We start from the raw sequence: 144,179 nt of genomic DNA, 5'->3' as shown, positions 1-144,179 counted from the left end.
CATTGGCTATTCCTTTCAGAACACTCGAACTGACGTAGACAGCGGACTACCTCCAGATGGAAATAAGTCCACTAAGCGCATGACAGGTAAAAGTATATATTGTATACATTCACTTAACTATCAGGTTTATTTGAATTATAAATCTTTACTAACGTTTTTGTTTTCTCGTCATTTTTTTCTAGTTCATGCTGTTATATTATATCATTGTAATGTTAAGGTGTTGCTTTTACATATTTTCATGAAATATTCATAGATTATTATATTACAATTTTGATATCGTACCCTTTATCAGCCCAAGACTGCGATATGGCGATTGGAAAGGGGTGTCATATCAAAATTGTCATATTATAAATTATCTTTCCAACAATTTAAAACTGTTTTATAACGTACATAGCTCTATTGCACAATCAAATTCATAATGAGAATTCATACCGATCATTGATATAGGCCAATTCAATGTTGAATTAGTGAGAAGTGTTTTCTTTTTATATATGTTACAGTATACAAATACAGAATACATTTTATGCAAAGTTTATTGTCTATGTTGTTGACTGAAGCAAGCCATTGCTTTTATCTGTACACGAAATAGTTCCTAACTGTGGTATAAAATTGCTAAACATGAATGGCGATACTTCGTATTCGGGAATGTGGACAATACTTGTTTTGACCTAATCCTACCTTCAAGATAAAAGTCTCCAGTCAAATCATAATTAACTGACAAATTCTGATTTCTGTGATCTTTAACTATCAATACGTTTATCCAATTGATTTATACGAGCTATTTTGAAATTGAAATCGAATCAAAGTGGCAACACTAAAATCCTGAGTGGAGACTCCGCATGATGTGATATCAGCTATCTCATCCGCCCGGGCTGATATAAAATTATGACGTCATAAATTGATATCAGCCAGGGCGCTGATATGAAGGCGCAGATAGCGCTAGTATCACAAGGGCAAAGTGTGCTCATTACCAAAGAAAAAAAGTGTTATAATAATAAAGAATATATTATTATTTTAGATGCAGAGCAAATTACAGCAGTTGTTCAGGAAAACAATATGGAAGCGTTCATGTCGTTAGAAGACACTTTCGTCAAAGCATATCCACATTATGAATGGTCATGGAGACTGTTGCATATAGTCGCTGTATATGGAACGGCAGAAATGATAGTCTGTATGATGAGATGGAAAAGGATCGACTGGGATAGACAACATACTATTCATGAAGAACTGTGTAAACTGGCTTTGAAATCCCTAAACGTCAAAGAAGCGACAGCGTTACATTTAGCAACTTGTGTAAACAGAACAGAGATAGTACGATGGTTAGTATAACTGGCTGGAGAAGATAACATTCGGTCATGTTTACAAGGATTGCAACTAAGCAATGCCATGGAACGTGTCTTCATGCTGGAACTAGCTGATCGACTCAGACAAAAACATGCTTGTCTAAAGCCAACCATCGTTTTAGGTCATCAAAACGAAAATTACGGTACTCAATCACGAGTGTTCATTGTATACTCGGTATCTGTCGTACAGACTGAAGACTATGACTTCAGTGGACTCGGGCTCGTGAAGCTCCGGAACCCGTATGCTTTTAAAAAAACGAAAACATTTTCATCCGTTGGTGAAACGGACCTTTCACCTGAAGATGCACAGAGAGTGAGAGAAGCGATTCAAACCCATCGTGATCGTCTCTGGCTAAGACATAGTAAGTTGAACATAATTACGGGAAGATACGTGAAAACAAAAAGAAATGGATCGGATATAGATGAAGCATGTGTTCTCCTGTATTGCAGCACCAAGGGCGTCATCCCGCTAGGGGAAGAGGAATTTCCAAGGACAATTTGCACACGACATGGTGATCGTATCAATGTAGTTGTCCGCGAAGGGTTCTTTAGGTTCGGTGGCTATTTAACTGAATCAAGCACACGTCGCCATTCTACTCTCAAAATGGGTTGTGAAGTTGGACGATTAACACCCCAGTATGATGCCCGTAGCATTTGTATTCCTAATAGTTGTGGGACCCTTGGTCCATTCGTGCGATACAACAACAATCTTGGATTTCTATCCTGCTCACATGTCTTCTTTGATATGCCCACCCATTCATACGCTATGAATTTTACGGCAGGATTTTCTCAGGTTGAAGTAGTTCAGCCATCGACTGATTCTACGGCTTCTGTCAATAACACTGCTTGTGGATTTGTTGAGAGGGCCGTTTTCGCTCCAGACCACTCCATTAGTATTGATGCCGCGATTGTGACGCTAACTGATCCATCCAGAGTACCTTCTGCTGGCCACTTCTCAAATGATCACCACAGTAGTTATAAAACCGCAGGTATGTTTCTATTTCATTGTTGATTTTGCACGTTGCAATATTTAATTGAGATTGTTCGATCGGTACTGAAAACAATAACAGTTATAAATGCGGACCATCATAATATTCATATGCGAGGCTCGTGACATACTGTCAATATACCACTGACTGTAATTATATACTTTTAAATTCTTTTCACTATATTTAAAATAGGTCTGTTTGTAAACGTCGAGTCCAGCAATGTTTTATAAAGCAATGATTTCGACACATTAAAATGGTCCTGTTAGCTAACTTAATGGTGTTATTCGTTTTAGATGTTGTCGATTGAACATACATGTACATATAACTGTATGGATATGGGTATACAATTAAACCACAATACATATATCTTAATCATTTACCAACAGGGTTTGACGAGCTTCCCGAATACAACAACGCATTTATGCTGGGTGATATAAACGCATTAAAGTCCAAACCAACTGTGATCAAATTTGGAAGCAAAACTGACGTGACAAGAGGAGCATTGAATGTAGTCGGTACTGACATTCGGCCCTTTGCAAAAGAACTAGGTTTTGGTGGCAGTTCTGATAAAGTATTGATGAAAAATCAGTATTTAGTTACAGGCATCTATCCTAGTATGGACTTTTTTTCGATGGAGGCGATTCTGGTTCTGCAGTGTTTTGCCAAGACGACAATGGAGAATTGGTATGTGTCGGAATGGCAATCGGACATTGTGTTTTGAATGACTATCCATATAAAGCTGGAATTGTGACACCAATAGATGCTATACTTCAAGCATTGGGTCCCAATATTACTCTCGCTACATTTCCATAAGTTACTTATATTTGTAGTACGTTTTCATAAAAAGTATATGTTTGAATTTATTTTATTTGTGAATTTTTCTTACGTGAAAACTTTAAGAACTTGTCCGTTTGGCTGATAAAGTAAATTTTAAAGCATAAATGAAAATGTCTATTTAACTGCAAATTTGAACTAGTTGATAAGTTATTTTGCTTTTGGTATTTGTGGTATTTGCGCCATCAGTACTTTAATCTAAATAGGGCATAGTCCAATCAGGACGCAATTAATTATTTCAAATAGTTTTGTATATAAAATAAGAAGCTCAAAATTTTCAACGATGGTAATGGTGTAAAGTAAGTTATTTTTGTAACTGAAAATTAGAAAACTAATAATTACTCTGCTCCTGTTTTTGATAGAGCAAAAATTCCATTCGTCGGCGGTAGAGCATCTTTAAAATGTGTACTGAAAAAATAGAGAGTATATGTAGCGATTTTGATTTACTCTCGGAAGATGGATGTGTGGAAACTGAACAAGTAGTCTATTTTTTATAAAATTGCATCATTATCCATATAAGACAATCGTCCGTCCGTCCGTCCGTCTGTCAACAATCAACTTCTTCTCTATAACCGCAGGTCGGATTTCAACAATATTTGACTGGTGGCATCCTTATGGGCTACTAGCTGAAAATTGTACAAATGATGGGGCTGACCCCCTTGGGGTCTGAGGGGCGTGGTCAAAAGGGGTCCATTTGGCTATTTCCATATAAACGACTTCTTCTCTGAAACTAAGCATGGGATAACACCCATAATGCAATGGTAGCATACTTATAGGGTGGGGATTCAAAATTGTACAAATGATGGGGCTGACCTCCGTGGGCCTAAGGGGCGGGGTTAAAAGGGGTCAATTTGGCTATTTTCATATAAACGACTTCTTCTCTGAAACTTAGCATAGGAGAACACTCATTATGCAATGGTAGCATCCTTATAGGGTGAGGATTCAAAATTGTACAAATGATGGATCTGACCCCTCGGGGCCTTAGATGTGGGGCCAGAAAGGTTAATTAGGCTACTATTTTCATATAAATTACTTTATCTCTGAACCTATGTATTGGATAGCATATTTGTATGGTATCTATAGCATCATTATATGGTTGTGATTCAAAATTAAACAAATTTCGGAGTCATTTTTGCTATTTTTTTTCTAATTGTAAGAGTCTTTGTGATGATTACTAAAATTGTATCTGCATTTATCCATGATGACTTATGTCTTGATTTCATTATATAACATTTGATGGCATTGATTTTATAAGATTTTTGTGTCGAACCATCTTAACATATATTGATTGCAGTTTTTCCTGTTGATAGTAACAGGATTTTACATAGATTAGACATGTTTCTACAACAATATATCGCATTTATATTATATAGAAATTGCAATGTTACCGTAATTATTATTTTTTTCGAACGTAGAAATGACTCATTTGGAATACTGAAATTATCGACGAATTGCTTCTTAATCAGATGAACATTTAAAATTCACAAACGTTTGAAGAAATATAAATACGACAGATTTTAATATGTACAATTGGAAACCTAACTCATACAAATACTGAAAACTGCTTCAGGACCTAATAAGTTCATTATATCATTTTGAGCAATATTTATGATTTTTTTGTACTTAGACTGGAAGAATTCCTACCATTTTGCGTATTGTATATATTCTGAGTATATAAACTGTTTCAATATTGAAATTAGCGATCAATCGTTTCTTTATTAGTTGAACATTTGAAATTCACAAATGTTTGGAGAAATATAAAAAGACAGAGATGAATACATAGTTCATTAATCTATGTTTTTTATTATCTTTTTTATCTTTGTTTTTGTTTTTTTAGTTATATTTTACATCTAGACTGGAAAGAATTCCTAGCGATTTCCTCATTACAAATGGGTTTATTATGTTGGATTCATCAGAGTTATGTCCCTTTAATGATACGTAATTATCGTGTAATGATTTGTCTGTTTGCTATTTGACAAATTTGTATTACGACTTGTGTTAAATATATTGTGTTATATCAAATTACAATACGTGTGAGATGATGTGTTTAAAGGGACAATTCAGTCTAAGAGAAACATACATATATCGGAAACAAACTAGTTCTAATAGACATGAGATTAAATGGTTTTACTGTGATATGCCGGAAAAATGTGTTAAATGTTTAAAATCTCTCGCTGTCCGCCATTACACATTGTGGTTGGACAACATAATTGTTTCGTTATAAGCAAAGTTAGTTATATACAAAGAAAATTACAATGTTATAATGATGTATTCGTGTACACATGTTCGTGATAAACGTACTTTACTGTAGTGTATACGATATCAGATAAATTGTCTGGTCTAAAAACAATCATTCATCAACTCCTCAGTGGTTATGTATTCATTGGTTTAACGGACGTGGCATTGGCTCAGGTATTGGTACAGCGTGCACATTATACCTTCTTAATTGTATTGCTATACCATTTGGAATGTCAACGGTATCAACTAAAATCCTTAGCAATGACGTGGAATTAATCAATAAAATACTATATGATTCATAACAAATGTAGAACAATACATTTATGCCATATTTTGCTTCGTAGTCATATAACAGAGTGACTGAATAGTCCTTTTGAGCTTTTTATAATATATTAAGATATTTGTATGTATGCATTCTCGATACTCCAGAGGTTCCGATCACATACGATCTCTACACCCCTGACTGTCTCTTAGTAAAACTGGAAGCAACAAAACAGAACAGGTAATTTAGTCGTTTGATGTGATGTATATTAAAAGAGGCGTATACCGGTACACCGTGGTTGACAGTGTGGCTTTGAAGTGGTCTTCAAACTCTTCAATTTGCAGCCCTGTGATTGTTTAGATTTGTCCCCCTTGACTGCCTTCAATTTTACTATGATATGGTAAGTGATCGGAACTCCTGGTGTATCGATGATGTTATGAATTAAGATAAGAATAATGTAAAATGTGACTTAATGCCTTTTATTCTAAACGTAGATGATGTTAAACTTGTGTTTTTTTACACTTGATAGAGGTATCACTGTTAATGAAAGTTTTGTGAAATGATTTATTCATACATTATTTTTCATTTAAGAAATTTTAAAACATGTTTTTATGAAAATTATTTCCAGCCTTACGTAACAGTTTTGTTCCGTTCTTTTAAACGCTAGAATAAGATTTTGAAGATTTTCAGCTGACAGTGTTATTCGTTTTTAATTAGATAAAATAGTAAATTGTAAATTGAAACCATGTATATACTGAATCAATTGGTAAATAATTCGAAATTTACAAATGTTTGAAAAGGTCTATGATGGCTAGCAATGGGTGAGCTTTTCAGAAACGAATTAATAAATTGTACTAAATTTTCAAATAGTCATTAGCAATATCTTAATTGGAAAGAGTTACGTTTAAGGTACATTCCATTTATTTTATTTTTAAAACGTCACTGTATACGTAGTCGGATCTCGAAACTCGAAATAGAGAGTTTTACTTAAATAATTCAAGCAGTCTGAGATTTCGAACAATTTAAATTATTATTTGATACATAACCGATATTATACTTCGAAACAAAAAAAGTGATATGGGTTCGATTTAATGAGGTTTTAAATGTAGATAAAATGACAAATGACTAAGGGCTAATCAATAGCAATAGTTTTATTTATATTGATATTTAGTTACATAACTGTTTTCTAAATTAAGAAGATCAAAGCCAATTAAAAAAACTTTCTCTGAGTATGTTTTATAAGATCATAAATCGTTGCGTAATAAAATTTGAAATAAATCCAAAATAGTAATTGTAATAGTAGTCGTAATTGCCGTAATTAACGCCCATGGCGCTTAAATAATTGTAACAAAGGGAGGGCGCTTATTAGTAACCAAAATGTAAGTTGTAGACGATGCATTATTATGTCGTGTAAAAGACTACCGGGTGGTTGACAACAAAATGTCAAGATAGCAGTATACATTACCTAAAATGCCCCAAAACTTGGTAGTTTTTCACGACTCCAGTATACCATTCATGGTGTGTGGGAATCCATCCGTCGTCATCTAATGCATTACCCATATTGCCCTTCCTGTCGTCACCGAGGGTCTCGGTTATACCATTCATGGAGGTGAACCATCCGTCGTCATCCCAATGATGCTTACCATGTTGCCCTTCCTGTCGTTACCTACTATACATCTTAACTTTACTCTGGTCTCGGGTATACCATTTTCATGGAGTTGAACCCTCCGTCGTCATCCAAGATGCTTACCATGTTGCCCTTCCTGTCGTCAACTCGGGCCATCGGGGTTATACCATTCATGGATGGGAGGTGAACCCTTCCGTCGTCATCCAAGATGGTTACCACGTGTTCGTTGCCCTTACTGTCGTGTAGGGGGCCTGCGGCAGAAAACAAAACATCGAAATGGTATTGTGCGAAGAGAAGAAAATATAATGTATTTGTGAATGGCAATATATATATTGAGAGTCAATTGCTTATTTCGAAACGTCAATCAATATGGTGTCGACTTTCCCTTCCAATTGATAAGTCGAAAAACTAGATATTTCTGATTTCTATGGTGATTGATTTAGGCTTTGTCGCACTGTCCGCATGGGCGACATGACGACAATACAAACAATGAGCCATGTTGGCAAACACACTGTCGCATGGTACATTATCGCAATGTCGCATGGCACATTTGCGCACAAATTGATGAAAATGCATTAACCTCTGGCTGATATTACCGGGTGTTGTCACAGTGAGAGTATACTTACCTAAATGCACTTGTAGTTTTTCACACGACTCAAGTATACCATTCATGGAGGTGAAACCATCCGTTCTTCATACAAGGATGCTTACCATGTTGCCTTTCCTGTCGTCAAATGGATCTAGGAAAACTGAAACATATAGTTAATTAATATAATTAAATTATAATAAATATCAAATGGATTGAGAGACACCCGGTTAGCTGTCTTCAGCTTGCTGTTCAAGTGTAAAATGATCAATAAATTTCAATTTACAGCGATTTATAAGTGACCTGCTTATTTTTTTAGCAAAACTTTTAAACGGTAAATAGTTCGGATCCCTTTGATTTCTCCTGCACAGCTCGGCCGACGATCAGTTTTTGCAAAAACGTTTTTTGATTGGTGGCTGACCAATGAAGGGGAGGACATTTCATCTCAGGAGACCACCCTGTATAGATAGCAATTATATTTGTATAAAGATAAACTAGATGCATCATAAAACAAGGACTAGTCATTAGATCCCCCGCCGCCAATGGAGAGCTAAATTCCAATTTAATGCATTAATTTTATATGATAATCAGAGTATAGGGAAAGTATTTTTCAAAACCCCAACTTTGCAATTGAAGCCAATATATACAAACATTTTATAGCTTTTTTTAGCAAAGTGAAACCCTTTGAACCCTCCAAGCTTTAAAATGTTCTTTGAAAAAAATACCAGAATTGATTTTAGCTTTAAAGGGGAGACTATAGTTACTGAGCAAAGCTAACGTGCGATTTTTGATTTATTTAAACAAACGATGTTACATAAATTAAGTGAATGACAATAGTTTTTGTCGCCCCAATCCGGAGAGCTTATTAATGCTATATTTTATACTGTCATATAGACAAATTTGTTATAATTAGAATATGTACAAAATTAATTTCATAACCGTGAAACCAGTTTTAGATTCGTTTTTGAAAAATACCAGATGTCGCCAGAGGAGCACTGTAATTTTTATTTTGCTATTTATAAAATTGAGAAGAAGTCATAGATAATGAACTGCTCCATATGTTACGGTACATTGAGACACTAGATAATCTTGCTATTGGACGTTTTATGGTTTAACCAGTTTGCTTCCGGAAATCGATTCTTTCACATGGGAAAGCATCTGCCTATGTTTCCATGGTTACCAGGTTTCAAAAAAGTACAAAAAGTTTGACAACCTTATAATCGCAAAAGGCACTACAGACCTATGTTGCATGAGTTTTCCAGTTATGCTGCGGAAACGAATAACCTGGTACAAAAATGATATTTTCAGCAATGTTTCCGATGGTTACGGAAAAAAGTGCAAAAAAATGAAAAACCTAAAAATAGCAAAAGGCACTACTAGACCATAAGAACAATGTGTCTTTGAAGTTTTCTGGAAATATCTCTGGGTTTTAGAGTTGTGCTCGGAAAAACGATTCTTACACAAAAAATCTGCCATTTTCAGCAATAGTTTCCATGGTTACAGGAAAAAGTGCAAAAAGTGACAACCTTAAAATAGCAAAAGGGCACTACTTGACCAAAAGACCAATGTGCCTATGGAGTTTCGTGGATATATCTCTTCTGGTTTTAAAGTTATTGCTCCGGAAACGAACCTGGTACAAAAAAATATGATATTTTCAGCAATGTTTCCATGGTTACGGAAAAAAAATGCAAAAAATGAAAACCTAAAAATAGCAGAAGGCACTACTAGACCATAAGACCAATGAGTGTATGAAGTTTCATGGAAATATCTCTACTGGTTTTAGAGTTATGCTCCGGAAACCATTCGTACGGACGGGACGGACGGAAACCCATTTGTATATACCCCGCCAACTTCGTTGGGCGGGGTATAAAAAACACTTAATTCTAAATTCACAAAAATTATATTACAAAAAGTTACAGTGACAATATACTAAAGAATTATAACTAAAAATCATAACGAAATGTTTCTTATGTTTTTATCTTAAACCATGATGAATGAGTAAGAGAATGAAAGCAAATGAGTGTGGAATATATTCTGAAAATATACAATAAAGATTATGATTATTTATAAGAAAAAAGAAGGCTAACAAAAAGTATGGAAAGATGGATATAGATTGATTGACCAATATAAATCAGAAATTTGAAATGGGGGTGTGAAAGTGAGTAAAAGTGTATGTATAGGAGTATATGTAATTATATGTTTATATATATTGTAAAGATGAAATGATAATTGGGAAAAGGAAAAAAAAAATTAAAGCATTATCTATTAAAGGGAGGTAATGTTATAAAGGAATGGATTGTCTCCCTAGACTAATGTTATAGAGTGGGAACAGATTGTCTCCCTTTTATGTATTACACAAACTACATGTACTATATAATCTCTGGTAATTTCTGAAAATAATCCTCAACCAGGATATTAAATCACCAAATATAATAAGTACAAGAGGCCCAGAGGGCCTTTAACTCAGTAAATCAATCGGGAACCTTCATCACTTTCCGTAAACGAGAAAAATATTCTTTTTTTATTTGTATTCTTTAGAGAATGCCCGAGGAGTTCCGATTGCTCAGTAAATATGACCAAAGTTAGCCTTTTTAGCCCCAGCTACTCCAGACTAGTTTAAATCTGATTAAGATACAGATCCTTATTATCACTATGCACGTTTGATCAGAGGATCTGACAACATCCCATTAGGGGTCACGTTCTGGTGACCTTTTGAAAAATATTTGCTGCTGCCAGAATTGTTTTGGGACGAAACAGTTTAAAAAAAAACAGTCAGAATTATTTAATGTACATAGTCATCTCGCCCAAAGAGCACAACAAAGCTAAGTGTATATTTATACTGGGACGAAATGGCGTTTTCAATTGATGTAGCTAGGAGTAGAAAATGCTTTTGATTTGATGTACAGGTGGTATAAAGGTCATGCGAACATGACCTCTTATGGGATGTTGTCAGATCCTCTTTTGAACGGAGTGGTTTTAAGTATTTTAATCAGATAAGTCTATTTACCATGTCCACAGGGACCTGGCACGAAATGTTTTAACCAACAGTATACATATATATATTTATTACAGTAATATTTTATCAAAACCTACAGCTTTGCCTATGTCTAGGAACTTAGAATATCGATAATATCAGTATGCGTAAAAAAACATCGCCCATACGACTTTGTGTTCTGGTATTAACATATAGTAAGGGAACACCAGTATCACATAAGGTTGATATAGATATAAAGTAATCGTTTAAAACATTAGCTTTTCGTTCATTATCTACCATAATAGTATTATTAACATGATATCTTAATGGGGATATTAGAAACTCTATCACAACCCTTTATTAAATTACGCAGAAGTTTCCAGAAATCTTTTTGGTTGTTTTTGGCAAAATTGTCTAATAGTCCATTTTACATTAGCGAAAAATAATTCCCTGGTTCTGCGTTTTAAAATTATTGCTTTTTTCAAATTTATCTAAATTTAGCAATGGATAGCTACGTTTAAGTTTTTTTATGTAACCTATTTCTCACTCTTATTTCATGTCGTAATTCATAGGTAAACACGGCTTATCATTAGGTCTTATAATAATATTTTTAGTGGGAATACAAACATGGGCATAGTCCGAGTATTTTTTTTTTTTCAGAAAATAAATTTACTCATATCATTACATGATTGAGCGCCTCTAAATAACAACCATAGGGACCTGGCATATTTTGTATAATATCGGTAATTAGCATTTTTATACCATGGTCACCAGATCGAACGTAAACAATTATTAGTACATTCAAGGACGTATATCTCACTTATAAATCCTTGGTACATTTCATTCATAGTGGCATCGATATCATGATCAGAAATATATCGTGATCTACATACATCGATAACACCGGCAAGCTCTATTTCGCACGCATCGCTGACCAGCACGCATACGGGATCTAGTGACAAAGCGCGCGTTTGACCTACACGTGCAGGTTAGTGTATGACATTGGAAAAGGAATATGGACGTATACTATCACTAAGTATATGTGACGGGTTTCTGAGAGTCAAATGTTCAAGTCTTCAACTATTATTACATGCCGGATTTTCATCAAGTGCGGTTTCAGTGGAGTTTTCAAATTGTTCCCAAAGAGGATTTATACTATCATTGGGTCTGTGACTGTGTAAAGGAGGTATGAAGAATATTCTACCCATACGACTTCACCTGATGGAAATTCTAAGTCAAGACAACGTTTGGCATAAATATAATAAGATATATAGACGACAACACCTCCACCATAGGAATGTACACGGTCTGTATACTAAATGAGATTCGGTGATGCATACTACGTGGAATTCACCTGCAATGTTTTGGAGGTGAGTTATTTTATTTCTTAAGCTGCGAATATTTATGTGGAATATAGTCAATATATCAGTGTTTGTGCCTTGACCAGGTTTTACATGTATATCCATACAAATTAATAGTAAAATATGTAGGACTAGAATAAAGTTTGTATTACTGAAATAACCGTGTATAACCTGAAATAGAAGAGTGTAAAATGAGATCTTGAATGGACAATTAAGGTTTAAGACCCTGTTTAATATATCATGTCTAAGCTGTAGTTGAAGAAAACCTAAATAATGTCAAATTTTCCAAACAATTTATATGTGTATGCCTTTATAAAGTCGAATCCGGTCAAACCAGCGTTCCTACTACATGCTATAAACACTAGTAAACATAATGACATGGTTGTTTGGTGACAGAAATATGTACTGAACCCTGTGGACATGCAAAACTGAAAATTTACATTTTTTGCATAATTTGCCAAAATTTACAAACAACACATCAGCCTATACAGAGTCAACAGTATTATATCTAGTAAAGTTAGTACGGATGCATTGACACTTTTTAGTAACCATCCTCGATACTCCAGGGGTTCCGATCACTTACTATCTCTACTCGTATAGAGATCGTAAGTGATCGGAACCCCTGGAATATCGAGGATGTTTTAGTAACTAAGGTACATGTATATGTATGTTATGCAAATACACCTAAGAAGTGAATACAGTGATATACAATGTATAGGCATACAAAAACATCACTAGTTTAAACAGGGTCTTAAACCTTAAAATATTGAGAAGTTCATGGTTTTCATAAAAAATAAATGTAATTGTAATTTTGTGCGATAACTCAAATGATTGTGATGTGTGCACATGTAGAAATTGCATGTAGAAACTGAGATATGTTCATGAGTATGTTCAATGTTCGGTGGCTCACATATTATATCAAACAAAGAGAAAAACAATACAAAAACGTACATGTGGTTTTAGGTTTTTTTGAGAGGAGAGATAAATACCGTTGCCGTTGGTTATAAAATTCTTGCCAGGTCCCTGTGATTTATGCCAGTATTACTTCACATACGGGAATGTAAGACTTTGTTAATAAGTCTTTAAATCTAAACAATACTGTATTGTATATCATATTATATATCATATAAATGAAATGTTCAGAACGGACTTGCCTTTTGCCTTTATAAAGTGTTGCAATTCGGAAGCTCAAAATTGTGTTGTCAGTTCGCCGGACTTCTCATGAACAATGGATTAGGCGGGAATATTCCGACCAACGGTCAGATCGAGTCTTTGAAGTCATGTGACTAGGCACGGTCGCTTATGATGAGCATAATATCTATATCGATACGTGAACGCATTAAAAATACATATTACACATAGCCGTGAAGAAATACGAAACGTTATTTGTAATTCTACGAGTTATCCCTGAATTTAATTTTGATCTTATGCATTATACTGATTATATTCGCTCACATCAGTTAATTTATTGTTACACCATTTCCAATTATAATGTATACCTTGCCGGTTTTAGCTACAGAACAGACGTGTACATGATCCGCTAAACCTGCCTATAAGTATTAGGCGTTTTAATTTTTTTTTTCGCAAATATATATATATTAGAAATATGCCGCTATGACGTAGCGTAGCGTAGCCAAATCTCTCCTTTTTCATGGCATTTTTGATAGTAAATAGTCACTAATAAATTAGCAATAATGCCTATATTATATCAATAGATCAAATAATTTGAGTATTTTAAAAAAATAGCAAGACTTGGCTTTTACATATTGTATTTTAGTGTTTTCTGCTCATAATTTTTACCTAAATACTTATCAACAAGATAATTAACAGGACAAATGTGTTGTTGTTGCATAATTACAATGTAGGCTACAAACTACTCTAGCTACTCTATTTTATTTATTGGTTGTCTCCCTCTGACTGTATCCAAACAAAAATTATTGCCAATTATATACTAATGCTTATACTATATTTACCCTCTTTACTGGTTGTCCAAACCCTTTGATTGTATTCAAATAATATTTGTTGCTGTTAACAATCTATAATACTATCAATATTCTAGCTGTAATGGACTAATTTTATTTATAATTGTATCCCTGATGTTTCCCCCTTTGATGTATCCAAACTGCTGTTTGTATATATATATTATCTTATTGATGTAAACCACAATATGTAGATCTATTTTTAACCAAATTTAGATTACTTAATTAATTACCTTTGTGAAGTCGCAACTAAATAACAACTTGTCTATGTTACATAAATACTCTTCTTTCAGAGTAATTCTTATATTAATTGAACTGCTACCTACTAAGTTAGCAGTAATATTCTATTAAAATGTATATTAATCTCTACTTTTGGTATGAATGTGTGTGTGGAAAAGTGCTTATTTGTTGTTTACCCTATACATGTTAATAATTTCAAATTATTGCTATGCAAATCAAAAATGTTTTTGTTTGCCCATCAGAGTATTTTTCTTATTGGAGCTATCTGGTGACATCACATCCTAATCCAGGGCCAATAGACTACACTTTTCTACTAAGCCCAAAACGGTTCATCCAATAGAAATGTTATATGTTATACATTATAAAATACATTTTTCTTTTTATTTTCTTATTTGTCAACTTTATTTAATACTTCGTCTTCTGTGTGTGATGTTGCATCCCAAATCCTGGTCAACCCCCTGAGAGACATTACCTATCTACTAACTTGTCAGTTATTCCTTCTAATGCCATATATAGATCATTTAAAAACAATCAGATATTATTGAAACTGAATTTTCGGAATATGATAAATAGTCTGCTTAACTGAAACACACTTTAAACAATGATAACACTATAACTGATGATAGCTTGGCACTAAATTCACACCCAGTTATGTTCAGACGAAGATAGAGAAAAAGATTATGGAGGTTTTGGTAGATAAATCTTCAATACATTTTACCAGAGAAAACTTAATATCTACCCCAGAACGAACAAATATGGATTTAGACTAAAACAATGTAATACAAATCCTTTAATGTGTTTTCCTTAAGTTTTACCATTAGTGCATCATGTTAAACTCTGTTAAAAACTTTTATTGTGTTGCGTCAATTCGAAAGAATAACTGACAGATAAACTTTAGACAATAAATTTTGATACATTTCTCCCTCAGAAAATTGATAACAAACATTATGTTCATCATTCTGGTAAACTATAATCATGTAAACATTTTTTGGAAATGAAACACCACGGGTCCATGATTACACCTAACTTTACCAATTCAACTATGATTACCTAAGGACCAAGTTTACTTTTATCCAAAGTAAATGCATCTTTAATACCATACATTGCTAAACCGGCGAGAATTGATATTCAAATTTACAAACAATCCTAAAATTGATATACGAGTAGTAATTCATGAATACTACCAATTTCCATAATATTTTCTTATTCAGGTTTTACATAATATGAAATACTTAACTTAAAAAGTGCAAAATCTGTCATTGAAAACCAAGTTCTGTCAATCCAAATTCTTTTTTGCCGCCAATTGGGAAGTCATTACCAACGACGTTACTATAATTAAATTCTAAATAATTGATCTACAGACCCGAAAATTGATGTTTGTTACATAATGAAAACTTCACCATTGGTGACCAATGACCACTAATCAATTTCCAATGGAGCATTTTTAGGGGGGGTGGAGTTCAAACGTTCCATACATATGTAGGATATGTTATATTTTTTCTTTAGTTTCTACTTGATACATTAATCTTCAGCTTTTTAATCAATCAATCAGGGTCATGATAAATCACTAGACACCAGTAGATTAGCAAAAGGTTAACAAAATATTGAACTAGAAAAAACAACTGTACCTATAAAATCAAAAAAAAAAACCAAACTTTGATTTCAAAATTATGATTACTAAATATTAATGTATTACAGTTATATTAAACTACCTCAAAACCAATTATCTATTATTTTTATTACACCCTAGGTACCTACCTCCAACTTTAGTGACCATCTGTACTATTCTTTTAAATCATTGTTTTTCAAAACTCACTGACTGAAAAACTTCTAAAAATGCACATTTGAAAGAAAAAAAAGGGTCCTCAAATGCACATTTTTTGTACTTAACAATTTTAGAAAAATTTTCGCTTTTCCGCGCGGCGCGTTTCCTAAAACGTTCAAGCACGTAATGTTTAATAATGAAAATTCAATACACACGAACTAGACTAAAAATGTCCATCAAGGATTATACTATTTAAAAAATGCTTCTTAAAAGATTAATTTGTTTATATTTCATTACTTTGAGTTACACAACAATGTGCCGATGGTGTGAATCCGGTATGTTCAGATCGAGCAGGGTTGCATAATGATATGACGAACTCACTATTATCATTTCTAAAGGTAACTTTAAATCGAAAAATTACCGTGTTAAGAACGCTTTAAAATCAGCAAAATACATTGTAAAACTCATCTCAGCCATTCCAAATCGTAATATTTTTTTTTCACGGGGAGACCACCGGGCCCCCCAAACAACAAAATCTCGCGCCTCCTGAGCTCGCAGATTCATCAAAATACATCATAAAACTCCTCTCAGCTATCTAAATCTTAATTTTTGTCCCCGGGGGAGAACCCAGGGGGACCCCCAAAACAACAAAATCTCAGGCCTTCAGTACTCACAAATTCATCAAATACATCATAAAAACTCACCTCAGCCATTCTAAATCTTAATTTTTCCCGCGGGGGAGACCCCCGAACCCCCCAAACACCAAAAATCCCCGCGCCTTCTGCCCTCTCAATTCAAACCCCCCCCAAATTCGTCGTAAAGACTCATCTTGTGCCGTTCTAAATTGTAATTTTTTTCCCGGGGAGGACCCCCGAACCCCAAACACCAAAATTCATGCGCCTTCGGCGCTCGCAAAATCTCTCAAATTCGTACCGTAAAATTCCGTATCTATCTCAAACGTGAACGTCTTTATCATAATATTTCCCAGGGAATACCCTTTATTTGCGTATATTCATTAATTTCCTGTTAGCGACATCACTGTTTTTTATAGAAATGTACAAGGATTTATATGTAATGATATATGAAAAAAAGTATATCAAGTTACTTCCTGTGGGTGCGGGCGCCCGAGGGGGGGGGGGGCTTGTTACGAAATATTGAGGACCTTTGTCCCCCCCCTCCCCCCCCCCCCATTACGTGTTCATTTTGCCTTACGGTTGAAACATTTTGAAAATTATTGATGATTTTGGTTCCTGACCAATAGGAAAACGATAAAAGGTATGTTCCGCATTGTTGGATGTTTTGCGTTACTAATAGTACAATAAACACATTCACAGAGCCCCAGATCGCACACTTGTTGGTAGAACGCCTTCTTAGCAGACAGGATCGCTCACTTGGGAGGTTATCTTCTGAATCACAGGCAAAAGTAAGTGTATTGTGTAGATTCAGATCACTGTTTGATCACTCTATCCTTTGCCGCACCAACTTGCTCCTAATACAGATATACAGAAAACGATTTAAAAGTAAGGAATGGTAATTTTAAAATGTAAAAAAAAAAAAAATAAGTCGGACTAATAAACGATAAACTGACATATATTTAGTTTACAATACCGTCATAAAGCCAGGTAAAGTTAAGAACTAGGTAATGCATGGGTTTTGAAGTTTAACCAATAAATGACCTTGACTTTCAGCCCTAATAAAAGTGTTTTAGTGAAGATCTGCATGAAAAATCAGCCGAAGAGAACTCCTCTGCAAAAAATATTATTGGATGAAATCTGTGAAAAGAACTGTTAGTGAGTTATAAGCATTTTTTAAATTTTAAAATTGACAAAATCAATAGCGGCCATTTTGTTTTTTTGATGAAGATGAAAAATCATATCAAACGTTAGAGAACATTAGAGGGGTCTTTTCTATAGCAATTACAGACTATATTAGTCATTCAGTTCGACAATATATAAAAGTGTTAAAAACATTTTGGCGGGAATTTAGCAAAGATCAAAGGATTGTTTTTTCAAAATGGCATACAGCATTAACCGGAAGTGCTACCGACAAATAAAAGACCACCAAATTCATCAGAATGACATTCTGCATCGATATGTAAAAAGAAAATTTCGCAAAATCAAAAAAAAAATAAAATTTCGCGAAACTTTGACCCTTTCATAGCGAAATCTTTTTTGTTTGACCTTACCTAAAATTGCTGTAATTGAATAAAAAGTTAGTATTTTAATACGATCTACATAAAACATCAAAAATATTTGCAATGTATCTTAAACGGTTTTTGAGTTTATGGCTGTTTTAAACTTATTTAGGTATGAAAAAACATCAATGGCGGCCATCTTGGATTTTTGACCTATTAAAATGTTATGTTGCAAATAAATTTCAACTGTCAAAGCCATATCTATAACAATAATTAAATAATTGGCATAACTCTTAAACCATCCATTGAAGATCTTTTGGACTTCAGTTTCAAAAATTGTAGCGGCCACAATGTTTTCATAATAATAAACTAATCATTGTGCAATATGGCGTGCTAAAACTATATAAGTCTTATTCACCTCGTGCAAAGTTCCGTGTGACTTGTAGGTTCCAACACATGTTAATGTCAACTTATATTAATTGTAAACCAATAAAAACTACCAACTAATCTCGGCGGATCCCATAAAACCAGTGAATTGCATGGGAAGCGCTGTTATGTATCGCTAGAAGTCGATATTTCCAACTAATGTACCAATTCAAGCAAACCATTCCAAATTCGGTCTGAGCAACTTATGAACACTTTGAAAATCGCCTGACAATTGTGTTACAGCATTCTTTCTATGTTACAAACACTTAAGTGGTCTTAAAATCTACAATGACGACGCCGCTTCGCAAACTAGACTGAACTGGGATCCCCCGGGACACCTTTCTGAACGATTCCCGAGTGAATACTTCTTTCGAGATCATGCACATTCAATTTTTTTACCATTTCAGCCTTAGCTCACCTTTTTTGACTACCTGAAACCGACGTCGCCCCAATCATCTTAAAATTGGGCTCTCGAATTTCCCGTATTAATAAAGTATTTATAACAGAAAACAATATTTTAATTCAAACCAATTCTATTTATCTGATTCTTTGACGGATATTAAGGAACCAAAGAGAACGCAATACATGTTAACACTCGCTAGTGATAACGATTCCAAATACTTCGAAAATGGATAAACTACAGATTACATCGACCTATGTGAATGAATGTCTATGCATTCCGCTTTATGTTTTAAGATAAACTTGTCCGGGCCGGTCTCACATACAAAATGTAGAAGTCTGTGAAATATGAACTTAAATCGTTACGTAAGACTTATAGTGGTGGTTATTCTGTATGAGAAAATTAAAGATTTGAATATAATGTTAACAATTCCCATGATAGCCGTCGGTGCACACCATTTCTGAAAGTTACCATATGTAAGATCCTAGTGTCACAGCGCAGAAAATGTTGATGAAAATTTCAGGAATTCTATAGCATTTTTAGAACTTGATTCAGTATTATTTATAACAACATTATTTAAACCCGAAAATATTGCTCAGGATTTTTTAATAACATGTTTAAAAATTCTCAAGTTCATATGTCATAAGTTTATGTTTATTTGATATGGTTCCGGGAATTAATTAGAATGAAATTTGCTAAAAAGGACCTCTTTCATCCTTTGGGACTATCATCATAAGAACATTCTTTATGATTTTAATGATAGAAGCGGCCAGATTTTTAATACCATTATTTGCCAGATGATTGAACATAATATCTATTCAGAGAACATTATAAGGGGTCTTTCTTACTATATTATACAATATGTACAAATTGTATGAATAATGACTAGTTCTTTGGTCATGTTTCGGAAATTATGCATAAATCATATTTGATAACGAGCCAAAGGTGTATTGTCTGATATTCAAATTTTACCTACCAATTTGTACCGGTCAGGAGTCTTAGATTTATGGTCATACCCAAAATTCCTGGAGATAAGAAAACAGTCTGAATACAGTCTTACCATTTGAATGATCTGATTATGCCCCAAAAGAAATCATGTCGACTTTGAAAATTCCAGGAGTCTACCAACTACGCATATAGCAATGCGCTCTTTTGACTAATACCAGACACTTTTTTATTTCATTACCAATTGGACCTAAGTGGCACGCAACATTCTGTAATTTCGAGACAAGAGTATCAGTTCCGATTATTTTAGTAAACGTCATTAAACAAAAATGTTATTGGTCTGTATCTTAAACGGTTTTTTCATACCACTGCTTTTAAAACTTTGGTTGTGATTTTATGCCATGGACTGTATTCACATTTTTGAAAATAAATAAAAATTATCTGTGCAAAGGTCAATTTAATCCAATGGCTAGTGCCATGGAATACTTCCTGAATACACCTGCGCTCTACAAATTTGTATTCAGCAATCAATAACTAATATGTGGTAACCAATTGTTATAATACCAAATACCTTCATTCAATAAATATATATGCAGTCTTCCTACATGAATTTCGGGATAACAGCTGCAATATGAAAACTGTAATGTAAAAAAAAACATTCACAAAAACTTTAGTTCTGATTTGCACAAAATTGAACAGACCTCACTATGAAATTCCGGAAAATTGCAGACCAATACAATTTTCTTTTCACTCACATGCTTGGTGAAAAGTCCCTAATTATTACTGAATGGTTTCTAAGTTGCCAGAAGTGATAGAAGGGAAGTGTATTATTGCAATAAATAACATTCGTGACATACCTGTCCGCTGGTTCCATATTGATATGGTCAAGTGGAAATAAATAATCTATTACCCCTATCTCTGGAAACTTTGCTCAATTTATAAACGTCCGTGGACTTGATTGTCTTATTCAGTAAAGGACATGTACACACTGGATGGCAATCTAAATCTTTATGTTTCTAACCGGTTTGAATGCATACAACCTAAGGTATTGGCACTTACCGTTATATTAATAAATAGTGTCACACCGTGTGTCACAATGTGTAACATATTAGGTCTAGTGGACCAAAGACAACGCATCTCCCATTGTACAATTATCTAAGCAATCTGGTATAGATGTCGAACCCCAGTAATATTTTATACATTTGTAAAGCGGCGAGACACATTGTAAACAATAATGCAAAAATCCCTTACTAAAACTTTTGGCCAATTGTACAAATTTGAACAAATTGATTACATGGACCATGTAGGTCCCAGACACTACCTAGTTCTAAAGTGATATTTTAAATTGTAATTATATTTACCTATAGATTAATACGAAACGATCTTTGCATGGCCGAGTGAAAAGACAAAAATAAACGGTTGCCGGTACTAGCATCCTTTTTAACAATTTTTGAGTCCATGGTGACTTTGACAACCTTTACATGGTTAACGTCCCTGTAATAATAAAACACCGGATTTTAAAACAATATTTGCTTCCATAAAATGGTTGTTTTCCAAACAACTAAAATGACTACATAAAAGTAAAAAAGGTCCACATGTGAGATAAACATACTTTTTCATTTACATGTAAAAGTGAATAATTCCTGAAGTTTCGATGAAGTGGTGTGGCAATTGACAAAAATGGACAAATGGTCTGGATTCTCAATGCTTCAGCACATATTTTCAGTGATTGAAATGTCCACAATACATCAATACCTGTAAAGTTCCATGTTTCAAATTTTCAAATTAAATTACATACATATTAAAAATGTTGAATTCATGTTCATGTGTAAATTTGAGTTGAAACAATGTATTTCCCTACTATCACTGTTTAGTTATGTGAAAATCTTTCTGACCATTTTCCCCTAGTAAGATTTATTAGTGTCCTAAATGTTGATTAAATGAGAAACGATCTTATGGTTGTGTGAACTATGGAACACCTATCTTTGACAAACAATATTAGAAAAATTTTTATTGCAAATTTTGCAACGTCTATCACAAGGAATTGTGAGAAGCATACATACATAAGTGTAAAATATATGTTTCTGTTATACTACAAAAAAGGATTTGACACTGTCTCTTTATTACACTACTCAAACATCACGCGAACTTCAAAACTGAAATAAAAATTTTTTGTTCTGAAAAGATATTTCATGCCATGGTAAATTGATAGCTCAACATATATTGTTCAGTTATAACGTTTTCCTTACCTATGGTTAAAATGTCATTATGTAGTTGTCTCCTGGTGTTACCTTTGGTACTACAAAATTGAGTGTTGGCGATATTTCCATGGTAGGGTGGAAATTTAATCAAATTGTCTTGCCCCTAAACATACTATCTGGCCATCGGTGGTAATACCATTTGTGGAAGAAGTTCTGAGGATATTTTTTATATATTGGCCTATACAAAAATGGCCATGTAAAAGGTACTGTTAAACCCCATGTTTTGATAATGAGTGTCAGTTGACCCTGGTCTTACGGTGGAACCAGCATCTATCTGTAATTATTTCTATTCTAATTGTGTCATGGTGTCAAATAAACCATTTGAAATCTTGGATGATGCTACTTCGATATATCTATGAGCCTGCCAAATGTCAGAAAATGTTTGGGGTTCTGATCCCCCTAAACACTTTGATTTTCAACTTGGTTTGTGAAAATGTCGCCTTATTCATTATTTTATCACTAATAAAAGGTCATTCGAAAATGGTATTTAGCATGAGAAGGAGGTACACCCAACCTCATAAAAAACGTTGTAGAAAAAGGTCCATGTACTAATTTTCCTTGATGATGGTAAATGTGTACAACCATCAGAACCCAATGTAATGGCTTGGACACCAAATATTTCCATGAATTGAGATGTATAAATTAATATAATTTTAACTCAACCCCTGTCTACATGGACAGAAAAAAAGCTATCAAATTACAAAGGTGAAGTGGTCAAACAATAAGGAAAATACTAATGTCTATGAAAAAACCTTTATTTTCACTATGTGTGAGAAAAGGTCCAATGGTAAGTGATCGTCAAACAACCCCTACTACAAAAATGAGAAAAGGTCCATGGTGAGTGGTCAAACAATCCCTACTACAAAAATGAGAAAATTTCCATGGTAAGTGGTCAAATAATCCCTACTACAAAAATGAGAAAATTTCCATGGTGAATGGTCAAACAACCCCTACTACAAAAATGAATAAAAGGTCCATGGTGAGTGGTCAAATAATCCCCTATTACAAAAATGAGAAAAATTTCCATGGTGAATGGTCAATAACAATCCCTACTACAAAAATGAGAAAAGGTCCATGGTAGGTGGTCATACAATCCCTTCTACAAAAATGAGAAAAGGTCCATGGTAAATGGTCAAACAACCCCTACTACAAAAATGAGAAAAGGTCCATGGTGAGTGGTCAAATAATCCCTACTACAAAAAAATGAGAAAATTTCCATGGTGAATGGTCAAACAACCCCTACTACAAAAATGAGAAAAGGTCCATGGTAGGTGGTCATACAATCCCTACCCACAAAACAAGAAAAAAGAAGTTCTAAACAGCCGGTATATTGAAGTTTAAGATGGGACTTATAATATAACACCTACCCACATGTTACCTTATAATGTTTGTGCAGGACTATTTTTGCTATTGGTGATGGAATGATTCTCCACACAAACAATATTTTAATGACTGATCTAGCCTTTGATTTGGAAGATTGCTAAATCTGTTGAATGCAGAGTTTCTCATTTAAAAGGCTGGTTGCTTGGCAAAACCGGTAGTTGAGGTTAATAGAATCTTAAATACCTTCCTGTTTCACATTTCAGGAAACACATATAATCCACACATTCCAATAAAGATTTCTAATGGCAGTAACCTAAAATTTGTGATGGCTGGGATATTATACGACCGATGAAAAATTTCTCCTCCATAGGCTAAAGTAATTCCATCTCACACTAAACTTGAATCAGGGTTTTTTCAATTATTATGCATACTTCCAACACCAATAATTTCCCCCTGTCCTTAATTGGAGAGAACGTTTTTAGCAAGTTAACATAACTTGTAGCCCCAATCCTGTTGTAAAATCTTTTGAGCAGAACATACGTTTAATCAAAATCAACATAAAATGACGTCTCAATTTCACTGACCTTGACGTGAATTAAATGCAGACTGAAAATATGAAAACCTTATGTTTCTTTGTTAGATTTATTTTCCGAATTTATTTATGTCTTAATTTTCATTACTTTTAAGAGAATTTAGTTCCTTTAAGTGTCCCCTTCTTTTTTCCAATTTTTAGCTCACCTGGTCCGAAGGACCAAGGTGAGCTTATGCCATACCGTGGCGTCCGGCGTCCGTCGTCCGTCGTCCGTCGTCCGTCGACGTCCGTCCGTCCGTCGTCCGTTCCGTCCGTCCGTCCGTCAACAATCGACTTCTCTCTCCATAACCGCTGGTCGGATTTTCAACAAAATTTTGGCTAGTAGCATCCTTATGGGCTACTAACTGAAAATTGTACAAATGATGGGGCTGACCCCCCAGGGGCCTGAGGGGCGGGGCCAAAAGGGGTCAATTTGGCTATTTCCATATAAAAACGACTTCTTCTCTGAAACCAAGCATGGGATAGCACCCATAATGCAATGGTAGCATCCTTATAGGGTGGGGATTCAAAATTGTACAAATGATGGGGCTGACCCCCCCGGGGGCCTGAGGGGCGGGGTCAAATGGGGTCCATTTGGCTATTTCCATATAAACGACTTCTTCTCTCTGAAACCAAAGCATGGGATAGCACCAATAATGCAATGGTAGCATACCTTATAGGGTGGGGATTCAAAATTGTACAAATGATGGGGCTGACCCCACGGGGGCCTGAGGGGCGGGGTCCAAATGGGGTCCATTTGGCTATTTCCATATAAACGACTTCTTCTCTGAAACCAAGCATGGGATAGCACCCATAATGCAATGGTAGCATCCTTATAGGGTGGGGATTCAAAATTGTACCAATGATGGGGGCTGACCCCCCGGGGCCTGAGGGGCGTGGTCAAATGGGGTCAATTTGGGCTATTTCCATATAAACGACTTCTTCTCTGAAACTAAGCATGAGATAGCACTCATAATGCAATGGTAGTATCGTTATAAGGGTAGGGATTAAAAAATTGTACAAATGATGTGGCTGACCCCCGCCGGGGCCTGAGGGGCCGGGTCAAAAGGGGTCAATTTGGCTATTTCCATATAAACGACTTCTTCTCTGAAACTAAGCATGAGATAGCACACATAATGCAATGGTAGTATCTTTATAGGATGGGGATTCAAAATTGTACAAATGATATGGCTGACCCCCGGGGGCCTGAGGGGCGGGTCAAAAAGGGGCCAATTTGGCTATTTCCATATAAACACGACTTCTTCTCTGAAACTAAGCAGTGGAATAGCACTCCATAATGCAAATGTAATGATCTTATAGGCGGAATGTTGGGATTCAAAATCTTGGTACAAATGATGTGGCTTGACCCCCGGGGGGGCCTAGAGGGGCCGTGGTCAAAAGGGTTCAATTTTTGGCATAGTGTCCCCATATGAAACTGACATCTTCACCTTGAAACCAAGCATTGGGAATAGCACCCATAATAGTCAATTGGTAGCAACCTTATAGGATGGTGATTTCCAAAATTAGGACAAATTGATGGGGCCCTGCACCCGCAGGGGGTTGAGCGCTGATGGCGGGGACACAAGGTTGCCCAATTTGGGCTATATCCATATATACTACTTCTTGCTCTGTAAACCAATCAAGGTAGATTGCACCCATAATGCAAATGTGAATCAATCTATAAAGGGTGGGGAAAAAAATCAAAATTGTGGAAATGATGGGGCTGGACCCCCAGGGGGCCTGAGGGGCGGGGTCGAAAGTGGCCAATTTGGCTATTTCCATATAAACGACTTCTTCTCTGAAACTAAGCACGGTATAGCAGCCATTATACAATGGTAGTATCCTTATAGTGTGGGAATTCAAAATTGTGCACATGATAGGGCTGAACCCCCGGGGGCCTGAGGGGCGGGGTCAAAAGTGGTCAATTTTCCATATAAATGAACTTTTTCCTCTGCAACTTAACATGGGATTACGCTCATAATGCAATGGTTTACATCCTTATAGGGTTTGGATTCAAAATTTTGCAAATGATGGGGCTGACCCCCCCGGGGCCTGAAGGGTGGGGTCCAAAAGGGGTCAATTTAGCTATTTCCATATATTTTCTTCTCTGCAACTAAGAATGGAAGAGCACTTATAATGCAATGGTAGCATCCTTATAGGGTTGGGATTTGAAATTGTACAAATGATAGGGCTGACCCCCGGGGCCTTAGACGGCAATAGATGCGAGGGTCAAAAGGTCAATAAGCGCCATCCAGGTGAGCGATACAGGCCCTCTGGGCCTCTTGTTTTTAAGCGCCATGAGCATTTATTGGGTTAAATATGATATTTACCAGTGGCATTGTTGTGTGAAGGGGCAGCAATTCTACAGTCAAATTTATCATTCCGTCACTCCTCTCTCACTAAGACAAAGAGGATCTGACAACATCCAATACGGGCCGAGTCATGTTCTGGTGACCTTTCAAATTGACCAACCAAATTGCTGCTTCAAGAGTCTTTGAAGTGAATTTCAATCCATGGAATGTTGTCAGATCCTCTTTCAACCGAACTGAAAAGACGGATCACATAAGAATAATAGAGTAATATTCTGAACAGAAATACACGTTTTAATGATACAGTGCTTTGGAGTACATACATTCTCGATACTTCAGGGGTTCCAATCAATTACAAGCTCTACACCCTTGGACTATCTTATAGTAAAACTGAAGGCAGCTCAGTGGAAAAAATCTGAACCAATCACGGGCCAGAAAATATTTCCTTTGAAAACTGCAGATACAACGACGCCCAACTTCAAAGCCACACAGTCAACCACAGTGCACTGTTATACGGCTCTTTTGATGTACATTTTACATCAAAGGACTAAATTACCTGTTTTGTTCTGTTTCCTCAGGTTTACTGTGAGACAGTCCAGGGGTGTAGAGATTGTAAGTGATCAGAACCCCTGGAGTATCGAGAATGTAGAATATGTTGTAATCAAATCACATATGTTAAAAGAATAGGTCTTAAAATGTTTTTCGAAAGAGTGTAAATACTATACTAATATTGGGTGTTTTAAATCTTTTTAAATATATATATATGGAACTATAAATTATTCGTATTTGTGTAAATTATTTGTAGTTCCGCCCTATTTATTAAATCACCCATCCAAATGGTTGTTATATCAAAAATTCAAAACAATTTAACGTAAATAATTTTCAATTATAGTTTTAAGATATTCTTACCTGTATGCCAATTGCTGTTTGCACAAATTGCAGTTAGTTTTTTTCCATCCTCTGATAGTTGATAAAATTTCCAAATAGCTGACTTCTTATTATCCGCCATGATTACAAAAATTAAGTGCATGTATACAGTGGACCCGGGATAATCCGGACGCCGATAGACCAGAAACTCATAATCCGGACGGAGATGTCGGGGAACTGATTTCCGTAACATTATTTATACTCACTAGTCCGGAAATACGTATTCCGAATCCGGAACTTCATTTTTGGAACGGAATGCGATTTTCGTTAATAAATTCCCGCAATAATCCGGACAATTGGTTGTCGCCACGTGCCGAGAAAATGCAAGGCCAGCTACAGTCAGGTGTAAAATACACACTGAGTGTGTTGTCATAATGTCGGCTGCCAGGTCATAGTCACAGGCGTTTTTAATTACCTGAACACCTTTCACATGGGTACATGAAGTCATGTAACAGTTCATTGGTTTTCTATAGGAGATCAAACTTCGGTGTTGTAATTGAGAAAGGCAATATATTTATAGCCACAGGCTTGTAAACATGCAGTTTGAGCTTGGGTACGGGTATGTATGCTGTAGACACCTTACTTATATCGCATGCAGAATATATCGCTATGAGTATCGTATATAATAAAGTGAGGTAAAACTCACAAAATTAATAAGAATTTTAAATGTAGGTGAATCTATTCAAATTCATCGTCTGTTGTATAAGATATAAAGGCTACGGCACATGCCATGTACACAAGTGTGACAATACATATTGTGCACGAAGCTAGACTGAACGGGCGCGTGGTTGTTACACACGTCTGTAAGTCGTTTTATAAAAAATACCTATAAAACATATACACGTATATTACATAAAAGCCTTTCATTGATTAGAAGGTCAAGGGGAGTACGTGACAATTTAATTGACTAAGAACAAGGAATTCGGCATTCCGGAAAACTCGTAATCCGGACGGTTTAGGCTGGGAACGAAGGTGTCTGGATTATTGAGGGTCCACTCTTCACCTTGGTCACGAGAAAGTGTTGACAAGACAGTTTATGCAACAATGTTACTGCTCATACAGCAGATATGTGATTTGTATACTACTAAGTGTCAATATACGTAATGTATAAAGTAAGTCAAGGCTACAGAGTACAGTAAAACCAATTGTTGTGCTTTTATTGCTACTACTTGTGCTTTGTGTATCGGGTGCACAATTTTCAACCCGGGTCGTTACAGCCATGTTGTACAGTAGATTTTTATTGACACTGCTTTAAGAAAATAAAAATAATGTTAATTTTAGAGGGAAAACTTGGGGTCAAAGGTACAGTATCGTTTATGTATTTTTAAAAAATTAGAAAAAGAAAAAAAATCTTGTTATGTTCATACAGTATGTTCATTGTCTTCCCTTCAAGTGGCCTCTCCTTTTGGGAAATACAGCCATTTGCTTTTATATACAGTGAACCCTGCCTTACCGACAACCTCTGTGTAGAGACCACCTGTTTATTAAAACCACTCTGTTAGGGCCCCAACAAAAATAACAAAATTTTACCTGTGTATAAAGACCACCTGGCTATAGAAACCTTTATAGACAGGTTTAAACTAGTCAATAAAATAATTTTAAAAAATGATTTAGGAGAAATTAAACTTATTTAAATTATTTATGTCGCTATTTTTTTAATGTCATTAGGGTATGAAAAAAGAAATTGTTTTGCAAACTTTATGAATTTGTGCCAATCTGATTAAAATACAGATCCTTATTATTACTACGTTTGATAAGAGGATCTGAGAAAATCCCATTAGGGGTCATCTCCAGGTGACCTTTGGAAATGGCCAATCAAATTGCTACTTGCAAAATTTTGACAGTGAATTTCAGGGACGAAATAGTTTGAAAGAACTGTCAAAATTATTTTGGTTTACGTAGTCATCTCGCCCAAAGAGCACAATAAAGCTAATTGTTTATGTATACTGGGACGAAATTTCGTTTTCAATGGATGTGCAAGTGTAGAAAATGTATCCGATATGAAGACCACGTGGTATAAAGGTCATCTGGACGTGACCTCCTATGGGATATTGTCAGATCCTTTATATAACGGAGTGGTTACAAGGATCTGTATTTTAATCAGATTGGAATTTGTGCCAAACTATGTGAATCCATGCCAATCAGAAAGCCAGATTTAGTATAAAAGAAAAAAGGAATTATGATATGCAATATTGAAAAGTAAACTAGCTACATGTATTTCACAGTTGCTTGAGGATGGGCCAGCAGTGATTTTTCTCCTTATTTAACTGGGGTCGGTAAATGATCCCATTCCCAATGCCAAACCCCCCTACTTTTTTCCCCAATTACAATGAGAAATTCCCAAATCAAATCTCTGAAAAACAACCAAAAGCCGAAAAGCTCTCCCCTCATTGTTTAATCCTCTGAAACTGTTGTTATGGTCGTCACCGCTTTTGATAAAATGAAACAGTTTACTGTTTTACAATATCTAATCACTTATAACACCATGTTCAGTAATGGGTAACTTTTTCCCGAAACTGCTCTTTTTGCAATTAAAAATTCCCAAATTGTAACAAAAACTTTTTTTCCCAAAATACCCGAAAAATCAATGGCCAGTGTTTGCAACAACTGAGAATCTAATGGTATGGGTAATTTTTCCGTCTAAAATCAGATAAGAAATGACCTGGTTCAACGTCCCCAGATATAATTATTTTTCACTATAACAAACAACAATATGTCCTGTTTACTTGGTGTTTATTTACCAGCCATGTCAAAACCGACTCTGGTAGATTTTCAGGTCAATATCCTGTGTTTATTTTTCTTTGGGGTCGTGACCCTCAGTCACAGCCGGAATATATAATGTGTATTTTATTTATAGTTTTTGGTTTTAAATGATATCATTTGCGGCTAGACACGCCCGTGAGTTCACCTGCACTGATCCTCATTGGAAATGTAAGGCTTGGTTGAGATTCGTTTAAATGTAAAAATATACCTTGAGGTAATAGTCAATTTTTAAAAAAATTTTAGTGACGTTAAATAATCAGATAGTATTTTAGTATACATACAGCACTTTACATGTACATGTGATGAATGAGGTGTGTCAGATATTTACGGTAATTTATATAGTTTAACAGCTGCTCGTGAGTTATAGATTAATGTATTTTGTAATATCCCCAAAGTTTTAAATCTAGAATGTTAGTTTGATATGTCTGGAATATCCCCAGAGTTGTATTGGTGAATGTTTGGAGATGTCTGGAAGAGTTTCAAATATTGTCTGATCAATTTTTTTTTCACTCGTATTAATAAAAATTTTGATGAAAAGATTTCTAGATTACATAATATCCTAAGATTTTCATAAATGTTCATATAAATTTTTAATTGACAAAAATAATTTAATAAATATCTTAAAAATGTGTACATGTATTTGTGTGCATCAATACTTTCACATATGTGTACACTATCATAAACCAAAATTGCTTTTAACCTATCTTCCCAAAAGTTGTTTGTTACATGTAGCTTAATGTATAAACAACAAAACATCAGCGTAAATAGTAAACATTTAAATTGATATAAATGATAGGAATATAATAGTTTTACTGAAGCGAAGCGAAGTAAACATGAAAATTATAAAGATAACTCAGCAATTAGAAAAAAAAATCTACAATTCTGATAATCATGTTTGATTAAAATACGTTATTTAAATTAATTATTACAGTATATTATTCTCCCTCTGTTTTATACAGGATCTGACAACATCCCATTAGGGGTTACATTCTGATGACCTTTAGGGGTCACGTTCTGGTGACCTTTAGGGGTCACGTTCTGGTGACCTTTAGGGGTCACATTCTGATGACCTTTATACTCCCTGTACTTTATATGTTAATTAGTTCTAATTAATTTACTTGACATCATTTGCTGTTCGGTTGAAATGACTAAAAATGATAAAAAAGAATTTTTTAAAAAAGATTTCGACAGCTTAGTGTAGCTCCTGCAAACTTTTTTGTACCGACAAGACATTTGAAGGCTGTAATTTGATTGGTTAATTTTGAAAGGTCACCAGAACATGACCCCACTAATGATGTTGTCAGATGAATTTTTAAGTTATTATTCAGGATATGTAATTTAATCAGATTGATATATCATCGTAACTTTCCCACCATTACAGTCTTTGTTGATATGTTTTAATCATATAATGTATACAGATGAATTTGTAATATATTATACAGATGTGCTTGTAATATGTTATACAGATGTGCTTGTAATATATTATACAGATGTGCTTGTAATATATACACAGATGTGCTTGTAATTATATGCTTCCTTTTATTATAGTGCTTGTGTGCTTATTTGAGCTATTTATGTACTTACTAATATGTTTTATTCATTAGCCAAATACAGCTGCAATACGAGAGTTTAGAGATTCCAAAACAACGTGGGTAAAGAAGTACTTTACCATCATCAATTAGTCCCACCTTCTGGTGATTATGATGTAACAGCATTCAAGCCATAGGATGACGTTACAATATTACTGGAATATTGGATTAATTGACAGTAAATTATACCTACTTTATTCTCATCGTTTTGGGATCTTGAAATTCCTGTATAAAGTTTTATTTCCATGTGCAGTATTACAGTAAGCCTTTTGTATATTATATTTGGATTGTTTGATACCCAGCTGCATACTTAAACTTTTATTTTATCTCCTTTTAATAACTTTATAATCAATGCTTTCTATGCTGTTGTTAGTGTTATTTATATAATTATCTGTGTTGTCGTAAAACAGCTAATGTCGTCTGTAACAAAAAAGGACTTTTGAATAAAAAAGATATTGTAGCTTATTGTGCTGTAGATAATTAACAATTGTGAATTGACAAAAATACGAGATGAATCAATGTCAGTATTAATGCATGTTCTTGTAAAGGGTTGCTTTTATTTGTGTGGTGCATTGACCTCATCATACAATTTATTAAATTTTATAGCGTTGACTTCAAATTAACCATTTTAATATTATATCTGACAAACTTTTTTCCTTTAATTGCAGATGAACTTGTCACAGAAATCCACGCAGATATATTCCATGCCAAAGAGAAGCTAGAACTACCGGAAAATTCTTCACACAAGCATAGCAACTTTTTCTTTGGAAATGACAAGAAGCAATGTTGATGATTGGACGATGCCTAGCCAATCACATAAAAATTGATCAGGGTCATTTTATAATAAAATCAATAGAATCCTTTGTTACATAAATACACTGAAATGGACCAATTATAAATGATTTTTCATTTTAAGGCAAAGTTACTCAATGACGAAGAATCTCCATCCATATTCATTTATATTTCATGTAAAAAGTATTTTCTTTTAAAAATTACCATCATAATACTGAAATACTACTGGTATCAAATTTTAATGACTGGTGAAATCAACCAGATTGAGATCTGAAGCCATGAAGTTGAGAAAAATTAGTAACTTCTATTTCATCTTTGCATATTAGTAGGTAGGTAACCATGGTGACGTGATTATTTTGTGAGCGCAACTCACATCGTTTTCTCTGAAAAGTATGACGTTACCATCTGAAACACATGACATCACAATCAATACCTTCCCGCATGGGAAGATAACTCTGTAATATGCAAATGTGGAATAGATCGAAGGAAAACTAACAAAAAAGTCAAACATTGTTCAAATTGGACCAAACACATCTAGCAATATAGCTTTTATATTGTAGCCAATAATTGCAATCTTAGAAATTAAATGCTGAAGCTGGAGATCTTTTTCATATGACATGTTCATGGTTCAACTATAGGCAATTACCAGGTATGCAGAGTTAGTCTTTAAAAAAATATACAGTCTTTGTAATTATTTGTGGAGTTAACAGTAAGCTAGCTGTAAATCAAATATCGCGGTACTGCATATGATGTTGTATTTATGCCATTTGCTCCAACATTAAATTCTGTTTTTAAAAGTTATCTGCCCTTGCAGGTAGGAATTGAGACATTATGTGTTTGCGAGCATAAGATCATATTTTTTGGAGAAAACAATATGTATTGCGCTCACAAAACAATGATGTAACAAACGATACCTACCTGCAAGGGAGCTAACTCTGTATTAAAGACGGAATAGGTGCAGGTACACGAATGACCAGAAGGTGTGGCTACGTACTGTAAACCAACATTCTTTTTCAGCTTCTAAATTTCGTGGTATTTTTATCAAAACAAGTTCGCAAAGATAAATATTCATGGATTAAACAATTGATTTCTAATTCCTATCAAAAAATGTTTATATTAATTCGTGGAGATAAACTTTTGCAAATTATTTTGATCATGAAATTCATAAAAATAAATCGCACATGAACGAAAATTGATTTACAGTACTGTCTGGCGATTGGTCACTGTAAAGGGCTTTAGTGATTGCAGTGAACTTGCCCCAATAATAGTTGTGTTGCCAACAGAGCTTTTAGCATACAGGTATCTTTTACGATTCATCACAAATATTTTTTTCATGTTTTTTTTCCCCATTTTACTGATTTGAATGCCAAATTGATAAATATCTTAATTAATATTGCCTCGTAGATCTTTACAGCTTACCTTTAAAAAAAAACTGATATAAGTGATTGATATGATTTAAATTTCATATAAAGTAAATTAATCACCATGAATTAAGAAGCAACTGTGTCATTTCAATTTCATTATAAAAAATTATCTTGACTTTAAAAGCAACTGTTTCAATTAAATTTCATATTAAACAAGGACAGGTATAATGTTCATTATAAAGTATTCTCCAATGGGTAAGTTTACCATTTCCATTTTTTTTTTTTTTTTTTTTACTTAAAAAAGGTTTACCGCTATTAACATTCACTGAAGTTTGGCAACTGATCTCTATGTTTAAGACATTTTTTAACAAGATATGATTTTGTACAATGATTAGAAATTGGTTGTTTTGGCTAGGGAAAAGTTCTTTATTTATTTCTGATGTAAGTTGTGGATATAATTTTCTTTAAGAATCAACTCAAGGGTGTTGGAATAAATTTCCATAGTACAGTTCATATTCCACTGGGACTTGACACTAATTTCCAACAGTCAATATATTTATGTATCATGGATAATTTAATACATGTATATACATTGACCTTTTGTTGGAAATTTGTGCCAAGTCCCTGTGTTTCATTATAAGTCCCTTTGTTTTTTTAACTCCTTTGCCAGTTAAACTGGAAATTTGTTTTTGTGTATTGTAAACATCTGTATGGTGGTGATAAGAAACTTCTAACGTCATTTAGCCGATCGACTTTACATGTCTGAACTTTGACCTTTGAACTTTGACCTTTATGTATAGATTATCTGTGTTTGCTTTCTAGTTGTACTGGGTACATATTGTTCATGCATGTCTTAATTAATTATTCAGATATTTTCCCACCTATTGTTATTTAACTTTTTCAACCTGAAAACACATATGAACTCTCCCGATTCAATGCTGGAACAGTTCATTATGGATTTTCAGGGGTGGTTAAGATTAATTATATTATGTCTTAGCAGCTGGTAGAATTAAAGGCCCACTACCTTTCCGGTGGAAAACATAAAGGTTTCTTAAAAACATTAATAACATCAAAAAATATATACCAGTGGCCTAAGATGAGGTTACAACACCAAACATATGCAAGATTTCCTGTGTAATGTTTGATAACAGTGGAGTGTTATTTCGCTGTTTTGCCGTCTGACGCAGTGATAGTCAACTACCGCGCGGTATTTAGGACGACGGCGGGAAACATAAGACGACCCGCGTTATGAAAATTAACATTTTATTTGTTTTAATCAAATTGTTCAGAATGTGATGACACGTGTAGTATTAACGGTAAGTTAATAACTTTAGCGACTATACAAAAATGTCGATCTCATTTTACTTTCCCATTTTAAAAATTAAAAGCCGTTTCGGAAAGGTAGTGGGCCTTTAAACAAATCTCTGGGTTACTCACCTAATACAGGGTTTAGTAATTAATCTATTGCAATTTTATCTGATAATTCTATGCCAATACTTTCTTCCATATTTGGCTTTTTGAAAGGTCAAAGGGTTCTAAGTGTTTCCAACGTCCGTCCATGAAACAACAGGGATTTTTTCCTTCAATCATTCAGAAAGCATTGCTGAAAAACGATTTTCAATATTCATCAATCAAAATCATATTTAAAAAGTTTCAATGAGAACTTACAGATTTTATTTCATTCTTATCAGATACAAACACAATTCTGATCACAAATGCTTGGCTTTATTCTCTATACAATTGTGGTTGCTAATTTAAGGCAGTTTGAGCTGTACAATATATTGTATCAATTATACTGTCAAGCCTGCTCTAAATACCACCTCTTTATTAAGAACATCTGCTTAATAAGACCAATTTCTCAGAGTCCCAAACGATTGATTGCAACACAATTTGACCTGTGTATAAAGACCACCTTCTTAATAGGACCATTTTTTATGGCCCCACATGACAAATTTCACCGCATTTCAACCTGTGTATAAAGACAACCTGGTTATACAGACAACCTGGTTATACAGACCATTTTTCTTGTCCCTTTGCAATTTTTTAGGTACATTTGGGGCTGAATAAATGCCCCTTCCCCCAGAGAAATTTTGCTGTATTTTCCATATTTCTTGTAAATATTGTCCCAAATAAAGAAAAACTCTCTAAAAAAGAAAAATACTATGTAAATTTTTCCCAATCGAAAAGGTACAGATCCCTGATATTTTTGAGTAAGAAAATCACTCCTTTTGATTGAATAACAGTGTATGTATGTAAATACAATAATACAATATATGTATATTGTAATTGTATTTAAATATAAGTCTATATTTAGACCAATGTTTTAGAATTCCATCACAAGTATTATGCAATAATGTTAGATGTTCAACATTGAGAAACCTCTGTCATGACATAATACATATGTATATACCTCTAATATTGTTGGAGTATACCAAGTACTTGTGGATTTAGCTGTTTACACCAAGCCATGACTCAAGTATAAGCACACATTGCCATGTATAGTTGATCATGAATGAAATTTTCAATGTATTGTGTGGTCATTTGAATATTGATTGGGTATTGCTGCTTTTCTCATAGTTCAATATCTATAAAGAGTTATTGCCCTTTAGTTGTTTTGAAATATTGATGACCGACATATAGTTCTTTTCATGAACTCTACAGGAATATATACAATGTAGTTGTACATGGGCATTAGAGACACTTAATTACTGCAGATCTTGATCCATTTAATAGATTGAAGTAATTAATTACCTGAATTTGATTTTGCGTTTTCAGACCTAATAACTTTTTGACTTTGATTTATTTTCATGCTTTATAGTTCAAAAGTTTTGTTGTTCTTGTAGTTGATATGTCATTGCTGCGATTTGATTGCATGCAATGTTAGTTAGCCTACAGTCATATATACATTTAATTGACATCTGCAAGTTTATGTACATTGCTAATACTAAATATCTAATAACTTATAGGAATTGTTTTTGGGAGAGTTAGCAAGGGGGCATAACTCCTGCATAAGGAATATTTCTCCTATTTTAAACACGATTTCTTCACTTAAATGGAATTCAAAAATCAATATGATAGCATATGTGTATTAATTTATATTATCTGAGGTTCGCAATGATCATATGTTCTGAATTAGAAATATTAAATGAAGAATATCAATCATAACAGCTTCGTCGGAGAAGCTCACTACTATCGGCGTCATGACAGTATGACTTAATTTTTTTGAAGTAGAAATAATAGCAATAATATCCAGAAATATTTTTGACACTATTATTTGTTTTTTTTTCTTGGCTTTCTTGTTCAGTTATTCAGAGAACAGATATGGAACATTATGATTGTAAAATTAAACTATGTATAATTTGTGTGGAGCTATCTTAAAAAATATTTGTACCTTTACCTAAGACTACGATTGTAAAATTAAACTATTATAATTTGTGTGGAGCTATCTCAATATTTGTACCTTTACCTAAGACTATGATTATAAAATTAAATTATTATAATTTGTGTGGAGCTATCTTAATGTTTGTACCTTTACCTAAGACTACGATTGTAAAATTAAACTATTATTATTTGTGTCGAGCTATCTCAATACATCGTATTTGTACCTTTACCTAAGACTACGATTGTAAAATTAAACTATTATAATTTGTGTCGAGCTATCTTAATATTTGTACCTTTACCTAAGACTACGATTGTAAAATTAAACTATTATAATTTGTGTGGAGCTATCTTAATATTTGTACCTTTACCTAAGACTACGATTGTAAAATTAAACTATTATAATTTGTGTGGAGCTATCTTAATGTTTGTACCTTTACCTAAGACTATGATTGTAAAATTAAACTATTATAATTTGTGTGGAGCTATCTTAATATTTGTACCTTTACCTAAGACTACGATTGTAAAATTAAACTATTATAATTTGTGTCAAGCTATCTTAATATTTGTACCTTTACCTAAGACTATGATCGTAAAATTAAACTATTATAATTTGTGTCAAGCTATCTCAATATTTGTACCTTTACCTAAGACTACGATTGTAAAATTAAACTATTATAATTTGTGTGGAGCTATCTCAATATTTGTACCTTTACCTAAGACTACGATTGTAAAATTAAACTATTATAATTTGTGTGGAGCTATCTTAATATTTGTACCTTTACCTAAGTCTACAGACAAGATCAATATAACACACATATGTAACACATTGTGAAAGGTTTCTGAAAAAAGTAGGAGTGAGGGATGTTTTTATACTGAAAAGGGAGATTGATATAATTTTGACTTGTGTAGAACCACTTGACGTATGCAGTTTGCTGGGGTTTGAAAAAGCAATTACTGTAGGGTTACAAATCAACTTGTGTATTCAGTAAATGTTTATATAATTATTTTTTAGGTCCATAAATAGCAAAGTTGACTCAGAGCTAGAGTACAGTGGACATCCGATAATCTGGACATTGATTGTCCAGAAAATTTTCGGTCCATCGGTTTAGGCTGGGATCAAAGATGTCTGAATAATCAAGGGTTTATGGTACAAAAAAGACATTTTGCATCAGAATTGATTTCATTTCTTGTATATTAATTTGTATTTCAATATTACACAACAATTCAAGTAATGGAAAAATATTAAAGGACTCTGTACCGTATTTCAAATAACACACTACTAATTGTATTTTCATTTTATTTCAATTTCCATAACCTGATTTTATACCATTTGGTGTCAGCTGTTTTTGCTATTTACAGGCCCACTGGGCCTCTTGCTGTATGAATAACCTGGAAAATAATTGTTGACAATATTGTTATAGTTGTTGAAGATTTTCTATTTATTTTACTGTTAATGTATATATATATATAAAATATGTAACCAGAAATTGTGTGATCGTGTGTAGATGTGTATGATGACTTGATACAGAATAAAATCAGACAAGAGGTTAATCTGTTCTTCATTAGTTTGTTTTTATTATTAAAGAAAAAAAATCTAATTTGATTCATTTAACGTCCTATTAATAGCTAAGATCATTTAAGGAAAACTACTGACTAGTAGTCAGTATAGAGTACATTGCAACTGTTCCACATGGGATTCAAACTCATGACCCCAGGCCCAGTTTCATGAACATTCCTTAAAGATGCTCCACCGCCGACAGAGCATAAATGATATTCATCATTTGAACAATAATTGGTGTTTAATCGTGTACATATATGTCTAATTAACACAGAAAATAATATAAAATAATTTATTTTGCCTTTGGTGCATGCACAATCAGTACTTCATTCCATATAGGATATAGTGTCACGGATTTTTTTCGGTATGCAATTAATTATTTTTCATACTTTTAATTTGAAGTAAAATTAGAAGCTCAAACTTTTCAATGGTGGTAATGGTGTAAAGTATATATTTTTTGTAACCGAAGAAAAATACTAAATCGTCTGCTCCTTTTTTAGATAGTGAAAAAATACCATTTGTCAGCGGTGGAGCATCTTTAACTTTAGGGAATTCCTTAACTTAAATTTTCTCATAGAAAAAGCATTATGAATTTAAAGTTAAAGATAAAATCGTAAGTTAAGAAAAAGAATTACAAAAGTTAAGGAACCTTCTTTAAAATCTGAAATGCTTTCCTATTGAAAAATACCTAAGTCAAAGAATATTCATGAAACTAGGCTCAGAAGTGGAGGGCTAGTGGTGATGTTGGAACACCTTAACCACTCAACCGTCACAGCTCCTACCACAGGAAATGGCATGGAAATATAATATTGCACATTCATGAGTTTGATTTTGGTTTGATCTGAATTTGTTTCAAGGGCCATTTGAAGCCTGTTAGTTTTCAAAGGCGGAGAAAAACCAAATTCCCCAGTAACAAAACTAGCAACCTACTGTGAACTACTTTATTTTACTGTATACAATATTTCACATCTTCGTTATTTTTAACATATTTGCAATCAAGGATTCTTATTCTGACAGTCATGCATTCAAATTTATACTTTTTCATGAAAGAAAATCATTGAAATTCATATTTGAGATATCACTCATACAAATACAAATGTACAAATATTGCACAGAAAATGGTCGCTCACGAAAATAAAACGGCTTTCGGTGCCCTAGATGGACTTGAACTCTTTTGTCATTTCTAATTGATTTGGAACAATGCTTAATTTCCTTGTTTAGATGTGAAAAAAATGAAGATACAAATGCTGAAACATTGGTTTCTGGAGTATCCCAGCATGCACTTTAACCCAGGCAAAGGAACCAGTTGATACATAACGAGTGTTGAATTCAATTTTGAACTTTTCATTCATTTTATGTAGAATGCAAGATATATACCTGGTATATTACATAGACAAATTGCTTTCAGATGAGGAGTCTTAGAGAGGAAAGTGAAATGCTCCAAGAAAACCAATGTGACGAGGCAGGTAACCCCTGACCTCTGTCATCTGTGCCTGGGATTGAATCCGCTGTCCTCTTGAATGGCGAATGCCAGGTAGCTTACATAACACTATCTGCTCAACCATTGAAATCGGTGTAAGAATTTTAACAAACAAATTTCAATGGAGTCGAAACAAATAACAAAACCATGGACACATTTTTAAGAAATATTATTTTCTCACAAATAAATGTCTCTACCACAACATATATATATCTATGTACCACAAACAGATCTCGGGGTTTAAATGAAATGCAGTAACTATTAAGTGTGTATATGTATATATCTACTGTACACATCTGTAACATACATACGTAGATCTAAACAACTACAGCAAGTTTAGAAGAATCTAAAAAAAAAAGTTTTTTTCAATTATTGATATTAATTTTATATAGCACACAATGATTATTTTCAAAAAGATATATCTATGAATAAATGTGATTTTTTCACAGTGAATAGAATATGATCATGATATGGTAATATCATTTTGTCACAATCATAATTTTTCGTACATATTTTACATATATTCGTGATATGAACAATAGAATCCAATATCCTGTTTTATCTAAGATATTCTGTATTTTCATATTACAGAGTTATCTGCCCTTGTGGGTAGGTATTGATTGTGACGTCATGTGTTTGCGAGCGTTAACATCATACTGTTCAGAGAAAACAAATGAGTTTCCCTTACAAAATACTGATGTCGCAATTTGAATACCTTATCCACAAAGGAGCTAACTCTGTAATATTCAAAGACGAACTCTTTATATACATTCATAATTATGTGTATTAAAATCACGATAATTAATCATTTTCTCCATATGTAAATGTAAGTTATACTAAATTATTTCAATGCATAAATCTATGATATAAATCAGGTCTACTGTGTAGTAAGAATGCAGGTCCATATTCAGCTACGCGGCAGTGAATAACGGAGCCAAAATTCTTATCTGCATTTCAACCATTCAATGATACTATTCTTTTAAGTAAATAAAACAATGCACAACTATTTCATATTTAATATTATTTGGTTTTTTAAGAAATATAATAATAACACACTCTTTATGAAGAAATATCTTATGAACCACAGGCGATTTAACAAAATAATGTATTGCAATATTCAGATTGCCCTTTTCAAACATCATCAGAAAACAGCTTCTTGGTAAATGAATATACATGTATATGTACAGTATACCAACACAGGGGCTTGATTCGAACTCCAACACAGGGGCTTGACTCAAACTTCCATAGATACAGTATTCTTGTAAATAGTTAAACTGTAATTAAAATCCCCATAATTACTATAATCTAACATTGAGATAGTAAATCTTTACTACTAAATGCAATCTCTATAATGTTTAGCCCTTTCACCTCTGATAACTCCTAGATATAATATTGCAGACAAAATGAAATGTCTATCAATTTTTTATTTCTAAAACAATCACAAAAGCAAACTAAACTACATCTTTGGTATGAATAATATTGTTAAATTGTAACGCTAACACAAAAGTCAGGTAAAATATTTCGCCTATTAATAAAACACCTACCATACTATGCAAATTCTCAAGACATATAGTAGCATTCCAAGAATTATCCTTCAGATCGTTTTTACTTATTGACCCCTGAATTGTCATAATGGACTGGTCTAGTCTTAGATTTAGAGGAGCCTAAATGTATTTTCAGGGTTGATTGAGATAGAGTTATAAATATCATGTTCTTAAAACAAGGGAGACAACCCCTCTGAATGGTAACATAATAAGTTTCCCCAGAAAGCAAAATTATCGTGTACCATACAGTTAAAAGAATATCTTAAAATATAGTCTTAAATATTGAGCTCCAAGTGTTTAAGTTTATAATGTATAAGATAATTATCCTAACATGAAAGTTAATTTTCTTACTGCATCTCTTACTTTAAATTTTGATAATTTTAATAATTTTCACAGGATCTTTTTTAATTCACAATATGTGGATGTGGTCACAACAATATTTTGATAATTGACATATTATGAATGATGTAAAACACATTCCTATAGCCAAATTGCTATTTTGATTTGTTAAAATTCTTTTTTTTTTTCTGTAAATAAAAACCACAAAGTTATTGACCAAAAACGATACCAGCTGTACTCACAGGGACCTATTTGGCAATCAAATTAGACTAACCACCAGTTATTATTATATAAACTGTTTGTTAGCAGAAATCTGCACCAGGTCCTGCCTGGCTGTATATGTACACCATGCAGATCAAAGTTGATTGATAATTTCCCCTAATTGAGAAAAATAAACAAAATCATGCAGAAACTAAAATGCAATTTTACAGAGCCAAAAATAAATTCTTTCCCCCTTCCCCATTTGTTGTAAAATTTACCTGCACGCCCCTCCTGCCCCGGGGGGGTATACCTAATTAAAAATTTGGTTAAATCTAGATACATTTAAATGAAATGTTGACTATCAAAAAGATGTAAGCTATTTGAAAGACTATCAAAAAGAAGTTATTTGAAAAAACTTTGGAAAGCATGAAAGTTAAGGTAGGCCTAGCTATAGACTTGGTACCAGTTGATACATGTCTCTTGCATACTGTTGTATCAAAATTATCCCTTAAAGTTGGATTTTTTTGGTCTCTAAAACCTGAGGCTCTACAGTTTCACGGACATTCTTCAATTTAAGGAACTCCTTAACTTAAAATAGGTATACATTACAGAGGTTAAGAAAAGTCATATTGTTTACTTAGCTTGTATAAGGCTTTCCTATGGAAATTCCTTAATTTAAAGTGAATAGTCGGGCAATGAAATCAGTCTAAATGCGTCCGTTGGCCTTTCAAATGTCTTTGTGTATCAAAATGACGGTCAAGTTCTGCTTACATTGTCCAGTTTTGACATTTGGAATTATGGAAAAGCCCCGTGTAAATTTAGCACAGTTTAAACACTAAATTATGAAAGCGAGGCTGCATGGGAATGTCTAAACGCATGTAGGCAGCTGGGAGGACGTTTTAGGATTCCTATGATATAAATTAATTTCTTTACATGCAGAGCGATTTTGATGGGAATTTTTATTTTTCGATTTCATAAGAAAGTATACTGGATATATCAACACCATTTTTATCGACTTTAGCCTTACTTTGCCCGACTATTCACTTTAAGAGTTAAAGAATGCCTTGGTGAAACTGAACCCGGATTTCAAACCAAGGGGAGATAAATTAATATAGCAGTAGAATTCAGCTAAGGAATTGTATAAGCAATGCTAGTACATCTGTTGGCCACACGAATGAAATCTGTACAAATAAGAAATCTAGTACATTCTGATGTTATATATATTATATATACAGAGTGCACCTATATGTCAACGACGTCGGTAAAGTACAATTTACCATTGATTAGTCCTACTTTTCAGTGATGATTACGTCATGTTGACGCAAGTTTTTTGATGTTACAACCACAAGAAGGTGAGACTTATTGACGGTAAATCGTACTTTACCCACACTTAGGCGTTACTTTTAAAACTCCAGTGACTGAACCAAGACATCATTAGAAAGAGTTTGTTTTTTTCTACAAGGATTTAGAAAAATAAAGGCTATTCAAGGTTTTTATGGCTCATTAATTAAATGAATTATCATAATTATATTGTATTATATTCATACAGGAAAATATTACACTATTTCATAATTATTTAACATTAATAGGACAACCTATAGGCGTGGAAGCAACAACATTGGTTTGTGAAAATATTTGTAATTTTCCGTAAAATTCACATGGTCATAATCTGTATATATGTTAAAATAAACAAAGAAACCAATGTACATATACATATATATACATCTCAAATGTTACTATAGGTATGTACACACAAAAAATATACGATTATAAATGAATATTACCATTTTCAAATTTGCAAAATCTTCTATATATACCACTATATCTACATTACATAGGTGAATCATAATTATATATACACACATAATAAGGTTGATTAATTAATTAATTAATTACAAATCTAAAATCTTATGACATTGAATCTACACATAAAATTGTCAATAATTTGGGGGTTTCACCAGGAAATTGAATACCCAAAAAATATTTCACTAACTCAGACTGTTGTGTACAGGTTAAGAGTTCTACAAGGAAAATTAAAAGTTGATGAAAAATGCAAATTAATGTGTAGGAAGATGAAGTATTATATATAGATATTTAACAAATAAAGGTTTTTCATTGGTTCATTTAAACATGACATTATGAGTATACATATAAGAAATGATGAAAAAATGAAGAAAAAAAGAAATATTAACTGATTCTAATGCTGTGATATATACAATCAACAAACTTTTTTTTTCACAAAAAGGAAAAATAATTTCTCGTTAACATGTGTTATTTGTTAGTAATATTTGTTTTCAATTACAAGCTCAAAGATTAACTGAATTTATCAACATCGTCTTTAAAAAGTCCCAATATAGGAATCTGCATGCAATTTTTCAGGATTTAATTTTTTTTTATACCTATGAGCTTATTGTAAGTTGTAAGTAAAGGTGGACGATAGCAATTAAATTAAAAGTTCAGTCAAATTAAATTGAACATTAAAGTGGGCCCCACATACTAAAACTAGAATGCATTCTGACATTATTGCCAAGAACACCACATGACAAAAAAAAAGAAAAGAAAAAAAAGGAAGAAAAGTCTAGTCATTTCGGCTTCCATGGTGACCAGTCTAAAATAATGGCATGTTTACAAGTATCAAGATTAACAAATGCAATTTTTTTGTGTGTAAAACAGTTTACAGAGCTTAAAGATGCTCCACAGCCGACATAACATCAATGATCGATACTTATCATTCGAACAATAATTAATGTTTAATCGTGTATATATATACATGTCTGATTAACAAAAAAATAATTGAAAAAAATACTTTACATGTATTTTGCTTTTGGTGCAGTGGAAACATTCCACATAGGACAAAGTGCCACAGAATTTTTTTGGGATGCACTTACAGGTAATTATTTTTAAAACTTTTATCTTGAAGTTATATTAGAAGCTCAAACTTTTCAATGATGGTAATGGTGTAAAGTAAGTAATTTTCTTGTAACGGACGAAATACAAATGTATACTAATTCGTCTGCTACCGTTTTTGATAGAGAAAAATACGGATTTGTCAGCAGTGGAGCATCTTTAACAGATATTGATTTATATACTGTAAATCCATCATATTTTTATGATGACTAAATTTCGTGTTTTTACATCTAATGGCCTTTTGAGGCCGATTTAATTTTGTGATTCAGACATTTTGTAAACATACTTATTTTAGGGTAAGTTTTATTTCAGAGCTTTTCATGCTATCTTTGAAGAGCTGATTCATGTACAGTGCTGAATTTTGTAAAAGGCTATTGAACCACTGCATTGCAGTAATTGATAATATCATATGTACACGGTATTAAATCATATTTTACAGTTTTTGGATTTGTGCTAAAATTTGACAACGCTAAAACAAGTACGTTTTCAGTTTATGGTATCTGTGCTAAGAACACTTTTACAGTGAATATTTTTTGTGATTTCTGATCACTTGCCAAACACGTTAAATTTCATCTCACATCAAAATTAACAGGGTTTTTGTTCTCTTACACACGTAAGGTACAGGGTAGCACATAAAAAAGATACGGTTCACCAACTTTTTTCGTGTGCGATTTAATTTCGTGAATTTCTCATCAATCACTCAATCACAGTAAATTTGTGAAATTTTGTCTCTGCGAATGCATATGAACCTCGCTTATATTGATATAAATTTGCATTTAATTTTTAAATTTGCAAAAGTTAATGTTTAAATTCACAAACTTATTTTGAAATTAAAATCGTGAAATCAAGTAGCCACAAGAGACAGTTGGTTAACAGTATTGAAATGAAACTACAAATGGTTGTAAGTTGTAAGGAAAGCACAAAAACATAAGTCAGTTATCAATATCATTAACAAATATTAGAATAATTATTTTACTGTTAGTGAATTTCATTAAATATACTTAGTTACATTGGGAAAAATGTTACTTTCACTGTTTGAAATTTTCATGAAACAAAAAGAAATTTGATATTAAAAGAATTACATGTATATATCTTTTACATTTTTGTCCTTTTAATAAAACTTCTTAGAATAATTTGCTCTAATAAAAAGTTACAGTATCAATTAATTCTACAGAAAAAAATTATTCGACTTTTGCTAAGAAAAAGAGGAAAATTAGCATTCAAGACAATATATCTTTTCTCAGATTTATGAAATTCATATTCAATTCTTGAAATTAATCTGCCTTATGAATTGTATTTCAAACAGAAATCATTTACATTTACAGAAAATCACCCAGCTTTAATTATTTAAGGGTCATCTTTCACATCTAAAACCTATCTAACTATATAATCATCATTACTAAATTAAGATATGAGAAACTACCAGGCAACACTGTATAGCAAATCAAGATTTTCTCTTTCTAATACTACAGCTTTAAAGGCAGAATATCAACTACAATAGGGAAACCATATAGATAACAATTTTTTGATAAGAGTAATACAGCATAATTTGTCAAAACCAGCTCTTGTCTTATCAGGACCATTGTGTATTGTGACATAATTGTATGGCATTTTCGGTATTAGTTTATATTAAGGCAAAAAAAAATAACCGACCCTAATTTTTTTTCCCACTTTTCTAGGATTTTTTTTTAAAAAGTGGGAAGTTCCACCTCAGAATGTAACCCTAAATAGACATATTTTTTTTGGCCTAATTAAAACCTGTATAATCCTGAAATCAGGCTATACCGGCCAAATATGATGGTCCTGATGACGACCAGATAAGACAAGTTACACTATATTTAGCATTTTACATCTAAAGTTCTAGTCCCACCTGTGGGTTACATATTACAATAAAATGGCATTTACCCCAAAAGATCTATAACTTCATCAGCTAAAATTCTAATTAAAATATTTAGCCCTCTGTTCAAAGTTTTGTTTGCTTCTATCTGAAAAAAAATGTAATTTTAAAATAAAATTTCAGTTCCTTTTCAAATGTTTAAAACCAATGATGCATTCCATAGCAATTAAAATGTCCAGTATTATAATTTATGCCATGTGAACTCAATATCATAAAATTTCAAACCTATACTACCAATTTCTGACAATTTTTTTTAGAACTTTTAAAATTTGTTAACATTACAAAACTAAACTTTGAACAGGTTGGGCCCAGTAACTTAGATGTTGTTCTAGTTTGTTTCTCCACTATCTTTCTCTTTCTCCTCCTCTTCTTTCACTTCACCACCAGGGTTGTGAACCTTTAAGTGATGGGTAAGCTGGCGATTTTCTCCGAACCGTTTTGGGCAATGTGGACAGCCATAAGGCTTCTCCTTGGTGTGTGTACGTTTGTGTCGATGAAGCGTGCCATACTGGGTAAACCGTTTACCACAATAGTCACATTTGAACGGTTTTTCTCCAGTATGAATACGTCTATGAGATTCGAGATGCTGTTTCTCTATGAAACCTTTCCCACAGAACTCACATTTGTGCGGTTTGTCCCCACTGTGTCCAACCATGTGACGTCGTAAACCAAACACGCCGGTGAATCCCTTACCACATATTTCACACTTACACAACTGTTCACCCGTGTGTAAACGTACGTGGCGATAAAAGCTACGTTTGTTCATGAATTGTTTGTGACAAATTTCACACACGAATGGTTTTGCATTTGAAAGTGATAACGATTCGTCAGCGCTGTCAGTAACAGGGCTCCGGGTTGGGGTAACTTGGACGGTAGACTCTTGTTTCACAGATGTCGCTGGAGACGCGACCGGCGCCGGTTCCACATGACTGGTGCTCTGGAATCCGCTGGTGCTTGGGAATACCGGAGTTGGAAGTGGTGTTCTTCCGAGGTTTCTCTGCATGACTTGGCTAGCAAGTTCAGAGAATGAACTGAGGATGTTACCAGTCTCTATAAACTTTGGAATTCCTTCTCCAGTCAGTTTGTCTGACATAGAATAGGAGACAGACTGTGAATGCGTGTTCTCAACAATAGTTGAAGGATGAGCTACATGAGGATGGGATGGGGTAGAGGTAGCTAACGGATGATGGTCGCTGATCGTCCCGTCTAAATCATCATCCTCGCTATCAGATGATTTCTGATTCTCTGAGTCCTGATTTGTCGCAGCAATATCTGAATGATGGGGCTGAATCTGGTGGTCAAGGTCACTTTTTGTGTTACTTGTACCATTATGACCTTGACTGTGCCCTTGGCCATGACCTTGAGAGTGTCGGTGACCTTGAACTTGAGAAGAGTCCTGTCGCATGATTACACCAACATGAGTGTCGCTAACTCCGTGTGAAATGACAGCCCCGGGGGCATATCCCTCTACAGCATGGTGATGTGTTACCGTAACTGGAACATTCGATGGATCGGATAACTGCTCCGTTGTTGGTATATGATGGAATAATTCAGTTGGTCTGACATCCTCTAATGGCGCCACCTGTTGAGCAGTGTGAACATCAGTTACAGCGCCCTCTACAGGAATTTGACTGTCCTTCAGCAGTGTACCATTAGCGGCGGGGCTCTGTAGCTGTTCAGTCTGTAACATTGCCCGTTCTACAGCGTGTGACTGATAGTGTATAATAAGATGTTCTGCTACTGTGAAAGTCTCACCGCAAATTTCACATCTTAACTCGGTACTACCAGTATGCTCGCGTAAGTGGTACACCAGCGCTGGTAAAGATTCACACTGCTGACCACAGACATTGCATGGGTAAACGACAGTTGAAACAACAGCATCGCGGGTGTCGTTTGAGTCACTGTGCATCTCAGAAGGTGCAGGAATAAGGTGTTGTTGTTGCTGCTGTTGTGTTGCTGCAATCGTTTCCACAGCCGCGTTGTACTCCTGGGCTTGTTGTTGTGACAAGGTAGTGGCCGCACTGAGACGATGCGACCCTATGCTGTAATCGGCAGGCTGAGGGATGGCAGCAGTCTCCACTGCTTTCTCGACCTCTGTCGGAGGATACCTATTGTCGGTCAGATTTATTGGAAGTTCATCAGGAGCAGTGAGTTTATCATCCTGGCTATCCACAGTTTGAGGAATTTCTGTTCCCCCTTCTTTAGGAATAAGTACAGTGCGGGCATCTATGTTTCCAAACAGGAAGTTATACTGATGTTGTAGGTAATCGCGCCTCACCATGTCCGAGATTACATCAAATTTTGTTTCATCTTCACTTAAAGTTCCACTGGATTTTCCTTTAGCATCCTGGTACTGCAAGCCAGCAGAGCGTGCAACATCATACTTTTGAATCTGGCTCAAGTAAGTCGGCGAGAACGCGGCTTGGTAGGCAGCTGCTGTCAGGTCGATATTTCTTTGTTCATTTTGGGAGTTGTCTCCCTTCTCACCTTCCTTTACCATAGCCGCCGTCTCGTTTGAATCAATAAACCTGATATTGCTAAGATCCTCAGGTATATTTGATTCAGCTGCTTTGTTTTCTAAACTGACGTTAGGTTGGAAGTTTGGTTGGTGGTTTTCATCGAGGTGTCGATTGCGTAGAATATCGTGAGCATACAGAAGAGCTGAATCCAGTTTTTCCTGGTGAGAACTTGAAGCGATTGTATGTTGTGGTGTCGATATAGCATGTGTAGATACAGAAGCGTCTAATGGAGCAGACTGCATGTGAGTTGAGCTGTAGGTACTTGAACTTGACTCGTCCAATTCTGGGGGCTTCTGCTCAAGTTGATAATTCTGAATAGCTTCTGAGAGTTGCTCTGAGACATTCGGTTCATCTTTAATTTTAACTGATTTTCCTTTTAAATGAATCTGAACATGGCGATAGAGTGATCCCCCTTGTGGAAATCTTTTCCCGCAGTATTTACATTGATAAGGCTTCTCCCCCGTATGAATTCTCGTGTGTATCATCAGATGCTGCTTTTCGATGAAGCGCTTACCGCATGTTGGACAAGCATGTGGACGCTCGCCCGTGTGTGTCATTACGTGTCGACGCAAACAGTAACTAGTTGTGAAGCTCTTCTGACAGTAGTGACACAAAAACGGCTTCTGGCCTCGATGCGTACGCATGTGTCTTTCTAACGTTATCGGCGAATTGAACTGACTCTGACAATAATCACACTTGTGTCGTTTATCTGTAACTGCTGCAGCCATAGCTTCTAGTTCTTTGTTTGATAAAACTGAAAGGTCCACATTCGGGGCGGTAATCTGTCCAAGAGAATTTCCGAATCCATTTTCAACTAAATTAGCGGCCTGCTCTAACTGTTCTTTTTTTACGTGGATATTTGGTGCGGCAGCGCTATTCAGCTTTGCAATAACAGCCTCCTTAGCTGCTGCCAATTCTTCCTTGCTCGGCAGCGTTGCTGGAGTAGCCTCGGGATATTTACCAGGAATTATCTCCCCTTGTTCCCCATTACTTTCTGCTTCCGTTCCTTCAAACTCGCCTTCCATTTGAGTCATGGAAGATTTCCGACTCTCCAATTCCCTTGTATACAACTGCATTTGTAGATGAAGCGCTTGTGAGAACTGTAGAAGAGGATTACTGAGTGACGGGATTCCCTGCATCCCGCTGAGGAGAAGCTCGGGATTAATTTGACCCTCTAACTCCTTAGGAATATCTTGTTGTTTCGACAGATGGTGTGACAGCGTAGGGTGGTGGGAGGCAGTTGTTGTCTGTTGTGGTGTTGATGCCGGTGGCGCCTGCTCTGGCGTTGGCTCCTCTTTGTTCTCCGTTTTCGTAGACAGAGATTCCGGCGATGCCTCCTTGTTGTGTGTCTGAAGATGATTATGAAGTGTCCCATATTGTGTAAAACTTTTCGAGCAGACGTGACATTTATATGGTTTTTCGCCAGTGTGTATGCGGATATGACTCTGAAGATGTTGTTTCTCTATGAATCCTTTGTGACAGTATGGACACCTATGGGGTTTCTCTCCTGTGTGTAGCATGATGTGACGTCGCAGACAGAAGCTAGCACTAAACCGTTTTCCACACACGTTACAACGGTAAGGTTTTTGTCCAGTGTGGTACTTACTACAATGAGACTGTAGCTCAAATATTGAAGAACATTTTATCAGACAAAATTTACACTGCAGACCATCGTCACCAGATTTTGATCGTCCTGGCGACAACTGCGATGGATCCATTTTACTTAACAGATACTCCATCTCTTCTTGCTTCTGGCTTTCGGTCTTCATTTCTTCCTCTGCTAGCATAGGGTCATCGTCTTTGAGATTCTGTTTCAAACTTTCAACTTGAGATGTTCCGGCCTCATCCTCCAGATTCCTATCCTGAAGTCCTTTTTCATTTTCCTCAGCAGCCAACACTGGAGTCGGCATTTCATGGCCTTGCTCCACAGAGGCATTGTGTTTTGACATGCTGGTGTGCTGTATGGCACCAATTCGGCCTTGTGCTTGTATCTGCTCATGATGATGGCTATGACCATGCTCTTGTGCATGACTTTCAGCATGACCTTGAGCATGTTCATGACCTTGACGTTGTGAATGACCTTGACCCTGTGAATGACCCTGACCCTGTTGATGGCCTTGACCCTGTTGATGACCTTGACCTTGTGCAGGAAGGTCAAAATTCATGTTGGGGAGGTTACCAGCCTGGGTCTGATGACTGCTAACAGCCTTACTAAGATCCAGTTCCAAATTTGGAGGATGGCCTTGAACTGGCGCTGTGACCTCTTGACCCCTATTCTCTATACTTGGCCCTCCAGTGCTTGTTGCCATTCCTTCTTCCGCCGAAAATGACCCTGAACCATCCATTTTGAGGTCACTTTCGCTATGAGAAGAGTCTAATGGATATGGTTCTGAGCCTGGTTCTTGTGGTTTGAAACATCGTCCATGTCTCTCCCGGTGCTTATACAATGATCCATGTTGTGAAAATTTCTTGCCACAGACCTCGCAAGCATATGGTTTCTCCCCTGTGTGAACGCGTCGGTGAACCTCCAGATTTTGTTTACCGATGAATCCTTTACCACAAATATCACACTTGTCTGGCCGTTCGTTATTGTGGCTCATTGTATGACGTCGCAGTGCAAAACTTGTACCAAACACACGTCCACACGTATCACAACTAAAAGCCTTCCCATTGCCGACACTCAGTGCATATTTTTGCAAGTCACTTGCAGAGGCATTAGACATATCTATTCCGTCCAAATTTTCAGCATTCTGATTTTCGAGTTGTGCCGATTCTGCTAGTTCAGTCTGACGATTTAATTTCTCGACTAGAGTCACAGCTGCAGCTGTTTCGAGACTTGACTGCGTTGATGTTGCTAAATTTGTCTGCATTTGGGCAGCTAAATTTTCCTCTGTTTGTCGCGCCTGTTCCAAACTCAATCGTATGCTTGCTTCGTTCTTCTCCACAGATGGACTTAAACTGAACCACTGGCCTGTTTGTCGAAGTTGTGACAAAGCCGACTTTAATGTCACTATACATGTATATAACTCGCGTTTTGTGTGAGTCTCTATATGATTTTGTAATGAGGTGTGATCAATGAAGTAGTTCAGACACACCTGACACTGATTGCCATCCATGTCTGGGTTAAAGCGTTTCCTCAAACCCTTTCCGTAACACTGTCACACATGCGTGACATCCTGACACCATCTTTACTGAAATTGTCAACTTGTAATATAAATTCTTCATTGGATAGCACTATAAAGTTCATTCTGATTTATAGATTCTGACACTTTCGATTTTCAAGTCAATATGATTGAAAACATTCACAATTCGACTGAGGTGGTATAGTTTGTATAAAGTTTCTCTTCATGGTGCAGATTGCTTCATTGAAAAGTTTTTTAACCAAATGATGAAAATGAAGATCTCATTGTCCTTTATACTATAAAGTTATATCAGAAATAGGTGATGTATTTTCCCTTGATGTCCAGTAGCTGGTGCCCTGCAGGTTTGCTGATGAACCTCTTCATGACAGTGTGTCTGTGAGCACATCTTGTAGATGATCGACCACGTGCACCAACAGTCATACATGTCAGAAACATCCAATATTTCTCATTTCCCTGCTGCTCTTTTCTACTGACTTCCAGTTCCAGTCCTTTCTTCTTCATCTCCATATCTGAAAAATTACATAAAAATTACAATTAAAATAATGACATTTTACTATTTTATTTTTCTAAAATAAATTCAATAAAATCAATACTTTATCCATGTCATGTTTGCAGGGCTCGAATTTTAGACTGTTTTAATTGCTTTTTGCAAGTAGATATACCAGAAAAGCAAGTGAAAAAAATATGGACTTGCTTATTTTAGCAAGTAGTTTTTTTCATGGACAACTGTAAAAATGACATATCGATTGTGAAATATTGTTCTAATGGAAAATATGAAGACACAGTTTTTACAATAATGTTGTTGATATACATAATGTACCCATACACCTCATATCATCATGCAAAAATAAATGATTTTATATTTAACAAAATTGTGATTTGAATTCCGATATTTAATTGCAATTTAAAACTTTTTTAGCAAGTACAAATTTAGGGCACCTGCTATTTTTTGCAAGTGACAAAAAATGTAAAATTCGAACCCTGATGTTTGCAATATTAATGTACACATTTATATTCCGTCTTTGCATAATATGACATTATACCCCTTGCAGATAGGTATCTATTGTGACATCATCATTTTGAGCGAAATTCATGTCTTCTTAAAATTATGGTGTTAAGCTTGCAAGTACATCAAGTCACAATCAATACCTACCTGCAAGGGCAGATAACTCTTTATTATACAAATACAGGATAGACATACATGAGTTAATCTGATTACTTTTGTTTATTTTTTAATGATGTAAAGTCATATGGTGCTACTCTAGAATAAATAAGTGTGCTTAAAATATTTACACACTTAATTAATAATCAAATTGTTCGTGAGTTATGCAAAATTTCGATGCAACACAATAATATGTTGGTATATATGATATTACTATTAGAAAAATATTTGATTTTGAAACATGGATGGGAACCTTAGGCCATTTTTTTTTCTCTTGTTTAATTACCGTATAATCATAGTGATATCCCCTGATATCATCAGAATAATGATAATCCGGAAAACACTCAGTGGGGACGGAAATGTTAGGGAACAGGTAAAGTCGTAATTAACAAAACTCAACCGTACGGAAAATTTGTAATTAGGGAGATTTAGGCTTGGATCAAAAGTGTCTGGATTATCAAGAGTTTACTATAGCTGGGCCCTTTAAACATTCATTCTTGTTTAAATTTTTTTTCACATATTTATTTTTTTGTTCTGTATCAGGTTTTGCTTTATGCCATTCCCTATCTTTATACACAGAAAAAAGTCCATTCAAACTATGCATCTAGGGAACGCATTTTACCTGAGTGGGACCCCATTTTATCCGAGAGGGACCCTATTTTATCTGCGAGGGACCCCATTTTATCTGAGTGAGACCCCATATCCATTTTATCTGGAGTGGGACCCCATTTCATCTGAGAGGGACCCAACTTTTAAATCTAAAGCAAATTTTGCTTAAGGTATTTTGTTTTTAATATTAGAACTTAAATTAACTACCTAAACAAAACAGAACAAAAATATTGCAATATTACAGTAACCATTGTAAAGTAAGAATTTACCTTTTTCATAAATCAAATCAGATAAGACAACTCTGTGAGAATCATATCTAACAAATTTATACCTGGTAACCTGCAAACCTCTATTTTTTTTTAATTTTCTATTTGTAAATTCTTTGGCTCCTCTAGATCTTGAATATACAGATTAATACTTACTACAATGTAATGAATGAGATGATTTTCATCATAATAAACTAACTAGTGTATGTGATGCTGAAATTGAAAATCTCACATAATTCAAAAAGGAAACTTTAAAATTCAAAAAACTTCTCTCACATAATTCAATAAGGAAACTTTAAAATTAAATTGTGTTAGGATTTTTTTAACCATGCATCTCATCTATATATTTTATTTCCCATTACCACTTTAATAAAAAAAAATCTTTTTTTATTTATAATTCACATTGGCCAAATTGAAAAAGGTAAAGCAGAATAAATTGTAAAGTGGGCATTGGATGAGGGCCTAAGCCCTTTATGAATAAATTGATAATAACAAATTATAACTTAAGAAACCATAAAGTTATTGAGCAACTTTGTCATTAAACAAGTGATCAGAACTCCCAACAATACTGAAATGAAGTTTACATTTAATCAAACTTGATATTATTTTCCTGAAATACATATGCATAATATGGATAATAATATCATTTTAAATCAAATAAAATAATGTCCTATTTGAAATAGTTTAAGCAATCTTATTATTCATTTACAAAACCGTATGAACCAAGTGCATGTGCACCTAAAGCTGTACAGATGCACACCTTGTATGTGGAGTACATGCATGTGTACATGTAATTATGATTTTCAAAAATGTATGTGAAAATACTTTAATGGCATGATACTAATCAATTAATAATATGACAATAACAAAGTGACTAAAAGTAATTAATTCAGTTAAAATTGATCAAAATCTAGGACAATTGTGGGCGGAGCTAAACGTTTTATGTTGACCTAGTTAAACTACACATGGAACTTGTGACAAAAATATACAGTTCAAACTTTGAAGACATGTTGATTCAATAAGAATCAGTGATGGTCATGGATAACAAAACGCTGTCAGTTGTCCTACAGTGTCATGTTAATGCATTTGGATTAATTTTGGCGACAACCATCTACATATAAATAATAGGATTGATCATAACTAACTCGTTCATTCCAAAACAAACTGTACTTTTTTAAATATTTATATGAATTATTAATCCATATGATAGATAAAGAGACATAAAATATTGCCGAAATAACTCTTCAGAATAGATATAAATATTATTTAACATTAAAAACGCGATTTTTTTAAAAAGAATTTCGACTGATTAACAGAAATTGATTCCGCAACACACATTTTGAAGCAGGAAACTCGAAAATATGGAATGGTATTTTGGTCATAATCAAACATTCTGACAACATGCATTGTGTCCATTAGCTACTTAAGTAAGTAAAGTAGACTTAGCAATCGTTACACTTACAATATTATACTCCATTCCGTTGTTTATGTTGATTTTTCTGTTGTAGCATTGTTTACACACGAACAACAAAGGTGGAAAACGGGAAATGATGCTTTACGTCTAATAAGCAAAATGGTCACGCGGATAAAAATTCCGGAATTCCAAACGAGCTGGAAATATTTTATAATGAGCTCATCAATTATTCGACATACTCATGAAACATTACTCAAAGTACACCTGATTCGTCATATCAAAGTTATTAAACGAGAAATAACCGTGTCTTGGACACAATTTGACATGTTCTGAAGAGAAATTACATGAAAAGAAACATCATCAGTGGATTCGCATGTAATGTGAACTTTCTGTTTGTAAAATTTTAGACAAAACTCATAGCCACAAGGAAAAACAATCGGTTTTATTTATTTTCAACAAACAAATCTATGTATATGAACACGTATAAATACAGTTTTTAATTAAACACCGGCAGTTGATTAAAAGTGCCTGTCAAGTAAAGGAAAAGCTACATGTAGGTAATAGAAATACATAAGTATGAACGTACTCTAAGAAAATAATGCCCAAGGCTCCAAGCAACAAATCAAGATTGTATCCAGTATAGAGATAGGGCTTCATATTCCATCATTCGAGAATCTTCTCGAAGTGAAGCTGGTGATGCAAATAAGACAAATAAGACAAGGGCAATAACTCCAGTAAAACAAAATTAAAGCTTTCATTGAAAAATTATCGTTGTACATCAGTATACTGATCAAACTGAATCAAAACTCGTTATGTAACGTTACAATGTTTACAGATTCGAAACTAATTGAAAACAGCAATGCTAGTTTACTGAATCAAAAAAAAAAAAAAAAAAACTGTGGTTTTTAATGGTGTTTGATAATACAATACCGGCAAAAATATTCCGGCATTTCCGGACCCAATTTTAATTTTAGTTGTCGTGTTACGTCTTCCGCTTTCAGTTTTGTTTATTTTGCGCCAAAGGTTTTACAATACACACGTTCATAAAAACCTTTCAACTAGCACACGGACTTCAAGAAAACTCATTGTTGGATCATGTGGATGCTTACGGTATAAAATCCAGAACAAGTTATACGAAATTCAAATTATTCTTGGCTCAAAAATGATTGGTAGCAGAAATACTTTCACGGTTAAAAAAGTGTTTGTAATGTAGGCCTAACATTAAGCATGTAAGCTGTTTCGGGTCATCTAAATACATACTAGAATTCTATGTATTTTTTCCTATTTCATTTCTACGATTGTTCATTAAGCCTCAATGAATTTACCTGATTTTATTCATTAATTATAAACAAATTTAGTATACATTGTAACATGAATTTAGAAAAAAAGTTCAGTCGAAGAAAGTATAAACATAGATCTACATGTACATCAAACCCAGAAGCTTACCAAAGATGTCATTTCAGCGATTCAGATGCTCTCTATACATATGTGTAATCCCTCCCCCACTCTGCATCCCTGATTTTTTTTATTTAGAAACTTAAAATTAAACTGTTAAGATTATTTTAATTGACCTACATGTATCGATCAGAACAAAAACGGAAACAAGTTTCATAAAATTTTAACAATCCACAATGCTGTAATAATGTTTTTGAAACATCAGAAAATTATGCAAAATATTGATTAAATATTGTGAGGGCTATCTTTTTGCAATTATTAGGTTTAAATCTATTAATTGAAAAATCCAGTAAATTATTGGGAAAAAAAATAGAAAAAAAATACAGTCGAATCTGTACTAACGACCATCTGTAGTAATTTAAGGGACCCTTTGCTCTATACGACCACTTCAGTTCCTCCCAAGCATTTTCATTATATATTTTAACTCTATTAAACGACCATCTCTCTAACGCGACCAGCGACCACAAAATTTTCTTCCTGTGGTTGCAAAAAATCTCTTTTCAGCGATGAGAAAAATAAATGGCATTACGATCTTTCCAAAACTCCCATCATCCGGTAGCTGGTTTTGACACGGCTTGGGCAGAGCAATTAAGCCTATAGATTGTTAATGTAAACAAAAGAGGTGTGAAACAATTAGCCTGTAACTGAAGCCCTGTATAAGTAATGTCACACTGGGGTAATTGTATCTGACTGGTCTTTTCACACCTTTGTTACCGTAAGACCCGGTGCCCTTAGACGAAATGGGTCAAGCTCAATGGCTGTCTCCATCATTTTGAAAGGATATTCTGGTTGAATAATAAAGTTTTTGATACAACATGATGTACATTATTTAAAACAAACACCAGCAGGGTATGACAATACTTTACTTACATGAAAATGAAATATGAAAGCAGTCGAACAGACAACACATGAAGCATTGTTTAGGCTGCCGTCGTGGATGGGTCATAGTAACCCGAAATAGGTATGAAAATTCCTGATTTTACAAAAAAAAAAAAAAAAATATCCTATCAATCATACCAATTCCCATTTATTGTGTAGCATGATATGAAAAATTATTCTTTTTGATATCAGGAAAAATAAAATAAATGAAAATAATATACAATAGATCTACTTTTTATTTTTTCTATTTTATAGATGGCCTGGGTCGAACATGGTAGTAAACAACAACATTACAATTTTGTCATTTTTTACATACATGTTACAATCCGGTTTTACATTAGGCAAATAAAAATATCTCAGTTTAGGGTTACCAGACTGACCCTAACTTTTTACCCCCCCGGCCCTAATTTTTTTTCTACTTTTCTAAGGGAAAAAGTTAAAAGTCGACTTTTTTGATGTCAGACTCCGGTTCCGGACATTACTTTAGAGTGAAATACACTAGAAAAAAAAGTATGTGTATATCATCAAAACTTGTATATTGTCTTAAATTTTCTCCCAAACAAATCTTTCAATAAGGATCAAGGCTTTACTACTCTCCCTTGTTGCCTTTCATCAATATCAATAACAGACAATAAGCACAAATTATTTCAGGTTGTGCCTTAAATAATACCATCTTAAAGATAACTCCTTTTCTTTATTTTTCTTTTCCAGAAAAAAAAAAATTGGGATCTGAGCTGACTTAATGCCTCTGACTGCAGTACAAAGAATTGGATCAAGCATGCTGATGGTCAATGGCGACAACCTATACATGTAGGTATAACAGTTAGATTTTGTTGGTAGATAATTGTCAATTGAGTGAGTGTGCCTCCTGGGTTTGAATCCAAGTCTTGTCAGACATTTTATTCATTTTGACTTGAGTTATCAGCCCTTGAAAGTAAGAATCGATTGTGAAATCATGTTTTTGTGAGCATCATGTAATTATTTATAATATTAAAAAATGGAAAGAGACAACAATGTGAATATCCCTTAAAAAATGATAATGTCGCTATAATTGATCTTTCTCACAAGGGAGATAACTCCAAGTCTACAATATGTCAAGACTAAGGCAGGGTATTATAAGTGCTAATTATAAAACGAAATGATACATGTACACATGAAAGGCAAATTATTTCATCCCTGTCAAAGGTTCAGGATGTAATAATTTGATTGGACAATCGGAAAGGTCACCAGAAAGGACCCCTGATGTGATGTTGTCAGATTCTTTCTGAAACAGCGAATAAAGGATGTGTATTTGATTAGATAGATTCTCCAACAAGATATTATATGTACATTGTATGTTTCTGTCTTATACCCATTTTGTAAATATGAAACTTTTTGAACAGTTATTGAAAAAAAAAACAAAAAAAAAACAAACAAAAACAAAAGCAAAACTAAAGTTATGCAACAAAAGATGATACTGCACAGTATAAGCCATTTAGTTAAAATAATATTTTATTACATATACATAACCATTTGAAGCTGTGATTGGAAAATAAGCTAATAGCTGATACTAATTCCTCTCTTAAAGGAGTTGATTATATATCTTTCTTTTGTTTTCAGAATTATACATGGTGATGCAGTTTTCACGTGAAGAGATTGGGAATTTTTCATCTCGATGAGGTAAGAATTATCTCCCTTTATATGTCTGTAACACATCAATAATCATATTTGACCAAATAAGTGCCCAAAGGACAAATTTTCACAATATTATTGCACAAGATATAAGCCAATTTAGGTAAATTTTCATACGAAATAAAATAAAAGAATCATTGGTTTTCATATTTTTCAGTCAGCATTTACTTTGAGGTAATTAAGTGAAATTGAGAAAAGAGGATATTGGCACTTTTAGGGACAGCAGCACTTACAGTGTGGAATTTGGTAGCACAGACATCCCCTAATCATATTTGTTGAAATATTAAATAAGATATGAAAATTTGTATTTTCTAAAGTTCACTGTTACTATAAATGTTTGTGTAATAATTCAAGAACTGTATTTTGTATTTTCAAAACACAGAGTTATCTGCCCTTGTAGGTAGATATTGTTTTCGACGTTAAGTGTTTGCTAACGTAACAAACTTTTCAGAAAAATGATGGGGGTTTTGCTCAATCTGATTAAAATACAGATCCTTATAACCACTCCGTTATATAAAGGATCTGACAATATCCCATAGGAGGTCACGTCCAGATGACCTTTATACCACGTGGTCTTCATATCGGATACATTTTCTACACTTGCACATCCATTGAAAACGATATTTCGTCCCAGTATACATATACAATTTGCTTTATTGTGCTCTTTGGGCGAGATGACATCGTAAACCAAAATAAGTCTGACAGTTTTTCAAACAATTTCGTCCCTGAAATTCACTGTCAAAATTTTGCAAGTAGCAATTTGATTGGCCATTTCCAAAGGTCACCTGGACATGACCCCCAATGGGATTTTCTCAGATCCTCTTATCAAACGTAGTGATAATAAGGATCTATGTTTTAATCAGATTGGGTTTTTCTCACATCACAATAGAAACTTACACACAAGGGAGGTAACTCTGGAATATTCGAAGATAGGTTAGGTATCAGGTAACATTGAAACAGCTTTTGATATTTTTACATCGTTTTTTCCCCTGATATTTCAGGTACTGTTGATCATTGGGATTGAATTGAACTGGAAACAAAGTATAAACAAGGATGACTCATCATTTGTTCAAGTGTGAATACCATCATTCAGGTTTAACAGTATACAGAGATTTAGGACCTGAATGGAAGACGTTAACACTAAAATGAACATTTAAATCTCTGAAGAATCAATATAATAAAAATGGAAGTGGACGTATCAATTGATGAAGATGAGGCTAATTTTGATCCTCAGGATCTTCTTGGAGACCCGGCAAGACAGGAGATATCTCAGACATCATTGGAGATAATGCAGCTCCTGGCTGAATGTGAGGGCGGACATGAACTATTCGGAAACATCCACCAAGGAAATTTTATCTATGATAACGCAAGTCTTGTTGGTAGTTCGTCCGAGTTATCCGAGATTTTCCAAGACGACGATCATCACAGCTCGGGGCATAGACTGGATGACATATTAGTAAATAGTATTGAATCTCTGAATAAATCGCCAGCAAAGACTGCAAATGGTCAAGATAATAGAACACAGAAGAAAAGACAAAGGAAATCAAAAGAATCAAATAAGAAATCAACGAAAGCCTCAAAATCTAAACCAAAGGTGACCAGGAGAAAGAATGATGATAAAAATGACACTAATGAAAATAAGAAGAGGAAATCGCAAGTAAATGGTACAAAGTGTACTACATCTGAGAATTGTGAGACAAGAGAGAAAATGTCAACTGATACAGTTCAGAACGGTTCTAGTGTTATCAACAGCGCATCATGTTCACGAGTTGAAATGAATTCAAAATATGAAATCGGGGAGGACGGAACGTACACCTGTAAGATGTGCGGGAAGAAATTCACGTCTGTAAGGTTTCTACAGATACATTCGACTGTTCATCGACAGAAGGTGAAACTTGTGTCTAGAAGTTCAACAGATTCCGACCTTCTCCGAAGTAAAAAGAAAAACAGTCCATCAAAGACTATGAATTTTTCAAAGGGTAATTGTGTAATCCAAAAAAGATTGGGTTTTCCTAGTGATTTGAAAGCTGTTGTACATGCTAATGCAGAACGTGTTGTAATATCATCGCAGCATAGTCAGAAATTAACTGAACTTAGTCAACACTGTGAACGCATGGACTTTTCTAAAGTAAATACTGGAAATGAAAGCAAAGGAATCGGTAAATCTGAACAATCCGTTCTTAGTGAGTTGGATAGTTTGGATGATAAAGCTAACAGGAATACACCACAGTCTGAAACTTTAAAATCATTATCAAAACATGGATCAAAAGAGTACTTGACATTGAGTGCTAAAAAGTTAAAAACAAGCTGTCAAAATGAAACTGACGGAAAGATTAGCAGCTTCAAAGACGTCAAAGCTTCAGCAAAAGGGAAAAACCCTGCAATTTCAACAGAACAAGACTCAGGATCAGTTTGTAAAGATGCAAGAAAAAGGAAGGCTTCAGGGAAAAGTCGTGCCGACAAATGTGCAATGAAAAGGGTTTGTTTGCTAGACAGATTTTGGGAAGATGACGAAGAAAGTCAAACTGGACAAAATTTAGGCAAACCTGATTCAGTGTATTTGAAAACTGTTGATCCAAACCCTAGGACAAATGGTGGACTGATATTGTTGCAGAGTTTTGATAAGGATAAGTCACAGGAAGGATGCAAAAGTGGAGGACAAACAAAAGTGCGCATCAAACGCGGGCAGCTTGTCAGGTCAAAAAAGTCGAAAGTGAAGAAATCTTCTCAACAGAAAGATAAAGAATTGAAACAAATCAAGATGGGGAACACGGGAGAAAATATCCAAGAACTGGAAACTTTTGTCAAAGAAAATTTTGCAAGTGCAATGTTCCCCAGTAAAGAAAATGAAACATTTGATTGTGTAACATCTTACTCAAATAAAGACCATGCTCAAATTGGTTATGTTAAGGATGAAAATGACAGGACAAAGACAAACCTTGATCAAGAATCCATGGAACAATCAAATTTACAATCTAGTCATTTATCAGCAAAAAGTTGTAACATGAAAGAAATGCATACTGACAATGATACTGATGCAAGCTTCAGGGGAAGAGTTAGAAGTGACGATAATTTTAATGCAAATTTTGAAGAGAAAATAAAAATGGGGACCGTACAACAGGATAGAGAGAAAATGTTGTCAAATGAAAATAAGGGCGATAATTCTATAGAGAAACATCACATTCAATCTTCATCTCGTCAAAATGATATTACTGATGCTTCGAAGACTAAATGTGATAGTTGTGGTACAGATTCAGAAGAAGTGAAGGTACTGTTTTCAGAAAATAGCAAAATCAAAGATGGACAAATATTCTGTGATGGTAATTTGTCCAGAGATTTGTCGGACAATCGAATGAAGGATGGAAACACAGAGAAACAAACGTCTAGTCAGACAGACAATTGTGAAGATGAAGGATGTTATGATGATGACATGGATGATTTATCAGACGACAGAAGTTCCGACGATGAAAGTGAACCATTGGTATTGTATCAACAGTCGTGTAGGACACTTCCTCTCTGTGCGCTTTTAAATCTGGCAAGAAGTCAGAAACTAGAAAATGATTTGTCCAGGAAAAGCAACGAGGTGGAGCAGGAAAATATGATGGGAACTGCAACTTCTCCTGTGTCGACTGGGTTATCTGACATACCTTCAGTATATGGTGCAGTGACAGAAAGTGATGAAAGTGTTCATGCAAGAAAACAGGAAAAAAATAATTCTCTACCTCCGAATATTGAAATATTGTCAAAGTCAATGTTAAAATCTGATGTGGAGGTTGATAGCAGAATTCAAGTGAAATGCAAAGACCATGATGACACAAGTGTACCCGTCAGTAGTTGTTCTGTGACAAGTTCTGAAAATATGATGTCAGAAAATTTACAAATAGACCGACCAAAGTCTACAAATGGCAAAGAGTGGGCTCCATTTTCTAGCGAAACTAAAACACCTTCAAGTTGTACAGATTCAGCATCTTCAGTGGTAGCAAAATCTACATGTGGGACACAGCCTGTTCATTTGGTGACTGAACCAGCAGACTCCCCAAGTGGTTCACAGCCTGTTCCATTGTTGACTGTACCAATAAAATCCACAAGTGGTTCACTACCAATCCGTTTGTTGTCTGAACCAGCAAAGTCTATAACTAGTTCACAACCTATTAATTTGTTGGCAGAGGAAGCAAAGTCTACAAGCGGATCTGAACCAGCCGTTTTATCTGCTGAACCAGCAATATCCAGTACATGTGTTATCGAGTCAGCTTCAAATTCTTCATACAAATTACCAAAACTGGATAAATTATCGAAATTAAGTGACATACAACAACAAGAGAACACCGGGCTTTCTACTGGTAGGGTAAAGTCAAATCAACCATTTGAAACGGCAGCATCTGTTGCTTTGAGTGATGGGGAACAACGGGATGACAATATCGCAGAACATTTAGAATCAAATATGAATGGTAATGGTACTAGTGCTAAACAAGAGCTAGGCATGAAACAAAATGAGCAGCTTCCAAGCACTGGAGATGTAGAAAAGTCCTGCAACGTGTCCTCAAGTGATATTGAAGTTAGACAGTCATGTGTTCACGGTGATATCCAAGAAAGTCTAGAAATCTCTACTGTGTCTGATGGTGGTATTTCTTCACTCAAAAGCATCCAGGACGAACATTGTTTAGAAGTTTCAAGATGTGTTGTTCGACGGCTCTCTGTCAGTGAAAATGAAAGCGATGAAGTTATTACAATAGAAAAATTTGAAGAGGAAAAGGAGATGATTAAAGAGAATGCGAAATCAGATGATTATGTAGATGATACTTTAGATGAACATTTGAATGATGATTCTTATGATGAGACGGAGGATTCTTCACACTTTCAAAATTCTTCTTATTTTCCAAATCCCTCTGATGATACAAATAGTATGTACGTGTCAACAGAGACGAAACAAGGCTTTCAACATATAAAGGTTCCCGAGAAATTACCACAAAACATCATGTCCACTTGTAATGTCATCGGAAGGTTTGCTGACGATATGGTGACTGGAATAACGAACGTTATGGACGCAGAGCCAACTTCTTCAAATTCTTCCTCTGGGTTTTCTAGATTCCATGATTATTGCGCCAGGCAGATATCGTATCAGAATTTTCTTGAGTGGAAACTCGGACAAATTGAAGTGAGAGACAGTTCCCTGGTCAGTGGCAGTGTATGTGCTAGGTTGCTTCCTTTTCAAGATTTTCAGAGGGAAAAGTTTGAAGAATTGTTATCATCTGGGAAATATCTGGAAGGGATTACAGAAGTGGACATTTTTAAAAATAAGCAGGTGGGAGCAGAACTACAGGAAATTTGTTCACGGACACAAAACATTGTGGTAAATGGCATAGCTGAAACAGTCAGAATTAATATGGAAAAGCTGACAGATACAGGGGTGGAGAATCTTAACACAGTCATAAGTGAGGAACTGAAAACTTTGAAACAAATTAATGAACAGGTCACAACAAATTTTGAAAGAAAAATCACAGAAAATGAAACAAGGAGGGATACAAAGTCTTCTAATGTGTTAAATGAATTGGATATCTCATGTTCACATATTTTCCATGAAAGAAATTTGGACGAGAAGAATATTTCAAACTCATGTGCAGTCGTCGCTGAATTATCAAAACATAACAACGTAATTATTTCTGAGTCTTGGCAATCTGAAATTCAAGATACAATTCAAGTACGGACAGATAGTGGAAATAGTAAGAGGGGTGTATGTAGTGTTACGATGTCAGCAAACCAATATGAATCCTCAGAAGATGAACACGAGATTCCTATAAATATGGATCTTTGTTCTAGAGTGCTGCCTTTTGAAACAAACATCATGCACAAATTCTCTGATAAGACGAAACTGTTGTTTCAAGAATATCACAAACGGCAACAAAACTCCCCAGAGATATCCGATTCTGACAAAGAATGTACTGAAGTATATATACCTAGTGTTGACCATCAGACTCAGACTGTGTCGAGTCTGGAAGGAAGTGAATGTTCTGTGTATGAGATACACATGTTAAGAAGTGTTTCTCCATGCGTAAACTCAAATGATGATCAAAATTTTAAGATAAATTCACAGAATAGCGAGACCCATTTGAGTTTTACTGAAGTTACAAGTGAAGAGGGTGCCTGGTCAACAGAAAACATGGAGAATGCTAAAGACTTAGTTAGCATTAGCTCCAAAGGGTGCAATGACTCTTTAAGTTCAAACCCAGAAATAGCATCCAGATCTGACATTGTGCCATTCAAATCAAGGATGAACTTTTTTAACTTTGAAGATATAAGTACACCTGTTCTAAATCCGCGAAAAATTCCGTTGTCGGAACACGATCAACAATATCTGAAATCACCGAAAAAACTTTGGTATAGGAACTACATGGGAGGGATTTCGACAATGGAAGAAAAGAGGGGAGATAATCCACAACAATCTGAAACTGATCAAACTCACTTCATTTTTCCTGAATTTGATAATTCTGAACAACACAAAAATAATGACGTTCATGAACTTAAAGATTTGGATACAAATACATGTGAAAAGGAAAATACACAGGAAAAAACATTGCCTGAGGAATCTAACGACTGTTCACGGTCCAATGAATTCAGTAGACAGTCATGTGATGTGATCCGTAACAGTGAAGAAAGCCAAACTAGTTTTACTAAAATACTCAGCGATTCAGAACATTTCAGCGACATGTCCGTTAGGTTTGGTATCTGTTCCAGAATGAGACAATTTAGAAAACGGAGGAGTTGTGCACGGACGTGTCGTGATGGGTATCAACGAGGGTGTGCACGTAGTAGGGCATTTACACAAAAAAACTAATAATTACCTTATACATACTTATTTTAGCGGTTGTTTTATTTTAGCACATTTTGTGCTGTCTGAAACACTAATTTATGTACAGTGCTAAATTTTGTAAAACAGTATTTCCGGTATTGAACAACGGAATTGTGCTAATTCATATCCGCACAAATAAATCATAATAATTCACTTTTTTTTTCATAATTTTTGCTAAAATTTGCCTTTGCTAAAATAAGTATGTGTACTGTAATTCACAGTCGGGGAAGTTCAGCATTTAATGTAAAAACTCTATCAATGTAATTAGGGGAATTTATGAACTGAATTTTCCTTTTTTGTTTCATTCAATTATTTTGTGACACTTGAGTTCAGACACAAATTGTCTGTTTTAAAAATTTGCCTTTTTTTAAGAGAGAATTTTAAATATAAGCGTTGATTTGCTTTTTATTTATTTTGACATCAAAATATCAAACGTGGTAGTTTTGGCATTCTATTCTCCTAGAGTTATGTCCCTTTACATGGTTTATCAGATAGCTTGCTATGATCAAGATTCTATATCTCAGCAATGGTTTGAAAAATAGATTTTTATCATGTTTTAATATTTCGTTTTTTATATATCATGCCAAAACTTTTATTTTAGATTTTAATCTTGACTTCAAAAAGAACATCATTTGTATAATTAAACGTACTTTCAGTTAGATCACAGATCAGATTTGCCATCAATATCTCACCCCACACCACAATCTTACTTGACACTGATTTTGAGCAGTAGAGCCAAATACAATCATTATTGTGCCTTCATGCTCCATAATCCAGGGGTTACTTTCACTGCCGTTATATCCATCACTGAACTTTATGCACAGAGACTCTATGTGAAGATTAACAGGAAGCAATTCCGCATTTGCATATTACAGAGTTATCTGCACTTGCGGGTAGGTATTGATTGTGACATCATGTGTTTGGGAGCGTAAAGTCATACGTTTTGGAGAAAACGACGTGAATTACGCTAACAAAATAATGACGTAATAATTGATACCTACCCGCAAGGGAGCTAACTCTGTAATATGCAAAGACGGAACACAACACTTGAATTAACGACATATCTTACAGTGTACCATTTTTCGATTCAGTTCAACTTGTGCCAAGGTACTCAGATGACCATCCTCGATACTCCAGGGGTTCCGATCACTTACAATCTCTACACCCCTGGGCTATCTCATAGTAAAACTGGAAGCAACAGAACAGGTAATTTAGTCGTTTGATGTACATCAAAAGAGCCGTGTAACAGTACACTGTGGGTGACTGTGTGGCTTTGAAGTTTGGCGTCGTTCTCTCTCTGTAGTATTCAAAGGAAATTTTTGCAGACTTGTCATTGGTTCAACTGATTTCCGCTGAGCTGACTCCAATTTTACTATGGGTGTGAAGATCATATAAGTGATCGGAACCCCTGGAGTATCGAGGATGTCAGATTGGTCAGTAATTATGTGTACTTTATAAACCTGCAGTGGTTTTTTTAAAATGAGCATTGCCAATCGTTTACAATAGGGTTTTGCTCAAAATGCGGGGCTCTATATATACAAATACATGTATAATTTTTGCCTGTCCCACAAATGAGGATAATTGAATGGAGAGCATTAGTTGAGTAGTTTATATATTATCCACCTACATGTGTATAATTATGAATGTCATGCTTGGGTAATTATGCTTATAATTGTCACTACCTGTTCCTAAAGGGTGATAACTCTATATAACAAAATTAATTTGTATCAGGGTAGATAACTGTTTATAGGGCAGATAACTCAAGGAGAAAACCAACCGTTCATTACCTGAATTTAAAATAAATCATACGAATGTACTTTGAATGCATATACATGTATATAAGATAGTAAGGATATGGACTGAAGCCACTGTTGTTCCACGGGTACAGTTGTTTGTAAATACATGTATTATTTATTTTTGATATATGGTTATGTACAGAGAATCAGTTCCATTTGACCACAAATTAAAATATTTCCTGTTAATATCTGACTGTTTTCCTCTTTTTAACCCACCATCTGATGTTGGTGGGCTACTCAATTCGCTTTTCGTCTGTGGTACACTGTACATGTCTGTAAACAATTCTTGTGAACAATATTTTCTCAAAACAAAAGTCCCATAGGATCGTTCTGTAATTCCATGTTTATGTTCACCATAGTTGTACCTATTGCATTTTCAGTCTGATCTGAAAACAAGATATCGGACAGCTGAAGGCCATCTTTGTTTTGACAGTTAAAGTTGTATTCCGATCTCAAAATTGGTCCGGTATTCGGAATTGGGAGGAATCGGTTTTGGGAAGTTTTATTTACTATTAATAAAGAGGAATATAATTCAGTCCGTACATGACATCCATGTTCGGTTTCTAGAGGTGATCGGTTTTAAGAAGGTTCGGTTTCAAGAAGTTCCACTGTATCATTATTTCTCAGAGAGTTCTAAAGGGATCTTCTAGACCTCAAAATTCATGAAGGTTGGTGTTTGGGCCAAATGGCAATTGTGTGTCTTATGCATATTGGAGCTAATCTTGAATAAAAGATGGTCAACAGGTGGCCATCTTTGATTCTCCCTGAAATTCCATGCAAAGGATTTCCATGGGCCTTAGTTGTACCTAATGCATTTTGGGACTAATCCTTAAAGAAAACATGCGACCATCCTTGACTTTGACCATTTGGTTTCACTATGTCTCAAAAAGTATCAAAGAGTTCTTTCTCAATTGAATTTCTAGGATCAATTTTGATTCAAGTTCCTATCACTGACATCACATCCACCCCTGGACTGTAACTTCGTAAAACTGAAGGCAACACAAGATATAGGTCAGCAAAATTTGGTCCTTTGATATGCATCAAAAGAATCAAATCAAGGTACACTGTGGTTGACTGTTGTTTTGAAGTCGGGCCTTGCTGTCTTTGTAATGTTCAAAGGAAATCTTAAAACCTATGATAGGTTAGTTTTTCTAATGAGCTGCATCCAATATTACGAAAGTTGAGTAATCTATATAGGATTCACTTCTGCAGTGTCCCTTATTAATGAAGTTATTACTAAATTTGTGCAGCTAGGGGGGTATTAGTGACCACTCTTGCGACAGTTCCTGATAGATCTAGTAGGTGCAATTTTCCATTAAGATTTTTTTACTATGACAAAGTGTCATAATGACCGAAATCACAGGGACCTGACACTAATTTTTAACCAACACTTTACATATAATATTATACTATCAATAATATATATATCAATTCTTTTTGTTCGAAATTCGTGTCATGTCCCTGTGGCCGGAATATTGCTATCATGTAAATTCAATAATGGAGTCTTGAGTGATTTTCCACAAAAGTGGGCCCATTATATCTATATATAGTAAATTACAGACCCCCAGGGGCCATATCGCATTAACGTGGAAGGACAGAGACCTTCACAGAACGGAAGGAGTATACAGTTAAAATGGTAAAAAAAATAAAAAGACAGTGTAGTGAACCAATCGCAACTGTGCAAAATCTAGGAGAAATTTCCGGTACTCTTCGGGAATTAAATACGTCTATAACTCCCAGATGTTGCGATTGCGTAGATTTCCTTTATCAGGGTCACCGCTGTTTTAGTCTGTGTCACCTACTTCTAGTACGATTGTAGAGCAAGTTCAATATTTCCTTACTGAAAATGTATACCATTTCGTTAACAACATATTTACTTAATAGTAGCTTTTATTCGCCGGAGGGTTTAGTTTTCGCGGTCAAATTCATTTTTCTCCTGAACTGTCTCCACCAACTCTTGCGTTTACAGTATACATTGAGCAGTCACAAGGTTATGGTAGTTGGTTGATGGTTTTTCTCCTGGTTCTCCAATTTTCCATCGTTACTAAAACTCGACATTTCGGTAAATAACCATATATACTAGAAAATAGACTATCGTTAAAAGTGGGAAAAGACTCGATCATACGTGAAATGATAACAACATTATCAAATATCGTAATCAATTTTACTTCTGATTTCATTCAATATACATACAATAATAATTCCTATCAACGGTTTACCCGTTTCTATACATCTCTATACAAAAATAATCAACCAGAAAAATTACTGTTTAATCACAGGGACTTGGCACGCATTTCCATCCAACGGACAATATATATACATATATGTATGTATTGGAAGTTCGTGCCAAGTCCCTGTATTTCAAATCACTGACAGATGATTTTCTAGCCTTTAAAGAACATGGCGATTTACATACATTTATAAATGGTCCATATTGCCATTTAGGCTACAGAATCCTTTTTTATCAATTCATGTTACGTTTTGATAAGGATTAACTTATTCATCCCTGAAATATAACAATAGACTAGTCTAGTCTTTGATTTAAAAAGTCTAAATGTGCATGCAGGGGTAAATGAATTAATAAAACAATCGCAATGCTATCGATAATAGGATGAGCGAACACTGTCTGGATGTATTATTATGAATATGATAACATATTGTAAATCCTTTGAAAATTAGAAAAAAAATTAAAACGTTCAACCCACATCAACTTCGCTAGCCAAGGGTCCATCTTATTACTTCGTGAAGTGATAATGATATTACAAGTCTGATCGAAATACCAATCTAATTAAAATTAGACTTGTAATTCTGCTCCACTACGATACTCTACGTTACGCTCCAATACAAGATCTAACGATGCCCCGTTCGAGGTCACCTCAGCATGATCTCTGGCCTATATTGGAGCGTAACGTAGAGTATCGTAGTGGAGCGGAATTACAAGTCTAATTTTAATTTGATCGAAATACATACATTGTATCTTCTATATGAAACGGGGCGATATCACTGATCAATCTTACTAAAATACAGATCATCTATGAAACGTAGCGATAATAAATATTTTCTGGCTAAAATGCTGATATTTGATATGAAACCGATTTATGATAATGATATGTTTTTATTAAAATACATATTATATATATGTAACGTAGCGATAATAAAGATCTTCTGGTTGAAATAAAGATCTTTTTGTATGAAACGGAGCGATATCAAGGATCAATCTTAGCAAAATACATATCCGCTATATGAAATTTTTGATTGACAATAAAAGATCTGAATAAGATACAGATCTTCTTTGAATAGGAGTGATGATATTTTCTGATTAAAATTAGTAGCTTCTATGATACGAAGAGATATTAAAGATATGGGTCATTTTTATCAGATTACGTAAAATACGTTTTAGACGAGATTACCTGCCTTAGTACCAATTCTCCCCGCTAGGAGGGGCTCAAAATACTATTTTTTCGGAGCGAAGCCTAGTGGAAAGTAGAAAACCAAGACAGGCAATTCAGTCTCTACACTTCTACACATTGTGTGAGATTTGTGTCGATTAAATTGGTTTTCTGGCCTCGAGCGAAATGTCGTTAAGAATCTCGGCCATTTCCATGCGACAGCCACCAAAGTACAAACCTTGGTGGGAATGTCTGTCTGGCATGTAGCCCAATTACATTTTTATATGTCTGCTGCTCAGATTAAAAACTCTAATTTAGTAAGCCTTAAGGCTATCGATATCACAGTAACCGATAAATGTAGAAATAGAGCAGTACAACACTACCCTGCAGCATCAGTTTTGTTCACGGATTGAGTGGGTATTAAGATGTATGATACGATATGAAAAAAGTATCGGAGAGTAAAATGAAGTATTGCAAAAATGATTTTCATGAAAATTTTGAAACATTTTTATAAAATGCATTCAATCAATCCAAAAAATGAGAACGAGAAATGATATTGCAGATTATTCTTTTGAATAACAGTAATCACTAAAATGTCGTTCTTATTTTGTAAACCAGATTAGACTCTATAATTTTAATTGAGTGATGGTTTTTTACATGTACGTATACATTACACCATATATTAGAATAGATTCTTAGAATGACACGCTCTCGAGTGGAAGAATTATTAGCTTTTTCTACATGGAATTTTTCTGGTACGCCTTCAGATGACTCTGGTGGACACTAAGTCAGCAACTATTATATCGCTACAGTTAAAGCTGTTTAATTAATCTGGGGTGTAGTATATATTGTTACGGAAGGTATATGTAGACCCACGGTTGACTGCACTTCGCTACCCTACGCTACATTTTTACACTTGATTGATTCATTAATTTCTTTGTTATCCCAATCGAAAAGCTATACTATATGGAAAAATAATCGAAGAAAAAACGCGAAATAGAAAATTAATGGAAAGAAATTAAAGCAAAAGGGAGAAATGTTTTTCAACTATTTCCATTGGCTAATACATGGTCACGTGACGTTCAATATATATCATATTGACTTGGTGTTTCCATATTTAGTAACATAGCTAGATCATTGCCTGAAAGCTGCAATTTTCAGAGTGGCGTTCTTTGACCAATACTTTTCTGGTAATTAAGAAACGACATAACTTATATAAAATATAAAGACCTTTGATTTGGCTCATATGGTATTATATCATCCTTGTTGATTTTACTATAATGACCTCGGTCTACGCCCTCGGTTATTTTTTCTTCTACGAAGACCATATGGACCGAAACAACACAGCGAATCATTATAGATAAGTAAAATGGATATTACAGTTGCATATATATATATTCTTTTGATATTTACAGTTTGCACTGACATGGACTCAATAAACATGCTTTCTAGTATTATCAATATCAGTGTATAATGATAGTGCAATACGTGCGGCGATTCTTTTGTTACGGAAATAATCGCTGGCGTAGCAATGGGGAGTCGTGACCCCTCTTTTGGTGGGAACATATGAACGACTCTATTCCGATCAGCTGTGTAATCGAATTAGTTGACGATGACAGGAGAGAAAAAATATGGGTATTTTAATAAAGTATATGCAACTGTCGCGAGAATAAATGATATTAATTTGCTTGAAAAAAAATGTTAATATAAGGAACAAATTTTGATTTTGTCGAGGTTATGAGGGTTACATAAAATTTATACGGGCTCCATTATCATTATACCCTTATAAGCTCAACAAAATCAAAATCTATTCCTTAAAGATGCTCCATCGCTGACAAATGGTATTTTTTCACTATCAAAAACAGGAGCAGACGATTTTGTATTTTGCTTCAGTTACAAAAGTTACTAACTTTACACCATTACCACCATTAAAATGTTTGAGCTTCTAATTTTATTTTAAGTTAAAAATATAAAAAAGATAATTATTTGCACCCCGAAAAAATTCCGTGGCACTATATCCTAGATGGAATGAAGTACTGGTTGTCCATGCACCAAAGGCAAAATAAATTATTTTATATCATTTTTTGTGTTAGTTAGACATATATATATATACATGATTAAACACCAATTTTGTTCAAATTATGAATATCATTTATGCTCTGTCGGCGGTGGAGCATCTTTAAATACCCATTTTTTTTTCTTTCCCGTTATCGTCAGCGAATTCGATTGAACAGCTGATTGTATTCGAGTCAGTCATATATTCTCACCAAAAGTGGGGTCATGACCCCACGTTGCTACGCCAGCGACTATTCCCGTCAGAATAATATCGCCGCACGTGTTGTACTATTATTATACACTGATAATGATAATACTAGAAAGCATGGTTATTGAGTCCATGTCAGTGCAAACTGTAAATATATAAACGTAATAATAGATTTGATTTAAATATACAAATAGACGTAAACCCTTTAAAAAAGTGTGAAAGAAGAACGTTAAGTTAAAAGACTATAATTACAAAGATACAAAGTTACATATAATATCAGAAAAAAAATCTATTGTAATTTGAAATGTTAGAGCCGATGTTGTATTAGCATAATACCAGACAATCACGTATGAAAAACAAAATTATGTGTTCATCACAAGAGCATCCTCGATGCTCTAGGGGTTACTATCACTGACGTTATATCCATGGACTATCTCAAAGTAAAACTGGTGGCAGTTCAGGAGAGAGATAAAAACACAGCCCTGAATAAACTTCCTTTGAATATTACAGAGAGCAACGCCCGACTTAAAAGCCGCACAATCAACTACTGTACCGTTATTCGATTATTTTGATGTACATCAAAGGACTATGTTCAGCTGAAATTAACGATGTTTAATGTTGCCTTCAGTTTTACGATGACATAGTCCAGGCTCCGATTTCTCGAAACAAAAGTATAGACTTCAGTTTTTCTTCTTGCGTAACTTATGGGAATTAAACTGGCTTAAGTCAGTTTTTGACTTCAGTTTGTTTCGAGAAATCGGGGCCAGGGGTGGATATAACGACATTGATAGTAGCCCCTGTAGTATCGATGATGCACCGAGAGCGACACCGTCAATTACCAACGTAATCAGCGTACACTTGGGTGCGGTTAGATATTATACAGATCGTAGTGGAGTTTAGACACTGTGATTTCCAAGAATGCAACAGCGATTGCGATATCGTCTGATGGTCGACAAAGTACAGCGTAGTAGCTATAAAGGTTATTGACACTGTGGTATCCGAGAGTGCAACAGCGATTGCGATATCGTCTGATGGTCGACAAAGTACAGCGTAGTGGAGTTTAGACACTGTGATTTCCGAGAGTGCAACAGCGATTTCGATATCGTCTGATGGTTGACAAAGTATGACAGTAATTTGTTCTTCTCATTCAAATTGATCTGAACATTTAGTATATTTGTATAGAAACGATATTTAAGTTAAACTAGTTGAGAACTGCTCTAGTCTATGAGACAGCGGCGATAGTACATGTATCTTACAACTAGCACAATGGAGTCCACAGTCAAATGGATTAATTCATACCTTAGAAACTCGTTTACGTGTTTCAACCTTTTAGTTCACTTTTCACTTTTCCGGCTAATTGCACTACTGTGTCACTGGTGATAATTAAGTGCAGCGTAGCACGTGGTTTTAGTCAAACGTGGTTCTCAGACGATGATAAAAAACAGATAAATTAAGATATGTTTGTATTTATTGTGACGGCGATACGAATGTTCCGAACTTGAAACAATACACAGATACTAGGATAAATTCGTCATAAATACATACATATTAATTTAAAAAATTGAACATCAATGGTATTTTATACAAATGGTATAATACAAATGCTTCATAAAGAACCCACGTTGCTTTTGTCATTTGTCTTATAATCTTTTTATTCCATTTGGACTCTTGACCAAACGATACTTCAGACAAAACAAAGACAGGTTTAGGTCATGCCCGCAACAGAGAATAACTAATATAGACGTTCCGTCTTCTGGTCACTTGACTGATATTGCCCGAAACAAGTTTTAAGTCTAAAACAGACAACGGTGGATCCAAGAAAACAGAAAAAAAACGTATGTTACATAAGGAGACGCGTTTAGTCTTGAGAAATAAATGATGCCAAATGTTTCTTTCGTTTCTGTATCGAGATTTTCTCCATCTTTACGTTTTCCATCGTCGGAAAAACACGGTTGATTGATTGCAGCACAGTACGCAATCAACCGTTGATCATCGAAGATGGACATTTTCGATCATTTTTTTTTATAAAACTGATCCATTTTCAGCAGCTTGTGTTTTGACCAAATTGAAATTACCATTTACAATTAGGACGGTATGTATGGATGATTTATATATACAGTGTCACAGTGAACTCGTCATTTTGGTCTTCTTGTGATAGCTAATTAAGCCTATTAAGTGCTTTCTCATGGAGGCATATCCCCAAAGACACCAACACCACAATCTACCTGGTCACATTATACTGGGCAAAATGTCAGACGTCTTTAACTGATAACAGAATCATATTAAATTCATAAAGAAGAGACTTTTCTCAAAAATAAAACTAAAGCTCCTTGATTTTCCTGATGTCACGAATCCAATATATTGGCACAGTATTTGCAAAGTGATATTCTCAAATGATCTGATGCATTCATTCGATGCTAGCTGTTTCATCCAATTGCGCACTTTTTTCATTTAATGAACCTTCTCCGTTTTACGTATCTCTTTGCGCTAGCGTTTGTACCAGTGTGGTAACAGGCCATGATATTACCATCCAGTGACGTCATTGTAACTTCATGACTTCCTCCCTTGTTCTCGTACCACTCGTTGAAATGTGCCTTTCTTTTGAGAAAATCATTCTGCGCAGTTCAAAACGGAAGGACTGACCGGACACGACGTAAATGAAGAAGTTGATTCCGTAGTTGACGAACGAAACAACAGATAGAAGATCATGCCACGGTTGTATCCTCATTAGCAACACCTGAACTTCAAGCATTGGCTTGCTACTATGAAGTGCAAAATGAGCACTTATCGATATAACAACGAGGGGTAGCATTGTAATGATATATATTGTTGAAATCGCAAGCAGCATGAACGTTGTCTTGTGAGTTCTCGCAACCACGCGAGATCTTGAGTCTCCGCTTGCCTCCCGCCTTACGCGGTATATTTGGTACAACACCATTGTATTAAAAATAAAAACGAGTAGAAATGGTAAAATGAATATTAACGTAAACTGATAGAGATATATGTGTAGATTAACATACAACTGGAGAAAGGTCTGTGTGGCCTGACACGTATTCATGTAACTCCCAATCATTATGAACCGAAACACTTGCGTATAGGAAAGAATCACAAACAAGGAGAAGATGATTGCGACTGCGCCCGTCTGAGTCCTCAAGACGCTTTTCTTAAACGGGCGACAAACAGCGACCACCCTCTCTGCTGCCATGCATACAATTAACCAAGATGACATTAAGTAGCACATATGTTCCAGGAAGTTGTACGTCTTACAGGCGGCGTCATTGAAATGATAAAACACGCCTTTATTTTCCACACCGAGGTTGTGGTACATGTCATCGACTAACGTCACCTGTCGACCAATCAGAGTGAGACTATCAAATACGGCTAAAGCACAGAGGAAATGACTGTACGACTTCTTACGGAGGTTACGAGATTTCATGACGGCAAAGCTTAAACAGTTCCCAATGATCCCGACCAGGACTATGGCGGGCGTGATACAGACTTTGATCCACCATCCCCATTTCGCTGGCCTCAAGTCTGGAAACGGGAAGTAATCTGCAAAGATAAACACATAATAACTAGTACGAATTATATACGAAGTAATTGCATTTTTGTTTTCATTTTAATTTAATTTATTGACGAGATTATCGAAGACAAATTCAAATGGTTTTCCAATTGTGTTATAATTGTTACAGGTTATATGTGAAACATTTTTACATTTATTTTACATTTTAACTTTTAACTGTATTGATAAGGATTATCGAACGCAAATTCAAATCTTTCATGAATATCTGTAAAATGAATGAATATCAGTAAGAATTTTTTTTCGCGAATTAATAGATTCTTGAATATGTTTAAAATGTTTATGACGCAAATTATTGAATTATACACTCGAAAACAGATGTTTCCGGTAACCAAAAATGTTGTTAGAAAGTATTCACTTCTTTTATTTTCAAATATTTTAGATCCATTACATGCATCTAAAACATCAGCAGCTTCGACCCTAAAGAAGGCCTTCCTTCTATGTCACGTGATGTTGTTTGAATGATTATGTATTAAACGTGGTAGTTGTTGCTTGTTAAACTGATTTATTTGACCATTGCAGATCGGGTAGCCTTCTTTTCACACTAGTCTAACGCATGACGGCCGAGACGCGAAGTGAAAATAATTTTCTGCAGAAGAGATAAGATTAAAATTTGTCGCATCTCTTAACATTCATGCAAGTTTGGACATTACAGCTTTGCTAATGTGTCTGTCCTTGAGAAACACACTGTGGCCTAATTTAACAAACAAGTATGACTTGCGGCCTTCAAAATAAAACAAATGTTCACGGAGGCGACAAAACCACAATGAAACAAATGGGGAAAACATGACAATTTTATAGTTTTCTTCTACCAAAATGACCGTCATAACAATCTGCTTGTTTTTATCCATGAATGCAGCAATATTTTAAAGTTAAATCTGATAAAACGTTGACATTCGCATGGCTATGATTAAATCTTTCTACGGAGGTGCATATTTCTGCTAAACCAGCCTTAAAACTGTTTAGTATGGTGGCATATTTCTGCCATCGAGTTAGTTTAGGTCGACTTAGGGTAATTCAACCTTGACCAGATAGTTATGTCGGCAAGTCGAGTTATAAGATGACTTTTTGATGTAGTTACGTTGACCAGTCGAGTTATAACATGACTTGTTGAGATAAATCCACATATTCATATTGGAAAGTCGAGTTACACTATCGCGACAGACTATCGTGGATCTCGTCGTAATAAGGTAAGTCAATTTTCCAGGATTATGATGTAAGTCGAATTGCCGACATAAATATCTCAACAAGTCTTGATATAACTCGACAGGTCGACATAATTATCTCGGCAAAGTTACGTTACATAACTCGACCTAAAATAACACAATGGCAGAAATATGCCACCAGTTCAGAGTTCGCATTGTGTATCTGTCTATAAATTACCTAGCTGTTGATCCATTTGCAAGTAGATATTATGGTGGCATATTTCTGCCATCGAGTTAGTTTAGGTCGACTTATGGTAACTCGACATTGGCCAGATAGTTATGTTGGCAAATCGAGTTATAACATGACTTGTTGAGGAAATTGTGTCGACCAGTCGACTGACTATCATGGATCTCGTCGTTATAAGGTAAGTCAATTTTCCAGGATGTAAGTCGACTTTCCGTGATGTAAGTCGACTTGCCGACATAAATATCTCAACAAGTCACGAAATAACTCGACAGGACGACATAATTATCTCGGCAAAGTTACGTTACATAACTCGATCTAAAATAACACAATGGCAGAAATATGCCTCCATAAGATATATACGCGATTTGCTGATTATGGCTGATAACGAAATGAGCGAATTCCATTTTTACAGTATACATGTATCCCATAAGGTACAAAGAGAGAGAAACCATGGGCACGGCATGTGATAGACATTAGATAAAAAATCTTTCACGAGGGTCGTGAAAGATTTTGACCAAGGGTCGTGAAAGATTTTGACCATCAACCCTCGGCAAGTCTCGGGTTGATTAGCCAAAATCTTCCATTCGGGTTGAGATATCCCTGTCCACCTGACAGACCCATGTAAGATTCTATTAACCCATTCACTACTCAACATGCTGTACCATAGCAAATATCTTAAGCTCCTTATATTTTGTTACATAAGCAGTATATATATGTATTCATTATTAGACTTTAATATGTATTTATCGCAATTTGTAATTATTTATACGTCATTGTGGTTGGGAAAGGGTTTATGTTTTTATAAGTTATGATAACTTGTGCCCAATCCTGTTGTAAAAAATGCAATAAAATATGTTTAAACTCAAATGGATGTATCATGTGGTGTTTCGATGACAAGTACGATATGTACAGCGTCACCTCTCTGGCTGTTAGTTGGACATTAATCAAATCAACCAACCAAGTGGTCACCTATATCAGACAAAACATCAAGCTGTATAGAGACACAACGGAGTGAAAGAAGCGTTATCACACACATAGTACTTTCGCTAAAAAATAATGTCTGTTTATGGTTACATAGGCAAAAAATAGGATCGTTAGGTCGGGAGGTTTTAGTTTGGTGTCTTTCAGTCTTAAAAAATGCCGGAACCGGATTCTGAGATCGAAATCCCAACTTTCATTTTTTTTTTCGTAGAGAAGAGGAGAAAGGAGAATAAGGGTCGGGGGTAAAAAAAATAGGGTCGGTCGGGCAACCCTTAAAAGACACAATATTTTTTGACCTTATCATCGAAACGTCGCACATAAACCATACTGTCCAACCCGAAGAAAATGCTCAGAAATAGCAAAGTTCCCTTTAATTCTTGTGCGATTTGTACTCTGCTGTATAATTTTCTTCGCAGTTCCCCGATTGATTTCGATCGTAATTAATATCTTGGCTTGGATCTACCATGGTTTTATCGACGAAGCAGACAAAACTTATGTATTGAGTTTTTTTAAGGAAAAACATTCCGGTTCAATTTTTAAACTATAAAAATCGTTGTACAAATACATTGAGTTTCAATAATAATTTTGTTTTATGCTGGTTTCAAATATTTCAGCGTAAGCACATAACCTAAATCAATGATTACGAAGAAAATGTAATGAGCAATTCTTACAATCACAATTAGTCATTTATCTAAAATCAACGACATCAAGAAATTGTAATTAGAAAAATTACTAAAAATTTCTAGTAAACAGTGAACTTAAAGAAGAATACCACAAATATCTGCATTTACAGTTTTCATTATACAGTTGGATATTGAATCGAAAAACAATCAAAGAAACGAACAATGTAGCAATCAATAGAGTTTGTAGTTGCACCCAAAACACGTTTTCAAATGCTTTGTATGAGGATTCATGGATATTGGCATTTCAGGCGGATACCAAGCCTCTGTGCCGATGAGTGTCGTGGCTTTGGACGGGTAATTCTCATGTGTCTTTCTTTATTTTCATTGTTTTAATTTCTGTGATATTAAGCTTACTGCCATACGATGGCACTGCTGTGATATTTTAATTTTGTGCCTGCATCTTATTTTATGATGAACTGTAAATAACGCAAATCTTCGTGGAACCTCAAAGGCCCAAAACCACTGCGGCCCTGTGGTTAGAATATTAAAATATTATTTTTAAGATAAAAATGTGTTGTGTCTTTGTATCGTAGTTAAGCAACTCTGAGCGCGGCCTGTTATTGGATCGGTGGCCACACTCCGTTGTGTCGTCACCCGTCCTCTGTGCGATACATTTGGTGGCAGCGGTGGGATCGTTAAAATGATAACATGATATTGATTATCATATAATTGCCATGCATTTGCAGAATTTTATCCTATAAGACCTACGAATTGATAACAGCGTCTGACATAAGTAAAATTATGCTATTGCACTGAACACAATATGTCGGTATTTTAAGCCTATCTGTCTCCGCCATTAGTATACAATTGATATCGCTGCTGGGCTTTTGTCCTTGAAGGAATACTCAAACGATGAAAATTGCTGCATAGATATGCATTAACGGCCTAATTTCATAACATTAACATGTTTTTTTATGTTTTTCCTGATACTTTTTTGTTTGCTTTATTTGGAGTAAAAAATGTAGCATTCACATATATATGATATATGTCAGGGAATGAAGACCATTATCAGTTCTAAATAATAACATTTTTTTTTATCTAACAATACATGACTTTTTATCATATCTGAGAAAAAAACCGTAGATATATAATTGTTGCGATGTATATTTGCAGTTTTATCTGAAAACCTATACAAATAAAACGTATCTTTATTCCGTACAATCTCATCAAATGCTAATAATGCATCTTGCATTTTCGCAAAAAGCCCAAAACAACTTAAATCCATACTTTTTTCCGCATTTGCAGAAATGACGAACGACACTAAATTTATAACACACAGACGACATCCGGTGGAACAGATCATTCCATTGTTACAACCTAAATCGTCTTGTCATCACCATTCTGAAACACCACAATTTGTCAATATCAATTACATCCATTTTCTGTTAGTTTGAATGCTTTCCCCGACGTAACCATATAGTATTCTGTCATTCCTAGTTCTTTGCAACAAAATATCGGCTGTGACATGTCATTAATAAAATGCACTTACGAGACGGAGGAGGACCGAATTTGTTACAATAACGGTAATTTGAAAACTTTTACATGTACGTGTCACTCACTGCTTTGGTTTGATTTGATTTCGTAAACAAAAATTCAAGGACGCCCTCTCTGGTAACAAAACATCCATGTGATATCATTTGTTGTATGCTTTCAATGTCAAGGGTATAATCGTATTATTTTCTCATTTGCGATGCATTGTCAGGCTATGACTCTAGTTACTGTATGGATGCTAATATTTGCGGAGATTTTAATTTCGCTAAATTCGCGGATCCATCCAAATTTAAGAATCTTAATTCCTCGCAAAATTAATCAAAATCATGATTTGCATATTATAGTCTATCTCATGAATGATGTTTTTAACGGCTACCAACAAAAACCATAGTTCCAAACAGAAAATCGTGAAAGTTTACTTCCGCGAAATTTAACAATAGTTATAACACAGTAGCTCCGATTACTTCATGTATATACGTTTGTTTGTTTGTTTGATATAACGACTATGATCCGAAACGAGTATTAAAACAAATGTGTGATAAATACACTCAAGGCCAAAAAATGTCTGTTTAGGGTTACCCGACCGACCCTAATTTTTTACCCCCGACCCTAATTTATTTTTCCACTTTTCTACGCAAAAAAACAAAAGTCGGGATTTCGATCTCAGACTCCGGTTCCGGCCATTACTTTTGAGTGAAAGACACTTGAAAAAAAACCATCCCGACCTACAGGCCCTATTTCTTTTGTAAATGTAACCCTAAACATACATATTTGTTTGCCTAACTATAATACAAAATTGATTTTGATGAAATGTCAGCGGCGGAGCATCTTTAAATAGAAATCAAATAATTCTAAAAAATGAATGGGCCTCATATACTGTAAACTTTCTTTCGCGGCTACTAAATTTCGCGAGGTTTATATGTATTTGCGGAGATAAACATTCGCGAAATTAACGTGATTGCGAAATTCGAGAAAGTAAATCGCACGTGAAAATAAGTCGTTTTACGGTGTAGCAAAAGGCCAATATGATGACATTAGCCTTCTAGCCAATGTGATATGTGATCACCATTCCATTTTTCCCCACAGTTTCTATTTCTTCGCGTCAAATCGTATGATTTATCAATTATGGCAACGTCATGATGCAGTATCGTTACAGTATAATGAACAGTATTTAGGTCAAGAGAGAGCGCCGTCGGCAGGAGATGAGAAACTAGGTTTATTGTCCTTTGAACAGCCGAAGCTATATCGGTAACGGGGTTACGGAGACATGAACGGAACAATGGGAGTATCATTTACTTTTTATCTAGGTCATTGGCCATTACTCAAATCTTCATGAAATAAAGTACGTTCATAAAGATGTAAAAATGACAAGAGTAAAACGAAGCAACGAAGAAAAACGTAAAGCAGAATAATCCATGTATATTTTGTATTCTTTGAATTTGACGCCTATACTTAAATTTTGTTGTGCGAAACTTTTCTCTGTTCTACTGTATACATGTTTTATATATATTTGTTTCTAAACTCCAGAACATCACGAAATTGCAATATCAAGGCCGAATCGCATCTTAACAGATGTAGTACGACCGCCGTTATATTCCTATGTGTGCTTTGGGAAGATGCAGTAGATTCGCGTCATGTCCTCATTTGTTTTTCTCGTCTTCTTATTTAACCCTTAGGCATTCATTACAATATTGACACGTTTAATTTTTAAAATTAATTAAGTCACAAGCTAAGCAATATAATGACATCCATAGCAGAATCCTTTTAGCGATTTTGATAGAACTTATATAATATTCCTATGTTCCAATTTTAATACAATGAGAGGAAAGCAATTTGTCTAATGAATGCCACTTATGAGATAGAATGTCTTCTCCTTAGAATGTCAAGATATTGTACTGTAGGTTATTGACGGGAGACAAGTTCATTGTCCTCTCAGTTATCATTGCTATATATAGAATGGCATCAACAAGGGATTAGGACAACAACTACCAAAACGCAAAAATAGAAGTGATATAGAACATCAAAATAAGGCTAAGAAAACCTATATTGTTATAGTTAATTATTTAAAATTGTCGACAATAATCAATTTATGTACATGTACATAATTATTTTAGAGGTAATAAAAGTATTTTCGCCATACGTTTTAAACTAAAATATGAAATAATTGCGCTAATTAAATTCGCTGTTTGTCGTTATTATAGCAATTATAACAAATATGTGAATTATCTGCATTAATCTGATAAAGTTTGCGTTGAAATTTGATTTCGCTTAAATGAACACATTTACGGTATTCGTCCATTAACTTTGTAGAAGTTATAATGTATTTATTGCAATCATTAGATTTGATATTTCAAACACAAACAGATAATGCAATTAAATACATGAAAACGACAAATGAAGTCTGTCTTTTCCTATTAAGTGCAATGTCTTTGTTTGTTTGTTTGTTTGTTTGTTTGTTTTTTTGTTCACGTCCTATTAACAGCCAGGGCAATATAAGGACGGCCTTCCGTGTATGAAGAGCGTTGTGGGTGATTTGGCGGAGACTGTGGTATGTTTGTATTGTGTCTTCTTTTATAGTGTAACTCTTGCCTTTTTATAGTGTTAAATCACCGAAGCATGCTGCCGATGATACAAAGCAACACACAACTGATGTCATCCGTAGCGTCGTTATCCTTTTTAAAACTTGATATGGGGACATCATAACACATGCTTTTATTGTTAATTGTTTCTCAGCGAGTGGATTAATAACAAAATCGGACAATTTCGTCCCCGTTTGTTCTTTTGTATGAGAGACTCTGTATTCCGAGAGATTATGTCTTATAAAAGATGTCTTATTAAATGTGCCTTATTAAATGTGTCACAGTAAAAAGATGCCGATAAGCAAGCCCTACCTGATGTCAAGACAATGTGGAAAACACTCGACATAAAAATCAATATTCCTGTTTCTTTGCTTTTGACCAAATTCTTTTCACGACGACTTTCTTTCTCGTTTTTGTCTAGCAATGTTTGGTGGTTATTCAATTCCGCCATTTAGACTAATATTATACACTGTTGTGGTTTTAAGAAACGAAATATGTACCTAAGCCATCCTAGATACCGCAAGGGTTTCTACCACTGAAGTTCAGTTAGGCGTCACTCTCTGTCTGTAGTCTTCAGAAGAAATCTTTGCAAGTCTGTCATTGATTCAGATTTGTTATTCTCAACTGCTTTCCGTTTTACTATGAGATAGTGAGGAAGACATATATCGTCAGTGATAGTAACCCCTGGAGTATCGAGGATGACCTAAATATGGCATGTTTCGTATTGCTCCTTTGTATTAGTGCCAATGAAAAGAAATGATTTTGAGCCTATGGAAAATTGTAGGCATAATTAACAACTATAACACATGATTTGCATGTTTTCATAACTAATGAATATAATTTAGTCTTATTTGAAAAAAGCATTTTCATTGGCTTAACTAAATGTTCATAATGCAAAAAATGATGTCGGCGTTCATAATGTTGCATTTGATTAGCTGAAACGGCAGCATAATACTTTGTAAGAGAAAATAATCCACCAATAAAAGTGGAATTTCAAATCCACTCCTGTTTCCGGTTTTATTATAAATATCCACTTAAAGTTATTTCGTGTTGCTTATTTCAACATTACATATGAGTGATATTTTATGATAGGTTAACAATGTTGACGTTTTGTAATAAATTATAGACCATAAAAATAATCTTTAGTTTTTTATGCATTAACGATTGTAGCGTTTGCATCGCGTAAGAGTTGCTTCATAAATAATAAATTATGACGTTGATAAAGACATTTGCGATTTTTCGATCATAAACAGGAGCTATCGAGCGAAAACTTAAAACCACACATGCGTAATTATCAATGTTATGACAACATTTCAACCTTTTTGCCATCAGTCGATATCAGCCCTATAAATCTGTTGGGTGTTTAAGAGAACAAAATATAACTCAGACTCACACATAATTACACTATGTAAACTCGGTGAGGTTGTAAACCATCTGCGGGCCTCATTTAATTCTGGTGATATATTGACTGTCGTTAGATGGCACTTCTGGGAAACAAATGGTCAACATAACACAAAATAATAATGAGAACAATCCGTATATGTCTGTTAGTATGTGACCTTTGACAAATGGTGTGATGTTGTCTGTGTATTCCTACGGTATAGGACATATTGACACGGTCGCTTTGAAAGTGTGTACTGTAAAAACGGTTATTTTTGCGGAATGATATTTTCGTATTCCACAGTACAATGTACAATACTGAAGTCGCACTAAACCCGCTATACGGTGATTCCATCACTTTATGGTGGCTATATCTAAAATAAAATTTGAAGAATTTCTTCCTATTATAGTTAATACACTTGCATGTAATGAGAATCATTTTCGCCTATCCGGATTGGGTTTATTTTTTAGTTTAACTTCCTAATAACAGCCGGGGTCATGTAAGGACGTGCTGGATGGAATCCATCGACCAGCGGTAAGTACATGGTAATTGCCCTACATGGGATTCGAACTCGCGACCTAGAGGTGAATGGCTTGTGGTTACATGTCGAGCTATCTTAACCACTCGGCCACCGCGGCCTCTTCGCGTATTCAATGTTTTCGCGTCTTTGTTATTCGCGATTAAGGTTTTAATTACTTTTGAAACAAGAATCTTACGTCTAGTTATCCGTTGAAAGGTCGTAAGTAATAAAACCCACCGCGAAAATCAAGTCGCCACGAAAATGAGTTGGTGTACAGTATTCATTAACTATTGTCTACAGATGGTAGTTTTTACTCCACGTGTAACGATCAACACCATGGAGTAGGACGATTGGTTCGAACATTGTAAGTATAATGTAATTTGATATACTCTGGTTTTCAGTATCTGCAATTAAAGATCTTTTCAGTAATTTAGCTGATACAGTATTACATAATTTCAGTCTAGAAACAATGAAGATAAGAGTAACCTTAAGCTATTCAAAACTGTATTTATTTCTAAAGGTTTAGCCATTTTCATAAAAAATAAGTTGTTCTTTAATATTAAATCATTTTCGTATCTCACAAATAGTACATGCATTGGTAAAAGTAAAAATGTCCCAACTGATAAAAACCAACTCTAACATTTAACATTTTTTGGCAAACATAATTATAGTCTTACAAAACTCCATGGCCCAATTTCATGAACATTCCTTAGAAAAGCATTATATATTTTAAGGAGGGCATGGCTTCTTAACATAAGATTTCCCCTTAACCTTTGAAATACTTTTCTATGGGGAATAAAATTTAAAGAATATCCTATGTTAAGAAATGTTCGCGAAACAGTGTCCATATATGTTATCTTTGTTGGGTATTTTCTACTGCATGACCAGATAACACATCATTTGTGATTCCCTTTGTTAACGTTACTGTGCAAAGCGTTTGTCTGAGCGAGATCAACAGACCAGGTGTTATAGCGACCCTGATCTAAACAGAATCGGTTATCAGTTTACAAGTTGCATAATCCATCACTGCTCCATGTGATCTGTTACAAAGCAAAATAAAGAAGCCCTTTCAGAAATTCAAGTCAAGTCTTTCGGAAATCCTTTGCAATTAGAAAGTTTTCACAACTTCCGGCTGTTAATGGAATCGGTCTTCCGGAAATAACATCCATTTGGCATATCTGCTCGACCTTTAAAATTTGAAACCACGTAAATCAGGAAGTAAAAAAAGTTGGCAACGCCATTTAAATGGTATGGATTGACTTGTATTTAACGGCCGCGAGTGAGACAAGGTCATCGAGAACATTTGGCTTCTCTTTAGTCAAGGGTGTAGAGAAAAAAACGATGAAGATGTTTTGAACACTAAAACTATCGATTTGTGTTTTAAAGATAGAGTAAAATGTTTGTTTTTTTTTCAAGGTAAGGAGTATAAAAGTAATCGAGTACACTGAGTTCAAATATCTGGTGTAAAAACGTCTCACTCACCCAGACCTCGAGTTATACGAATTCAACAAAAGGAGATTCGTCTGCTTTTACTTTGAATAGTTTGTGTCCTTGAATGACAGCCAAAATCATGAATACAAGAGCTGTTGGAGAACAGCAAAGCTCGCCTATTCAGAAGAAGTTGATGTTCAAGTATTTACTATTTAAACACGGAAATATGACAAATTAACAGACTCAGAAAACCCCCTAAAGGGCCCCAAATTGGTTGTATTATCACATTCAGCATCCATACATATTAGGAAAATAAAATCATAAACATTTATGATGACTTAAGCTTAAACAATTGACGAAACAGAAACTTGCTCAAAAACTTTAACGCAAAATGGGACGCCAACGCTGACGCCGACGCCGACGTCGACGCCGACACCGGGGTGACAACATTAGCTCCCCCTATTCTCCGAATAGGCGAGCTAAAAATTGATCAGTATGTGGTAATATTAGGGTTTTATATATTTGTTAATTGCTCCAATATTAAAAAATGTATTATTAATCCAAGATAAGCGGAAAACATGCTTGTACTTTCCCTACCACTATGACATAATTCACTTACTGCAAATCATGGAAATATTACCCCCTCATGTTAATTTCATTATTCTGGTATATATTTTGTGGTAAGGAGGCAGTTTATTTCAAATCAACAAGACTTTATTGTCATCTTCCCGTGTAATTGAAATATTGATCGTATCTAATAAAAGTTTTTTTAGGTCGAGCTTACGAAATAAGACATTAAAGATATATGACTGTTCTGTTTCTCTTTAGCAACACAAATACTGTAGTTGTGTGTCCTGTATACGTAAATATAAAAAAAATGGGTCATACAATTTGAGCGTAAACAAGACTGTGTAAGTTGTATATTCTGTATATAGACGGCTACGTTTGTACAGGAGATATTGGAAACATCAACACATTATTCTGTTCCGAATATATCACAAGCTTTGAATCTTATTATCATATGTCGTTATCTTTTTATCATTATTTCTTCTTCTTTTTTTTCATATGATTGTTATTTGTTTTAACTGAACAAACTATAACTAAAACCGGATTCGTTCTCAGGACGCAATTGCCTACTTTTTACCCGTTAAACAGTGATGTTTTTTTATTTTCTGGATATTGCAATTTTGTCTTAAATAACCCGGGTTGTCGATGGGCCGTTTAACTTCAACAAATAATCTAAGTCATGAAGCAATTTTGCGCTTAAATTTCATTGCGCAAAAAACGTACGTATACATTCTCCCATACCTGACAGGGTTATCCCGCGGTTGCTATAGGGAAAAGATAACACTGTATTTTTCCGGGGTAGGGAAAAGACAGCTACTGTAACACGCGATGGACAGGCTAGACAGTGACGTAATCAATACATGCGACCATTTTTACGCACAGCGACGTTCATATCGACTGAATTTCCACCATTTCTTGTTAAAGTATGAGAGAAAAAGAATCTTACATTGGCCTGTCAGGTGGACAGGGATATCTCAGCCCTCATGAAAGATTTTGACCATCAACCCGAGGCTTGTAAGCCAAAATCCTTCACTCGAGTTGAGATATCCCTATCCACTTGAAAGACCCATGTAAGATTTGATTTTTGCGTTTCATAACAAACGACATTTTCAAGAAATTAGATTTTGCGATTTACAGATTTTGTGTGAAGTTTTTCGCGGAAATTAATTTTGGCGAATTTTCATCTCTCGCGTCAAACAATATAAAACGAAAAAAATAACAACAAATTATCCCCCAAAATGCTGTACCACTGACATCGAGAACGGTATACTGTAAATTGTGTTGTTTCTATTACATACGTGTTTATACAATGAAGTGAAATGGGGAAGCTTAAATTTGCGTTGTTTAATTATAGAACGACAGGAAGCCTTGCATTGGAGAGCCGTTCTATCTGTGGTCCATGGACTCCATAAGTGAACCTAAACTCGATAGATAAACGTGTGTTTATTTGTATATATGGTAATATTTTTCTGTCCTTAACACCCACCGTGGAAGGTCACGTGATTGAAGTGTGTTGCGTTTGTCTAGCACCCTTCATATAACCCTGTAATTACCCATCCCCGCTAGACACATCACGTGGATAATTGTCTGTGTTTTCGGCCGTGTAATTCTTTAAGTCTTTATATTATGTAAGATTACTGTGTTCAGCTATTTAGAATCACAAATACTCCTCACTCCTGAGCAATTGTTGGCTCTCTCCAACATGTTTGTAATATATATATACCTACTTAATTGTGTTTTTCGAAACCAAAATTGTTACTCTCTAAATGACGGCAGCTGGCAAATGGACCATTTAAAAGCTACATAACAGAATAGCGACTTTTAAGATGCAACTGTCATTCTTCAAGGCTACGTTTTCTCGGACAAATAATGTTCTCTGGGAAAATAAAACAGCTGGGCTCGGATTTATCAATACTTGAGACAAGAAAGGAGATAAATCTTCATTGTCTGGGACGTCGCTGTTATTCTTCAATATTGTTATCAGTTTATTTTTGTTTCTTTTCATTTTTTATCTTTTCTTCCTTTTCTTCTTTTTTTCTTCTATCATTGTAAAGCATAAAAAAGAAAAGTTTATTAAAAAAAACAGTAACAACAACCTATATCGTTGGCCTATTGGGAGGTTACAACATCAACCAAATACAGAATTCTTTGTATAATCTCTGTTAACGTTACATGTGCCGTATCTTTCATACTCACGTATTAAGAAGAGCTCTTGATACGTCATTCACTACCACAAGTTACCAACTATTTTAAAATTACAACACAAGTTTACTTACAGTGTATATGTTTTCAAAATTGACACTACTGCCAAAATCATTATAATTACAGTGCAGTGAAATGAGTACATACAGTTAGATTATACCAAGATATGTTCTTCAATTTCATTTACAGTGTCATTAATGCAGTACATTATTGTTTCATATTCCTATTTAAAAGTCATTATCTTTAATCTGTTCGTTCTGTTTAAGACAATTCGTTCTCTTTTAAGAACTAGTTTACACAGTATCTTGTGACGAAGCAGTGAAATGATTCATACCCTAACTTTAAATTCCAAACTGTTCTGAACATGTGATAATAAAAGTGAATCATTGATCTATATTCTTGCTATTCCAAAGCAGGGACCAACGATATGATGCCATATGTACCTATATTATTCTATTGAGAATACAGCCTACGTGTTTGTAAATGTCAAAACTAACACGTTTAGCGGTAGACCATTTTGAAATGGTTAATTTACTATGCTTAGGTAGGTGGAACTAGATCAGTCATAAAATTTTGTAATCTGCTTTAATATTCGTTTCGCAATAAAGTATTCACTGAACGGAATTATAATCGCTATTATTCGTTATTTTAGGGTGGCATGACGACTACTGGAAGAGATGTATTAACAATAGAGGGATTCTGCAGGTGTAAGTTAGCATGATTTTCTTGGTTCGTGTGGTTTCATTAGGTTTAACTATATTTTTTTCAAAATGGGAATGTAAAACGAGATCGATAATTTTTTAATCTGATTAAAATACAGATCCTTATTATCACTAAGTTTGATAAGAGGATCTGACAACATCCCATTTGGGGTCACGTCCAATCAAGTTGGCACTGCCAGAATCTTGACTGTAGACGAAATAGTTTGAAAAAGCTGTCCGAATTATTTTCGTGTACGTAGTCATTTCGCCCTAAGAGCACAACAAAGCAAAATGTATATTATACTGGGACGAAATAGCGTTATCAATTGACATAGCAAACGTGTAGAAAATGTATTTGATCTGAAGTACACTGGTAAGTGCATAGTCACAACAGTTATTAACCTACGGTTAATACTACACTTATCATCATATTCTGAACAATTTAATTAAATAAATAAAATGTTAATTTTCATAACGCGGGTCGACTTATTGTAGCGTCATTTATGATGTTTGTGATCGACATAAACCCAACACACTTATCAGCTTGACTGTATTCATTCTCCATCATAACAAGCACATGGTATACACAAAAACTGATGACATCATAAACCGGAAGTACCATTTTCAAGGGAGTGTCTATTATGGGGAGAAACCATTATTGTAGTTTCTATATTATCGTTACATCCCCTTTCTTTAGCACTGTTCATAACTCACTATATTCATCAAGATCAGAGTCTCTTTCGCGATGGTGCCACTTTTACTTAATTCACAGTCTTCGCTGAAATTATTAACATTAACAAATGAACTATTAAAACAAGAACAAAATAAAAAAAAGTCTTTGGTAAATTGTCCCTTCAATCAAATGACTAGACAGACTAAGTTACTGAACTGTTTATCACTTGCGCATAAAGTAAACATATTATTCAAGGATAGTGGCACGTTTCACGAGACACACAAAGTCCTTCAAGTAACTTGGTCGATGTACTTCTCGAGTCGATCTCCTCAGTGGAACCTCTACGACTGTCTGTTCATGCGTCCTTTGTGGCGGCCTCTCGTCTCCTTCATTGACGTTCGTCATCGCTGGTTCAGACACCTCCGATTCCAAAATGGGTTGATTGTCATCCTCAGTGAAGACCTCTGGGGTCTTCTTGAGATGATGCCGATTTCTACGATATACTGACCCGTCCTCTGTTTTGACTGTGTATGATCTAATGTTCACCTTATCTTGCACGCTTGCTTTTGTCCATTCCTTTCCGAACTCAGTTGGTTTAATTCTGACTGTCTCACCAGGCATTAGTTCAGCCAATGCCTTGGTACCTTTATCATAATATTGTTGTTGTTTGTCTTTCCTTCGCTCAATTTCCTTTCGAGTTTGTGAGTTTGGAACCACATTAGGCTCCAACAGCTTTGTTGTTAGCGGTAACAGCGTACGGGTGCGTCTTCCATATAGCCGTTGGACAGGGGACGACTTGACAATTTCCCCTGGTGTGTTCCTCCAATCCAACATGGCCAAGTAGGGATCTGTCTTGTCCTTCTTGGATTTTTCAAGAATACGTTTGGCGGTTTTGATAGCGTTTTCCACTTTCCCATTAGATTGCGGGTATCTTGGCGAGCTAGTGACATGTTGGAACTCATAGGCCTTTGCAAAGTCAGAAAATTGTTTCCCGTTGAAAGGTGGCCCATTATCCGACATAACGACACACGGTAGACCATAGCGCGAAAAATGAGCTTTCAACTTTCTGATTACCTCAGTGCCTTTCTTGTCATGGAGACGGTCGACTTCAAAAAAATCTGAATAATAATCAACGGTTAGAAGGTAGTCTTTCCCATCCAAGTAGAACAGGTCAACGCCGACTTTTTCCCATGGTCTACTTGGTGTCTCATGCGATATCAGAGGTTCTCTGCTATTCTCCTGCGAATATGCATTGCACGTGTCACATGCCCGAATAAACTCTTCAAAGTCACGATTCAGATTCGGCCAATATATTGACTCCCTTGCTCTTCGTAAACATCCCTGGAGACCGATATGGCTTGAATGTGCTCTTTCCATCATGTTACGGCGTTCGGAAATTGGCACTACTACACGGTCGTTCTTGAATAACAATCCGTTGTGGACAGTCAACTCTTCTCGAAAAGGGAAGTACTTCTGGACCTCTTGAGAGAGTTGTTCTTTGCTCTCTGGCCACCCACGTTGAACAACTCGCATTAATTCTATAAGACTTGCGTCACTTTCAGTGGCCTGTTGTAGCTTATGAAGCGTTTCAGACGACACTGGCAGATGTTTCACAGTGTTTACGTGTTCAAATTCAGAAAGGCAACTCGCAACACGTGTCTCTTCATCAGTACTTGACAAAAATGCCCTGCTTAACGTATCCGCCATGTACATTTCCGTGCCCTTCTTGTAGACGATTGTGTAGTCAAAACGCTGAAGATTTAGCAACATACGTTGTAAGCGTTTAGGAGCACTAAACAGATTTTTCTTGTCAATAATCTCTAATGGCTTGTGGTCTGACTCGACAACAACATGTGTTCCATACGTGTATTGTTCAAATTTTGTCATTCCAAAAACCACCGCCAGAAGCTCTTTCTCAATCTGGGCATAGTTACATTCTGTTGCCGTGAGCGCTCGCGACGCGTACCCCACAGGGTGTCCTTCCTGAAGGAGACATGCCCCTAGTCCATTTTCTGAAGCATCACATTGCAGTACCGTTTGTTTTGATGGGTCGAAAAATTTCAATACCGGCGCATCAGACAGTGCTTTCTTGATTTCATCAAAAGCCTTGCCTTGAACAGTTGCGTCCCACATAAATTTCTGAATCCTTTTTCAAAAGGTCACGTAACGGAGTGGTCATCTCTGACAATCGCGGTGCAAACTTTTGCACAAAGTTTATCATGCCTAACAAGCGTTGTACTCCAGCTTTGTCTTTCGGAACGGGCATTTCGGTGATGGCTTTCACTTTAGCCGGATCCATTTCCAGACCTTTTGCCGAAATCACATGTCCCAAATACGTCACAGTGCTTAGGCGCAACTTTAACTTGTCTCTGTTGATTTTTATGTTCTCATCACGACATCTGTCAAATAAAGCCTGAAGTTTTCGATCGTGATCATGCTTTGCTTCTTCATCTGTGTCACCACATCCGCACACAACAATGTCATCGTGTATCGCCTTAACTCCTTCTAATCCTTCAAGTGCCTCGTCCAATCTCCGCTGAAATTCCTCTGGGGCAGGTGAGATGCCAAAAGGCATTCTGAGCCATCGATACCGGCCCCAAGGGGTTCCAAATGTCGTCAAATTACTGCTCTCTTCGTCTAACTCAACATGCCAAAACCCGTCCTTTGCATCAACTACCGAGAATATGCGTGCTTTGTTCAATTCGGGAAGGATGTCTTCTATGGTTGGCATAGCATAATGATTCCTTTTAAGTGCCAGGTTTAATGGTTTGGGGTCAATACAAAGTCTCAACTTTCCGTTCGGCTTTTTCACGACTACGATTGATGAGATCCAATCTGTTGGAGTGTTTACAGGTGCAATCACACCAATATTGGTCAGCCTATTGAGTTCAGTTCGAAAATCATCCTTTATCGCCACAGGGGGCCGGCGCACAGGTATTTTCGAAGGTGTAACATGAGGATCTACTTCAAGATGCAGTTTTCCTCTCAACTTTCCGAGTCCTTCGAAAATTGTCCTGTCAGCTTTCACTTTTGACACATTTTCAGTCGATGAATCCGTTGTCAATGGTAACTGACTTGTGACTTGTGATTCATTATCCACTGGCAATGAAGCATTTGATGTGGAGACGATCGGCACGTGAGTGGATGACTTAAGTTGTAGAACTTCCTCCTTTGGAACCTCAGCCCTCGAGTATAGGTTTTGTGTGTTCACTGTTATTAAGTCCATTGCTTGTATAACGCGGGAACCTAAAATTGGCTTCACTTTTCCATCTACAATTACAAACTCGACCGAATACCGTCTCCCATTTTTTGGGTTGATGATTTGAACTCGTCGGGCCCCGACCGGAGACATTTCAGAGTTATTGAACATGACAAGCGTTACATCTGTCTCTACTAAGTGTTCCAACTGAGGATCCTCAAAGACTTCCATATAGATAGATTTGGGCAACGCGTTCACGCTTGATCCGCTGTCGGGTTGACATTCAATTAAAATGCCCTTTGTTTCAATTATGGTATATAGCTTGGTCGGTATCTCCTCATGTTTTATAGTGTTTACCTCCTTTCGATCGATTGTGAAACAAAAGTCATCATCTGAACTCTCGTTTGTAGCCTCCACGTAATATACCTTTGGTTTTAATCTCCGACCAGGACGTCCATTTCCTTGATTTTGTCTTTGACCTTGACCTTGACGAGGTCTTGACCTACATTTCTTTGCAAAATGATTCAGCATTCCGCAGATTGCACACGTTTTCTGCCATGCCAGGCACCGTTCGCGCTCGTTTACATGATTGTATCCACAATTGCCACAATTCACTATTTGTTTTTGCGAATTTCTCTTTCCACTACTTGTTTGCGGACGGTCCTGTGGTTGAGCGTTATCAGTTGCTTTCTTTCCGCATACCTTAACCTCTTCATTTGTAATGTCTTTCATGTGTTGAACTGATTTTTCAAATGAACGGCAAATGTCAATACACCTATGCAATGTCAGTGACTGATCCTGCAAGAGTTTTTTTCTTGTAGCATTTTCCCGAACCCCCATAACGATCCGATCTCTGATAAGACTTTCCTCTAATGCACCATAGTTACATGTCTTTGCAAGGGACCTTAATGCTGCGACATACGCATCTATTGTTTCTCCTTGTTCCTGACTCCTGTTATTAAAGAGGTAACGTTCATAAGTCTCATTAGTCTGTCCAATGCAGAACTTTTCGAATTTGTCCAACACTTTGTCTACATCTGTTTTGTCGTCATCGTTGTCAAACGTGAGCCCATCGTATATTTGTAATGCATCTGGCCCTATACAAGTTAGCAGAGTAGCATTTCTCAGTTCTTTAGTTTTTGTGTTTTAAGCCACTCGCGATCTCATAATTGTCCCAAATACGACGGAATTTTTTCCAGTTAGCACATAAATTGCCTCGTAAGTCTAGCGCTGTGGGAACGGGAAGGTTTGCAGGAGCTTGTACAACAATGGGAACGGCATTTATTTGGGCTTGGGAAGTCATGGGAATTGTAGTAGAGGCTGTGTTTGTAGTACCAGTAGACATTTTCACGGACACGGTGATGTTTGCACTTGAGTTTGGTTTTACCGTTTCACTTTGTGTTCATTATTTGACATTCGTCACTTCGTTTGAATCTCCCAGTCTTACCACACACTTCTGACACCACCATGTAGCGTCATTTATGATGTTTGTGATCGACATAAACCCAACACACTTATCAGCTTGACTGTATTCATTCTCCATCATAACAAGCACATGGTATACACAAAAAACTGATGACATCATAAACCGGAAGTACCATTTTCAAGGGAGTGTCTATTATGGGGAGAAACCATTATTGTAGTTTCTATATTATCGTTACACTTATGTTTCCTGCCGTCGTGCTAAATACCGCCCGGATTAATATCACTGCGCCGGACGGCAAAACAGCGAAATGAATCTCCACAGTTATCATATATTACGCAGGAAATATAGCATATGTTTGGTGTTTGAACCCAATGTTAGGTCATCTATATGTATTTTCTTATGTTATTTATGTTTTTAACAAAAAAATTAATTTTGCTCCGGAAATTAAGGTAGTGGGCCTTTAATAGTACAATGTCACTTCATACATCGGACAGTACGCCCACAAGGTCACATTATACTAACAACCGGCGAACCAGTCGTCCCCTACTCCCTTTATTCTGAGCGCCAAGCAGAAACTACCACTTTTATAGACTTTGGTATGTCTCGGCCAGGGGACAGAATCCAGAGCCTTCCTCGCAGGGGCGAGCTTTCAACCGAAGACGAAACATGAGCGGTGGCAAGGGAAACGTTAACTAGGAAAAAGTTTAACACTTTATGCAGAGTCAACTATATCAATTTTATAAAACATAGTGTGTCCTGCCGAGGAGACAGAACCTAAAGCTTTCCTGATAGGGGTACACCATGAGATAATGAAATGTTCGTCAGTGTATATACCATACAATTTTGCCACTTGCAGACTTATCATGGATTATAGGTACTAACTCCATTAATCGTTACAATTACTAGCTTTATCTATTACATTTTTTATCCTGACAGTTGTAAATCAAAACCCTTGTGTTAAGGATTGTATCCCGTTATAATTAAATAGAGGATTCTGACAACATTCAATAAGGGGGGGGGGGGGGGTGATCGTCCTCAGCTTTATTTAATTTATCTACGTTGTAAATCAACCACCGTGTACCTCAGATCAAATACATTTTCTACATTTTCTACACATTGCTACATCAATTGACAACGTTATTTCGTCCCATTTTACATGTACATTTAGCTTTGTTGTGCTCTTTGGGCGAGGTGAATACGTACACGAAAGTAATTCTGATATACTCTTAATAAAAGGTTGTTTTTTTCATTTGCGATTAAATGTCGCGTATTTCGCGAAAAATAATTCGCCACAAATAATATGAAGCAAAGGCATGAGATTATTTACACCACCGATAAATAAAAACCCGAAAACAAGTATTCGCTAAAAAAATAGTATACAGTTTTACTTTCAGAGACTTAATTACTTTTAGTTTGGTATACAATTTAGCCGTCAGCGATATTTAGAGAAGGCCAAATGCCAAACAGAAGGCCATCAACACTCAGCAAATACTCCCGCAGACCCCTGTTATTTACAAACACGTTCGGGGTTTCTCTGGAGTGTTTATTGACAATGTCGTCCCACATCAGGTTCCATTCGGGGTTTCTTTTGATACGTTATTGCCCTTCAAGATCGGTGGTATATTTATTAATCGTTATTTACCAGCAGACTGATTCAGGTTATGATGCTAAATTAAGAACAATCTCATTCCGTTTCGATTACACTTCTGTCTTCTGACCTTGAATTTGTTTACCGAAATCGAGGAGAACAACACATCCTTATTTGCTGAAAATCGGTCCGTTTCCTATATGAATTTCAGTGGAACGGGCGCTTGTTGTTTTATCTTGTGTAGCGGATGGAAATGGAAACATTTTGTTTTAATTTTCGTTATTTTGTGTGTGTATTTTTCTGAATCCACTAAGCATCTCTCAATTATATTCATTCAAAATATTCAGTGGTGATATATTAAACACGCGAAGAAGAAATTATGTAGACACTATACCGTAGAGGATCTGTAGAGGGAGTCCTAATGCTAGAGATATGGTAACCTATACGATTCTTCTTAAAAGATGATTTGGATATTTTAAATGTAAATTTAAAGCTGATGGTGTGTCATTCACGGTCTGAAATAAATATTACGTTCTGTCAGTTGTTTCCGTTTCCTATTTGCACCGAATCTCGTCTTAATTTTTTGGTATAGTTGATATTTACTCATTTTAAAAGGAATATTCAATAAAATCAGGAAATTGGAAATACATAACTACAATATCAGTAATGGCTATTATAGGAAAATTTGCATTTGATGTGATTCATCATCACATTTGTTATTATAAGATTTATTTCAGAACGATAATGGATATTTTCTGTGTTATTAAAGAATCAATGCCAATGACAGCTTATTTGATATCTCTAAAACTTCTATCGAAATATTTTTATTTTCAAAACAAATTTTGCAAGATATTAAATACGATTATATCATGGAATATGAAATAAGTCAAAATTCAATACGACAGGCGCGTGCGTAGATACAAACCAATGAGATGCCATTTACACTTTTTTTGAAATGACACTGTCAGTTTCGCAGCCGAGGTATTTGATAGTATTATGACCAAATATAATGAGATTTCTTAACACTAATATAATAAATATCATAAAACATAAATTTCGATTTCGGCTAACAAACTTTTGATTAAAAACGAAAACAACAAACTTATTTGAAAGCCAGCTTATTAAAAGAAACTCATTATTTTGCGTGCATTGATACGTTAGTTTACCATTGACACAAATCGGTTGATTTAAGTATCTGATTTAATTATTTATTGATTATTTGACAATATCGCATTAGATGAATTATGGATTAATCAAAGACACAACGCATTGATTCCGACAACAATGTTTAGTACAGCGGTACGACATTGATACCTTGGCCTAATTAAATTTGATAGATGATTACACATATCAATATGTTTCTCTTAAATACCTCTCATTTAATATGTATTACCGTACATTAATCGACAGTGTTATTTCTAACATCTAAAATTAATTATTTGAGAAACATTATTTCACTTTTCGAATGTCATATTCGACATTGTTGTGACAGATTTTTGAATTCAATTGCTGCAAAGAACTTTCATATTGCAATTTGCGTACTTCAATATGTTGATAAACGTGTCTTAGAAGCCATATTAACGCATATTTGATGCACAAAAGATAACATACAAGTCATGGTATAAGTCCGCTGCCACTGTTATGTCAACTAATTTGATAGTGTTTTTCTGACGATGTCTCAACGAATTGGCAAAAACAATAAAAATATGAAAATAAATAAATAAAAATGAGATCAAACAAATATCATAATTTGAGTGAGCGAACATAATATATATGGTATATATTCTGGTTCATATAAAAAATTCAAACAATAACTAAATTAAAAAAATAAATTTATAGAGTCTCTTGTTTCTGAATACCTTGTTTGTTTGTTTGTTTGTTTGATTAATTAACGTCCTATTAACAGCTATGGTCATGTAAGGACGGCCTCCCATGTATGCGAAGTGTTGCGTGTATGTTGTGCGAGGTGCGTGTTTCGGGAGACTGCGGTATATTCATGTTGTGTCTTCTTGTATAGTGGAACTTTTGCCCTTTTTATAGTGCTATATCACTGAAGCATGCCGCCGAAGACACCAAGCAACACACCCCACCCGGTCACATTATACTGACAACGGGCGAACCAGTCGTCCCACTCCCTTTTTGCTGAGCGCTAAGCAGGAGCAGAAACTACCACTTTTATAGACTTTGGTGTGTCTCGGCCAGGGGACAGAACCCAGAGTCTTCCTCACAGGGGCGAACGCTCAACTCAAGGCCAAAAGTGAGGCGGTGCCAAGGGAGGCATTAGGAAGGATAAAGTCAGTTAGAAAGAATAGAAAAGATAAGATCCTAAATTTAGTCGCCTTTTACGATCATGCAATAGGGGCAGCAGGTACAATTCTAACGCCCTACCTGAATACCAAAATGCAATCATTAGAACATTTTGGCGTCTAGACGGGAAAAGAGAGAGGGGTGGGTGTTTGAAGTTGGGGTGCTGTAAAAGCAATATCCCTTTGGGAAACGTTAACAGACACGAATTTGCAAAGTAATCTTTATCGATATCAAGAATATGACATTCGATAGGCGTTTTTCATGCATCGTTTCAGAGATAATTCAAGATTATCTCGATAACCTTGACATGCTTTTATCTGTCAATTTACAATAGCGTGTTTTGTTGTCAAGCATCAATACTATTCATTCTAAATTCATCACATATTGATTTTCAATTCAAGATGTCATCAACAATCACAACCAAACGTCATATCATATAATGGTTAAGCTTGTCGGGCGTCACGCTACGCTCGCCTTCACTCTACTTCCTTTCTTCATCTGCTCGCCTCTGATTCTACTTCCTTTCATGATCTAAAGCATTAAGCGGAGATAATAGCACAACAAGACTGTAAACTGGTCAAAACCAGATTCAATCATCAAGACGTTTCCCGTACAACTTCCGGATTTGCTTAGTGACGGATGATAATTACTGTTTCGATAATTACACGTCACTTAAAATCTAATACACAGAACCAACGTCTGTCCGGATTATTTCGCGAGGAGAAGACTCAATAACGGTTTGACTCTAGGAGTGCGGACACCGCTAATTAAATAAATCACCTAAGTGGATGCTTGTGTCATTTAATCAACATGAATATGTCGGAACTCTGGAGGTGGACGCTATCTAGGTCTATAATCAGATGGCTGACTAAACTAAAAAAAACTGTATCTTCTTAACGATGGTGTAAAAATTAGTGCGTTTTAAACTCCTGGTTTCATGCCTAACAACATTTTTAACCCAGGAATGAGAGTATACTCTACATGTAACTTAAATAATTTCGTGCCGATTAATGTTACAATTTCTTGAAGCTCTTTCCGGAGCAAAACATAAAGGTTTCTTTCAAAAAAGTTTATAACATCAGAAAATATATAACGATTGACTAACATTACAAAACACCAAAACATAAGATTTCCTGCGTACTATATGATAACAGTGGATAACAGTCATTTCGCTGTTTTGCCGTCTGGTGATAGTCAACTACCGCGCGGTATTTAGGACGACGGCGGGAAACACAAGACGACCCGCGTTATGAAAATTAACATTTTACTCATTTTAATCAAATTGTTCAGAAGGTGCTGACACGTGTAGTACTAACGGTAAGTTAATAACGTTTGCGACTCTACAAAATTATCGATCTCGTTTTACACTCCAATGTATAGTGCTGCCTCGCTGAAACATATTATATTACAAACAGTTAAACAAACTTTCATGGATAACAATCACCAGTTGTAGTTATTCTCTTGTGTTCCCACGTAATTAAGTTCGATTTGCGTTTTTTTTTATTTGTATGCTTCATGATAAATGATATAAGTACTAATGCATAATGTAACATGTAAGTTAAAAGTACTAGTATTTCATTATTTATTTGTTCTATTAGGTTTAACGTTTCTATTAACAGCCAGGCTCATTTAAGGACGGCCTTCCATGCAATGTGTTGAAGTGTGTGGATGTCTGTATTTTTTCAGGCTGTGGTATATTCGTGTTGTGTCTCCTTGCGATAGTGGAGCTCTTGTCCTTTTTATAGCTTTATCTCACTGAAACATGCCGCTAAAGATACCGAACAAGCTAACCCCATCCGGTCATATTATTCGAAAAACGGGCAAACCAGTCGTCCTACAGCTTTAAGCTGGGCGCTAAGCAGAAACTACTTTTATGGATTACGGTGTATCTTAACCACAGGGTAGAATCAAGGCCTTTCTCCCAGCGTTGATCGCTCTACCGAAACCCAAATGTCAGGCGGTGTCATGGGAGATGTTAGGAAGAAGACACTATTAATTATATATAATGTATAGATTTGTGAAAATGGCTTTCCATCATTGTGGTACTGTTAAAAAAATGGAAATATTTGCGTCGGTTATTTTTTGCTTATATCAAGTCTCTGTGAATATATCCACGAGCTTAAATATCAATGAGTGCCATATAAAGATTTAAAAATATAGATAATCGCGCGAAAATTACCTCACCACGAACAGTTTGAAGGCTTAATAAGCGAAAATATAGAAACGACAAAAAATCCGCGTTTCCAATGTTACCCTGGTACGTGAAATACTTTCATTCGCATAATATCATTGAACGTTATCTCATTTTCTCTGACAAATAACCTCCTTATATCTGACTATTGTCAACAAAATGACATCGTATATGTGATAAATTCCATAAAGATTCCCGAAGAATCTAAAACGAAGGTAATTTCATTCAATTTATGTTATATATTATCAGTAAAATACGTTTTGACGAGAATCGATGTATAAAAAACCTCAAGCCGTCTGTCTTTGTTCCCAGGACAAATAATTGATGGCTTTATCGAAGCACTTGATCATCATCGCAATCTCTGATATATATGTCAACAAGCAACATAGGCAGGAAGCACACAGAGAGATGACCATACGCAGATATAAACTAGCTACATTATTCAAGACAAGCAAGTCTCTAGTCCAACGTATCGGTAATACTTGTATAAACACTGTGTTCAGTGGTTTATATCTAGTTTTAGAGTAAAATATCATCACTCTAATATCTTACCTAAACGGCTGATGTTAACCTAATATGGTTTTTGTGCCTGTAGAAAATCAAATTGATTTTCGCTGCTTCACAGCATAATTCCTCGTTTTCGCAACAGAGGCCCTGAAGGGATAAACAAATATTAATATGAACATTTTTTTCAGACAAGGGGCTCCCACAGGGAAACACAATTATTCGAATACTTCTATATCTCAAGAGAGCATGTGTTGCACGAATATGAATCTAAAGAGAAACATACATCTCATGACTTATCTTTCGGAGACATCTTCCCTTTCGCATTGTTTGATGATTCTGACCATTTTTCCCCGTCTGCTTTCCTCTTTTGCTGATGAATCATGATTCTTACATGACCATAGCTGTTAATAGGACGTTAATAAATCAAACAAACAAACAAAAAATGAATCATGATTCGTATCTACCGTTTTGTTAATGTACAGCTGCTAGTACATGACTTTGATATTTCGAACTTTTTCTTTTATTTCTTCGGGAAATTCTAATGAACAAATATTTTTACAGACATTTATGTCAAGGAAATAAGTCACCAAAAAATATCTATGAATATAAAAATTCCTTGTATATGTACTCAGTTGTTTTGTTTTCTGCATACACACCAAACAAATGTTGTCTGTTGTATTTTACTTAAATTGTATATGTTGTTACTGTAGCATTTAACAAGTAACACGAAATAAAACCCATTTTAAATCATACTGAATCGCTGGTGGTTGTAAAGATGTTCGAGCTAGGAGACAATAGTCAGAGTGTGTTAATGTGACTTTACAATGTCCAAGCTTCCCTTTACGTTGTATTTAAAATGCTAAGTGGAAACAAGTAAAAGTGCTAAGTGAGCCATCCACTGACTTGCAGTGGAATCACCGTTGACATATTCTGCACTGATAATGTCAGGTGATTAAATAAGGAAACTTTCCCGGTAGGTGGCGCGTCCTGCTGAGACAAAGCCAACAATCAATACTACAGCCATGAGAAAATAACAATAATCCGAAAGTCCATAGTCACCTCTGCTAATTTATTGTCTGCAGGAACCAGAGGGATTGTAGAATGTACATTATAAGTTACTGATACTGTCAACCTATATTCCTTAGCGTGCGATTTAATTTCGCGAATTTCGCGATCAGAGTAAATCTACAAAAATTAATAACATGAGCCCAGTTGTTCAAAAAGTAATAAGGCTAATCACAGTTTAACAGCAATTTTCAAATCAAGATACGGCTTTTAATTTTTAAAATGGGAATGTAAAACAAGATCAATATTTTTGTAGAGACTTAAAAATTATTAACTTACCGTTAATACTACATTTATCATCAGCTTCTGAACGATTTGATTAAAATAAATAAAATGTTTATTTTCATAACGAAGGTATGATGTTTCCCGCCTTCGTCCTAAATACCGCGCGGTAGTTGACTATCACTGCGCCAGACGGCAAAACAGCGAATTGACTCTCCACTGTTTTCATACATTTCGCAGGAAATTTTGCATATGTTTGGTGTCGTAACCTTATTTTAGGTCATCGGTATGCATTTTCTGATGTTATTAATGTTTTTTAAGAAACCTTTATATTTTGCTCCGGAAAGGTAATGGGCCTTTAACAGCAATTTTCAAATCAAGATAAGATAATTTCTGGTCCCAAATTTTACAATATTTAATAAAAAAAATTAAGATCTTCATTCTTTACTTAGTTGCTGAGTTTAGTGAAGATATAATAACAACTTTTACAGTAAATGCGAAATGAAAATTTCACTAATCATGTGATTAAGCTAATCATGCCTTGAACAACCGGGCCCTGGAATCAATATCGAACTGATAGACATTACTTTGTTTTCATGTCCTTTCCGCTAAAGTAAATTTCAAAAACCGAAATAGTTAGTTACGTCAATAATTGACACTTAACTACAAATATGCCCATGGGCAATCAGGACATCATTCAATAAGTGGTCAGGGTACAAAGGGATTTCATTGGAACCCAATAATGTATATCAATTGGAATGTTTATTATTGTAAACTACACGTTTTCAAAATATTTAATAATAAATATAACATGCAGGTAGAATCATTAACCGAAACAGATTATAACTTAAAAACGAGATAGATGATTTTGAAGTCTCAAACGTTATAGGCTTACTGCTAATGCTAAATGTATTATCACTCCCTAAACAATTTTTAAAAAAGACGAATTGAATGTCAATTTTCTTTACCACGCATTCCGCCAACGTAGTTTACTGCCACGCGACGCAGCAAAACCTTGGAAAACATTTTCATTGTTAATACAGATTCACAAATGAAATATTGAATATGTTTTCTGCGATATTGTAACTTCATCTTCTGAATAGAGCTGTACTGACGTTAGAACATCCTCGATAATCCATGGGTTCCAATCACTGACGTTGTATCTTTCCCCATCCTCGGTACTCCAGGGGTTACTATCACTGTCGTTATATACACTCCTGGACTATCTCATAGTAAAACTGGAGGCAACAGAACAGAACAGGTAATTTAGTCCTTCGATGTACATCAAAATTACCGTATAACGGTACACTGTGGTTGACAGTACTTTTGCTTTGAAGTATGGCGTCGCTTTCTCTGTAGTCTTCAAAGAAAATTGTTGCAGGCCTGTAATTGTTTCAGATTTGTTCCCCTGTGCTTCCTTCAGTTTTACTATCAGATAGTCCAAGGGTGTAGAGATCGTAAGTGACCGGAACCTCTGGATTATCGAGGATGACGTTAGAATTGATAGTGATGGAATTTTATATTTGTTTCTAAGAAAACTAATATCATTCTTTTTCATGTTGAATACACGTCCATCAGTAGTGATTATATTGATTGGCTATATATTGGCATTGCGTGCTTAGGTTGTATATGAAGTTAAATTATGTAGAGTGAAGGTGTTAGCTATTGTGTTTCATTGTAAATTAACACGCAAAGTTACTGCCAAATTCCAATGCAATACTCAAAAGAAAAGGCGACAATGCTAGCTTTTTTCAATAAATTTGAAATAGAAAAACATGGACGTATTTAAAACGTTGATTATCAGAAATAATAGATAATATTTAAATCACGCAGACTGTTTCCTAAAAATAGAAAAGTGTTGATAGTTCTTTTATCTATCTGTGTGATGATTTATTGAGAAAGTGTACAATGTTGTAAATCATATAAGGATTGGATAATCTGTAGTGAATTATCGTCTTAGACGGTCTAGACATTGAAATGAATGTTTCGGTTTTAAAAGTGCGTTTTCCCAATCGGATCGGAACAATTGAAACTATAAATATACTTTATTTTATGTAAGTTCTCCTCAAGGGATGTCTACCAGAAGCTATTGTTATTCATGAGGCGCCTAATCCAAAGACAAAAGTGCAACAGGCGCCTTAAAGCCATTAGGCCTAATCTCGCGTGATTTGCATGCTACTCTCGCGTGATCTTATGAATTACTACAATATGTAACTTTTGATCTATAATTCAGTAAAAGCATTTGGGAATAAAGAGAAATGATTTAGTTAAGATGCTTGTTAACATGACTGAATGAAAGGGAACACTAAAAGTGCATTATTGTTTACAGTGATTTGGGAAATGTTAAAGATGCTCCACTACCGACAGAGCATAAATGATATTCATCATTTGAACAATAATTGGTGTTTAATCGTGTATATATATGCCTAATTAACACCGAAAAAACATGAAATAATCTATTTCGCCTTTGGTGCATGCGCAATCATTACTTCATTCTATATATGATATAGTGCCACGGAATTTTTTCGGGATACAATTAATTATTTTTCATATTTTTAACTTGAAGTAAAATTAGAAGCTCAAACTTTTCAATGGTGGTACTGGTGTAAAATAAGTAACTTTTATAACCGAAGAAAAATACAAAATCGTCTGCTCCTGTTTTGATAGTGAAAAAATACCATTTGTTAGCGGTGGAGCATCTTTAACTAAAACAGTAAATTTAATCACTAGTACTACACTGTCTATTTATATAGAATGGTTTCCTCCTCCACCAACACTTATTTACATTGGTTTAAACAATATTACATTTAATTCAATAACGGAACAGTACAATATACATGTCATAAAAGAATGGATTCAGAAACAACCTAACAAACAACTTAAATTTACACTTACGTCACGTACCGTGTAACTGGTTTTTAACGCGGGTGAAAATGATACTGATTTTAACTAAAACGAAAATAAAACCTTCAGTGGTTTAAAATTTTCGCGGTTTAATGGTATTATTTTCAATGGTTCAAAATTTTTCGCAGTATTTCGATGATCAAAGTTTCGCGATGTTAGCAACGTCCCGCGAATCGACTGTATACCGCTTTCAATTGGCGGGGTTAATGTATCGCGGTTTTCAATACAAGGTATATTCGCGGAGGTTAAATGTCAGGGTTCTCTGATCTTATAATTCTTTGAGCTATTATTCTTAGACACATCAATTTTGACGTATTTAAAATTATCAATTACATCATGGAAAAAGATTCATGGCACTATGCCCTACATGAAATGAGATGTTGATTGCGCAAACAACAAACGCAAAAATGTGATATGTATTCGTTTGTTAATTAGACATACATATATAATGTTAGGCATCAATTATTGCCCAAATCTGTTTATCTATTTCTGTTTTCTTTTTAGAATGGAGGTTAATCTGATTAAAGTACAGATCCTTATTATCACTACGTTTGATAAGAGGATCTGAGAAAATCCCATTGGGGGTCATGTCCAGTTGACCTTTGGAAATGGCCAATCAAATTGCTACTTGCAAAATTTTGACAGTAAATTTCAGGGACGAAATAGTTTGAAAAAAACTGTCAGAATTATTTTGGTTTACGTAGTCATCTCGCCCAAAGAGCACAATAAAGCTAATTGTATATGTATACTGGGACGAAATATCGTTTTCAATGGATGTGACAGGTGTAGAAAATGTATCCGATATGAAGACCACGTGGTATAAAGGTCATCTGGACGTGACCCCCTATGGGATATTGTCAGATCCTTTATATAACGGAGTGGTTATAAGGATCTATATTTTAATCAGATTGGAATGGAGGTTGAACAGATAGATGGGTCTATGATTGAAGGAGAAATGGAGATGTGAGTGTGCGTCACAGAAATTGTTTGTTTGTTTGTTTGTTTGTTTGATTTATTAACGTCCTATTAACAGCTATGGTCATGTAAAACTTGTTCTGTATAAAATGCACCCATATAACACAATCATAAACTCATTTCTTAGTGCCAGGAAAATAACTCTTCCTCACCTTTAAATTTGATAAAGCGGCGAGCCTTGTCTCCAAAACGGCCATAAAGTGTCGTAAATGAACTCTAACACATTATCGACAATAAAACACAACTTAATTACAGTAATTGATGTTGCGTAAAACTGGGTTCGCGCCGTAATTTTGTATGGAGCGGTCTTAAAATACAACCGATCAATCATTGTCTCTCAGTAATAGTGTTAAACGCCAGTAAACAGATCAACTCTCTCTGACATACTGTTAACAAACGGGTTTTTGCGGCGAGTGAATTCGTGTTTTTGTAAGACGTTTATTAATATTCTAATAATAAAATAAAATCATCTCATGTAAAACTAAGTTGTTTAATTATTTTAATTACATTTACGCCACAGATATTCATTTACAAATGTATTTGAAATATTTATTTTTTAAATAAATGACTAGTGTCGATTTCCGTACAGCCCTTTGTATATACGATAATACATATTTTTCCTCATACTGTTGGCCCTGCAGGTAGGGCGTTAGAAATTTACCTGCTGCCCCTATTGCATGATCGTAAAAGACGACTAAATTTAGGATCTTATCTTTTCTCTTCTTCCTAACTGACTTTATCTTTCCTTATGCCTCCCTTGGCATCGCCTCACTTTTGGCCTTGAGTTGAGTGTTCGCCCCAGTGAGGAAGGCTCTGGGTTCTGTCCCCTGGCCGAGACACACCAAAGTCTTTAAAAGTGGTAGTTTCTGCTCCTGCTTAGCGCTCAGCATACCGGGAGTGGGGCGACTGGTTCGCCCGTTGTCAGTATAATGAGACCAGGTGGAGTGTGATGCTTGGTGTCTTCGGCGGCATGCTTCAGTGATATAGCACTATAAAAAGGACAACAGTTCCACTATACAAGAAGACACAACACGTACATACCGCAGTCTCCCAAAACACGCACCTCGCACTTCACACACGCTACATACTCCATACATGGGAGGCCGTCCTTACATGACCCTGGCTGTTAATAGGAAATCAAAATAATCAAACAAACAAACAAACTGTACACCCCCGCATCACTCGATATACAACAATCTAATTTAAAAATGGTTACACGCCTTAGTAATCACTATTTTCACCACTACTATTATAAAGCGCAGTACACCATGCATTTTTCATTTATCGCATCAATACGGTGATGCGTCAGGTTTTAATTTGGATTCACTTCACGTCCACACTCTCCCAGCTTTTGAGAAATCTAAATTCGATTATTCGATGCCTTATCAAATGATGGCTTCTTGCACATAATGGATTTATTTTTTCCCGTCAAGTATTCTATCAAACTCGCGTTATTCGAGTTTTCGCCAGTCATTTAATGTTTTGGGTCGCTTATGTAATCATTGAAATGGTCGCTTATGTAATTAACAATACATTTCCGTTTCCTTAAAAAGTAAAAGGGCAGGCTATAAATCACGTTGATTAATGAAAGTCAAGGTGACCTTTTAACCTTTAAGTCACACTGACTATGAAGTGCAAGCGCAAAAATTATTTTTCTTTTGAAAATTCATTGTGACGTCTGTAACATTGACGGGACGTCATGATTCGAGGGAGCCGTGACAAAATGGCGTTAGTTTTCTTCAAAACATAAAGCGTTTTAGTTATATGATAAAACGTAACTCTTTCAACTGTAATGACCATTTGCTAATTTTGCAGATGTAGTATTTGTCTAGGAAACCATAGAACACACGCTTGAACAAACTCAGTATTTACTGGGAATAAGGATGCACTTACGATACATCATTATGAGAAATATAAAGTTTGTTCAAGGATGCGCGATATGGTTTCTCGGAGAAAAACGTAGCTAAAACTACAAAAATTGCCACAATTTCATAATTACTGCAGATTTTGGATTGTTACCATGGAAACTAAACTTAACTACAAAATTAGAAACCTCTCCTTATAATTAAAACAGGGATTTAATAATTATTAAATACTTATAACACTCGGAAAAAATACTTCTTAAGGCTTGCTCCACAAAACCTTGTATGGAATTAATACACATTGAATTCAATCTAATTAAAATTGGACTTGTATTTCAGTTCCATTTCGATGCTCTACGATACTCTTCGATATCAGAACTACTAACTTTCAATTTGGGGCTTAAATTTTACTTTATCAGTCCATAAAGGAAAAAAATTGCGTTGCCGTTTTTAACGTCGCTTCTGATTGGCTGTGATGACGGCGTGAAGAATTCATAGACCAAAGAGTCCCAAAATGAATTTTGAATATTGAAGGGATTGTGTTTAGTAGGAATGATTTGAATAAATTTTTATGTTATGGAGATATAACACAAAAATCTGAGGCTTCTCTCATCATAAACCGCTTCACAGTTTACTTAGAGTACACTCAGATTGGAAGACGTCTCAGTTGACATTCATCAACACTCTGAGATGTTTGGCCTTTTTTGACTTTCATATAACTACTAGCGATCACCTATTATAAGTTATGATACTGATTTACGTTGGTTTTTCACTTGCAAATCGAACTATTTTACGGCAGATTTATATCACAGCCAATAATAAACTTATTTTTGTATTAAATTATTATGGCACATAAAATTAAGTTGAACCAAGACAATGGTATGGTCGTAGGTGATTTTTTTTCACACTTTAAAACTCAAAGGTGTCCCTTTTTGCGGGCTTTAAATGTCAAAATTAATCGAAGCACTAAAACTGCAATGCAAATCAATTTGATAGTTCTCTGAATGGTCATAATGCAACCGTCATTTAAATTGATAATGATTTTGTATACATTAAAATAGAATCCTTTCCCGATGATTTTTGTTCAATAATGTTTTAAATTCATTACACGTATTGTTTCTCTTGATACAAAACATTTAAAACGGCAAGATACCTTGAAAACAATAATATCCATTTCATGTCTTGAATTTTCTCCAACACACACAACACACACTGTTCATGACTCTCAGCAATAGTACAGGTAATATAAAGGTCATCCAAACATGACCCCTTATGGAATGTTGTAAGATCCTCTATTGATCGCAGTGGTAATAAGGATATGTGTTTTGATCAGATTGTTATACACCATACCAATTGGGTGATTGAACATTCACCCTTTCTTGTTGTCTATAAAATATTTTAAAGTGAAACATATCGATGAACGTTTATAAAAATCACGCGTCTGTCTATTTAGGTGGGGTAGGTAAGAACAAAACACCGTATGTATTGTATTCAAGAGCGTCGCTTGCCAACGGAAATACCTCTTGTCAGCTGACCTATTTTAACACATTTACTTTTGAGAATGCAATATTTAGAGTCATCTTTATTTTCAACTTATTTATGAATAATTCAAAAGCTTTTTCTGAAAACCTTACGTTTGATTTAAAATCGCGTACAAATTCTCGCGAAGTTATACGAAATCGTATCTCGTTTGCAGTATTTGTGGTACATGCTCCAGAATCACATTCTGATCCATCAGAGTTACTTCCCTTCGTTTCATGACGTCAATGCGGTGAGTACGGAATGGAACTAAGGGAGGTAACTCTGAGAGGACAGAATCACGGAAAAAATCATATACGTTTTTAGGCTTAGCCAATCAAAATCGACGTAACTTTTTATTTTGTTACATCATCTTCGATTGACCTGTTCTCAACTTTATGTTTATGGAGATAAACGTAGTTTGTGATAACGAGGCCTGGCCCCAGGATCATGAAACAGTCTTTGACGACGTCGCGCACAATGATCGGTCACTTGTATTTAACGTCAATGAATGTAAAAGACGTCATTATTTTATAACATTACGAGTGCAATTGACGTCATTTCCGACATTCGGCAAACCTGCAAGACAATGAAAAAATGCAATTTTTCGAATACTTTTTTGAATTTTCAGTAGAGATTTCGCACATTTATATTTGGGAAAAGCGTATTTTTTTTATTCTGAATAGAAACTGTCTATAGGCGAAGCCAGGTTTTAGGAAAAAATATAATTAGTAACCTTCAGTCCGGACGAACCAGGTCGTAAATTAAGACGTCTAATTGGTTAAATCTGGTAGGATTGTCCCCGCGTGCGAGAGACGTCACTTGATTTAATATGTCTGCTACAAACAACATAATACATGTATGTTGGTGAAAGTTCGCGTGCTTGGCGAAGTTTATTTTGGTTATCCAAAATTTTATTTCTATATATCATTTTTGAATGATTGCACATTTTGGTGGTTTTTTTTGGCATTCATATACCTGTGCATCAGCTCCATACATCGCGGTCCATTTCCAAAATGGAAGCTACTAGAACGACAAAAAGTTATTAACTAAAGCCAAATATCACAGGACATTTATTAGGAACATAATGGATTTTGTCGAAATTTAATTCCTTACATTCTTTTCATTGTTTATTCATCGAAATTTAATCCAAATAAATATGTTTTCTTTTCAAATAAAATTAAACACAAAACGCAATTTGACAGATCCTCCGAGGTAAAATCCATTTAGAATTTCAAGAATGAGTTACCCACATGTATCAATAAATCAGCGGGAACGACCAAGTCACAGCGGGTGATGAATTTAAGTTGATCACACCGCCATCCAGACGATGATTTAGTTCTGTATACGATGAGAGTCTTCGACATGTAGGTTTTTGTAGTTATGTGATACAGAATTGTGTTTATTTAAAGTGAGATTTTCTGAAACTCGTTTCATAAAACATATGAAATGAACACTCATTTTAGACCCTATATGTCTTCTACATGGGAACTATGCTTAATAACACACTTTCGAATTGCTATCTACATTTATATTGATGGGGATTTCGCTTCAATTTTTAAATCAGCTAATGTTAATTTTTGCGAACTTTCTTTGAAATTGATACTCCGAAATCTATTAGCTACGAAAATGATTACATAGTTAAAAATATATGACCGACAATAAAACAACTAAAAGTCTTTTCTGTGATAAATAAACATTTGCACAAGTCCATAATGTTATGTTTAAAACAAAAAATACTGTTTAAAAAGCTTTCGGATTATAGGTGAAGTAAAACTTTTTCATTTAAGATTTTATCTTTGAATAAAGGTCCAATCGATTGATTTAAACACATTTTATTTGCCTTCTGAAATTGGACAAAAATCATACAATCGTAGTTAGGCCAATGTGATGTCTAATACAAGTTAGGTACATGTGACCAGCCTTGTCATTTGTAAATATTTGTTTTACTTCCGATATAAAGTTATTGTATTCAAAGTCACTCTGAAAAAAAATCACCGACATACTCTGTATAGCAAAAAATAGGCAAATAACCGAACAGAGATCGTTTATCCAAAAAAAAACCTATTCACAGGCACTGAAGTAATTTAATATAAAGCATTAGCATATTACATACCTGAAGTATGGCTTCCAATAATATTCAGAAAAGATCAAACGGTGTCTAGAACCAAACAAGTAGGAATATAAACGCTACATGACCCTGGCTAGGTATATAATTATAGTACATTATCTTATATTACCCCAACTGACTTAACTTATGTCAATAGATCCCACCAAAGGTTAATTAAATTTGTAGTTTACCTGTGTGCATTGATAGCGTTGATTACTCTTCTGAAATTTAATCATATTAAGTCTAGTAGTTTTTTATAGGATGTTTACCGAATTTATGTCCTTGAGGTAGCAAGCTCATTTCGTGACAATGAAACTGGGAGATAGGTGTGCCTTAGGCAATTAAAAATATGAACATGTATATGCATAATTCTATGGTCTCAATTCATTTAGTTCTTAACATTGTAATTGAAATTTCCTTTTTAAGGTTTTTAAGTTAATTTTGTGAAACACATCTTTCTTGATAAATTATTTCCGAAATTACTACCTGACAGGTGATGTCTACTTTCCGACATCATTTGTTTTCCAAGAACAAAAAGTAAACATTTTAGCAACAATAGTTAAAAGGTAACGGGTTTAGGTTGACTGTTCAGTATTCTTGACAATATATATTTATTGGAATAACTTTAAAATGTGAGTCCCCCAACCACAGAGAAACATGTCAGAAGACACACTGGTATCTTATACAACGGAATAGCCAACTAAATGAAAAAAATACCGAAATGGGTATAGAGGATTTAGCGAAGGATAAAACAAAGCTTCGCGTTCAAAGGGAGTGGGACGACTGGATTATTACGGTATAGTTGTTTAATTTAACCTAGTTGCTAATCTTTTCTGTAGCCTTCAAAAGAGACAGAGTTTGAAATGTAAAACTAGGTTTTTTGAAAAGTTTTCGTGAGGTATATGAACGAACTTAGCGAAACCTAAACCCCCGCGAATGTTAACAACCACACAGCAGTATAATGTGACCAGGTGGGGTATGTTTGTCCGTGTGTCTGGTGACAGTGATGGGTCAGTGAAATAACTCGATAACACTACTGCAGCAAAAAGGCACACATGGACTTCACCACATTCAATACATCGGACACGAAAAAGGCCGTCCGTACATCGTAAATGACATTGGCTGTTAATAGGATATATATAATCGACTGATCAAACATAAAACATGCTTATATCGTCCCTAAATTTGTTTACGGATAAATGATATTGGAATTTCCCATTTTTGGTTAGAAAATGTAGATATTTTTAAAGTAATTTGTCATAATAATGGAATTGTCTTTATTCATTTATCATACAACGGCGTATATATCGGATATACAGCCGACGGCTGCCATAGGGAGAAGACTAACAACATAACCATTGAGTATTATATATTGGACAGAATAAAATATAACTTGAAATGATGAATGATTTTTTCGTTTATCTGTGACAGTTTGATGTAGTCTTTACGTTTCTGAATAACATCTATATACAGATTGCTTGTCCTTTCTAACGTCCTCCCTTGACACCGCCTCACTTTTGGCCTTCTGTTGAGCGCTCGCCCCTGTAAGGTAGGCCTTGGGTTCTGTCCCTTGGCCGATACACACCAAAGTCTGTAAAAGTGGTAGTTTCTGTTGCTGCTTAGCGCTCAGCATACAATGAATGGGACGACTGGTTAGCCTGTTGTCAGTATAATATGACCAGATGAGGTGTTTCGGCGGCATGCTTCAATAATATAGCACTATATGAAGGACACGAGTTCCACTATACAAGAAGACACAACAGAGATATACCGCAGTCTCCCAGAACACACATCTAACACCTCGGACACGAATGATACCACATATACTGGAGGCCGTCCTTATTTAACAGACTGTTTCTGGCACAAAAGCGCGAAAACATCATGTCAGTTTCACAAAATGTGAATTTCAGATCCATTTCAGGTCGATTGCGTTTACATGTACGTTCTTGTACTGGCTAGATTTCTGCTCTATATCACATTGAAAATATCACCTTGAATTGATCTAAAATTTACCTGATATTTTGTCTGTATACATGTAAATTATATATCTTATCTTAATTTAAACCATATTTCATTTTCAATTGATGACATGAATAACAATATGTTATGAAGATAGGATTCAGAAAAAAAAGTATAAAAAAAACTTATACATATATATCTGTCTCCTTCGTATATAAATATAACACTAAATAGAGAACTTGCTAATTGATACTTTTAATATGGAGAACTTATTTTAATGCTAAGCTATTTTGTACATTTCAAACCACTATAACATACTATTAAAAACACTGACCTTTGCCCCATATCACCCTATACTATCAATTAAAACTGCATGGTAATGGGACTGTTGTGTACATAAAGTGCTATTTGACTGAACCGCACCGCCATAATCACCGCGCAAAAGTCACTAGGTCAAATGTTGTCAACAATGGACCAATCAGTCATTTCATGTTTTGCTCCTAGGAAGAACAGAAAATGTCGAAATACCAATTGTTATTGAAGATTGTAAGGTCAGATCTCTGTTTTCCCTTAACAATTTTGATAAAGCTATCCGATATACACAGGTATAGTGAAACATGAACGTAATTGAAACACAAGTAAATATGACGTCAACCATGAGACTAAATTAATACAATCTGTAAGAAAATTAACAGTATAAATAGGAAATTACGGTTACAGTAACGAAAATTTATTAAACTGAACATACATAAACTCTAATATTTTTTTATTTTGTTTTAATGAAACTGTAAAATGACATTGGAGATTTTGTAGAACTCCAAAAATTAATACTACACCTCATTACTGCATACAAGCATCGAAAAGAGAACTGTTAAATCTTTTACTGTCAGCATCTGAAAATTTTGCCATTAGTAACTGAAATCATTTTAAAAAATGTCAATGGAACTACCTTTCCCTTCCCTCCCCACCTATAAGTCTACCTTACAAATGTTAGTAAATCATGGTAATTCGGAATTCTGTACATCAAATCTTTTGAACGGAGTGGTTATATGGATCCGTGTTTTAATCAGATTTTGTGTTTTAATCAGATTGTTCTGTACATACACGAGTGCACCCCCCACCTATCTGTATACCTTAATGTGCCTGTTTTCGACCTCCTCATTCCTTCTCCTTATATCTCTCCTTCTACACATGTTAATATATTGCCATTTTGTTTGTGTATACCATTGTATTTATTAAATTGTATTCGGAGAGGGCTTAAAATAAGTTGGACAATTTCTGTCTCCTGACCGAGATACACCAAAGTCTATAAAAGTGGTAGTTTCTGCTCCTGCTTAGAGCTCAGCATACAGGGAGAGGGACGACTAGTTCGCCCGTTGTCAGTATGATGTGACCGGTTGGGGTGTGTTGCTTGGTATCTTCGGCGGCATGCTTCAGTGATAAAGCGCTTTAAAAAGGGTAACAGTTCCACTATACAAGAAGACACAACAAGAACATACCGTAGTCTTCCAAAACACGCACCCCGCACTTCACACATGCTGCATACTGCATACATGGGAAGTCGTCCTTACAGGACCCAGGCTGTTAAGGGCACGTTAAAATAATCAAACAAACAAAAAACAACTTTTGCCCGATTCCATTGTATATATTTCACACAGGTAAAATATGTTTATAATAATAAATGTTTCTGCTTATCAAAGCTTTAATAGATAAATCAAATGTTTTTTCTTGATACAGCCGGTCGTCTTATGTTTATTCGGCGTCGTTCTAATTACTAACACTACGCCAGGGTGCAAAACAGCGAAATGATCCTTTATCGTTAACATAGAATTACACTGGGAATCATTTATTTAAACCGGGACTGACTAAAATTATATATAAGTTCATTGGAGGTATAAACCAATTAATCATACATTATACCTATATTTTGCATAAATCTGTACCGTTAGTTCACGACAAATCAGAGTTTGCTACGGAACTTTCCCAATTACGAAAACCGAATGGGCTCATTTTAGTAGAGGAAAAAAAATATCGCGTAATAACGCGAAATTTTGGCATTATTACGTGAAACTTTTAAACAATTAATATTTTATTTTATGATGTTATACCACCCCGATTTACATACTCGGAAGTCTTTATTTCATATTTTACCGGGGCAGTATAACACTATATGCACATCAAGCAAATAAAATGCCTCTAATTTGTAATAGATAAGAATTTTCTCTTGAAAATGACAATATGATTATTCAAATGCTTGTTAGTAAGAAAAAGGATAGCCATAAGACACTACCCTGATGAACTCAATGTTTTGGATAGTGGAATTTAAAAATCAAATATCAATGCGACTATGACGTCACAACACTAATATTAGATTTATGTTTCTTAAAATAAATATGATCCGAGTCCATATGCTATACAACGACCTCCACGTGACCATGGGATTAATGGAAAATTCTGTCTTATTCATTTGGATTTCCAACAATCAAATATCATAAGCAGTAACGCTAACGTTTAAATAAAATTCATTGTACATCAATGGATTTGTTAGGTAATATAGATACTCATGGGAGTTATTTTAGCAACAGTATAGATACCAGTAAAGATAAAATTTGCTTATTTTAAATTTCGTGTAAAATGGTAATCAGAATCTATTATAAAATGAACATGAAAATTACGTGGATTCACGTGAGTACGGGAGTATAGGGTACCTTAGCGCCTGAAAGTAAGTTATTAAAAGCAAATCAACTCAAAAGTGGTATCTAAATCAATTGGAATTAACAAGATGGAAACTGTTTTCAGATATAAATGATTTTTCAACATTTATTTTGAGTGAACTTCAGCGATCCGGACAACGTCATGTGTATATAGATGACAAAGTTCTTGCTCGTCCATATTAAATTGTGGCTTCCGGAGTCCAAATGTGGCTTCCGATGGCTCAAACAATGTGAATATTTATAGTATTTTTCGCGTTAAAACGCGGAAATTTCGTGTAATAATGCCAAAAGTTTCACGTAATAACGCGAACATTTCGCGTAATAACGCCAAAAGTTTCGCGTATTTTTTTTCTACCAAAACGAGCCCAATCGGCTTTCGTACCTAAGTGTAGGAAATGATAGGGATTTATTATTATTTGAAGTTGCTGCACCGCTGATGAATGGTATTTTATCCCTATCAAAAAGAAAGTGACGAATTTAAATATAATTTTCCGTTAAATAGAAACAAACACACCTGCCTCCTCGAATCATCTGCTATGAATTACAGGAAAAAAACGTAGACATTGTCTAATACTATATCTGATTACAATGCCAACGGAAATTGGCCTAAATGATTTACAGATATTTGACAGCTGTACTGGGGAGTTATATGTCAGTCAACCACAGGTCTGGACCTACGTCGATTGAAAGAAGCACTTTCAGTATGTCAGTTGAGTGTTTTATTGTAGTCAGGCGAAGCAGATATTACCCCTTTCCCCTTCCGATCAGACAGTTTGAGTCCTTTTTACGTTCGTGTAAGATGCTTCACCACTGAATTTGTCCATCGTGTAAATTAGCTGCACTATTGTTGCTAAAAAACTTTTAGAAAGATAATGATTGCGGTCAAAAGGTAAAGTAGGCCGGATATTCGTTCTAAGTGTAGAAACTCTTTGTAAAAATAAGACCCATCACGTACTCCAATTCGCTGCTATCTATTTATACTATGGCGTTATTACTGTAATGACACGATTTAAAGGGCGGGAGATTATTTTTAATATTATATAAATATATTAACACCCACAATATTTAATAAATTTTGAAATATTTTAGAAAAAAAATCAAATTATAAGATTTATTTCAAAAATGTGTTACAAAAGCCAACAAAAATATCGTGTTCATCTGGAATATATTTCATATCTTGTATATTTTATGTAATATAATAGAAATATATTATCTCGAACTAAAAAAAATAAATCAATATTCCCAAGTCACTAGGCGAGATTAATGTATATGCTCCAGGACTCATCACATACCACTCCGGAACCTTTAATTGGCTGCAAATCTTCCCATGTGTCGTTTTTATGATTAACTGTCCAAGTAAAACTAATATATAAAACGGAATGATCGGCTTAACTGTCTGTAGAGAGATATATCAACCTCGTAATCATTGAAGGTAAAACTTGTATGTCATAATTGTTGCGTTCTAGAGCCATTGTTATCGAGTTTGGTACAATTTGAACTTTTTTTAAGCGTCATCGTCGAAGGAAAGGACGTCCCCTGCCACATATATTCTCGTATTTATTGTCACGAATTGCTATATATTACTGCCTATAAAATCTTATAAAAAACATATTAGCGTCTTTCCGTTTCCAATGGTATTGATAAGCTGAAATGTAACATTTTTTTCGCAATTCTCAGAAACTAGTTTGTATAAATCGTCGTCAGAATTACCAATTATTATAACTTCATAGATATCAACTGAAAGATCACCATTATCATCATCGTAGATGTCGTCGTCGTCATCGTCAATGACGAACTTTAAAAAACCTTACGTTTCCATGGAAATTCATCTTTACGAAAGGAAAGTTTTCCTCTTTATTTTAGTTTTTGATTTTCAAACATTTATCACATTTTCTTATCCTACAAAGGCATTATGTCTTCAGGTATATTCAGATCAATTTCAGGTGAAATTTTTCAGGTCAAATTTACCTGAAAAGAGCAAAAAAAGGCATTTCAGGTCAAAACGTTGACCTGAAATCTACATGAAATTCATATGAAATTTTTAAACGAATTCACATGAAGATTTTTCAAGGGCAATTTCAGGTGAAATTGACCGGAGATTTACCTGAAAAAAACTGCAGGTAAAACTGACATCAATTTCAGGTGAATTTAATGTTAGTTTCAGGTCAAGATTTTTTCAAGTCAAATTGACCTGAAGACATATTGCTTGTGTAACATTGAAACCTTCGGATATAATGGATATGACGATTTTTTTAATCCAACTCCAAAATACCTAATGGTACAGACTGACTGATCGGTGCCGAGCAGACGACAGGACTATCAGTATGGGAATATCTGACCAAGTTATTTTATATTCTGTAGGACATAAGTTACTTCAAATACCTTGTAAATATGGGAGAGATTAATTGTTTCCGTAAAGAGAAAAAGATTGTCGAATTGCCCGTTGTCATTATAATGTGACTGGAAGGAGTGTGTTGCTTGGTGTCTTCGGTGGCATACTTCAGTGATATAGCACTATTCAACACTTGTTATGGCAGTATCCCCCCCCCCCCCCCCCCCCCCCCCCCCTAAACACACATACAACAAACGCGGTCACATAAATGAAATTAATAATAGAAAGTACCAGAAGTTCCTGACTAATTATTATCAATCATGTATCATTATTACTTATGTGTTAATTATCGTCAATTTGTTATATCAGAAGTCCTAATGAATCATGTTAATTGATCATTATCTCTACGCTTACTTAATTACTCTTTATCCGTTAATCGGGCCGAAATTTATTAACACCGGTGATAATATTTTCTATAGAACCTGTTACATGACCCTCAGATTTCCTTTCAACTCAACGGTATAAATTTCATATGTACGTCATCGAGTCTTGGTGGTATACAGTTTGTTTTCTATTTTAAGATAGGATGATGGATCTGTTGCTCATTTGTTGTTCTTTATCACTCTATTAATGAATGTATCGGTTACATTTGAAAGAAAAACATTCTTGTGCTAGAATGACGCAATTTCTTTTAAGATGCAAATTAAAGTACAGCATCTCCTACTTCTTTCAATCAAAAGATGAAGGAATTATATCTGTCTCCAAAACGACCCATTGTCAAACGAGTATGAATTTATTAGGAAAGCTGATGATTAAAGTTATATATACCGTGACCGGATGAAACATTGGAAATCCTAATTTGTCTTCAATAATCTATTGAAAACCATGATGTTTGGTTAATGAAGTCATGAAGATCATTCAAAGGCACGGTCAATCATGTTGTGTCTTTAGCTTCTTGGAGGTACGTTTGTAAAGTCATTTCATTCTTTAGCTGGTTAGTTTTCATTAAAACTCCATATCTAAATATATTCACGCGAAAACGAAATCGCAAGTGAATCATGTCATTATAAACGACATAGCATACAACCAACCAACAGTTTGAAAGTTAATTGAGCAACAACCTATAGACTCAAACATTCTGTATTTGCATGTTATACAGTAATCGGCCATTGTAGTTAGATATTAAATGTAACGTCATGTTTTTATGAGTGAAACGTCACATTTTTTCAGAGAATACGACGCCATATTTGCTCAAACAACTGTAACGTCATCATCGACAGATACCAGCATTTGTTTGTTTTATTAAATAAACGTCCTATTGACAGTCAGGGTCATGCAAGGTTGGCCTCCAATGTACGCGACATGTTGCTTGTACGAAGTGCGTGGTACGTGTATGGGAGACTGGTATATTCGTGCTGTTTCTTCTTGTACAGTGGAACCCTTGCTTTTTATAGTGCTAAATCACTGAAGCATGCCGCCGAAGACACCTAGCAACACACCCCACCTGGTCACATTATACAACGGGCGAACCAGTCGTCGTTAAGTAAGTGTTTGCGTGACTGTGGTATATTCGTGTTGTGTCTTTTGGTATAGTGGAACATAATCAGCAAGAGAGATAACTCAGGTATACTGAATGACGGAATATCGTTCTTAACAGTAATTAATACCGCTGCAATCACGTGAATCTATCTATATCAAAGTGTGTGACGTATCCTTTTCACGCCATGTTCATATCGACCGACATAAGAGTACAGTCCAACTATCATTTGATAATGATGTATTGCTTGTTACGGATACTTCGTCAGCAAATTTAAAGTTACTCTTTTATCAGGTATAACGTCAATGAGACGTTCCTTATAGTACATCTTCTGAAAGCTGCGAGCAATAATAGATTGAAATAAAAAGAGATTGAAATGATGTAGGGTGATTATAACACTGGAGATTTGATAAACGTAATGCATCACCATTTATATAGAGCTACTGTTGAACATTATTTTAGCAAGTCATTTTTCACATTTGAAATAATTCGATTCAAAGACGTAACAGTAAACCATGTGATTTCAATAGATAGCACGCTCTGTAATAGACGACGAATCGCAAACCGTAACTCGAATTTGAAATGTGAATTCTCTTTGATTGAAAACAATGATCAACTACAAAGTCATTTCTCTAAAAATCAAATTGTGTTTTTTCTAAAAAGTACATAGTTGTGATGTATTTGATAATCAGTTATACTTGTTGTTTGAACGTTTGAAATAATTTGATAGGAACTAGAATAAAAAAGAAATTACATCCAAAAGGTTTGATAACCGATGCGTAATTTTGAAGTACAATGCATCACACAAGTGTACTTCAGGCACATTCTCTATGAGATGGGGTTTTCGGTAAGTGAGCTTTCCGCTAATTTCACAAAGGCCTTTTTCAGCGAGGAAATTCCCCTCCGCATGTAATATCATCATGAAAAAGACAACGCCGTGAAATGTTTTCATGTACAAATCGCGATATTAAATACTCGTGAATATCGTAACGATTACAGTAAGTCAGTATTATCTTTAACGGTTAAGATAGTATCTGATGGGCAGAAGTTCAGTTGTAACGACAATTTTCAAATCAAGATAAAATAATTTCTAGTGATACTAATTTTACCAAATTTTGCAAGAACCTTAAAAGTTATATTTTCTACTTAGTTCCTGAGTTTAGTGAAGATAAAATCACAAATTTTGCAGTAAAATAATAAATGAAAATTTTACTTATCATGTGATTAAGCTAACTATGCTTTGAACACCCGGGCCTAGTTGTTCATAACGTGATAAGGTTAATCCCAGTTTAACGACAATTATCAAATCAAGATGAGATAATTTCGGTCATATCAATTTAAGAGAATTATCTAAGATTCTGAGGAATCCCTACATGCTGATTTTAGTGAAAATAGAATCCCAAATTGTGCAGCAACCCAGAAATGGAATTTTCTCTAATCATGTGATTAAGCTATTCATGCTTTGAAACCTTTGCCCTGAAGTTCAGTTGTATAACATCATGGCAAGGACCAAAATTTCCTCGATCTTTTTATTTCCTATAGAATATAAATTGCTTATGGATTTTTTGATGAAAGCGGATCATGAATTTATGAAATATGCATTTACATTGAATTTGGAGTCTTAATCACGATGACTTTAGTTATGCAGGTATTATGCGTATCTTCACAAGTTTGAAAGTTATCATCCAGACAGAATGAAAGACAGATTCGAAGTACCAGTATATTCCCAGAGTTTCATTGAGATATTTAATAAATGACAAAGCCAGGTCGCATGCATTCAACAAACGCTCATTCTTTGTGAATGGGTTGCCAGCCTTTAGGGGGACTGATTGCTGTAGACTAAGTCGATAAAACAGGTTGCCTAGACTAATTGAATGTCATCCTAATTCAGACGAGAATTTGCTGAAATTATGTTACATTCTCAATTTGTCTGAATTATAAAATAAAATCCGGTGAAGAGCATGTATAATATACAGGAAATACAAATAGTTTGCATTCAGACGTGTTAGAAGTTAATTAACTTTCTTGCATGCCTTGGGATATTTTGGCAGCCTTCTTGTTCAATAAGCTGTGCGACAATATCGCCACGCCTGGCGTCAAGAATGCCCCTTCGTTAGGTTAGGGTTTGAATTGTTTTACTTTATAAGGTTCTTTTGATAGCGACCTATTCATTGGGTGGAACTATGTAAGTAATTTAGTATATATGACTTTATCGATAACGTCATAACATTGACGTAGCAACATGTGTTATATATATCAATGTGTATTCCTACGCTGGAATGTTTACGCTCGTGTTCCAGTTCACACGATTTTTACCTGAACTTCTAAACGGGGGCGATTCTCCGGAGTAATCCGATATTACGCTGGAATGTTTACGCACGTGCTTCAGTCCACACCAGTAATACACGATTTTTACCTGAACTTCTAAACGGGGGCGATTCTCCGGAGTAATCCGATATTACGCTGGAATGTTTACGCACGTGCTTCAGTTCACACGATAATAAACTGAACTTCAAAACTGGTGCGATTCTCCGGAGTAATCCAATGTAAAAACAATGTTTCCGTTTGATCGTAAACTGCTTGAAAAAAACATTTCAGTTTTTAAATAAGCCATTTTGGCTGGGTTATTTTAATTTCATTATTTGTGATAATTTTATATGTTTCCTTTAGCGTTTAAAGTGTCAGAAAAACACAACGATATACAATAATCTTAAGTGGTTGCACTAAAGTGTGCCGTTCTCCAGTTGGCATTCATCCTTCCATAATTGCCAACTAAATGTACATTTAGTTCAATCTTCCTTAATATAATATTGAATCAATAAATTAACGGTGAATTTCTCGTAAATGGTTAAATAGAGAACGAACGTTTAACGTAAACTGAATTAGGAACCAGACCCTAGTTCCGTTTTCTGACTCGCATCCAGCCTTCCATATACAGCAGTTTTCCCGACTCCTGTGTTAAGATCTTACTATGAATAATAAATACAGGTTTAGATTGTGTTTATAAGAGAATACATAACATAAGCGTTTATGTTATTAAGAAACGGATTGAAATATTTTGTTTCCTAAAATTAATTTCTAAATGTGTTAACCAAAAGTTTTTTGACTATTATGCCCTCAATATGAAAACATCGAATCAAAGAAAAATTAAAGGCGAGAAAACTGACAATGTGTATTTACCATAAGGTATTATGTTTTTTATTATAACCTGTATATTCAACTTTACAATATTCATATAAACCTTTTTATAAAAAAACTACAAAAAAGTACAAATTAGAGAGTTTCTATTGTTGGTGCTGAATTGTCAATATAGAACATTGAAAAGTTAAAAAAGAATTAAATCAAACCAGGAACAAAATAGTACAATATAAAACGAATCAATTTCCATAACATGTCTCGGTCCCTTATCACCTGAGATTCATACAGCATTTAGCACATGTTTATTAACTCGCATGACCCAATGTGTATCTCGAAGAAACACTTACCGTATTTGAACCAATAAGCGCCCAATCCCTATACGCGCCGTCCGTCTTTTTGGGACCCTTATTGTAAATTTTAAGTTTCTTAAAGATGCTCCACCACTGACAGAGCATAAATGGTATTCATCATTTGTACAAAAATTGGTGTTTAATCTTGTATATATATATGTCTGATAAACACAAAAATTGAAATAAAATAATTCATTTTGCTTTTGGTGCATTCTAAATCAGTACTATATTCCATATAGGATATAGTCCCAAGGAATTTTTTTGGAATGCAATTAGTTATTTTACATATTTTTAACTTGCAGTAAAATAAGAAGCTCAAACTTTTCAGTGGTGGTAATGGTGTAAAGTAAGGAACTTTCGTAACTGAAGAAAAATACTTGATTGTCTGCCCCTGTTTTTGATAGTGAAAAAATACCATTTGTCTGCGGTGGAGCATCTTTAAAGGTTATTTTAGAAAATTGATTTATGGCTTACTTAGTGCAGTACGTTTATGACAAACGTGGTTCTGTTAAACATCATCTTACCATTAAATTGTAAAAGTGGTAGATTCTGTCCTGTTTAGCGCTCAGCATACAGGGAATGGGACGACTGGTTCGCCCGTTGTCAGTATAATGTGACCCGGTGCGGTTTGTTGCGTGGTGTCTTCGGTGGCATGCTTCAGTGATTTGCACTATAAAAAGGGCAATAGTTCCACTATACAAGAAGACACAACATGAATATGCCGCAGTCCCCCCAAACACACACATGACCATAGCTGTTAATAGGACGTTAATTAATCAAACAAGCAAACGAACTGTTAAGCATCCCCTTACCATTAAAATGTCTTAAACAACCTGTGTGCGTATCGGGCCGACTACGAAGGTACACGATTTTAAACATTTTTCAAAAGTCAGCAGGTAAAGCTACATCTTATATTACAATTATTGACATATACTTATAAGAAGATAAGGCAATGTTGCTTATAACTGAAAAAAGACAATAAGTTAGGGTATGCTTATTATGTTCAATGTCCTTTTAACAGTCGGGGTCATTTAAGGGCGAGCATCACTGTGCGAGATATATATGTGTTTACATGTGTGTATGTTTTGGATGTGTGCGCTATGTTAGTGTCGTGTCTCCTTATGAGAATGAAGCCTTTGCCTTATTGCATCCTCGATACTCCAGGGTTACTATCACTGACGTTATAACAACCCATGAACTATTTCAAAGTAAATATGGAGGCTACAGAACAGAACAGGTAATTTAGTCCTTTGATATACACCAGAAGAGCCGTATAACAGTACACTGTGATTGACTGTGTGGCTTTGAAGTTGGAATTGCTCTCTCTGTAGTCTTCAAAGGAAATCTTTGCAGGCCTGTGATTAGTTCAGGTTTTTTTTTTCAAATGAGCTGCCTTCAGTTTTAGTATGAGATAGTCCAGGGGTGGATATAATGTCAGTGATAATAACCCCTGGAGTATCGAGGATGGCCTTATTGACATTTGTATAACAATGAAGCATGCTACCGAACATTAGCCTCTTACATACCAACTAGTCTTCGCATGACCTAAACGTACCTAAAATGTACCTAAAATCGAAATGTCAAGTTTTAGGTTAAGATTTTATCTGACTCGCCATGGAAACGTGGACCTTTAATGAAGTACCTATGGTTAAATCCTATTACTGCGATATACATCATGGTATATCTTGTAGCCTGCTGGTAAAAACAAATCGGATGGTAGGTTATAAGTGCTACACTCTTAATATTTAAAGAGCTTTTTATCCAATGCCCTTGTGGAGTTATATTTTTTTGTATATTGCCTGTCGCATTAGTGTAAATGACAAAATATATGTCATCCAGATTTAGGTAAACTGGAGGCAAGGTCATCATTTTGACATACATTATATTATGTATTTACGTTCACATTCTGTCTCCAGTCGTTAAAAGCTAGGATTTTAAACAAAACCATGACAACTTTACCATTATATGAACTTTTTACAATATAAGTACCTCATTCCATATACGACATAGTGCCCTGGATATTTTCGGGGTGCAATTGATCATTTTTTATTATTTTCATCTTGAAGTAATATTAGAAGCTAAAACATTTCATTGGTTATAATGGTGTTAAGTATGTTTATTTGTTTGGTTTGTTTAGTTTTACGTCCTATTAACAGCCAGGGTCATGTAAGGACGTGCCAGGTTTGTTGGTGGAGGAAAGCCGGAGTACCCGGAGAAAAACCACCGGCCAGCGGTCAGTACCTGGCAACTGCCCCACATGGGATTCGAACCCGCATCCCAGAGGTGGAGGGCTTGTGGTAATATGTCGGGACATCTTAACCACTCGGCCACCGCGGCCCCTAAGTAACTTTTTGTAACTGAAGAAGACTACTAAATCATCTGCTCCTGTTTTTGATAGAGAAAATATCATTGGTATAGAACATCTAAAACATAATAAATTTGAACATGTCTTGATTTGTTAATGAATTAAAAGCAATTCACAAAACCTGAGTATTGATATCTTAGTTGATGCTATTGGCAATAAAGTAGGATAGAATGGGGATTAATTTAGTATGGCTTTATTTTAGATATAAGACCTCCAGTACTTTGAAACACATTTCTATATGGCTCGCAACAAATTATTTCAATTCTAATTTGTAACTATATGATGTCATAGTGTGATAAATTTGAAGTTGACCTAGATATCTAGACAGTCTACAAGTAGTAGTTGTTTATGATTAAAGTTATGATTCATTCATGACCTGGCCTAATTTCACGAAATCACAAGAGAGATCCAGAGTGAAAAAAAAAACAAAAAAACACGTGAAAATTAAAAAAAAAAAAAAAAAAAAACGCGATCGCAAAATGTTTGTTTCATTCCCTTCGATAGGATTTATGATTGTATTGTCAAAATTGGCCACTAGCACTTTACATGAACTGTGTTTATTCGTGTGATTGATGTACATGAACTTAAAAATCGATTTGGTATGATGTCGAAGAAATACGTGTTCGCTTTATTTGTTTTTCGCAATATTGTCTACGATTTTCCCCGACAAGATTCATTATACTACGAAATGATTGTTTTATATGTGATACGATGCGATTGACACTTTAATTATCAACCTTCAGAACATCAATGGAATGTGTTAATTGGATTCTAGAATAAAAATAATGATGACTTTGACTAATTCTGTGAAGAGTACAATTACAGCACGATAATTAAATTTTTGAAGGACTTTTCATAGCAGCGTAAAGTGGACAAAAGATAACGATATCAGTACGTGACCGAATTTGTGGTGCAGCGATGTTGCACTCATCGGTCACTAAAAATACCGGGGTTCGATTCCTTGAGTGCGCGAGAAAATGTATATGTAGTCGTATCTTCGGCCATCGGGGCTGACCGGGTAATTGATCAATGGCTAGACAGGATGTATCTACGTGTCGTGCCCGTAAAGACATTTGTACCTATTCAAGAAAAAAATAGAAATTGATGAATAATAATTATTATACTTGTGACATATAAAACCGTTAATTTTGTTCGTGTTTATATTCAAAAATTAGAGTTCTGAAGAGAACAGAAAATTGAATAAAAAAAATATAAGAACGAACACATTCAATGACTTTAGCAGCAGAGACTGATTATCGATACAACGCAGAGATTTTCAAAATTACTATTGTTACAGATATAATTAGAATGAAAGATCCGAGTTTCATGATGAGAATTGACAATGAAAGGTGTTCTTGTCTAATGAAGCTAAAATCCATATTTCCATTCATTAAAAAACTGAAATTACACAGTATTCCGAAAAGATTATATTTCCCGTCCAAAAACTATGTGTTTGCTTCCAATATTAAACAACACAATTTAACATTTTTTTTATTCCTTGTCAGAAATACACTCACGTAGTCATTCCTATTGACCTTTTCACGACTATTTTTCTGTTAAGGTTGTTTGCAATGCGATTTATTATCTCCAAATATGATATGTGCTTAATTCGATTTTCCACATGATCTAGTGAACTAAAGTCAAAGTCATAATTTGTCTTCGATGCTTAGATCTGTATAAACGCCTTGCATTTGGACATTGACTATTAGCACAATACAACACAGTCGTTTAAAATGTTTAGCATATTTGATCACGTGAATGAAGATCCAAATATGTTAGCCCTTCATCCCAGCATGCCACAGGCCCAATATCAGGTCTCTAGGCCTCTTAGTTATTCACAAAAAGTTATTTCAAGATTTTAGCTTATTTGACCCCTTTGACCTTGGATGAAGGTCAAGGTCATTCATTTGAAAGAACTTGGTATCTCTCTATCCAAGCATGTCACAGGTCCAATATCGGGTCTCTAGGTCTCCTAGTTATTCTGAGGAAGTCGTTTAAAGATTTCAAGCTATTTGGCCCTTGTGACCTTTAATGACAGTCAAAGTCATTAATTTGAAAAAACTTGGTAGCCCTTCATCAAAGCATGCTGCAGGCCCAATATGAGTATTCTGAGCCTTCCACACCTGAGAAGTAGTCGTTAAAAGATTTAAGTCTATTTGAACCATGTGACCTTGCAGGTCAATGTCATTCATTTGAACAAACTTGGTAGCCATTCATCCCAGCATGCTGCTTGCCAAATATGGGTATCCGGGGCCTTTCAGTCGTTTAAAAATTTTAGCCTATTGACTCCCATGACCTTAAATGAAGATCAAGGTCATTCATTTGAACAAACTTTATTGCCGTTCATCCCAGCAGCATGTCACAGGCCCAATACCAAGTTTATAGGCCTCTTAGTTATTCACAAGAAGTTGTTTAAAGGATTTATGTCTATTTGACCCCTGTGACTGTAAATGAAGGTCAAGGTCATTCATTTGAATAAACTTGGTAGCCCTTCATCGCAACCAGCCTGCTACAGGCCCAATATCAGTACCCTGGGCCTACTGGTTCTTGAGAAGAAATCGTTTAAATAGTTCAGACTTTTTGAATCTTGTGACCCTGAATGAAGTTCAAGGTCATTAATTTGAACAAACTAGGTAGCCCTTCATCCTAGCATACTTCAGATCACATATCACTACCCTGGGTCTTTAGAGTATTGAGAAGAAGTCGTTTGAATGAAAAGTTTACGCACGGCGGATGGCAGACAGCGCACGGTGGACGGCGCACGACGACGGTCGGTTCATGATGACAATAGGTCATCCTGACCCTTCAGGACCTAAAAATGGAGTGAAAAGCTTGTGTATTACATAAGGTGACTTTTTATGTCCTTTATCATTGAATGTTATCAAAGTGAAGCCTCAATTTTTATCAAACCATTCACCAAAATGAAATTAAGTCAATGTTACCTTGGAAACACCTCGGATTTTGAAGTCACTGACCTTCAGTATAATCTCACTGAACTCGAACAGACATCTCGTCCGATCGTTTTACACGAGCTATTCAACAGCGGGGCGGACTATCAGGGACAATATCGACCAATCGTGCGTATCGATTAGATTAATTTCGTTCTAACTTCCGGTTGTGTCTGTTTCTGTAATGCCGAGCTGTCTCCCTTACTTGTTGGCATTAGTGTTGATAATACCACAGGAAATATGGATTTCCGACAGATGAGGTGTGCTCACTTAGTTCAAGGGAAGGTTCTCGTCAGAGGGAAGAGAAATGCACCAATGTCACCTATAAAGTTGTATCTGTTTCAATATTTATTCATTATTTTCGTCCTCACAACACATGCGAAACAGGACGCGACCGGGCGGTATGATGTCATTTAGTTTTTATTCATTATCGATTTAGTATCTTATTCGTGAAAATCTAACTAAGAAGGATTTTATTCAACTAGAGGTGGGATTTGATTTAGCGTATTTGCTGTCAGAAGAATATTTTCCATCCGATTTTCTATTTAATAGATAACTAAGAATGCACAAATTACAATTAAGTCATCCATTCATCCATCAATTCATTCATTCATTCATTCATTCATTCATTCATTCATTCATTCATTCATTCATTCATTCATTCATTATTCATTCATTCATTCATTCATTCGTTCATTCATTCGTTCATTCATTCATTTATCCATTAATTAATATTTCTTTTGTTTTAATCATTGATTTATTCATAAATTCATTCAATTACTTATTCATTTAGTCGCCCTATTACCTATTAACCAACTCATGATAATTATTTTGATATTTCAGTCAATGTTTTCAATAAATCTATTTACTGTTTGGCCAAAATTGTAGCTCAGTTTCGTAACAAACGTTTGTGTGTATTTTCTGTAGCATTTAATTTATCTATGGATGTGTTTACATCCTCTAGTTGGCAATCTTCGCAATGTCGCGCGTCATAACCCGAAAGCTTCGCGTGTTAACGCCAAATTTTCGCATAATACCGCTATAGTTTCGCGTTATTATGCGAAATTTATTCATTTTTTTCTTCTATCATAATGAACCCAAAGTGGTTTTCTTGCAATACACGAGTAATGTAACAAGTCTTAATTACGTTGAAGGTAAAATCGACAATATATATATAGTAAATATGGGACAAGGAAGCAATTCCAACCGTCTGGACAAAACATTTTCGAGGCGATCTGCCCCTTTATCAAGACAAACAAAACGAACACGATTACATACGTAGGATACGAACAGTAAAGCGGGACAAAGTAGACAAATATTAAACTATACCGCACAATGGAGCGCAATTTACCCTTCGGCAGTGGCAGCCGAAGGCCGGATCTACAAAAATGTATCCATGCTGTTCGGTATATAAATAGTAAATATATATAGTAAATAGTAATTCTGACACTACACGGGTGGGTATTTTTAGATCGCCATCTACCAATCAAAACGTCTCATGATTCAATTAACGACGCCATATCGACTATGTAAGGACTTTGCCAGACCAATTAATATCGCCAGAATGGTTTAACTCATATATTTTATTGTTCGGAACGAAAGACATACATAATCGTTGGATCAACAAAGGAATGACCAAAAGAAGGCAATTAATATTTCCATCTTAAAACAGAGATAGTAAAACAGGAACAGAGAACTAACATGATGCAAATAATTTGATATTTGTGCAAAACTGACATAACACCTGTACATAATTTGTACAGTTATATCTGTCGATTCATCCTCGATATTCCAGGGGTTCCGATCATTTACGTTCTCTACACCCCTGGACTATATCATAGTAAATCTGGAGGCAGCAGAACAGAACAGGTAATTTAGTCATTTGATGAGCATCAAAAGAGCCGTATAACAGTACACTGTGGTTGACTGTGTGACTTTAATGTTATGCGTCGCTCTCTCTGTAGTCTTCAAAGGAAATCTTTGCTAGCCTGTGATTGGTCAAATGTTTTCCGCTGAGCTGCCTTTAATTTCACTATGAGATAGCCCAGGGGTGTAGAGATCGTAAGTGATCGGAACCCCTGGAATTTCGAGGATGATGTCGATTGGACTACCGTCTTTTCCTCCCTCTCGTCCTTCATTCTTTCTGTCTGTTCCTCCGTATACTTCATCGATTAATTTTTAAAAAATCGCATTCAAGTCACAAAACGGCAACAGTCCGGCATATGATTTCGTAATAAAATCATCTGATGGGCTGAAAAACTGAAGTAGACAGTCTCTCCAATGGTATACCCGCATCTTATTCGCTGCGGGTCTATAATTTTGGCGTCTCGCATAAATCGATAATTGAAAAGTCTAAGAGATCGCGAAACCCCTACCAAACAGCAGCTAAACCATTTGATTAAGCCTTAATTATTTTTTCATGTTTTACGAATGTCTTTCCTGGAAACATGTACTATCAGTGCTCAGTGGCAATGTAAGGAGAAGCTCGCTTTTTCGAAAGGTTTTTAGCCGGAGGGCAAGTCTCGACGATTCCATGTACTTTTGATATTACGACTTGTGTGTTATTGACATAAAAATTAAGTGTTGTTTTATCAATTATGAGTAATTACGATGAGAAAAGAACATGTTAATTGAAAACTTCTATCTTCACATAGGAGGGGTGCTGTATAATATCAAAAACCTTTGATGAACTTTCCTCGGTAAATGAAGCGATTTGATAAAGATGTATTAATTACCAAAGCGAGGCGCGTGGGCGCCATCTATAGATTCCGATTGAAGCTATCTCACATTGGGCGAACTCCATTGTATAAATTCCGAAAGTTGCGATCATCGAAACGAGAGATTTAAAAACCAGGTTAGCAGGTACAAGATTTCAAGATTTTATTATTCACTCATGACATATGTACATATGTGACAAGAGGTCAAAAAATAAAGAAAGAATGAAATAATGGATGAACACAGCAATCAATAGACAAATCGAGATACATTGAAACATTATTTTATTTTTCTTAAAAATAGAAGCTTAATTATTCTCTGAATAAAACGATTTACTTTACTTAATAAAGCTGTAGTGCACAAATTGAACATTCCTTACATTTTGTGAAAATTATGATTAGTAAAGTAGTATCTTGGTATATAAATTTCTCGTAATGCTACACTGGATTCATTATCACACACATATAAATAGTGGTACTCATCTCCAACACAGTACTATATTCAATGTGTGTATTAATAATTCTAGGGACTTGATATATCGTATTATTTATTAAAATAAATTCAACGATTATTTTGTTAACTTTTGAAATCGGTATAACTATATACAATGCATTGATAACCATTCATAATCGTACATAATCAGCCATTAATCAACATTCGAACCGACACAATTTCTGCTATTCTAATAACAAATTGGACGAATTATTGAATGATTCATGATAGATGATGAACAAATTATGGATGAAGACAACCTAACAATTAATGTGAGAAATTGTATTTTGGTATTTCCACAATCGTGTCTTACTCGGCGGTTACTGTATCGGTTGTAGCTGTTTGTAGCTCATTTTCTATCAATACGTTTGATAAGAGGATCTGAGAACATCCCTTCAGGGGTCACGTCCAGATGACCTTTGGAAATGGTAAATCAAATTGGCACTACCAGAATCTTGAATGGGGACGAAATATTTTGAAATAGCTGTCCGAATTATTTTCATGTACCTAGTTATCTCGCCTAAAAAGCACAACAAAGCTAAATGTATGTGTATACTGGGACGAAATGACGTTATCAATTGACGTATCAATGTGTAGAAAATGTATTCAATCTGAAATACATGTGGTTACATGTAAAAAGGTCATCCGAACACGAACTCTTATGGGATGTTGTCAGATTCTCTATGGATTGATTTTTTTTAAGTTCCTTGGCTTCTGATTGATCGATATTCAGATATTGTCTGATTTCAGTGAAAAATGCATTGGTACATTGGGGTTTTGATGGAAGCAAAACCAAGTTCTGCTATCGTTTGTTTGTTTGATTAATTAACGTCCCACTAACAGCTATGGTCATGTAAGGACGGCCTCCCATGCATGCGGTGTGTTGCGTGTATGTTGTGCGAGGTGCGTGTTTCGGGAGACTGCGGTATATTCATGTTGTGTCTTCTTGTATAGTGGAACTTTTGCCCTTTTTATAGTGCTATATCACTGAAGCATGCCGCCGAAGACACCAAGCAACACACCCCACCCGGTCACATTATACTGACAACGGGCGAACCAGTCGTCCCACTCCCTTTTTGCTGAGCGCTAAGCAGGAGCAGAAACTACCACTTTTATAGACTTTGGTGTGTCTCGGCCAGGGGACAGAACCCAGAGGGGTTTTGAGGGAAGCAAAACCAAGTATGTGTACATGAACACCACAGTTTGCATCATACGAGACTTCACGCTTTCTCTGGACGCTTATTTCCTCTGGAGTTTTTTTTTAAAATCATTGTATTTGTTTTTCACTGCTCTTCCTAAAGATGTTTTTACTAAAATAATTTTCAGAACACTGCTGTTGTATGCAGTGTTTAATGATGTCATCAAAATCTTCGCTACTCTCTGGGTAATAAATCTATTATTCAAGTTATCAATCTATGTGAAAAAAAGAGTCTTTATTCACTAACAGACATAAATTATTAATCCAACAATGCATACAGTCATATAAAACAAAAATCGCTATCAACATACAGATTTCTCGCTACAAGCCATACATGTACCGTGCCCAAGTGTGCTGTTTATAGTCGTATCTATTATATTTTCTAAAATTCGAATGCTTTGTCTGAATAAAAGCATAATCAAATGGAGGTAAAATTCGTAAACTGTAAGTAAAAGACAATTTGTGAGACTATCGGCCACAGAGAGTACTACTGGTACGGATTCGATCTATTTTTAGGTAATTATAAGTGTCATTTCCGAATAATTAAAACTTACTATCAAGGGATAATGTATATATACATTACGTATATAATTTGCGACAACCTTCGTTGTCGTGAGAACTTATCGAAATCGAAAACATGACTTTGAGCACATGCATACTGCGTTTTCCGAATAAATCTCTCGCTTCGGCGATCGCAACATCCGGAATTTATACAGTGGGTTTCAGCCACTGTGTATCTATAGCTATTGTCTTAACTAGGATGGATAAGGAGTGTTACGTTTGACCTTGAGACCTCATAGGGAATTATCATCTTTGTCACCTGGATATATACTTCATATGCCGTGACATCTTCACAAGTAAAGGCAAGATAATCCATTATACTCCTTACAGTCATCGACGTATGTCGGTCTCACTTGGTAGGCAAAGGAAAGTGATTCCTTAAAAGATTGTCTTTTAATGGTTCTCTGTGGCCGATTGGTCAAGGTATAGGAATTGTATATTGACACACACACACACACACACACACACACACACACACACACACACACACACGCACCATCTGTCACACACACACACACACACACACACACACACACACACACACACACACACACACATATTGACACACACACACACACACACACACACACACACACACACACACACACACACACACGCACCATCTGTCATCAAATTCTCAGTTTTCGATTTCCGAATCCCATCTACATGTAGCGCTAGCGTCGATCGGTCGCTTAATTCCGGTAGCCTCGGATTTCCTTTTCCTTCAATTCCCAAACCCGACGCATCCTTGAACACGTCAGGCTGTTTAAAGGTCAAGGTCATTCATTTGTATGCTACTTATTACCCTGGGCCTTTCGGTTATTGAGCAAAAGTCGTTTGAATGAAAAGTTTACGGACTACGGACGGTGCACGGCGGACGATGGCGTTTGTCTATCAATGCAACCGAGCCTCGTGACGTCACTTCGTCAACAAAATTACTGTTTTCTCAGAACAAGTATTAATGAGTTTTTCAGAAACTTGACTGGTTTTGCTATGAAGAATACAATGAACAGAATTTATGTTGACAATATCACGCACTTTCCATGTACGGATAACTGACTTTTACAGTCATGGTTTTCTTCTATCTTATTTCAAAATGACAGGATATAATAAATGTAAAATTCTAATAAAACGTCGAGAAAAGTACTCTCAGGGGTTCAGAATTTTGATCCCAAAGACACTCCAGTTTTTGGTGAGATGATACACCCAAGTCATGGGTGTGTTGATTCAAGACCGGACTATAACGTTAACATTGTATCAGAGTCCGGTATATCTACATGGAGTTCGATACCGAACAGAACCCAGACAATGATTACAGGGTCTGGATAATTACTGACACTCCCACATGATTGAGTGTGTAATCGGGAGCAAGATGGATGGGCCGGGAATCGGTGAAAATCCACAGTCTAAAAGTAGACGTATATTTCTAGGACCAACGTTAACACTTCGTACAGACTTTACACAAAGAATTGACACAAACGTTACCACCTGTAAACGTTAACCAAATGCTATTTTCGTTCCTCGTTGACCGGGTTGCCTGCTGTAGATTTTCTACTCTCCGTTAGGCTTCGCCTCGAAAATACAAGTATTTATGAAGGCAGCCTTGTGGAGAGCACAGGAACTAAGTCAGGCAATCCAGTCTAGTTGACAAGTTACTGAAAATTCATGTATGAATCTATGTACGTCTGACTGTAGTTTCCTATATTTAGGACTGTCAGGGATGTTTCGTTCTAATGTATAATGCATTGTCGGTAACCCACTTTTTCAGTCTAAACTTGGCTTCCGTATGAACATTATGGTTTCCGATGTTGAGTATGACGATGCCGGACCGATATGAATCAACTGAATGAAATTGATGAGTTGAATTGATTAAACATCAAACTCTAACGCACTTCATTATGTACTGTTGTTCTGATGGCATTTATACTCAAAATTGCCAACTGAATGGAGTTCAATAATTAATTAAAGTGTAATTATACACAAAATGCGATGCATGCATCTTTAAGAACCTGTATAACGAACAGCTAACGTCTCTGTATCGATAATGTTCTCTGCGCATGTGTTGTTAGTTAAACGAAATGTTCATGTAATAAACACATTAAATGGTGTTGTTGTATATAAAAAGTGTCTTTTTGTATTTTAGCAGTGAGTTTAATAAAAAAGAATATTTTGATGTTTCCAGAGCAAATTCATTAAACCACTCCTGAAATAACCACGATAGGTCACGTATTGTTAATATCCCCCCTCGCCTTCAATGTATATATGGCAATTTGATTAAAAATGTCGATGAATTATCATTTCAAAATCCACCAACGATATTGGATTACATACGTGAAGATATTCGCGAGAGCCTATTGTCTGGATATTAAGTTGTTGCTTGTTTATGTTATATTAATTTATTTCTTTTATACACATTACGCGTGGTTGAAGATTTTATGCGGTAACAAGACTTATACTTCTCCCTGCGTAAATCATATCCTTTACAGTAAGTAATGAAACCTTTGGCAATATATATCATTTGTTGAGAAAGCATTCGGCGATCTGGACCTCGCCACGAGTTCTACAAGGTATTTAGGTATTTGAATAAATGTTTATTTCGAAACATTTATTAATATGAAAAAAACCGGCAGGAAAAAAAAAAAAAAAAAAAAACGGCAGGGATATATTATTTCCGTTCTGCTGTTGAAACAACAATATATATCATTTGTTGAGAAAGCATTCGGCGATCTGGACCTCGCCACGAGTTCTACAAGGTATTTAGGTATTTAAATAAATGTTTATGTCGAAATATTTATTAATATGAAAAAAAAAAAAAAAAAAAACGGCAGGGATATATTATTTCCGTTCTGCTGTTGAAACAACAATATATATCATTTGTTGAGAAAGCATTCGGCGATCTGGACCTCGCCACGAGTTCTACAAGGTATTTAGGTATTTGAATAAATGTTTATTTCGGAACATTTATTAATATGAAAAAAACCGGCAGGGATATATTTTGTCCGTTCTGCTGATGAAACAACAAAAAACATCTGAACGATTCAAGATGTTCATGAAGATAGATCTCCATGGTAACCAACTGAGCTTAACATTGAACGGTTCATGTTTTATTCACTCTCATGATAGAAGAGATTTTAGATTTATCTAACAACTACATCAGGAAATGTCTTTGTATTTACATGTCTAATTTCTTTCCTAGTCTCTTGAATAAATAAAGCTATGACCTTAAAACAAGAACCTGTAAACGATGGATTAGAAAATATTTTATCGGGACATGTCTCATCAACACCACCATTTTAAAATGTCTTGTGAAATGCACAAAAAATATCTGTACGTATTGTGTTAGAAAATTCGATTTTGTCTTGGATTTCGTTGGAATCGATCATTTAAAAAAAGCCCATTAGTTTCGATTAAGTGTCTTTTTCATAGGATACATTGTAATTGTGGAAATGTATATCAGTATTATTTTTTAGATATTTTACCGAAACAAAATATGAAATTAACTTCAGTTTGGTTCGATATTAAGATTTTCATATTATTTTGAATGTAAAAAACAAGTCATGAATTGTTAACGTAATTTCTGAAGACACCTTGAGGAATGCTTTGAAATACTCTCTCAGTTTTCTCCTTTTATGTATTCTGACACATTCCAACAAAGGACTATGTATGGTAAGGGTCTTTTGTGGCCCAAAATCCGCTATTTTTCAAAGTCTGTTATTTTAAGATGTTAATCTTGCATTTCAAATATCAACTACATACCTGACATATCTGATATTGCTATTAAGGTAATATAGCAGTTCTAGTTGCCATGACAACCATTTTTATTATACATAAATTATGCAAAATGTGAAAATTTAATCAAAATTGGCCTTTTTATGCAGTTTTTTTATCTAGTTAACATAGAGCGCATTCTAGAACAAACTTCATATTTCTCAAAATGATGTATTCTTCGTGTCTGCTAATTCCCTTCAAATTTAAAGTTTGTTCTAGGTTGTGCTCTATTGCATTTAAAAGAAAAACTATAAAAAAAAATATGCTAAAATTGACCAAATTTTCAAATTTGCATAATTTATGGAAAGTTACCATGGATATATAGCAAAAACATACTTTCTGGCAACAAAAATATCATTAAGTTTTTATCAGGGGCTTATTCAATGTTTCAAACGCAGCAACTTAATTTCTAAATACTTAATTTGAAATTTGGTAGATTTAGGGGCCAAATAGAGCCATTACCATATCTAGTCCTTTATCAAGAAAGCTATGTCGCCAAAATTTATCACTGATATGCTCCAGGAAGACACAACTGCCATCAAAATCAACTTCAGATTAAGTTGTCGATTTCAGTATCTTGTGACATCATTTGAAAAGAAAACATGTAAACCGTTTTAATTTCACATATACAAAATGTATTTGTTTTCTTCGAGCCTGTTTTTAAAATGCAAAATATCATAATTGCAATAAAACGTCGAGGTATATATGTATGTAAGAAAAAATACCTTTTCATATGTGGCTATAAAGGATCTATAAAGGATATGAATATTCTACCATTGATATCACAAAATGTTCTAAAACTCTCCGGTCTTTGACCCTCAGGCAGAATATCCCCTATCCTTTATACTCACATATAGAAGACTCAATAATATCAACTAATTAACAAGGGAAGTGGAATACCGTCTTAAGGTTTTACTTAACAATTTGTTTCCGAATTATTAAACAGATACGTACGAATAAACAAAATATTGAATGGTATAAAAAAAAATGGTGAAAAGTCCACGTTGGCAATGTTTCCATTTACGTTGAATTCCTCGCGGTACAATGTTTAATCAATTGAAAATGTGAGTTTATTGTTATAAATAAAATAAAAAGAAACATTCAATAGAAATTTTCACTGCGCTGCTGAAGTTTTGCCTCGCCAATCAAGCCTCCGGAGAAAGCGCGTAAGAATATTAACGGTATTATTTTTGATCGCTATTCTCCAGGGGATGCTAAATGTAAACTTTGCTATCGCATGCGGCGGAAACCCGGAAGCAAGAAAGCAATAGTTACTCATTTAGAACAGTGCGATTGGATGAAATCGAAGCAATGAATAAAGGAAAAATTTGCAAATATTTGTTGCGAGGAGGAAGTGAAGAAAAATAAACGACACAACAGTACATCAAATAAGGATGTCTAGTAAATTCATTACCCAACAATCTGATTAAAATACAGATCCTTATTATCACTACGTTTGATAAGAGGATCTGAGAAAATCCCATTGGGGGTCATGTCCAGGTGACCTTTGGAAATGGCAAATCAAATTGCTACTTGCAAAATTTTGACAGTGAATTTCAGGGACAAACTAGTTTGAAAAAAACTGTCAGACTTATTTTGGTTTAAGTAGTCATCTCGCCCAAAGAGCACAATAAAGCTAATTAATTGTATATGTATACGGGGACAAGATATCCTTTTCAATGGATGTGCATGTGTAGAAAATGTATCCGATATGAAGACCACGTGGTATAAAGGTCATCTGAACGTGACCACCTATGGGATATTGTCAGATCCTTTATATAAGGGAGTGGTTATAAAGATCTGTATTTTAATCAGATTGATTACCCAACAGCTTAAAGTTTGCTATTTCTTGATTTAAGCCATCCTATATATATTAATACGATGATTCTATATTGCATTTTAATATCGAATTACCTTAACAGTGATTAATATATTGATATGACTGGCATTGAAAGTCTATTGTATTGAAGTAGTTACAAGCGATTGCTTTTTCTTGTTCATAAAATATAACTAAATGTTTCTGATTAAGTGATAAGAGTAAAATACCAAAGGCTCGGGAGGAGCAAGAGTTCTCTAATTGCTTCCTTAACACTTTACGCCATATGATGTTTGAATATCAACTGTTCTAAAACAGATCATGAAACAAAATATTTCCGCCTGAAAATTTTACTAATTGTATTGAAGATTTAAAGGTATGCTTCGCCAAACAAAATGACTGATTATTCTGGGCTTATGTTTTAAAATATTTATCAATGCATACTTCAGACCTAATACATGATCAGCTTCAAGCTTGGTCAGAAAAAATATACTCTTCTAAAAGAATCAATTTTACCATCGCCGTTTGGAATTTGATCCGTAGTTTTGTTAAGCACCGTCAGGTTCACAAAACTTTTGATATAAAATGAGATTTCGTTAGTCAATCCAGCGTAAATCAACCTTCCGACTTCTTCCGACTAATCAGAGACTATGATTCAGATGTGAGGTATAAGAAACTTAATAACATGGATTTAGGAGAATATAAAAAGTGTGTACATACCATAGGTTTCGTTCATGAATTCAGAAATGTTCTGATCCTGATCTAATATGACTGAATAGTTCATCTTGGCTTCGTTTGTGGAGAATACCTGAACAGAAAAAATACATCTATATTAATAATTTATTATATAGCTAAGCGTGAATTAAAATCAATGGCATTTACTCATACAATAAAAACTAGTTCTGGAAGGAAAAACATAAAAAAAATAAGTTAATCTTACACAGCGGTGATGTGCAGTAACAAGGTCAAAGAGTTCCACTACTGTTATACAAAAAGACACAAAATAAATATACCGCAGTCTCCCAAAACACGCACATCGCACTTCACATACGAACGACTCCGTGTATATTCCGTCCTTATTGTATAGTTGATAATATTCGCGTGATTTTTCGTTTCGCTGTATTCACGGATTTATCTAGATTCGCAAAATTTAGTGCCTCGAGAAAATCATCAAACTTATACAGTAAATGAGCCTGGCAGTTGATAGGATGTAATAAAATAAAACAAATCGCACCAAATAAAATACATAACATTGACCATGATAAGTCCAACCTGTATTCCACGGAAATCCCCAGTGATGATATCACAGACACAGATTTGCAGTACAAAATCTCAATATACGAGAGTTGACAATAGCAGTCCTTCACACCGAGTACACAAATGATACTTGCAATTGCTTTTTGCACATAAAATAGCTGTGCTTGTAAATGGAATCACCCCAGTGAAATGTATGTTACACCAGATCATCATACTTTGATTATAAAATGCATGAGAGTGTTAAATGTGAAG

At 35.0% G+C, this 144,179-nt stretch overlaps 4 protein-coding genes and 1 long non-coding RNA gene across 5 annotated transcripts; 3 read left to right on the top strand and 2 right to left on the bottom strand.

The window, feature by feature from the left end:
* Positions 1-1,022: 1,022 nt before the first annotated feature.
* Positions 1,023-3,053, top strand: LOC138305788 (uncharacterized). Its single transcript, XM_069246056.1, has 2 exons — positions 1,023-2,332; positions 2,719-3,053. The coding sequence occupies exons 1-2, from the start codon at positions 1,387-1,389 to the stop codon at positions 3,051-3,053; spliced, it is 1,281 nt and encodes a 426-aa protein (XP_069102157.1). The 5' UTR covers positions 1,023-1,386.
* Positions 3,054-26,562: 23,509 nt separating this feature from the next.
* Positions 26,563-34,290, top strand: LOC138306336 (uncharacterized). The gene is made up of 2 exons (XR_011205834.1): positions 26,563-28,796; positions 32,515-34,290. It is a non-coding gene; the product is annotated as an uncharacterized lncRNA (long non-coding RNA).
* Positions 34,291-42,896: 8,606 nt separating this feature from the next.
* Positions 42,897-56,561, bottom strand: LOC138305468 (zinc finger protein Xfin-like). The gene is made up of 2 exons (XM_069245707.1): positions 56,471-56,561; positions 42,897-53,480 (listed from the first exon to the last, which is right to left on the bottom strand). The coding sequence occupies exon 2, from the start codon at positions 52,942-52,944 to the stop codon at positions 47,638-47,640; it is 5,307 nt and encodes a 1,768-aa protein (XP_069101808.1). The 5' UTR covers positions 52,945-53,480; positions 56,471-56,561; the 3' UTR covers positions 42,897-47,637.
* A 2,905-nt stretch (positions 56,562-59,466) lies between these two features.
* On the top strand, positions 59,467-69,256 carry LOC138305546 (uncharacterized). Its single transcript, XM_069245820.1, has 3 exons — positions 59,467-59,566; positions 60,356-60,415; positions 61,429-69,256. The coding sequence occupies exon 3, from the start codon at positions 61,611-61,613 to the stop codon at positions 67,257-67,259; it is 5,649 nt and encodes a 1,882-aa protein (XP_069101921.1). The 5' UTR covers positions 59,467-59,566; positions 60,356-60,415; positions 61,429-61,610; the 3' UTR covers positions 67,260-69,256.
* Positions 69,257-76,172: 6,916 nt separating this feature from the next.
* LOC138305787 (melanin-concentrating hormone receptor 1-like) lies at positions 76,173-79,737 on the bottom strand. The gene is made up of 2 exons (XM_069246055.1): positions 79,686-79,737; positions 76,173-78,274 (listed from the first exon to the last, which is right to left on the bottom strand). Exons 1-2 carry the CDS (start codon positions 79,735-79,737, stop codon positions 77,262-77,264), a joined length of 1,065 nt encoding a protein of 354 aa, XP_069102156.1. The 3' UTR covers positions 76,173-77,261.
* Between the last annotated feature and the right edge of the window lie 64,442 nt (positions 79,738-144,179).

This window comes from Argopecten irradians, chromosome 13, assembly GCF_041381155.1.
Source record: "Argopecten irradians isolate NY chromosome 13, Ai_NY, whole genome shotgun sequence".
NCBI lineage: Eukaryota > Metazoa > Mollusca > Bivalvia > Pectinida > Pectinidae > Argopecten > Argopecten irradians.
The sequence above is the reverse complement of the archived record's forward strand: the minus strand, read 5'-3'. Positions and strand labels throughout refer to the sequence as shown.

What these genes read in the sequence shown, in the direction of transcription:
- LOC138305468 (XM_069245707.1), bottom strand. Translation starts at nt 52,944, where the DNA reads ATGGATGGCAATCAGTGTCAGGTGTGTCTGAACTACTTCATTGATCAC.
- LOC138305788 (XM_069246056.1), top strand. Translation starts at nt 1,387, where the DNA reads ATGGAACGTGTCTTCATGCTGGAACTAGCTGATCGACTCAGACAAAAA. An exon ending in CAGTAGTTATAAAACCGCAG is followed by an intron (nt 2,333 to 2,718) that starts GTATGTTTCTAT and finishes ATTTACCAACAG; the next exon opens with GGTTTGACGAGCTTCCCGAA.
- LOC138305546 (XM_069245820.1), top strand. Translation starts at nt 61,611, where the DNA reads ATGGAAGTGGACGTATCAATTGATGAAGATGAGGCTAATTTTGATCCT.
- LOC138305787 (XM_069246055.1), bottom strand. Translation starts at nt 79,737, where the DNA reads ATGGCAGAAATATGCCACCATAATATCTACTTGCAAATGGATCAACAG. An exon ending in GCAAATGGATCAACAGCTAG is followed by an intron (nt 78,275 to 79,685) that starts GTAATTTATAGA and finishes TTATCTTTGCAG; the next exon opens with ATTACTTCCCGTTTCCAGAC.